Raw genomic sequence first — 144,179 nt, 5'->3', positions numbered from 1 at the left:
GGCGAGGGCGGCTCCTGCAGGAAGGCCGCGGTCCCCGGGGGGCCCCGCCGGTACTCCTCCAGGCCTGGCTCCAGCCCGCCGGGACCCTCGACGGAGCGGGCGCCCTTGAGCCCGGCGCCCTCGCCCCCGCGGGCACCCGCAGGCTCGGCGGCTGGGCGGCCGGCGGAGCGCGGCTTGGCACGGAAGAAGTCGTCCCGGGAGGCGGCCAAGTCATGGGAGCTGGAGAAGGCTGAGTGGAGGGGGCCTGGAGGCGGAGCCTCGGGATCCCCCGACGGGGCTGGCTCCAGGGGTCCCCCACAGATGAGATGCAGCTGGGACATAGAGGTGGCCTGGTCTCGTTTGTTACCGTCAGAGGGCCCGGAGAGCTGCAGCTTGCGGTGCTGTTGCCTCGGCTTCAGGCAGCGCCTCCTGGAGACAGGGGGCAGAGCGGGACCGTCAGGAAAGGGTGGAGGCCAGAGCAGCTCCCTAAACCCGCAGTTGGAAGATGGGGAATGGATATAGTTGGAGGTGGTGGGGACAGTGCCTGGGACTCAAGAGAGAGGTTGGGGAGCCCAGATGGGTCCTGGGAGAGGTGTGCGGAAAGAGCTTGAGCGTCTGTGGGGGGAGCAGCCAGCAGCTGTGCCCATTTGGGCCTCCCTCGGCATAAACTGCACTCCTTGGGACATAGCAGGTGCAGTGAGAGCCGGGGAGAAGCACCTAAGCCACCCAGGGGCATGTGTGGCCTGAGGACCCCTGAAAGTGAGGGCTGGGTGGTAGAAGCAGCTGCAGAGTGTCCCTGGAGGGGCCTGGCCTGCAGCTCCTGCTTCCTCTCCCCCGTCTTTTGTCTTTTGGTCTTTGCATGTGCATATGCAGTGCTTTCCTGTCAGGCCTTGAGGATCGAAGTTGTGTTTTATGCATCTTTGGGGCCTCGAGCACCCAGCACAAGACCAGGCATGGAGCTGGCCTCAGTCAGTGCCTGGGATGAGAGGAGGCTGGGGGATTGGGAAGCAGTCGGAGGGGATGCGGGGCACTCACCGGCAGTAGTAGATGAGCAGACACAGCAGAATGAGCACCAGCAGGGCCAGGGCTGCCAGGATGGTGAGCAGGAAGATGGTGTGGTAGGTGCCGATGTCCTGGATGCCCGACGTGATGGTGACCAGCCCTGTGCGGGGCAAGAGCTTAGCATTCGCAGGTGTGGGTGTCCCTCCTGCCGTTCAGGAGTCCACTCTCCCAGCCTCCCTTTCTACTACCCACCACCCCTGCTGTCCCCCCACTCTCACCAGCCGTGGGGGAGGCCATGGCAGCCGCCCAGTACCCCAGCTGAGGGGAGATGAAGGTCCAGTAGAGCTGCCGGCCTTCCTTCCGGATCACACCAGTGCCATTGCGTACCCACAGCCCTGGGAGAGGCAAGGGTTTCATCACACTCAGTGTCCCCCCAACTTAAGTCCTACTTTCTCTCCCCAAACTCTAGCATCTGCACCTCCTTGAGGCACTCACCACTCTTGGGGTCGAACCTCCAGGCTGGAATGCTGGTGCCCGCAGTGAGGGCACGAGGCTCCGAGGGCACAGGCAGGGACAGGTGAATGGGGCCTGAGAGCGGCACCTCTGTCCCATTACCTGCCAGCAGGTGCACGCTCACAGCAGCCACGGGCATCAGCTCCAGCCAGGAGCCATTGCCTGCAGGAAGGGGACACAAGTGATGAGGGCTAAAGCCTGGTGGGGAGAACATCCCTTCCATGGCTGGCACCCAGCATACCTGAGCTGGAGGCCTCCGTGCCCAGGAAGGCAGGGAAAGCCCACATTTCATGCTGGGTGCTGGCAGGTGTGAGCGAGGCCCAGAGCTGGCTGTAGGTAGAGCTGACAGGTAGGCGGGCAGCCCGGCGCTGGAACTGCACCCAGGGCTGGGAGCGGGCACCTGGATGGAAAGAGGGGCTGCAGTGGCCTGGCCAGGGACAAGGGTCCCCAGGGACCAGAGCAGAAAGCAATTATCTAAAGAGAAGGGGAGCCAATGGGTTAGGCCACTTGGGAAGGCCAGGAAGGGTGGTGACTTGGGGAGAGAACTGGGCAGGCTTAGAATGATAACCTAGAAGGGACATGGACCTGTAATCTTCTGGTCCTGGCTGTGTGACCCCTGAGCAAGTTACTTGCTCTCTCGGAAACACTCTTTCCATGTTAATTTATAAAACGACGAGGTTCAGGTCCTCAATTATTATTGCCTGCTGTGTGGCAGGCACTGTGTTAGTTTGTGAGGATACAAAGAGGAATAAGATGCAATTTACAATTCCCTGCCTTCAAGTTCACAGTCTAGTGCGTCACTGTTCATTACAGTACCTGTTAGAACTTCCTGCTATGGATGGAAATGTTCTGTGTCCTGCTGCCTGTAACAGTACCCACTAGACACACAGGACTGTTAAGCACTTGACACGTAGCTAGTGCGACTGGGGAACTGCATTTATTTTTAATTCTAAAACGCTTAATGAACTTTTAATGTATTCAAATGTAAATAGCCACATGTGGCTACTGCATTTGACAACTTAGGGTGTGTGTGTGTGTGTGTGTGTGTGTGTGTGTGTGTGTGTGTGTGTGTGTGTGTGTGTGTGTGTGTGTGTCTATCTGTCTGTCTGTCTGGCTTGGAGCAGAGGGGATGTATAAACAGTATTCCAATATAATATGGTAATAGCTAACATTTATTAAGCTTTAAGATATGCTGGCACTGTTCTAAGCAGGTTACTTATATTAACCCCTGAAATTAGCACAACAGTCCCTGAGGTAGGTGCCTTTATTATCAGCCCCATTTTATAGATGCAGAAATGGAGGCGGGAGAAGTTCAGTAACTTGCCCAAGGTCACTGGAGCCTGATTGAAGCCCAGGCAGTCTGGTGCCAGGGCCCCTCCTCTCACCCACCGTTCCATCCTGCCTCGGTGGTCAAATAGCGTGGTGCAAGGGGAGTTTGGCCTGCCCAGCTCGGGAATGCCCTGCGGAGCCCTGCAGTGTGAGTAAGAGTCAGCTGGGAAAGAAAGTGGAAAGGGACTTCCAGGAGGACTGACAGGAGAGAGGCCCAGGGGCACGAGGCGGCTTGCTGGTCGGGGCACTGCAGGTGACTGCGCCAGGCCCTGGAGGGCGCTGCCAGCTTTGTGAAAGAGTCTAGGCTTTCTGCCAAAAGCAGTGGGAGCCGTGGGAGGGTTTAAGCTCGGGTTCCTTTGGCATTTTAGAAACCTCCAAAGACATCTTAGAAGCCTCTGGTTCAGGATCAGAGAGAGGAAGAGGAGCAAACCAGAAAAGTAATTGGGGACAAGGGCTCAAGATAAGAATATAAATTGGGGAGGGGAGGCTCTCCCTCCAGAACCCACAGTGGCTCCCTAGTACTAGCCAGATGGAATTTACCCTCTGCCTGGCTTCGTCAACCAGTCTACACCACGTCCCCATCCTGCATAGCCAGACCAGAGCATCCCCTGCACCCTCACGGTCCCCTTCTGCCCCTGCATCTTGATTCCTCTCCAGCAAAGGTGCCTTTGCTCCCCCTTCAACTCCCGAGCCCCCGCGTCCCACAGCTCCCTTGGCCAAATCCCCTCACCCTGCTATTCTCCCACGTGAGGGTCCTCTCAGTATTGAAAGCAGCTGCCCTCCGCTCCCCTGCCCTGCCTGATCTGTAATTATCTCAGCGTTTGCAATGCTCTGTCTGTCTTCCTAGTCGTCGGGGAACTCCAACAGGTGGGGGGCCACTCTGCTCTTCCTTACCATTATTCCCCAGCACCGGAGACGATGCCTGGCACAGCACAGGTGCTGCAGGAAGTACTGGTTGGGTGAGACCGAAAGCCTGGTGGGTGGACAAGGGCCACTGTGGGATTGCTCCAGTCCTTGCACTTGATAGGTGTTCTATGCCTGTGGAATGACCCTGGCTCCTGACATAGCCAGGCACCCAGTAGGTGCACAAGAAATACGTGTGGATCCACTGAAGATAAGGTGGCAGGAAATGGGAATTCTAATGGTAGGAGTAGAGGGAGAATAGAAACCACGAGAAGCCCCAGTAACAATCAACATTTATTGACCACCTTCTATGAAGTTTTTCACATGCTTGATGATATTTAATCCTCACCTAAATTTGATGATGTAGATACTATCAATTGTTCACATCTTACAGACGAACAAACTAAGGCTCAGAGAGGTTAAGTGATTTGCCCAAGGGCACCCAGCTAACATGTGGCAGGCGAAGTTCTCTATACCCAGTCAGGGAGAGGGAAGAGGAGCTGGTGTGGGCGGAGGGGTGGGGGAGTGGAGAGCGGGGAGTCTTACCAGGAGAGCCCAAGAGGATGTGAACCAGGTCCTCATAGAGGATGAGGGTGGCCGGCCGCTCGGGCAGCAGGTAGAGGCTGACTGACGCGTACACTGCAGGAGGGATGGTCTGTCAGCTCCAGAGAAAGCCCCCCCCCTCCCCTAGGCTGGCACTCCCACCATCTGAATCCCAGTGGCTTCATCCTCCCTCAGCCCCCTGTGCATACCCCAGCCCAGGCAGCAGCTGCTGGAAAGCCTGCCCTCTCCGCCCCCAAGGACTATTTTGGGAAGGGGCTGATGGGGTCAGCTGCTCCCCACCCCCTCCAGCTGCCCCTGCACTCACGGGGCAGCTTGTCAACACGCCAGGGCACAGAGTTGGTGAGGAAGCCAGGGCGGGCAGCAGTGACCAGCACCCAGGTGCCCAAGCGGTAGCTGAGGGGCACTGTGGCCACGCCCTCTGAATCCGTGGTGCTGGCGGCCAGCAGCATCCGGTTCCCAAATACATCCACTGAGGCCCGGGCCAAGGGCACAAGCTCCCCGCTCACGTACACCTGCACCTTGATCAGAATCTCTGTGGGCAAGATGGGGTGAGGGGAGTGAGGAGGAAGGAGGAGGCATGAGAGAACTGGGGGGAGCCTCGAGCTCAGAGGAGGGGGCTGTGGGTTGGGCGTGGCTTTGGGGCCCAGGCTAGACAAGGTATTATAAGAGCCAGCATTTACAGAGCCCTCATTTAAACCTCACATCAGCCTGTGAGGTAGGCGGTACTATTAGCATATTTCATCAAGTCTGACACATGCACATTTTGACATTTTAACACTTCTGGATTCAGGCCACACCTATGATCGATATGTCATAATCATAATCGGCAGCATTTTTTTTCCTCTTTTACTGGCACATGAAATAAATAATGGTGTAACTTACAGTCAGTGATGTATTAGACTCGATGTCTTAGCCCATATGGAAACTGAGGCTCAAAGAGTTTAGATACTTGTACTACAGTAAAGTGGGAGATCTGGGATCCAAACCAGGGAGTCTGTCTCTAGACCCAAATTCTTAACCACTGGACCCTATGGGGCTGGTGTCAGGGAGAGGAGAGGGAAGGAGGGCTGAGAAAGGATGAATAACCGGAGAACCAGGGATCTGCGAGTGGAGAGGAGAGCGGTCAAGTTTCAGCCATTTGGAAGGGAGGAAGGGGGGTTGGGTCAGAGTTTGGGTTCTCAAGAAAAAACTGAGAAGGGGACACCAGCAGGTTGGCCATTCCCATCATTCATCCTCTGCCCAGAATCCTTTGCACACACCTGTTTCCCTTCAGATTTAGGGACTCACACAACCCCTAAGGCCAAACAAGTACCTCCTGACCCCTCCCCCTCACATGGACTGCCAGCCCCCTCCCAGCTGGTCAGCTACAGTCAGTCACCATGGCAACGCCCTCATTCCTCCCAGGAGATGGGCAGGGAGCTGGGGCCCTGGCAAGGGGAAGGAGATCTGGGGGGGCCGACCCAGGCCCAAGGGTAACCAGTGTGGAGGAGGCTGGGAAGGGAAGTCCAAGTCTTTCTTTCCAGCCACCCCTATCCCTGGCCTCAAGATGGTCTGGCCAGGTTGGCCTGCGGGTGTCCCGAGCTCAGATGGGATGACAGGGTAGGGACCAGCCCTGAGTTGTTCTCATGGATTCTGCAGGCAGCCTCTCTGATCCACGGCACCATCTACCTCTTCCCACTCAGCACAGCCCCTCCTCAGGAACGTGACTCACCCCTACCTTGCTGCCAATAATGGGAGTGGGTGTCATGCCTGGAAAGGTACAGAGGCCTCAGTGTGGGGCCCAGGAGGGAGGTGGGGAGTGGGCTGGGTGCTAGACACAAACCTAGGAGAGGCCAGGTACGGGAGGAAGACCCCGGAGCCGAGGGCAGCAGGGCATGTGGAGGTCACGGGGCCTCACGGGTGGAGCCTGACATTCAACAGCGACAGGTGTCTTGTCTCAGGCTTTCAACCAACCCCAGGGCCAGCACCACGCCTGCCCTTGGCATCCCATCCAGCTGTTCGCCTGAGCCCACCTCCCTGTCGCTTCCCAGGCCAGAGCCCAACTCGGCGGGTGGCTGCACACACTCGAACCTTTCCTGCTTTCTGGTTCTCCGGGGAACCGGTAGCCTCCCCGCACCACCACCCCCTCTCCCGGCCACCCAGCAGGAATTTTGAGAAGCTAGAGGGGCCTGCCGACTCCCCACTCCTACCCCAGGCTAGGAGCAGCTGTATAGAGCAGCTGGGAAGACGGGACCCAGGAGTCTGGAATATGGTCATTTGAAGGAATGCCTTGGGTAAAGGGCCAGAGCATTAGCAAAGGGGAGGGGCCTTAGGGAATAACACAGGAGTGGGCAGGTAAGGCCTGAGGAGGCATCAGTGCCAAGCTGGGGAGGGGGTGGGCAGGTGCCCTTCCCCCTTTCCCTCAACTTGGGCCCCCAGCTAGTGGCCTGGGAGAACCCCCTCTCCTGGCTCTATTCCAGCCAATTCCCTGGGCCACCTCCCCTGAGGTGCAGGTCTTGAGGGAGAGGTTTCCTGAAAAAACAGGGCCCCTTCCTACCCATCAAAGCCTCCTCTCCTGCAGGGAGCAGGGAAGACTGAAGCCGAGGAGATCCTTCCCCATTCCTCAAAGCCTGACATTCCATACAGGATCCGCCTGTCCAGGCTTCAGCCCTGCCTCATTCCAGGAGGAAATCCGACCCCCTCCCTTCATCCGGACCCCACTTCCCTCATCCAACCCCCCCCCCCCCGCTTTTCCTGTCAGCTCCTTGGTGGAAAGGCGAAGAGTGGAGAGCAGGGTTGGGGCTAAGAGGCAGGAGTGGGGAGAACAGTGGCTGGGGTGCGTGGCCAGGGGCTGGGAGGCGGGCGCGGGCTGGAGTGGGTGGAGGCCCCTGAGAACCCAGGCGTCGGCAGGGAGTCACGGTCCGGCTCTCCCACCTCTCCCGCTACAGGAGCCCGCCCTGCTCCCACCTCACACACCCACCTGGGCCCGTGAGGCGCTGGGAGGGTCTCCTCCACTGCGATGCAGAGGTGAGATGAGGAGGGGGTGACCTGGGGGGGGGCTGCGGACAGGAGTGGCTGGAGGCCTGCTGGACGGGGACCCAGGCACCTGCCCTCCCAGCCGGCACTGTCCACGGCCAGTTAGCCAGCTCAGCATGGCTCCGCCACCACAGCCCTGCCATGCGCCTTGAGCTGGGAATCACAACGTACCTTTTTCCAGACAGCCCCCCAACTGCAGCCCCTCCTCCATCATGAGCCCATCAGCGTTTCTTTGGTGCACCCCAAATTCTGAACCTGGGAGGCCGTCTGGGGGCTGTCAGACTCCGGGACGAAGAACCCCATTCGAGCAGCCGATCCGCTCACCGCCTCACCCACTCCCCCTCTCCCCTCCCCCCTTCAAACCCAGCTCTAGGCGCCCAGCCCCCGTCCGGGCCCAGGGTGGCAGCCGCTGCCTGGGCTCCCACCCAGCCGGGTCGGGAGCGAGGAACCCGCTGGGGGCTGCAGAGCGGGCGGCCGCCCCAGCCCGCCCCTGGGCGGGTGTCTTCGATAGACAATGGCTCAGGCAGCAGCGCCTCGCGGACCAGGAGGGAGAAAAACAAGGCGGGAGGGGGCGACGGCGCGGAGCCTGGGGACCCCCGCCCTCCCCATTGTGTCTCCCCGAGACCCCCGCCCGGCGGTCTCCCTCTCCCTCCCTCCTCTCCCCCGTAAGCGAGGACCCCAGGTCGCCTAGCTCCCCCCACCCAAATCCAGGGAATAGAACACCCCCCAATTCACGAGCGCCGCGAAGAGGGGGCTGGCGGGCGGGGGCCCGATCGCGGGGGTGGGGGGCTCAGGCCCGCGATCACTGCCCCTCCCGGCCGACACTCACCCTGCGGGCTGGGGGACTCCGGCGGCGACTTGCCGGGAGCTCGGGAGGCGCCGCCGAGCAGCAGCCCCAGCAGCGGCAGCAGCCGCGCGAGGACGCTGGGGCCACTCTGCGGCGGCATCGCGGGGCTCGGCCCGGCCCTAATGGCCCATGGCTCCCGCCCGGCCCCACTCGGCCGGCCCCGCTCAGCCCCAGCTCTGCGCCGCGCCGCGCGGCTCGGGCTCCCGCTCGCGTTCCAGCTCTTGCTGCGGCGGCCGCTCAGTGCGATTGTCTCCGCCAGGAGCCGCCGCCAGCGCCCCCTGCAGGCGACGCCCCACCACGCGGGACTCCGGGCACCGCCCCCTCGCTGTCCACAGCCCACCCCGAAGCCCCCGCCGCGTGCCCAGAACCCCAGCTGCTAGGGAGTGTAGCGAATAGGGTCCAATCACAGGGGTTCTCAGAGTTCCTGAGCCCCGGAAATCTGTTGCAGAATTTTGAGAGGGAGAATGACTGTTGTTTACAACACAAAGGGTTGGTCGTAAGTGTCTCCTTAAACTGTAAGAACTACCCAGTTCTCTCCGCACAAACACCTGCTCAATGTTGGGGAGGTAGGGCGCAGCCCCCTTGGGAATCACCCAGTCTGGGTTCTCGTCTAGCTTCTGCCTCTTCTTGAGCCGTAAGCTAGTTACTTAATCTTCTGCTCCACAGCCTTCCTTTAAAATGAGAGTTGTAATCATCTCTACCTCGTGGGGTTATTGTACCAATTAAAAGAGATAATGACGTAAAGGGTCTAGCATGTGCTTGACTGGAGCAGGGGCACAATAAATGGTGCTACTGGTGGCCCAGCGTGAGGTGGGGGCTCACCACCGCCCAGGTAGTAGCAGATCCATCGCTGGGCAAACATAATGCTTGGAACCCCACGTTTGAATCCCACACTGGAAGCTTGCCCGGGCCCCAGCCAAGCGCTCTTTCTTCCCAGTTTCTGGTTGTCCTCATCATTCAACTTCTGGGTGGTCAAACCCTCATCTAATCTGGTTGTCCCTCTCCTGGTTCTCTCTGGCTTGTCACGTCTTTCTCACAATATGGTGCCCTGTATAGGACTGGATGCTTAGGGCAAGGAACTCCGTCCCCCAGAGGTCAGGCTTTTCTCCTGGTTAGGTCCTGGTTGGGTCTCCTGACATAAGGACACATTGTTGTGAGCTTGTGAACAAAACCACCTTTCTTTCTTTCATTCTCTTTCTCTTTCTTTTTCTTTCTTTCTTTCTTTCTTTCTTTCTTTCTTTCTTTTTCTTTCTTTTCTTTCCTTCCTCCCTCCCTCCCTCCTTCTTTCCTTCCTTCCTTCCTTCCTCTCTCTCATTCTCCCTCCTTTTCTCTTTCTTTTATTCTTTCTCATAAATTTCCATCTATTCAGATTTCCCAGTCTTATGTAACCAATTTTTTCACCACCTCAACGCAGGATTTAGCACTCATTCCTGGTGAATTTCATCTTGTTGGTTTCAACCCAACTTTACAATCTGTCAAGGCTGCCTTGAATCTGCTTCATCACCCATTGTATTGGAGCTGCCTCTCAGCCCGGAGCCATCTGCAGGGTGAAGAGCAGCTTCGCTGCCTCCATTCAAGGGACTCATGACAATCACAGGCAGCGGAAGGACGGAGCTTTGGGACACCCCCATAGAGATCTCCTTCAGCTTTATCAAAATTGTTCGGTTTTAAATCTGAGTCTCTATCATTCAGCTCACATTTCTGTCTTGTTTATAAGGACAAATGCCAAATGCTTTGCTGGATCAAGATAAATTGTCTGGGGCCATCCAATTACAATGGTGGAGGGGAGAGGGAGTTTGGCTGGTGTTCAAGGATCACAGCTTACTCTTTTCCTAAATGGTCACAGTCACACAACTAGAAACCTGTTCTGGAACTTGCCATGCATGGATGTCAAATTGTTCTCTTCTTTTCAGAATTTACCTTTTACCCCTTTGGGTAAAATCAAATACCAGCAGCTCTTGTGAGGTAAGTCTGTATATCAGTGGCTTCCCCCAACACTTAGCATCAAGTCCAAAGTCTTCCCCATGGCCACAGCCACAAGGTGCTGCCTCCCTGCCCCCACCCCTGACCTCGTCTGGACCCCTCTCCTGCCTCCAGCCCAGGGGCCTCCTTTCTTTTACTTGAATACATCAAGCCTGCTCCCACTTCAGGCCTCTTCATTGGCTGCTCTTTCTGTCTAGAACACTTTATTCCCTCCAGCTGCCTGCTTCATTCATTCATCTCTCTGCTCACCTCATTAGAGAGACCTTCCCTGACTACTGTCCCTAAAATGTCAGCCCTCTCCCAACACCCACTGAATTCGATCACTATCTCCTTATCTTTATTTCAACTCCCAGCATTGACTGCCACTGACCATACATTAATTTGTTTATTCTTTACTCCTGGTTGAATGTAAATTCCATGAGCTCAGGGACCTTGTTTTGTCCACTGCTCCACCCCAGCACTGGAACAGTACCAGGTCCATGGTGCTCAATAAATATTGAACTCATGAACCAACAACCTCTCAGGTCTCCAAGACCTGAGGACCCCCCACCTCTATCCGCTGACTCCAGTCTCTGCGGTGGGATGGCTGTCTTCCACTCCCAGCCCTCCTGTGAGTTCCCCACCTGTGCCCTTGTTCCTAACTGAAGACCCTTCCCCTTGGCGGGGAAGAAGGAACAGCAAACAGCGGGTGGCCGGAGAGCAATGCCTGCTCTCCATCCCTGCCATGACTCTGCCTTCCTCAGACTGAGGGCTACTCAGTCTCCTTCTGCCCCTCCTCACTCTGAGCACAGCTTTAGGCACCTTCTTTTATGAGTGGGGACAGTGTGTTATTTCTCCAAATCTCAGATCATCTTGAGGTTTGATTCCCTCAAAATCATGGAAAAAATATTGTTTATAGCCACCCACCAGGGACGCAGCCTGCCTTCTCGATGCTCCCAACCCCCATCCCACCCAGTCACCCTGACACCCCACCCCCCTCCAGTCTCACTTGGAGGCTTTGCCACCCTTTCTCCCTTGTTCCACCCCCACTCTCTACTCCCTGACGCTCCCCAAAGACAGTAATTCGCACCCTTTGCCCTGGCAGAGACCCTCTCTGCTCACACTTCTGCCAGCCCTAGATTCCCCATCCCAACGTCACCTCAGGCCCCCTCTCCTCCTCTGACCCCAAGAGGAGGCATCATGCTGGGGGTTGGGACTCAACCTCTTTATTAGGCAGCAGGAAAGGGCTGACCTGGCTCTGATGGGTGGGGAAGGACATCAGGAGCCCGCCATGAAACAACTCCAACCCATGGGTGACCAGAGCTGGGGGTACTTGCTGGAGAAGAAGGGACAGAGCAGGCATCACCCCCAGCCTTCCTGCTAGGACAGAGATGCATGGGCTCATCACTCCTCTTCATCATCTTCTTGTAAGGGTGGCCGATTCCGCTTGAAGAAGCCAACCTGGGGGTGCACAGGGGCCGGGGACAGGGTGTAAAGGTGATCTTTAGGCCCCAGAGCAGCAGTGGAGGATGTATGCTGGAAACCAGCCCGTCACGAGGTCCTCGTCCTGGACCAGCACAGAACACAAACCCCACTATACGATCAAATGGAGGCCTTTCCCCATTTAGAGATAATGCAGGTAACAAATTTTTTTTAATGTTTTGTTTCTTCTTGCCTGAATTTTTCTTAAGTACTGATGATTATGTCTCTATATGACTCAAGTGTGTGATGGTATATATTTGATTATTATAAGTCTAATGTGTGGTTTTCCCTAAAAGCACTATGGCTTTCCAGGGTTTGGACACGTGAGTTTGAGAACGGCTCACATGTTGTCCGGGCGCAGAGGAGGGAGTGACCCAGCAGGGCCTCACAAGGAGCAGGAAGCGGGGTCTGGATCAGACCTGGGTCTCCCACCTCAGTCGGGGGCGGGGGAGAGGACAGAGCAGGGAGGAGGTGAACCCTGTCCTTCTCGGTGGCCAATGGATTCCTGAAGGCAGGGCTCATTCCCTGGGACTCCTGCCCTCAGAGGGAATGGGTCTAAAGGCCTTAGAGTTTCTTCAGGTGCCACCTCTCCCAGGGATCTGTGACCTGGAAGAGGTCCTCTAGAGAGTGACATTCTAATAGTGGAGACGGAGATCAGATGGACCCTGGGTCACCTACTTGGGCCACCATCTCCCTCTGCCTCCCTGCGGGGTTCCCCCCCACCCCGAAACCCACCCTCCCTTCCCGCCTCACCTTCCACATGGCCAGGACCAGGAACGTGAGCAACAGCAGGCCACCCAGCACGCCTAGCAGCACCCACCAGATCGGAATGTCTCTCTCCTCCAAGACCCGAAGCAGCTGTGTCTGCACCTGAAGGGAGACCCGCGGGTCTCCTCAGTCACCGGGATGCAGACCTTCCCAAAGACTCAGACTTGCAGGGCTGGTGACCCCCAGCTAAGCCACCTACTTGTCCCAGCCCGCAGACCCAGGGAGGCCCCGCCCCCATCCTGCTGGGCAGGGACACAGGGGAAGGCCAATGGGAGACCCGCGGGAGCCCTTTCTGCCACCATCCTTCCACACTCACCAGAGCTTCCCCGCTGGGCAGGCTGAGGGCGGGCACGGCGTAGGGAAGGGAGGAGACGTTGAACCAAGCGTGCGACTGCAGCACAAACTGATCCAGGGGCCTCTGGATGGGGTGGCGGTGAAAGCCATTTACACGAGGCCTATTGGTTGCGGGAGTACCGGCTCCAGACTCCCCTCTGGGGATATCTGCCCCCAGCCTAACCCCGTCCCCTCCAAAGTAAACTCTGCCCTCACTCTCTCCCGCCCCCGAAGCCCCGCCCTCCCCCAACACACTCAGTGCCCGCCTCCAGAGGGCCCCGCCCGCCCGCCCGCATCCCGGCCCACCTTTCGGAGGCTGGGCAGCGACAGGAAGGCCAGCACCGTGACCATGACCCGCTGCCCGCGCGCCATCTCCTGCAGCTCACACTGCACCACAGTACAGGGCGCCGAATCGCAGCTCTGAGGGGATGTGTCATTGGTCCCCAGCCCCTCCTGACCCATCACCCTCTCACCGTAGGACCCAAGACAGAGGGGGCTGGGGGGTTAGGGAGCTCATGCCGGGCCTCCTCCTCGGGAAGGGACTCAAATTCAAGCTTGGGACGTTATCTCTGAATGAGATTGCTCCCACAGTCCCGGAGATGCAGGGAGAGGGAGGAAAGAAGTGGGTCAATCACACAGCGTTCAATACCCAGCCTTTCTGTAAACCTGCTTTGGCATTTATTCATTTTCTTCAATGTACTGGAAACCTTAAAATATGCAAGTGCCCCCCACCCTGCCCCAGACACAAGCCCAGCACAAGCCTTCCTATTCACTTGGAGGACTCTGTGGGACCACGGTGGCCCACACGAGGCCTACATCACACCCCCCGCCCCTCTCCGTCCCTGCCTCCCATCCCCTCTGCCCCTGGGCGCCAGGGAGGCCGCAGCTGGAGACCACAGAACCTGCTCACCACAAAAACTGGACCTTGAAGCCTCGAGGGCTGCTCCTGCTCCGGCAGGAGCGCCTGTCTGCGGTCCCGCTTGTGATAGGCCTGGGAAGGGCTGGAGGTGGGCAGCCCCCAGTCCAGCTGAGGAGGCAAAGAGGCCATCAGGTCCGACACTCTGCCCATCTCCCAGCCCTCCTAGAGGGGCCCTGTTTGTTGGGCTGAGGACTCACCCAGGCTCTCACCTTGAGGGGGTTGGGAGATGGTTGTGGGGAGCACTGAAGGCCTCCCCGGGGCTGTATATCCAGGATGTAGAGAAGGTCGGAGGGCTGGGACTGGCCGGGGAGGCGGAGGTTGAGGCGGAGGCCGTTTACAGCACCAGGGCCATTGTTGTGGAGCTGGCGGGTGGTGGCGGCAGGATGTTAGGAGGCTCGGCACCTAGCCCAGCCCCTGGGGCCCGCCCACTCCAGCCTGGGGCGCGGAGGCTCCTCCCTACCTCGTAGGTGTGCTCCACTTTGGGGCCCCAGCTGTCCGAGCTGTTCTCTCTCTTGCTTTCTTCTGCTGCCACCACCAGGGAGGCTGGAAAGGAGTTCCTGCAGGGGCCCGACACTCCCAGAGTGAGCTTGATCCCCTGACTTGGCGGGGGGCTTTGCCCAGGACCCCGGAACCTTAGGGCTGTGCCTACCAACTCCCTTTTCCATCCCTGGCCTCTCACCCTCTCAGCTCCACATGGGCCTCTGCCCGAACTGGCACATCCAGCATCACCATCTCACTGTTTGGATTCTGGCTGTTCTTGCTGTAAGGGAGGGGGATGAGGAGAGACAGATCAGGGACACCAGGCCAGTGAACACGAGGACTCTCTGGGGCTGGGCCAGAATTTCAGAGGTCTCAGGAAGAGCTAACTCCACAAACAGCATGCCACACTAAAGTTAGACCTAGACAAGAACTTCCCCTAGGGCTCCAAAACTCAGAAACAAGTCTCTGAGGAAGAAAGGGAAGAGGGAAGTCTAAAGAGCAGGCATCCCAGAAGACCCTTATGTATGGAGGGTGTCTGAGGGTCTCTGTGTGGAGATCAGATAGGGAAATGGAGTGCTTCCCAGTCTAGTACCTCCTGATCTGCAGCCGGAAGGACACGTGCTCCCCAGCCTCTTCCAGGTTCCCCACACTCACTAACATCGTGATTCCTATCTGAGACATGGGGAGAGCCAAAGTCACTGCCCAAATGCCCACTCTGAATGTGGCCTGTGGACCTCATCCTCCAAGGTCACCATTATTACCTCCATTTTGTTCAGAAGCCCACTCAGAAAGGGTGTCACTCACCCAAGAACACACAGCTAGGGAGTGGGAGGACCAGGATTCTAGCCTGGAGCCATCTGACTCCAAACCCAGCCCCTAAAACGCAGCTGTCTATGAACCCCTGGTGGAGGAGACCCAGCACCCAGGACTGGGCGGCCTCACCTGGGCGTTCCTCTTCATGGGGTTGCCCAGCTCACACAGCACCACCTTGGTCTCATTCTCCCGCTTCTGGTTACAGATGATCCTCTCAAAGCCCTTCAGGGAGGCAGTCCCGAGAAAGAAGATGGTTACAGAGCATCCCGTATATAGTTAAGCTCCCTTGGAAAGTCAGGGAGAGGAGGATGCCAGGGTGGGAGTTCAAGGACTGTCACATTCCACTTTATGTATTACTGCAGCACCTTACTCTTTTTAATGATTTTTTTTTTTTTTGGAAATAAAACCCACGAAGCATTACATGGAGTATAACCCCATTATTATAAACTATGTCAATAAAATAAATAAATAAAATGTTGATGCTGAGAAAAAAGACTGGAAGGAAATTCACCAAATGTTAACAGAGGTTCCTGTTAACATTTATTTCCTGAGCCATTTTTGGTTTGGGTTTTATAATTGAGTTCTTGAATTTTTTGCTATTAGCAAATGTTCTCTTCCGAATTAAAAAGAAAAAAAAAATCACAGCTTTTAAAGGAAGGCATAAGAGAAGTGGGAGCTCTCAGGTGGGAGATGAGAATCAAGGCTCCTGCACCTTCCAGGTCCCCGACTGTGCCCCGGGGTGGGGGCCTCACCTCGATGTTGCTGAGGGCCCGCATGTAGTGTGCACCTGGAGGCAGGTGCACGGCCAGCTCGGCCTCGTAGGCACCCTCACCCTCGTTGGCCGCTTCCATCTGCAGCTCCAGCACGTTATCGGCTCCAACGAGGAGCGGGGAGCCTGTCCTGTGGGGAGAAAGGAGTAAAGCCGAGGAGGCTGGGTCCAAGCCCAGGGTCTGGGAGGAGGAGAGGGGCTGAGGACAGAGTATCAGGAGCCAGGTGGGGAGGGGGTGTCATAGGGGTAGACAGGGCCAGGGTTGGGTAGGGCGGGCGGTCTCCTCACACGCTGGCAGTGAGCTGGAGCTGTGGCACACACAGGTCGTCTTCCCCACAGTCCAGAATGATGCGGGTCTAGAGGGGGCACATCAGGTGTGTGGGTAAGTTTGGGGGCACATCAGGGCTTAGGGAATTAGAAGGTCTGAGAAGGAAAAGGAGGTTGGAGATGACGTCAGAGCTTGGGGGTTTGCATCAGGGTTTGGGATGATGTCAGGGCTTTGATAATGACATCAGGGTTTACGGGTTTATATCAGAGTTTAGAGGTGACGTCGACATTTGGGGTTTACATGAGGGTATAGGGGATATTGAGATTTGGGGGTTTTCAGCAGGGTTGAGAGTAACATCAGAGATTAGAGGTGTTCACAATATGATTTGGACACTAACCCTAACCCTGACTTTCTGGGTGGAGGGGTCCTCCACCTCCCTTGCCTGCACCTGCCCACCCCTACCTGTTCCTGGATGTGGGTGTCTCCGTGCAACATGAGAGCAGGGGCTAGTCCATCCTTCTCAGGCTGCAGGGACACATTGAGGCTGAGCACGATGGGGCTCAGCTTGTCCCGGAAGTCGGCCTCATCCTAGTGAGGGGGCAAGAGTCAGGCCATCTTGCTACCATGTACCCTCATACGTGTGTCCCCCTGACCACCCCGTGCAGCACCCAGCCCAATGCCCCAGGGCTGGATGAACAGGCTCTGCACACCCAGCCTTGCCCATTCCCAGCCGGGCATACTCGGAGGAAGGCCTTGGTGGTGTGGCAGATGGGGCCGTGCCTTCCGCTCAGATCCAGGCCCAGGACGGTGCTCGCCTGTTGAGAGGCCAGCAGTAGCACCCGCCGGCCCTGGCGGGGCTTCTGCCGGTCCAGCTGCAGCTCAGCATTTAGGTCTGGCCGGGCAAGCAGGGAGAGTCAGGGTCTCCCCGGCCAGCCTCCAGGGGAGCCCAGGTCCACCTCCCTCCTGTCCCCATGGTGCCACTCACGCAGCTTCTTGGGAACGTTGTGTCCAGTGGCTCCCACACACATCTGGATGTTAAAGCTGCAAAGATGTGAATGGGGCTCAGGGGCTATAGGGTCCCCACACTGAGGTCCCAGATCCTGCCTGGCCCACGCCCTCTGTCTCCTCACCAGCTCACTGGTGTCTCGGTCAGGGGCAGGACACAATTCTTCACAGCAGGATTCAGCGAATCTTGCACCAGAAGCTGGACAGTGGCCATCACCACTGGCTGAGCCCTGGTGGGATGCAGGAAGCTTGCCTTGTGGCCCCGCCTGGCCTAGTCTCCTCTGATGGTGTGGGTCCTCCCTCTCCCCGCCCCTGGAGTCAGTGCTCACCTGTACACAACCACCTTGTTGGCCCCGTAAGCTCCCACCAGCAGGTCTATGGACATTGTGGGAAGGAAGGGAGGTGTCAGAATTGTTAATTAGAGGGGGTATGGCGTCCTCACCTCATCTTCCCAACACTTCCCCACACTACCACCCCCATAGAAGGTTTGTTCTGGCCCCCCAGCCCCACAGACAGGTCAGAGCTCTCAGTCGGGCACCAGGTCAGGTTCAAGCCCCTGGCTGTGTCTCAGCATCTCCAGCTAATGCCCAAGAGCCCTTCCTGTCTAGCTGGAGGCAGTCCAGGGGCACCTGGGTATCCATTGTCATCGATGTCTGTGGCACCTCGAAGGGAGAAGCCAAAGCCAGAGCCTGTGGGGAAGGGGCTGTCCAGGACCTGGGAAGGGTGTGAGTTAAGTCCCTCACTCTGACCCAGGAACACCGACACTTGGCCTCGACCGCTGGGACCCCCATAGGGGGCGGCCACAGCAACATCTGGAAGGAGCAACAGAAAGGGGGTGGCTGTTTGTTATCCAGTCTCTCCAGATGTAAAACTTTCCTGAGCTCCTTCTCTAGGCAGACTCCAGGGGACCAGGAGAGGAATGCAGAGGTCTGGGTCAAGGAGAGAGCTGCCCCGCCCTCCAGGAGTTTACAATTGGGTAGGAGGGAGACCCATCAAGTCCGATTATTGTAAAAACAATAACAGCCCTCACTATCTATTGAGGAAAATATAATGACGTGATTTCACTGAATCCTGAAAATTAGGCATTATTATTCCCATTTTAGATGAGAAAATAGAGTCCCAGAAGATTAAGTAACCAAGACCTATTAAATATTTGCCCCTTCTTCACCTGGGGGTCTTCACCCCATTCCACTCCCACCATGCAAATCCACAGTCATACCATGGGCTCATCATCACTAATAACTTTTAAGATCACTCTTGAAAGTTTAATAATCATCATAATCTTATTAATCTGTAAGAATTCTTCGCATGTGACAGCAACTAAAATCTTTGATATATATGTTGTAATTGTCTTTCCTTTGTCTTCTGACTTTATGCTATGTTTCCTGTGCAGTTGTTTTCTTTTAAAAATCTTTATTGATTTTTCTGATCGAGGTACACAGAATTCATCCAAATAGACCATCAGACCAGTCTCGTCCTCAGGCCCTGGGCCTCCACTGTCTCCTGACCTTTGGCTTCCTCATCTCTTCATTTATTTTCTGATCATTCAGTCACCCTCACTGTATCCTCAGCCATCCTGCCCCATTGCCAGTCCTGGGCAAGCCTGGCCAGACCCCACCATATGGAGCACCATGAATTCCTGACCTCCAGCCTTCACTAGGGACCTTGGTGCTGCCCAGCAGTCCCTTGGCGTTTTCTGCTCAGCACCTGTTTCAAACCTTCTCCACTCAGTCAAGCTCCTAGCCCCCCACTTCATTCACAAAGAGAAGCAGCCCAACTGTTGTGTTATAACTCCACACCCACTTTTTCCTCCTCTCCCCATATGACCCTGGAATAGGTGTCCCTCCTACACCTGCCACTGGGCTGAGCATCCCACCCCTGCCTCCCTCAGGCATTGCAGGGACCCTCCTCCAGCTCACTGCATGCCCCCATTTCCCCATAAGATCATTTTCCTCCACATTCAACTTACTCCATATTCTTTGAAATTAAAATAACCTTCCCTCGACCCTCATCTCCTTTCAGTAATCACCTTTCTCTTTTTCCGTTCACAAACTGGTTGAAAGAGTGGTCTACCCTGGCTGCCATCAGTTCTTCCCCTCCATTCATACCTTGTCTCCTGGCATTCTGGCTTTGGTCCCTACCCAGCCCTGAATCGGTTCTTGTCACTGTCACCAATGACCTCCTTCTTGTTAAAGCCCATGAATACTTACTTCTCCAGCCCCATCTAATTGTACCTCTCAGCAGCATCTGGAGCCACTGACCCAACTTCCTCCGGCTTAAAGCACTCTTCCTTTGAGTTCTGGGCTATCAGATCTCCTGGTTTCCCTCCTACCTCTCTGAACATTCCTCTGTCTCCTTTCCAGACTCACTTTCTCTGGGAGTCCCCTAAATGCTCTTGCTCCCTAGGGCTCTGTCCTGGGCCTCTTCACACTTCGCAAGCTCCCAGGACCTCATTGACTCTCCCCAATCCCCTATCTCCCGCTCAGACCTCTCTGCTGGAAGTGGGGGAAGCCACACCCAGATGTTCTCTGGATACGTCTGCCTAATGCTCCCAAGCCCTTCAAGATCAAACAAGTACAGAGAATTCCCTGGCAGTCCAGTGGTTAGGACCCGATGCTCTCACTGCCAGAGGCCCGGGTTCAATCCCTGGTCAGGGAACTAAGATCCTGCAAGCCACACGGCACAGCCAAAAAAAAATCAAACAAGTCCAGAGCTGAATTGCTGATCTCACCCCAGACTTGTTGCATGGCTTGAGTTCCAGGCAGTGAAGAGAACCATCACCCACCCAACTTCTCTCTCTCTTAGCCCCACATCCATTCACCCATCAAGTCCTAATAATCTAAGTAGTAAATATCTTGAAATCACCTTCATCTCTAACTCCGCTGCCAAAGCCCACATCTGGGCGGTCACCACCTTTTGCCTGGACTAATGCAAACAAACCCCACTGAGTCTCCTTTAACTCTCTCCTGCTCAAAGCCCTTCCTGGCTCCTGCTGCCCTCGGGTCAAATCCATGATCACTGTGGCTGTAAACCCCTGTGTAGCAAGTGGGGCTCCTCTCATCCCTTACCGTTGTAGCCATCCCGGTTGAGGTCGCCCAGAGGCGCGATGGCTGAGCCAAATCGCCCATAGAGCTGCGTGCCGGTCAGCAGGAGGCTGGGGGCGCCCAGCGCGTGAGGGCCTCGAGTCTGCAGGAACAAGTACACGCGCCCCACCTCGGCCAGCTTGCGGTCAGCACGGCTCTCCATGTACAGTGGCGCGCCCACCAAGAGGTCATGCCTCCTGCAGGCCCGACGGGTGGTTATGTGGGGAGGGGGGCTAGGGGGACGCTGCGGGCCAGAGCCCAATCTCACCCACCCTCGCCTTCCCGCTGCCCTCGGTGGTCACGTGGGAGTGAGGGCTAGGAAAGGAGGAGACCGAGGGCAGTCAACGCCTCTGGTAATTTGGGACCCAACTGGGTAGGGGTGGGGGCGCCCAGCTTCTCACCCGTCCCTGTTGACGTCAGTGACGGCCACTGAGTGCCCGAAATACGAAGCCATCTGCAGGAAGCCCGGCCGCACCTTACTTTCTGTCCCCGGACTCGGTATCCTCTCTTGGACTTTGCCCCCACCATGTCCCGCGGAATATTCTAGGGTCTCAATCCCCCAGCCTTGGCCACCCCACAAGGGGACCCGACCCCCACCTGCTCTCCATGCAGCCGGTGCAGCGTCTGGTGGTACGAGCTCAAAATTTCCACCTGCGCGGACAACGCACAGGAGCGCGTCATTGTCGCCCCCGCCGCAGAAGGGCAGGAGGTTTAGGTTGGGGGTATCAGGCTGAAGAGTAAAGTCAGTGCCTTCGGGACACTGAGCGGTGGGCAGAGGGTACTCACCGCTCCCAGGGTCCAGCTCCAGGTAGGGGCACCGACGACAAACTCTGGGGAGAGCCGAGCCCAGCCAGTGAGGTCCTTGGAATCTCTACCCGCCTCCCGCCCGCCATTCCTCATCCCAGGGAGATTTCGGCGCGGGTCTTAGAGGTGCTCCTTCCCGGGCTTCCCCAACCCCCGCCCCTAAGCGAATTTCTTGCCTGTAGTGTTTGGATTCCCGTCGAAGTCGCCTACAGCCACCGAGTACCCTGAAGACACAGCGCGAATTAGCCTTTCCGGGAGGGTGAAGCAAGGAGGGGGCCGGGAGGGAGGAGACTGTCTAAATCCTGCATTGTGTAGACGGGAAAATCGAGGCCACCGAGACCTGCCCTAGGCCGTGAAGCGAATCCAGGGCGGGAGGTCGAGGTGGGGTGAATGGGAGCTGGGCGGTCTGCAGAGGGTGGGGAAGGGGAGCTGCGGGAGCAGAGGATGGGGACGCCTTAGCGCTGGAGCTGGCCAGCCAGGGTTGGCAAGGGGGAGTTCCCACAGGGGCAGGACGTGACCGGCGGTGACAGAGTGCTGGGAAGCCTCGAAGGGAGGTGCCAGGGTTACCCCGGTAGCCGTCGAAGTACTCTGGGTGGCTGTAGTCGAAGGTGAGCTGCTGGGTGGGCACGTGCCACAAGAGGGTGCCCGGGCGGTAACTCGAGATGATATCGGCAATTGGAGCCCGCGCCAGGAGACCTAGGGAGCGAGGGACAGCTGATGTGGGGCCCCAGACGCCTGGGGTCTATCCAGGCCGAGAGAAGGGAGGGAGGTGTACGGATGGGCACGTACCTAGGAAATAGTAGCCGCCAGGGGCCCCAAGCACCAGCTCCCCAGCCTGAAAAGGAAGCCCTGGAGGTGAGAGGGGTTCCTGTTTGGGAGCCTCCCCCACGCCGTTTATGATCCTTACTCGCCTGAGTGACCACGGAGCTGAAGCCGGCTTCACAGTAGCGCTTGTCTCCGCCTAGAGGAGGCAAGAAGGAAGGGTCTGTGAAGAAGCAGGCCCTGGGGCCTGGGCGGGGCCGGGAGGTGGAGTCATATGGGGGCGGGGCCCCGGGGTAATACGGTGGCGTGGCCTTTAAACGGCTCCCGGGCCGGGGGCGTGCGGGGTGGAGCCAGGAGCTGGGTCACTGGGCGATGCCAGGCTGGAAGCAGGGTTTGGGGGAGCTGGTGGGAGGGAAGGATCAGATTAAGGGTGGGGCTAAACCACCGCGAGTGGGCGGAGCCAAAACGGAGAGCAGAGCTCACTGAAGTAATTTTTCTGGTAAACCCGGCTCATGATGTTGGCCCGGCAGGGCGAGTACTCTGCGCGGCCGCTGTTCTGCAGCTGAGCCACGAAGCATCCACCTACGGGCGTCTTCTCAGCCTCCTCGGCCTTTTCCAGGACGTTCCAGTGCTGCCAGGGGGCGCAGGCCTGAAGCAGGGCCACAGGAGAGTGGGGAAGGGGCGGGACTCGGGTTCCCCCCCTCCACGTGTCCCCGCCATCTGTCTGCTCCCTGAGCCCAGTCCCGTAGCGCCCACCACAACGATGTCGCTCCAACTAACGACCGACGCCCCTAGTCCTTGACGGGCCTTGAAGGTTTGGAAAGTTTGGGTGCCTGCGCTTCGCGTCTCATCATCTGGAGGGCACAAGAAGGGGTGGGGTGCTGAAGCCCAGCTGTCCGCTCTCCCTGTAGCCCCTCCCTTTCCCTCCTTGTGCGAGACTCACTGAGGTCGAAGGGCAGCGAGGTACACTGGTCGCCCTCGGCCTTCCAGGGGCACAGGAAAACGCCGCCTGTCTCCTCCTGGCTGCGGCCCAGGGTCCGTGGGGCGCCCACCACGATGGACACGCTGCATAAGAAAGCTAGGTGAGCGCTGCGCGGATTCTGGCGTACCGCATTCCCCAGTGCCCGCGCTGGGAGCACTACCCGGGAGGGCAGTGTGCCTTGGCGGGGCGGGGTCCCTGGGTCATCTTTTCCTCAATGAAACCTCACAGACCATAGAGGCCAGTCTTTTCATTTTATGGTCAGTGAAACTGACTTCCAGCGAGGGAAATCATATGCCTACAGCAACTCGCGGAATTAAGGGTAAAGCTGAGACCATAACCATCTGGTTCGATTTGAAAACCAGGGGTTTGATATCCTTGCCTTTAGAGACCTCCTAAACTCTTTACACATCTACATTCCCCAACACCTGCCGCCAAAAGTCATGGGTTTATATGCACCCTAATATGTCTGTCTGAACTGTTATCAGATCCCTTCCTGAGGGTGAGTTTTAACGGCGAAGAATTAAGCTAGTGGTCACCTCTAAAGTGGGTGGTGGGGTGCTGACACCTCTGAGGACTCTAGTAGATCTAGGTTCAAATCACAGCTGTACCGTATATAAAAGGTGGACAATACCAACCAATAAATGCTGTCAGAAGTAAATGAAATAAACGTAAGAGGAGCATTCAGCACAGTGCCACACAAATAATACGTAACAAGTACTCGAAAAAATGCTATTTTTTTTTTTTTTAGTCCGCAGAATGTTTAAGTAATGCCCATGAGACCAATATCTGTGGAAAGGAGGGGAAAGAAGCACGAGTGGGCAGAGGAGGGAGCGGAGCTGAGATTCAGGCCCAGTAACAGCCATGGGCTAATGCCCTGGGAACTCTGGAGCTAGAAGGACCCTTCTGAACTGTCTGGAGTTGAGGTGAGAGAGCCGGACCTTTACCTTTCCCCTCTCTCCACACTCCTCATCGATCAGTCATTGTTCCTAGGCCACATTTGGAAGTGGGGGAGCTTTGGGGGAGGTGGCTCTCTTCAGCAGAGGAAATTTCCCAAGGGGCTGATACTTGAAGGCCATCTGCCATTGCCGCTCCCTGAAGCTGGACATTAGTGTCCACTTCAATAAGTAACTAGCTCAGGGTAGTTCCCATCAAGAGGAAGAGCCAGGACTCTAATCTTAGCTGTCTGATTTTGCAGCCTGATCCATCCCAACCATGAATGCCCTATTGCTTCTTTTCAATTATCTATAATTTTTATGGGGATGAGGGGGTTGGAATAGAAAAGCAAGGTGGGGGGTGTGTGGATAGACAATTTCATAGTTCTGCAAGTCAATTTAAGACATGTGCTCCTCTCTGTATTTCAAAAGGATGAGGGTGGAGTGGGTCATAAAACTGACCCTTGGGGAAAAAATAAAGCATCAACTTTTGTCTTCCCTTTGTCCTTGCTCTGCCCAGCTCCCCAGTGCTGCCTCTCGTTGACACCTTCACCTGAGCTAGTCCCTCCCCAGTATTCCTAACAAGAACTCAGCCCGAATAGACCCTAGAAATTGCTTTGCTCAACCTCTATCACAAATGGGGAACTCAAGACCCAGAGATGCAGTGATGGTGGGGGAGTCCCCCAAGGCTCACCTCCCACGGCTGTCCTTGTAGAAGTCCAATGAAAACCCAAAGTAGCTGCCATTGGGGCCTGTGTAGAAGGTGAGTCGCACCGGGTCCAGGTTCAAGGCCCAGGTTGGAGGTGCAGCACCGGGTCCCAAGAGCAGCTGCACCCACTCCAGAAGCCAGAGGGCATGAAGTGGACACAAAGCTCTGGCCATCTTCCTTCTCCCACAACCTCCTAGGCAGGAATGGGTTAGCTCCTTCCTCTTCCTTTCAGTTCCACCACAGGAAGTCTTTTCTTATCAAACTGAAACCCACTTGCTGAGTAGTAGACAGAGTAAAGGGCTCTAGGTCCTGGACCCATACGGTTTCTAGGATTGCCAGGAAGGGGGTGAGGCCACTCTGGGGGGTGGATGCTTATGGCTGAAAGTCGACTCCTCCCTTTTTTTGAGAGTATTTTATCATCAAGTCCTGTTGGTTCTGCCTTTCAACTATGTCTCTTGAATCTTCACCCCATTTCCACTACCACCATGCTAGTCTAAGCCACCATTGCTTCCTGCTTGGGATAGTGCAATCATGAACCAGCTGGTCTGTACACCTCCACTCTAGCCCCCAGTTCTATAGTTCCTCCTCCCCCCACACAGCTGCCTGCACTGCCGAGGCACATTGTGACTTGGTCAGAGGTGGGGGAAGGAGTGAGGAAGCTCCTGCCCCCTGATAAGACCTGAGGCTGCTGTATCCTTTTGGATAAGGCACTTATCCACTTCCTCCTTCTAGGGCCTTCGGCAGCTTCACTCAGCCATATTGGTACAACAGCTTCCTCACTCATCGTCCATCTGGGGCCAAGTCTTAATGTGGCCACAGCAATGCAGCCAGTGCTGGGGGAGGGGTGGCAAATGGCTCTTGGCTGAAGGGGAAAGGAGATGGGGATAAAGTGGAGTCATTCCAGGGTGTTCTGGCTCACAAGCTCTGAGATTTGCACCAGTTGTTCAATTGAAGGCAGGCCTCACTCTTTCTTGGGTGACAAGAGCTTCTGTCCAATCATTAAGACTTGATTCTAGTGGGGTCATTGCCTAGGGGCTGCCTCCCCCAACTCCTCAGGCTAACACACATGGGCACAGCACCAATCACACCGTTCAGTCATGGTCTGTTCACTGGATTTTGTCCATGAATCCCTTGAGAGTGAGGTTCCTTTCTGCAGCCCCTAGCCAAGAGCCCAACATATTGTAGGCGTTGCTGACAGACAGACTGAATAGAAGCAGGCACTGAGGATGGAAGAAGCAAACGCAGGCTCACAGAGTGGAAAGAAAAGAAATAATTTTGAGCAGAAAGATCATTTTCTATGGATGCTCAGAGGAGGAGGAGTGCCAAGTCTTATTGGCATCTCATGTCTTCCCCAAAAAGCATGTTGTCAGGAAGGAAATTCAAGAGATCTGCTAGGGGTAAAGAACACAGTCACATTTCCTTTTGCTCTATATTTTCTGATCAAACTTAACCATCATCTTACCCTGCCCAACTACCCGGGCCATTCTGGAACCCCTTCAGCACCTCCCTTGCCCTCATAATTCACCACCTTAGCACATAGCACAAAATCTTATCCCTTTCTAGGTTAGAAGCTCCTTGAACTTTAGTCTGGGCCTTCTTCACTGCTGAATTCCCAGTGCCAAGCTCATGGCAGGCACATAATACTCAACTCAGTCATATACTTACCTTCCACCCTCCTACTGTCCTCATCTGAGTGGTATTGTATTACTGGTGTATACTGTATAGCCCCAAATTAACTCACATTTCACTAACATTTTTAATAAATTCTCATTCTGTTCAAGGCATTGAGTGGGAAGAGATACAAAGATAACTGTCAAGGATCCTTAAAAAACTTAGTCCAGAGGGAGTTAAGACATGAACACATATAACTGCAGTGGAGGGATAGTAAAGGATGCCTTGAAAAAGGTAGAGATGATGCCTAGCTGAAGTCATTTATTTGCTCCATCATAACAACCCTATGAAATAAGTACTATTATGCCCATTTTATAAATGCAAAAACTGTGGCACAGAGTTTTAGGTAAATAGCCCAAGTTTACACAGCCAATGAGTGGCAAAACTAGGAGTCAAAGACATTCGTGTCTGAATTCATGTTCTTAACCATTGCACTACATTGCCTTTTGTCAGAGAATGAAGAGGGGGACTTCCCTGGTGGTCCAGTGGTTAAGAATCCGTCTTGCAATGCAGGGGACACCGGCTCGATCCCTGGTTGGGGAACTAAGATCCTACATGCTACGGGGCAACTAAGCCCGAGTGCTGCAACTACTGAGCCCACGTGGGCCACAACTAGAGTCCACACGCTCTGGAGCCCACACGCCACAGCTAGAGAGAAGCCCGAGTGCTGCAAGGAAAGATCCAGAGTGCCGCAACTAAGACCCGACTCAGCCAATAAAGAAATAAGAGAATGAAGGGGTTTTTAGACATAGGAAATAACATAAGCAAAGAGAGCAGCAGATGGACATAGAGGTCAGTTATAGAGAAAGGCAAGTAGTCAACATAGGGTGTCTAAAGGGGAGGACTGGGGCATGAGAGTGGAATGGAAGGCTGGGGTCTAATCACTGGAGGTCCTTGAATATCTTAAGGAATTTGAACTTTAATACATAGGAGATGGAGAATCAAAGAATTTTTAAGTCAGGGAATAAGATACATGATCAATTGTGCACCAGTCTGGATTACACTAGCTGCCTATGGATAGAAGGAACTGGAAAAGGCAGGACTTAGTGGGAAGATCAGATGGGTGGCATCTACCATCCTCTCAGTTAAAGGTGATGAGGCCTGAACCAGGGTACTGGTGGCAGGAACAAAGGAGAGAGCAGAGATAACACATCCAGTTACATCAGTAACTGGATGTGTAATCTCTGCTCTCTCCTTTGTGTAGTAGGGAGGTGTCAAAAGTAATTCAAAGCTTTGGTGGCTGGCTGGTAGGACTGTAGTATCATTAACTGAAATTGGAAACAGGTAGGATCAGATTTGGGAAGGGAGAGTTTGGTCTTTAATAAAGATTCTATTCCTTGTTGGGTGTTCCTTTGGGGTCAGAGCTGGGTTGATAGTAGGCAGAGGAGTGCTGACACATTGCTGTCACTTTCCCGTTCCATCAGCCTGAGTCCTAGAATTTCTCAATGAATGCTACGGCTTCATAAAGTCAAAAATTATTGAACTTCTACTATGTGCCTGGCACTGAGCTTGGCAGTGTGGAGGATATACAGAAAAATCTTCATCTTTGATGTTTCCTTGCTAAATCCTGATGCATAATCCGTTACTAGTGGTATTTTACTTTGCTTTTCTTTCTTGAACACATAATCAAAATGTTTACTATGTGTTCAACTCTACATAAAACATTCTAAGGGATTAAGAGAAAAAAGGAAGTATAAGAATCAGTCCCTCCCTCTCAGAGCTTACAATTTTACTGGGAAGCAATGAGTACAAAATGAACTGCACTCTGATTCTGGAAAGCCAGTAAGCTTACATGGGACAGGGACTTAGATCCTAGAGTCAGGGAGGCCAGCCAGGAAAATGCTGCAATAATTCAGACACGAGATAAGGGGGAGGTGAAGGTATCCCTGGCAAACAAGAATGGAAAGGGTTCACAAGGCCTGAATTAGTCACTGAGGGTGTTGAAGAGGGAGTACTTCCATGTTGCAAGCCCAGGCAGCTGAGACAGATAGAACCCCTACTGGAATCAGGCAGCTGCACATACCTTCATACAGCATACTCTCCACACGTGTCTGCATCTTTCACTGACACCTTGTCTGCTCAAAAAATCACTTTTCATTTTCTTTATTTTGGCCGTCACGTGGCCTGCGGGATTTTAGTTTCCTGACCAGGGACTGAACCTGGGCCACCACAGTGAAAGCGCCGAGTCCTAAACACTGGACCTCCCGGGAATTCCCACTTTTCATTTTCATCTTTTTAGGGCAGGGATTTTTCTATTTTAGAGAAATAGATCTGAGCATCCAACTCAAGGTTCAAGTTGAATAGCTACTCTTTTTTCAAGGGGAGAACACAGCTGTATGAGAGTAGGAAAGAAATAGACCATGTACTGTTCCTTCCTGAAGGTTGAGGAAGAGAGGAAACTAATTTATCACTACAGATCTATGGTTAGCTTTTAATGCTGAACTTTCCCTGCCTTTTGAGACTTTTCCATACAGAAGAGTAGATAGAGGCTTTTATCTGCTCAGTAACAATTAGGACATACTTCCTTTTACCAGGTAGCTCTCAAGCACTGTAGTGGTATTAAAGGGTTGAGGAGAATAATTCAGGACTGGTTCTGGTATACAAAACTCCATCTGGAGGGCAAAGGCCAGGCAGGTGACTCATCTCAATTGCCCTGAAGTCCATCCAAAATCCCCAAAATCAAAGCTAGAAATTCCAAACACATTTAGTGAGCACCTATTTGCCATACATTCTACTACACACAGATTGTACATCTAAAATGAGCAAAAGGATAGAAATAGAAGAGAATCTGGGGGACTTCCCTGGTGGTCCAGTGGTTATGACTCCTCGCTTCCACTGCAGGGGGCACGGGTTGAATCCCTGGTCCAGGAACTAAGACTCCGCATGCAGCTCAGCAAGGCAAAAAAAAAAAAAAAAAAAAAAAAAAAAGAATCTGGGGAAGGGTGGAAAGGAGGTGCACATTCCAAGACACCTCCATAAGACTGAGAGAAACTTAACCCTTACTTCCTCCCACAGCATAAGCTTTCCCCTCTACTTGGGCAGGCTGAGCTTTGAGAAGCACAGTCTAAACATCATATGGTTCATAAGAATCTATGATCACTTCAAACAAGATGTTATTTGTAAACCATAACTCCCTCCATCCCTTCCCCACTTGAGTGGATGGGGCAACAATCACGACAGACTCTAAGTTTCCACAAATCATTGGTTTATTAGAAAGTTCCTTTCCCTAATTTTACAGCATATATATCTCTATCATATGTGATAAAGTTAAATACAATCTGTTATGCTTGTAAGTAAGGATAGGTTATTTTTTTCTTTTTAGTTTTAAAATCACTATTCTGGAAATTAAAGGAAACTGCCTCCAGGAAGGCAGAGAGGCAGCCAGAGTATGGCTCAATCTACAAGCTAATGGGAAGCAGCACAAAAATGTTAATACTGTATTATTTAAATATTTACATGGGCTGAAAGCAAAGAAAAATGAGTCCCTTCACTTCAAACAGATGATTTCATTTTCCAGTGCTAGTTATCAAAAAAGCGATGCTTCTGAATCAGATGAGGAGCACTGAACAGGCAGAAGGCTCAGTCGAGAGTCTTGTTTGCCCAGCACTTGCTTGTCATTAACTCAAAGCCTTTCTCTTTTGGAAATTGAAGAAAGGCAGAACAGAGCCCTGGCCCACATAAGAAGGGCTTGTTTTTCCTGTCAGGTGACCACCCAACCAATTCTAGCCACAGGAATAGGCAGGGATATGCCAAACAGGGAAGTACTAACTACTACACCAAAGAAGATGAGACCTACAATATAAACACCTTTGGGTCAGTGTATTAACTAGGTCTGAGAGCCGGGTGAAACGCAAGAAGAGGAGGAAGAGGAATTGAGGTGGTACTTCCCCTGATAAGTGTCATGGGAGAAAAAAAAAAGGTATCTTTACTGCTTAAACTAAGCTGGGTAGAAGGCATGGAAACAATGAAGCAAAACAATCTGCAGAATCTATAAATGTGCTCACCTCCCAGTAAGTGGAGGAGGAAAAACTGTCCCAACTCTATCATCCTCCAGTCTACTTCTACTTCAGTTTCTAGCCAACCCAAAAGGCACATTAAAAAATTTTGTCAGAGGGGGCTAAGTACTAGGAAGGCAAATGGACTGCCTGGGACAGGCACCCCTGAAACCCAGGAATCCCCCAGGACAATCATACTGAATCTCACTGCTTCCAGACAATAAAGCTCTTGAATCGCTCTCCTCCTCTGTGGGGTGCACCTGTTTCTCTGTATAAAACAGCAAAGCACATGAGGGAGACTCTGTCGGAACTGAGTATCCCTCTGGCACCCCCAGCTGACTGCTGCCCATTAGTTCAAAAATTCTAGTGCTGGGGGCACCACTTACTGCAAATTTTGTCTCTGCAAAGAATGTTAAACAACGTTCCTTTTTCTGTTTTAACATTTTTATAGATCATAACTTCAAAAAATACATGAGCTTGATAAAATATACATGCTTAGTCATTTTTGCATCTAGCAGAAAACAAATACTTTATTTTTTTGTTTTCATTTTATAACCTTTAAAGTTTCTTAATTCAACTAGGGCAAACATATTTACACAAAGCCACCAGAACAAGGATCACTTAAAGAGCTGGATGTAAAAAATATTATTGCAGTATACTACAAATATGGAACCTTTTTTATATGAGCTACAAAAAGCAGCATTTACGTTTATAGAGTTCAGTGCAATTTTTTACATTAAAAAATCCTATAAATTAAGAAGGAAACATCAACATGACAGAAGAAAATACACCCTTCAGACACATGAGCTCCTCTCTGGGGAAGCACATGGGTGACTCTATGTTCCGCATAGCTTCTATTCACGATAGGATCTTCTTTTCTGGGATATGCAGATGTCTCTTCTGGGATGAGGGACACGAGGACAACAGTGCCAAATGTGTGGCTGTTTGTGTGGGAAGTGGATCGAATGACAGCCTGAGTGGCACCTGGTTCCAGGTCAGACTCCCTTTCCACTTCACCCGGGATAAATAAGGTCACCAAGGTCAAAGACACTGATAAGGCAGGACCAGATGGAAAACCCGCCAGCCAGAGAGGAGGAAAATGTTTTAAAATTTATAGACAAGTGCAGAGGATAGAAAGTAGAGAGAGGAGGGGAGTATCTAAACTCAACAGTTTGGAGATGTTGCCAAAGAGGGGTGGGTAGCACTTACTGGTGTTCCCAAGCTTAGAAACATAGGAGAGGGAGGGACAAACAGAAAGGGGAAAAGGGAAAAAAATCCCTGATAGTAAACCCAAAGCAAACCTCAAATCTAAAACCACCCCTGCAAGCCAAAACTCAATTCTTTGGCTGTCAGACACTGCCCATTCCAGCTTCTACTTGCTGGTATTAATGGCTCAACACCCCAAGGGAAGATTTATGGGTCACCTTCCCTGGCCCTACCTGGGCTCCTATCCCCCAACTCATGTTCCATGGCTGGGGGGGTGCTGCAGGTCCTGACCTGAGAAGATGGGGTGAAGTAGTGGGTGAAGGTGGAGGGCAGTGGCAGCTGCTGCAGCAGGCCGGGGAGCAAGTAGGGTAGGGTAGAGGGCAGCATGTGGAACAGGGTGGAAGGTAAAGGGCCCAGGATGGATGGCTGAGGCGGGAATAATATGGATGGGATGGCTAGCTAGAAAGGTGGCAGGATGGCCAGGGATGATTGAGTGAGTGAGGTGGGACAAGGAAATGGGGGTCAGGTGGGGCTGGGGAATATGATGTACTTGGGCAAGTGGCTGGGGATGAGGGTGGGGGTGAATGCCAATGGCAGCAGCAGCTGCTGCGGCATGATGTTGTAGGATGGCATGCTGAACAGTTGTGATGGAGGTGGCAGAGGCTGTGGCCGGCTGCTGAATGTGGATGGGCTGCAAGGCTGGAGTGGCTGGGGCCAGGGCAGCCGAGGCGGGAAAGGCCTTTACTTGCTTGGCCAGAAGCTGCTGCTGGATGTGTTGCTGTGCGGCCTGCTGGAGCTTGCTGTACTTCTCCATCTCCTCGGGAGTGAAGGTGATGGGCTGGCTTTCCAGTGGGGCTAGGGAAGCATCCTCAACCCCATCAGCTGACTCAATACTAGGCTCCCCACTGGGAGGTGCATAACTGGGGAAGTGCTCAAGGTCTGACGCTATAGGCAGCAAGCTGGATTCCACAGGGCCTGGTTGACTGCCACTATCCAGGGACTCGAGGGTGTCCCCATCACTGGGGTCAGGGAGGTAGTTATGGGAGATGGATGGGTCCCCAGGATAGCAGTCAGAGTGCACTGGGGTGCCTAACGGAGCCACAGGGTGATCAGCAGTAGCTTCTTCAGACTTTGGCTCTTCTGGGGGTGGGTCTGATAAGGGGCCAGATGTTTCCTCTGAGAACTGATGTCCAAATGGGGCATCACTATTCCCTGGAGGCCCTTCTTCTGTCTCTGACTGCTCTTGCTCTTCCCCCCTTTCTAAGCCAGACTCTTCACATTTCTTGGTGTTGGGCTTTCGGGTAGCTGGGAGCTTCCCTATCAGTGGAAGGACAGGCTTATTGCCAAGAGAAGGGGGGAGCTTGGGCCCAAAATAACCTTGTGGAGGGTCCTTGAGCTTGAGCCCGGCTTTATTAGGGGTGGCCAGCACCTCCTCACTCACACTGGGTTTCCTCTCCACTTTCCTTGACTGGATCTTCTCCAGTAGCAGTTTGGCAGTGACAGAGTTCTTGTCTTCAGGGCTGCAGTCACCTTCTGACCCTCTTCCTGGGCCAGTGCTGCTGTTCTGGGAGGGTGGGCCTATCCCTTTACCATCATCTCCTCTGCCATCTTCTTTCTTCTTCTCCCCGGAACCTTCGCCCCGGCCTGATCGGAAATAGTGGGGAGACTGGGAGCGGTAGATTTTAGAGCGAATGAAGTCTCGACGACCAGAACGCCTCTCCTCAGGGCTCTCGTGACCCCACGATCCCTTCCTGGAGCCTGATCTCTGCGAAGGGCTCCGGGTGCTGCAGCTGCGGTCCCGGCTATAGCTCCGACTCCGCTGCCAGCTGTGGGCTGTGGTGCTGCGGCTTCTCCGTTTGCTCCGGCTGCGACTACAACTGCTGCTGCGGCTGCGGCCCCTGGATCTTGAGCGCTCCCTAGTATGACTCCGAGATCGGCTTCGGGACTGGCTGCAACTGAGGCTATAGTCGTCATCAGAAGATGAATATTTGTGCCGCTTGGACCGGTGCTTGGAACTGGTATAGTCTGAGTCATCAGAGTCGTGGGAGCGCTTGGAGTGCCTTCGTGATCGGTCACTATAATCACTGTAGCTGTCATCAGAGTAACTGTGTTGTCTACTATAGCAGCTCTGGTCTGAAGAAGCATCTGAGCTACTTGAGTAAGAACGCCGGGAGGAACGGCGAGAGGAATGGTGCCGGCCAGACCGTGAGCGGCTACGGGAATGCTCACTGCCCGACTCTTCTTCCTCCTCTTCCTCCTCCTCCTCCTCACTGTACTGGGATGGAGACTTCTGGTGCAGCCGGCGTGATGAAGCATCATCACTATCCTCATCTCCACTACTGGGTCGACTTCGATGGCTAGATCGGCTGCTCCGTTTGCTGCTAGCTCTTTGCTGGCAGGATGAAGTTGGAGGTTCACCTTTGTGTTTCCTCCCACCATGATCTTGGGAGCTGCCACCGCCTCCACCTTCATCCTTCTTGCCACTGCTCCCTTCTTCAGCTGGAATGGATCTCCGCTGGGAATCATCTTGGGCTCGCCGCCGTCTTCTTGGTGGTGCAGGGCTACCACTACCAGGGGGTTCTGGTTTGGGCCCCCGTTCAGAATCTGCTGGGGCTGATGACTTATTCTTCTTTCGTTTTCGCTTCTTGCGCTTCTTAGACTTCTCCCCAGACTCTGCCTTAGAGCTTTTCTCTTCTGGGTCAGGCTTGTGTTTCCGTTTGTGTTTGCTGGATTTTTTGTGTTTCTTCTTCTTTTTGTGTCGGTGGGACTTCCCAGATCGTTCTTTCTTGATAGGAAGGCTTCTCCCTGTGTCTTCTGTCTCTGACCCATGGCTACCCCCAGGCTCCTGCTTATTCAGGCCGCTACAGGCAGACCCTGGAGCAGGCGCATCTATTCTGCCTCCTGAAGAATGTTCTACATTCTCTCCCTCCTCTTTGCTTTTATTTGGCTCACTAGGATCAAGGTTTTGGAGATGGTCCTTTGAGGAGCCTCCTATATCCTTTGGTTTTTCTGTCCCTTTAGCTCTGGCATCTTTGTTCCTTGAAAGCTTGAAGTCAAAGTACAAAGGATTACAACTGTAAGAAATGGAGGGTTCTGCCTTCGTGAAAATTAATAGTTCTGATGGCCACTGGAGGGCAGTGCTTTCATCTTTGCTTAAAACTGGAAAGAAGGGACCAGTAGGATGTCTGGGTCCCTCTTGGCTTTCTTTCCCTGCTGGAGTGGCCTGAGAGATTTCTTTAGGAGGATTAGACTCACACATTTGGATCTCTGAATCCTTCTGACTCTGACTCTCTAAACTATGCTCACTTACATCCCCTCCTGAGGCCTTCTTTGTCTCAGCTTTGCTTTCAGGCTCTGAGGGCTCAGCCACACTGGTTTCCATCTGCTGTTCAGAGACTTCACCAACTGTCTTTTCTGCTCCTTGGCTTGCTGCCACCTTGATGCAGCCTTTAGGCTTGGGAGAACTACTTTTTTTGCTGTCTAGGGCATTCTTTGGGTGTGTACTATTATCACCTTCCATTTGTTCACTGGCTCTCATAAAGAGTAGGAAAGGAAAATTAGGTTTTACTTTGCAGTGTGCTGGGGGGATGTAGTGGTAATACTCTGGCTCTGTAGCCCCAGCTCCTTCTTCTCGCTTCATTCTTTTTAACTTAGATAATGTTGAGGCAAGGGACCCTCCGTCCTGAGGGTCTTCATCCTCTTTTTTACCATCGAGATTACTGCTACCATCGGAATCTCCCACCTTCTGCAGTCCTTGGTCTGTACCCTTCTCATCAGCTTTTGTTCCATCTTCAGAGGTCCCTTCCTCTGCATGGTCCTTGAAAACTGATGCTATTGATTCGAGTTTGACAGGAGCCTTCTTGGCAAAGGAAAATGACACTCCCAGTTTTTGCAATGGGGTCCCCAGATTATTCTTAATGCCAAAGCTGACGCCTTGAGAGACTAGCCCAGGAGACTGTGCCTGTCCAGTGGTATTAGTGATTTGTACTGCAGTGAAAGGGCCTCCTTTATCTGTGGAGAATTCAGATCCCAGGCCACAAGTGGCAGTGGCACTTGTGCCACTGTTTGTCGCTGATTCTTCTTTATCATCATCTCCACCTTCTTCATCTACAGCCACTGTGGTTGGTCTGAACATGGGACCACTTCCAGGTGCACTACACAATGGTTTAGAAAAATGAAAAACAAAAAAAAAACAGGTTTAGGGAACATTTCATACTTCTTTTTTTACTTTTGGCCTCCCCACGCAGCATGTAGGATCTTAGTTCCCTGACCAGGGATCAAATCCACACCCCCTGCAGAGGAAGCATGAAGTCTTAACCACTGGACCACCAGGGAAGTCCCTCATACTTCTTATATGATACTAATCCCTTATGCTTGACCATTCATCACAAGCAGATCTTAAGACACTGAGTGGTGGTCATTCCCCAGCCCTGTGCTAACAAAAGGAACTTCCTCAGTGAGGTTAGGCAAAGTCTCACACTACTAATCTACCAAGCTACATTCGCAAGGATAGCCAGTTACTGCTGTTTCTTCCTTAGCTGTCTAAAATATAAAAACTGTTTACCTCTCAATTCGAATACACTATCATTACCGTCTGGTACAGCCCACCTGTCCTGTATCCACTCTCAATTCTTATTGTATCATCCTACTATCAAACATATGGCCGAACATCTATTCACAAAGGTTGCACAGTTCACCCTTGAATACAGGTTTGCAGGTTTGAACTGCGAGGGCCCACTTATACACAGATTTTTTTTTCAATACATATCACACAATCTGCGGTTGGTTGAATCCGTGGATGTGGAAATACGGAGGGTTGACTACACAAATACGGAGGGTTGACTACAAAGTTATACACAGATCTTTGACTGTGTGGATGTGTGAGTGTGTGTGGGGGCTGGGGGTCACTGGCACCCCTAACCTCGTTGTTCAAGGATCAACTGTATTTCATACAGCTAAAAAACAAAACAAAAAAACCCTCAATTTCTTCTGTGCTTTCAAATTTCAGTTTTTAAATACGTGCCTAGGGATTCCCTGGTGGTGCAGTGGTTGAGAGTCTGCCTGCCGATGCAGGGGACACGGGTTCGTGCCCCAGTCCAGGAAGATCCCACATGCCGTGGAGCGGCTAGGCCCATGAGCCATGGCCGCTCAGTCTGTGCATCTGGAGCCTGTGGTCCGCAACAGGAGAGGCCACAACAGTGAGAGCCCCGCGTACCGCAAACAAACAAACAACAACAACAAAAAAAGTGCCTATTCCCTGAGTTGAACAGAGTCAGAAACCTCCACTGTGCTATGCTATGATGGTTTGTGGTTAGGTTAGTATGTCTGTTATAGAAACTAAGAGCCTGTGCCTATCTCCTGGCACCATGCCCAAGCATTAGCTTTGGTTTTGTGATACTTTCTGGGCATTCCATACAATGATCATAATTCTACCAAGGACCTTCTCAGCTTTGAAAACAGGAGCACCAAGGAACCTGAAAGCCAGTGTTTTAAACTCCTGTCACATCTGAGATTTTTACAGTGTGTGGATTATACAGGTATCTCTCATGCCAAACTCAAGAACTAAAGAGAATTATTTGGATGAAGTCTTTTTAATCTAAACCCTAGCTATTAGCTGCCCTAAACTCAGGGACCAAATATATTTGGATAATATGGTATCCCCTTTGCTATCTGAACTCTTGTTATTGCAGGATGGAACCCACAAGATCTGGGTAGCAAGAGATACTCTCACTGTGTCACAAAACCTATCCCACGGGCTTAGCTGCTCCGCAGCATGTGGGATCTTCCTGGACCAGGGCTCGAACCCGTGTCCCCTGCATTGGCAGGTGGATTCTTAACCACTGTGCCACCAGGGAAGTCCGAGGTAGTATATATATTTTTAAGGAGGTACCCTTGCTACAAGTCCAAGAGGAATGTGTTTATTACATGAAAAGCTGCCAAAGAAGGAATCAGAACCAGTTTAATAGGCATTTTAACTCAACATTAGAGCTCATGGGTTAATTCTGTTTTAAAACTTACACTATATGTGTTCTTTCCCTTCTTCCTTCCTCCAAAACAAAAGAAAAGTAAATAAGTAAAAGGATCCAGAGACAAAAATCCAGAGAGTCTATGACCTTGGAAACTCTGGCCCCAACTTGGCTGTAAAGTTTTAAAAGCCACAATCACAGTTTCTCCTTCCACTGTAACCAGTTCCTCCTTTGTTACTGGCCAGCCATTAAAAACAAACATAGGGACGTAGGTCCTTCGGATTGAGGCACATACCTCATGAATTCTCAGATGCTCAAAGACTGGGTCCCCAAAGTCTAGTCGCTTGGAAATTCAGCCCTAGGTGGGATAAATTCCACCTAAGGCTAAACACCAGCCCCAAATTTATCATCAAGAACCATGAAGGAACATTAAAAACAACACTCAAGAAGGCAGGAATCTGCAGAGAAATAAATGGATAGAATTTCCTAGGTTTTAATGTTTAGTACTAACTCTACTCTATAGTACTTAAAAGGCAGTTACAACACTTGAATCTGTGCCCCAGTAGAATACTGTGATGTATATGCTTTTCTACATAAGAATAATACTGGAGGGGAATTCCCTGGTCTAGTGGTTAAGATTTGGCGCTTTCACTGCCATGGCCCAGGGTTCAATCCCTGGTCAGGGAACTGACATCCCACAAGCTGTGCAGGGCAGTCAAAAAAAAAAAAAGAAAGAAAGAAAGAAAGAAAAAATAAGCTGGAGAATGGGAATAATAATTGTTGCATAATTTACTGATTTACTGAGTATCTTCTATGTGCTAGGAACTCTTTTATAAGCACTTTGATATAACAACTTAATGACTTCTCACAACAACTATAAGAAATTGTTATCATTTCATCTTACAGATAAGGAAACTGAGGCAAGGAGCTTGGATAACTAAGGTCACAAAGATCATAGGATACGGCCTCAGGAGTGCATATTCTTAATATGTTATACTCCAAGTATAGATACGCTTTTAGTTTGAAAGAAGGATCTATTAAAAACTGAAGGATTATATGTCAATTATACCTCAATTTTTAAAAAAAGGATTATAATTCTTAAATCTTAAGGGTTATAATTATTTGTAGAATCCTCGGAGAGAAAATGTCCTCACCATTCAGCTTGTTTTCTTTGCTCTGCCAACTCGTGGAGCCGCCGTAGGGCTTTCTCTTGCTTCTTCTCATCTTTGCGGGATCTTGAAGAGACATTTCGAGCAAACTCTCTCTGCTTGAGATCTTTCAATCTCTGGGTAACAAAAGAAAGGAACAGGGAGTGGGTGATTTAGAATAACCTGGGGATCCTGAAAGCAAGGCTTTCAGAATATTTACCCATAATCAATGGTTATAGCGCTAGTGTAGAATACATTGTTATACTCTCATGGTAATTGAAAACACAATGGCTGATTACTTTGGGTAAAGCACTTGGAGTATCTGCATTCATAATTAGGACAGCATACCATTTGCTTTATTGGGTAAAATTAAATAATTTCAGAAGCAACAAGCAACATTAGGAGAAAAGAACACTAGGAGAAAAGAAAAGGGACTATTTAATCACCTGCTCTTCCAGGATGCAAAACTAGACAAATAGAACATGAGTTAAATTGTAATAACACAAGCCAAAGAGAACAGAAAGGGGTTAGCTAGTATAGAAAATTACCCAGGTGTAAGATCTTAAAAAGCAATGTACAGCTTACATGGGGAGGTTATCTGAATCATTCAGACTAATAGAAAGCATACTTTTATTTCACCATAAAAAGGTGCTATTCTTTTCACCATGAACCGTTTTCTTGCTAACTAATCAAACAAACCATCTTCCAATGCTTGCATGTTCAGAGCTCACCAGTCTGACCACTTTCATCTGGTCAGTCTGCTGAAATTAGAGAGTAATATGTGTGGCTTTTCATTCCTTCACGGCCCTGAGAGGAACATCCAGGGAATGAGATGGGAGAGTAGAGACAAGTCAAAGTATTACTTAAAATCCTGATAAAAGAATGGGTCTTTTATTCTCAGAGGCTACTATATATAATTTTCCTTAAAACAAAACAAAAACAACAACGTTATGACACACTGATGACAGACTCCAGACATATCTATCTGCAATGAAGACGTAACTAAAATTATTTTCAACATACTAGATAATATAAAAGCAAACAAACCAAAACACATATATTAACCTATGCTTTTACAATAGCATTGGGAAAAGGAATCTGACCCAACATAAAGTGGACATTGCTTTGTTTGAAAGGCATGATGTGCAACAGACAGAGGAATTTTCTTATCTAATATTTATGAAATGTGTTTTGAATCTTTTTGAATTGGGAGGGGAAAAGGGTAGAAAGACACACACAAAAAAAGATACACAGCTAAAGACACTAGTAGAAAAACTCACTCTTGTGATCTGGGCTCCCAAATTAGAAGGATTTGCTTTCAATACATCAGCTGAAAATGTCACATCACAAAGAAAAAAAAAAGTAAAAAATAAAACAAGAATGGAAGAGAAAAAAAAATAAAGCAAGCATTACTACACAAGCTCTCTTAGTGAATGTGCAAACTATTATACTGAACAATCAGGGATAAAGCCATCAACTCTAAAAGGGTTGGGGAGAAGGGAAGCACCTATACAAAACATGTATGTGTACGTACACACAGACTGACACAGTAATAATCCCTTCTAGATAAATGGAACCATCTCCATTCCTTTAGGAAAAATGGTTACAGAACTTTAGGAAAGACCAGTGTGGTCTAAAAGCAGTTAGTCTTATTTTCATTTACCTTTATTTTGGGGGCGTTCAAGTAACCAAGAGATGGCAAAATTGTTTTACTGAGGCTGGCTGCTCAGAATTAAGATTTTTATAAAAATCACTTCAAGATAGAGGAGCAACTATTTTAAATAAATATGAACTCCAATTTCCTCCTTCCAAGGAGAATGGGGCAGAGAGAAAGAGCCTATCAGGACTATTGTATGATTATTTTAGGCCACAAACCTAGTTTTTTCCTGCCCCAAACACTTACCAGGCTCTCTAGCCAAGATTTAAACAGAATGATATGTTTTTCTCTAGCCACCTCATAAGCCTGGAAAATCTCCCCATGCCCAGTCATTCCCTTCCCTCTTATACTTTTAGGAGTTATTCCCCAAACTACAGGACACTGTCTAAAAGTATGAGCATTTTATCAAAGTCTGGAGTCTCCAAGCTAAGTCAATGATTTCCAATCATTCAGCAGCCACCTGGTACAAACTTGAAGTTGAAGGGATAGAACTATTTCCACATCAGCCTGAAGACATCCTATCTCAAATTCCCACAATATAATTAAAGGTAGGGAGGGAAGAAAATGGGATGATGTCAATAAAACAAATTCAAATCGTGGTCCTATATAGGGTGTAGCAAACACTCCTGTATCACCTTTACAAACTTTATAGTTAAGACTGGGGTCTTAAAAATAGAATTGGGGGCTTCCCTGGTGGCGCAGTGGTTGATAGTCCACCTGCCGATGCAGGGGACATGGGTTTGTGCCCCGGTCCGGGAGGACCCCACATGCCGCGGAGCGGCTGGGCCCGTGAGCCATGGCCGCTGAGCCTGCGCGTCCGGAGCCTGTGCTCCGCAACAGGAGAGGCCACAACAGTGAGAGGCCCGCATACCGCAAAAAAAAAAAAAAAAAAAAAAAAAAGAATTGGGAACCCTAGAATTCTAACCCAAACCTTAAAGACAGGGCTTGGCAACTCTCCCAAACCCAAAATGTATATTTGGGGTCTCTCTCAGATAAGGGTGTTCTGATGATAAAAATGGATTCCTAACTCCAACTCTCCTTTCTTCTCAGGGTCAAACTAAATTCCCCTCACAAAGTCTCTACTGATCCCTCATAAAAGATAGGATTTTTCTTCTTTGTGAACTGTCTTACTAACACTTTGTTATAGCAGTGATCTAGCAATCATCATATTTAGCCTGACTATACTTATTCCTGTCTTTCAGAAGGGCAGTTTGTGTAAAATTTCAGAGTGAGAAAGACTTGGGTTCAAATCCATTAATTACTGGCCAAGTGGTTTCACCTCTCTGAGCTGCAATTCCCTCATTAGAAAAACAGGGCTATCTAGCAATAGATTTACGAGATTAAGTGTCAAAATAAATACGAGTAAAGCATTTAGTATGTCCAAATTGTTCAATACTGCCCCTTCCCCTTTATTTGGGGCAGGGACTACGGCTTATCTTTATAATCAACCCTGCAGCGTAAGGAGCAGCGCCAAGGCTACAGAACTCATCTGGTAAATGGCTGGTGAATAATTTGGCTTAAACACTGGATCCTTGATTTTTGACAAATCCTCGTTACCACCTGTAGGAAAGTTTGATATGAAATATTTTCATGTATCAATATTTACTAGGAACATATTCATGCTAAATAATGTTTTTCCTAGTTATTACTCTCATACAGTAAGGAAGTCGCTCTCTCTCTCTTTTTTTTTTTTTTTTGGCCATGCTGTATGGCATGCAGGATCTTAGTTCCCCAACCAGGGACTGAACCCAGGCACCGGCAGTGAAAACAAGTCCTAGCCACTGGATCATGAGGGAATTCCCGGAAGTCTCATTCCTTAGAGAACCAAAAAGCCTAAAAATTTAAACCCCTTACTCCTGAACAGAATTGGGCCAATGGCGAAAAGGATACTGACCAGAAACTTCTCAATTTCCCATCTAAAAAGTAATTTTCATAAAGGTACAAGGCCCTCAATACAGAATCAGATTTTCCAGTTGCCTATTTTATTCCAAAAGGCTACCAAGCTTGGCTCATATGCCACTGAATACCCGTATGAAATTCTCTCTGTGTGTGACCTGTACTTTTTACTTTCCACTTAAATTCTGAAGAGGAACTCAACTTCAGATAGCTTTTCAAGGCAAGAATAGAGGAGCAACATAACTGTCAGAGAAGAGACAGAGTTCAAGTAAGGAGACCAAAAAGTACAGATGTGTCATCAATCCAAAAACTACTTTCAAAGGCTGAGCAAATTCCATACTGTACACACAAATTCAAGTTAGACTCCAAACTAGCACACAGTCTAATCTGAATGGATCTAATTAATCATTTAAGGTGACTCCAAAGCTACTATGTCCTTATATCTGAAAATTATAAAGTATGCTTTCTGAACAGTTACTAATAAATTTGCTTATTTATTAATACTTATTAATATAAATTTAAGCCACATAACACATCTTTAGCTGAAAAATATTTGATTCAAGGGAAAGGAGACCAAACCCCATTCATAATGAAAGGGTTTGAAGATCTTGTTTTCCTGAAAAACAAATAGCATATTTCCAAAAAAGTATACATTTGTGACAGAGAACATAATTTCTCACTGATTTTCACTCACATGGTAGCTGGGGTTTCTATTAAATTTCCCAAAAGACCAGTAGAGGGAAGAACTTAACAAATAACCCAGCTCTTGAAATACCCATCCACAGTTGGGCTAAAGACCACTTCAAATGTAAATGACATTCTAGTTCTTAAAACCAGCTAAACAGCACTGTGTTGGCAGAAAAATATCTACTCCAGACCCAAAATCCTGCTCCACTATCCATCTGCAAACAAATTAAACCAGAGAAATGAGAATCTGGTAAATCTTACCAGGTTTTCAGTGTAGGTGATATATTTGTCCACATTATCAATAATGTGGAGTGTCAATAGCAAGAAGTGGCACTGTGTTTGAGCTGGGAATGAATGAGACAGTTTTCCCTATCAACAAAAGATAACAAGGATCTCAGTCTAATAAAATACTTTTTATATCTTTTGATGCTACTCTTCTCTTGAATCACAACAAAATTTTATGTTAGAAGCTTATATTTGATTGAGTATACTTTACTAGGAATAAATCTATTATCTTTCTCAAGTATTTTAAATCTATTATTGCAATTTAAAGAATAAAAACATTGTTTCCATGTGAAGGGAATTTCAGGCACCAGAAAATAGGCAGAGTATTTTCTATTGCCACTAAAAATCCTATGTTCTAATATTTACTCAATTCTAAAGAGAAACCTAATTCTGTCTCTTCAGGGTCAGATTATCCGTGATTTCTTTTTCTCACCAGATAGCAATCTCACTCTCCCAGAGATTGTTCTTAGTTTTCCTTTATAACTAACCCTGCAATGCACACACCATTGTCTATATGGCACAAAAGAGATGTTCAATAAACATTTATCAAACTTGTTTCAGTTTTAAAATCAGTTATTGGGAAAGGGAACACATACATACTTTTACGTATTATTTGTTGGTTACAAACAGAGATGGAAAATGGTGATCAAAGAAGCAGTGGTTGCTTGCAACTCAATCTGTTTTTCTGCCTAAACATGATCCAGCCCTTTCTGAACTCAACTACTCCCTTTCCATTATGTCAACAACCCCACATACCCCAAATCCACGGCCTCTTCTTCCCACTGTTTCCTGCCTCTCTCCAATGACATAACATTAATGAGGAACTCCTTTCCCCTCCAAAACTGGAGTAGTCATGCTGTAGTTGCTTGGCCAGGTTACCCACTTCAAGTCTCAGTGTTTGATGCCTCTGGATGAGACCAGCCAGAACATCGCCATGTGATGAGGGAGGGAAAAGACCAGCAGAGAACACAGAAAGCCTCAGCGTTAAACTACTCACAGAAAAAAGATTATAGTTGAAAGGTTAAGGAAATCCAAGTTACTGGGCACTGAGGTGTAAATTCTTCTTTTAGCACATGCATATCAGTAAGTGATGAAAATGAGTTTTATTCAGTAACAGAGAAAACCAAATGTTTGGTAACAGAGAAAACTAAACACTAATGATGATTACAGATACTGAAAAAACTCAGAAGGGAAAAAGAGAAGTATACATTCTTTTGCCTAGGTAACAGTAGTTCTAATAGTCATTTATAGCAATACCATTTGTGCCCAATTACTCTGAAACACAATGACTTAATATCATTTGGTTAATATCAAGTTAATTTGTCATAAAATCACTGTTATATTTGCTTTTATGTTCAGAAATACAGCAAAAAGCCTTAAAAGTATGTTATATTCTTTAATAGCACCAGGTGTATACTGCTTTAAGGTATTTTTCACACACACACACACACACGTATTCAATATATGAAGTCACCATCATCACTACCAAAATTTAAGTTTGATAATGAAGTTGTTAAAAATAATTTTATTGATATGTAATTCATGTATCATAAAATTCACCCATTTAAAGTGTAAAATTTAGTGGGTTTAGCATATTCTCAGAGTTGTGCAACCATCAGCACTATCTAATTTTAGAATATTTCCATTATCCCCCAAGGAAAACCCATCCATTAGCATTCATTCCTCACTGCCCCTTTCTACCCAGTCCCTGGAAACCTGAACTATATTATCCATAGATTTGCTTATTCTAAACTTTTCATATAAATAAAATCATACAACATAAGGGTCTTTTGTGATTGGTTTCTTCCACTTAGCATAATATTTTCAAGATTCGTGCATGTTGTATTTACCAGTAAGTCATTCTATTTTATTGCTGAATAGCATTCCATTGTATAGTTGTACCACATTTTGTATATCTATCCATCAGTTGATGGATATTTTGGTTGCTTCCACTTTTTGGCTATGATGAATAGTGCTGCTGTGAACAATCTTGTACAAGTTTTTGTGTGGACATATTTTCATTTCTCTTAAGTATGTGTTGGTCATGTGGTAGCTCTATATTTAACATTTTGAGGAACTGTCAAACTGTTTTCCAGAGGGGCTGTGCCACTTTATAACCCCACTAGCAGTGTAGGAGATTTCCAATTTCTCCATATCTTCTCCGGCACTTACTGTGTCTTTTTCATTTTAGCCATCTGAGTAGGTGTGAAATGGTATACCACTGTGGTTTTGTGGATAACAAGTTTTAAGTATATCTACATAATCCTCTAGAGATCATATCTGGAGGCAAAGATTTGCCCTCTAGGTAAAATCTGAAGGAGCATAATTCGTTAAGAGTTGCTTAGGTCCAAAGCAAATGGAACAGCAGCATCCTAGTTCAGAGTTCTCTTTTCAGTACTGTTGCTCACAAACTTATCATTATTCCTTAAGTTGCTTTAACTTTTCAGACTACAATAGAACATACAGGCTCATCCCAGAATCTCTGCCACAGTGCATCACTGTGATGAATGCATGTGTATAGAAGCAGAAAACCAGTTGAAAGCTACAAAACATAAATTAGGTAGAATCATTTTTATTCACTTTGGAATTGTGTGTCAAGATAAAGAACAGAGTTAGAAATACATAGTATGAGAATACAGGGTTTACCAGCAACCTTAGCTCCCAAAGGGTCTGTTTAAAGTTACCTCGGCTCACAAAAGCAGACAGCTTCCCTAAACAGATGCAGAGTTTTCCAAGGTTAACTAGGTTGTGAGAGCAGGGTGTAAGGAACCTATTCTCAACAAAAGCAGAGGTGGTGGGTATATAAGATTTAACAGGTGAAAAGGCTCGAATCATGCTCAGTTGTTGGAAGACTGGCCAAATGATGTCAATTCTCTTATTAGACAAAACAGTCCCAAAGAAAATGGTATCCCACAGTGTACAAAATATCACTGAACCTAAAATTTTCACCTCTCTGATACAGGTTATTAAAATACAACTACAATATGCTTTAGTTCTGAGATACATTCCTCTCTTCACACTTGCTTTTGCTTCTCAAAGAATAATCTCTTCAGAAGTGAACTGTGCTATTTAAGTCAACATTTATGAAGCTTTGGGATTCATAAATACTTTATGATTTTCCTAACCTGTTTCACATCTTTACAATAATCAATTTATGGTTTTCTAAGTATAAACATTCTATAAACACCCAAAATATACAGCACCTATGAAATATCTTCATTGGTATCTGATCTTAGGGATTTCACTTCTTAGAAAGGTCCTTTTCTTTTAGCCCTAGAATTATCTTTTCTCACTTTGCCTTTTTAATTTTGTTTTTACTTCTGCGCTGCCCCCCCCCCAACACCTGCACTGAATATCAAAGTTGCACTGAAAAAGGAATACAGTTACATTTCATCAGATCTGCAGTGGCTTCCCAGAGGTTCAATTGGCTTTGGTGTGCTTACTGTCCTGATGTTACATGTGCCAAGCATACAGAGAATCAAATGCATCGAGAGGCAAAAAAATCTGACCAGTCAATAGTGAACCTTCAAGTGGAAAGTAGTCCAAACTTGAATGAAGTTTATGTGAAGTCCAAAAATGATCATTCCTTCTATCACCAAACAATTTCTCAGAAAATACTTCAATTCAGAAGTATTAGACAAAGTTTAGACAAAGTTAACTAAACCATGTAGTAGTTATAGATTCTATTCTGTACAATTCAGAATAGAGAAATCACTAATGGCTGCTATAGGCTTGATTTGTTTTAGTTCAGTCATTTATAAAGCTCAGGAAACCACTACTTTTACAGATAAAACATACCTTCGTATTTCTTTTTTTAAAAAATGTACTGAAGTACAGGGGTTTTCATACTGAAGCTACCTTAGCAAAAAGAAGAGGCAGGCTGAAAGCATTCTTTCCTCTGATGGAGATACTGATTCTTTGTACAAGTTAAAGGAATTTCTCAAAGCTGCTTTACAGTACCAGATTTTGATATTGGATTGGACTACCACAGATGGTTTTGAAATTGCAAGGAAATTGTACCCAACACTAAGGAGGAATAAGAAGGCATCTTTTCAATGTGCTACTTCCCTAGTGTCAATGAGAACCTGTGGGAGCCTGTGTGGAAAAGAAGGAAAGGTACAGGCCTGGGTCACAAATTCAAATGTTTAGAGGGATTTGGTAGGTAATGTAATGAGTCTCACAGGCTTATGTAAGAGAAGAGATGAAGTGGAAACCATATCTAATTGGAGAATGAGAACATGCCTTTCTAAAGAGAAGGCAACTAATCAGCTTTACCCAACTGTTATGTTGATATGCAGGCCCAATGTTCTCAGATGTTTCAATTTTTCAAGATAAGCCAAAGCCTGAATGATATAATATCTCATTTTAAAAAGTTGGGAACCAACTGAAATTAAAGGAGAAAAAAACTGACACTACAAAGACCAGGCAAAATACAGCTGACGCTTGAATAACATGAGTGTGAATTGTGCAGATCCACTGATATGTGGATTTGTTTCAACAGTAAATACTATAGTACTATATGATCTGGGGTTGGCTGAATCCACAGATATGGAACCACAGATAGGGAGGAACCTCAGATATGGAGGGCCAACCATAAATCATACACAGATTTTCGACTGCCTGGAAGGGTTGGCACCACTAACCCCCGTGTGGTTCAAGGGTCAATTGTACATCTGTGGGACAATTTGTGATCTCTAGTTTATGTACCGGAGGCTAGTGAGGAGAGCCCCTTAGTGGCACAAATAAAAGAGAGTAAGACTGGAAGAATCCTGAGTGGGTAATAAGGCACCAAGAAAGCAAAAGCAAAACCAAAACACACCAGCATTAAAATAAGGCACCGACCACTGTGCTGCTACAAATTTACCTCTGGGAAAGAGAATATTCTTTGGAGTTTGAAATTTAAACCTTGCAAGACTAAAGAAATGGTTTCCATTGTTATATTCATTAGCAGATATGTTCTTTAAAAAGATATGCAAGATAAAGTGGCACGAAGGTAGAGACGGAAAAATGTTTAGTTTCAAAGTCAACTTTAACTTATAACTAAGTCAACAAAGGTAGAAGATGAATACTAATGTTTATTGAGCACTCAGGCATATCAGAACTAACATATATAAAAATGAATCATACATTGGGTTATCCCTTGAGGAATGGAAGGCTTACCCTTGAAGATTTCAAAATGTATGAAATTATCACTTTTAAAGAGGATTGAACTGCTAAAAAGAGCCAAAATGTCTAATTAGGTTTTTCATCTCTGAAAATCAAGCTGGGTCTTAATATCTGTGTATTAATGACTCTCTTCACAAAATATCTTAGAAAATTTGAGAAAAACGAGTGAATAGTGAGATGTACACAGCACCAAAGGGCAGGGGGATAAAAAATCACCACAAATAAGGGTGACCACATAGCTCCTTTTTGAGAGATTACTTGTGCTTAATAAAGATAAGGGCATGTTCAGGATCCTGCCTACACTAGTAAGTTTACCACTAACATATTATTTCTCTGGAAAATTTTAATGGTGAAAATTTGATGAAAGATGCAAACTAGGGATTACTAATATAGGGTTGAATGTACTTACCTATTATCTCAGATTCATAATAATCCTGTGTGCCTTCCTGGAAGACAAGACAGGGTGTCTTTATGATTTTAGAGCATAAATTTGGAAAATGGTAGGTCCATTTGTATGGTAAGTTCATGTCCGTCAAAGAGGAATGAAAAATAGGACCTACCTCCTCCTCTTAGGGATTACTTAGCTGTGTTGTACCAAGGTCAGTTAAAGTCTCCTTAGAAATTCTAAGGGCAGGGAAAAGTAACTATAAAAAATTCAGTACTGTGCATTTTTTTGTTTATATATTTATAGCATTCTGTTTCAAGATTCTACCACTTGCATTGAGAACAGTATAAAGAAAGATGAAAAGCCTACATTTTAACCAAATAGAGAACACTACCAAAAAACAAACAAAATAACAAACTTATACCACATCTGTTCTTTGTTTAAGAACAGCCCACCTAAGATGGGCTTTTGATCAAGGTGAACAAATAAACTTACATGCATTCATTAATCACACCAGCTAAAGACTTTTTTCCCAGACCAGGGATCACAGATATATTCTATATTAATGGATAAGGTAGTTCAATATAAGAAATCCTTAATTTTGTATTTTCATTTTGATGATAATCTAAAAAGGAGTAATAATAAATATTTGAGATCATTTAGATGAGAACACAGAAATGTTTACAACATAACTGGGGACTTAAAATGAAATTGACTGGTTTGTACCAAACAAAGGCCAAACAATACCACAATATCACATGTATTTGAAAGTTTTTCAGTAGTCTTAAGAGAACAGAGTTTCTCAACCTCAGCACTACTGATCAACATTTTGGGCCAGGTAATTCTTTGTTGCAAGGAGCTTTTCTGTGAATTGTAGGATGCTTAGTGGCACACTTAGTCTCTACCCACTAGGTGCCAGTAGCACCATCTCCCTAGTTGTGATAATCAAAAATGTCTCCAGACATTGCCAAGTGTCCCCTGGGGGACAAAATCTCCCCAGATGGAGAATCACTGCAAAAGAGAAAAGTGATGAGAGAACAGAGGCAACACAAGGTGCACAGGAGAATAAACATGTCAAATTCAAATGAATCAGTTGTAATAATTTCTCCTACTCTCAAACTGAGAGCACCATCACTAAAACATTACCATCCATCACATTAATGTTGTCAATGCGAATTTTATTAGTTCCGTATTTTTGCTCAGATTTATTTTGTAAATCTGTTTTGCTCTGATAGAATTTTTTCCCCTTAAAAAGCAAGTCTATACATGATTCAACTTTGAATCACACTTTTCCTGGTTCATTTTTTTCTAATTGAAAGGGAAGTCAAGAAACTTCTTTCAACTAAAAATGTAATCTTTCTAATTGTTCTTTTTTGGTGCCTAAAGTTTCCTCTGGAATCTTTTCATTTTTAAAAAAAATTTTATTTTATATTGGAGTATAGTTGATTTATAATGTGTTAGTTTCAGGTGTACAGCAAAGTGATTTAGTTATACATATATCAATTCTTTTAATTTATCATACACAATTCTTAACCAAAGAAATTCTCAAGAGCCCAAAATGGTAGATAATGTATTTAGATGCTAAATATCTTTGTTAATTCCTCCAAACAAACAAAACAAAAACAAAACCCCAAATCTGAACTACACACACACCAAAAAGCTGGAAAAGTTACTGGATAAGCAATATTCACTGTTGCATTTGTCTTTCTTGACAGATGATTCTTTGAAGTAGTAAGGTAATTGCTAATATATCTTGTCCATATATATGCTCTCTAGATTTCTCTTCCTCAAATCAAGTAGAGCTGACAATATATTAAAACAATGTCCAAAGTTGTATAAAAAGTTGAAAAGCTGTCTTCAATATAACTCTATCAGTGGAAGAATCTTAAACTGGTTAGGTGTAGTTAAATGTGGAAAAAGTATAAGACCACAACCAGCTTACAAACTATTCCTGTGCCAGTAAAAGAAAACTTAGTCAAAGCTCGCCTTTTATGTGCACTAAAATCTTATGGTTGGTTGGAAGATGAAACAAAGGTTAAAAAAAAAAAAGTTGGTTTGACAGGTCCAGCATATGAGAGCATTCCAGTAATGCTCATAAATCTTACAAATTTAACAACTACAACCATTGTATCCCCAAAGACTTAGCAAGTTCTGCTAAAGTCACCTAAGATCAAATGGCTCAAAATTCTTTAATAAGTTAGAATTGTTCTAGAGATGTAAAGATTCATTTCCTCCTTCTAAAATCCCCCAAGGGAATTATTGCCGCCTTCTTTATGCCAGTACTAGTTAGGAATAAGTTCCTTTTCTAAATCAGTGAAAGAAAGAAAAAAAAGAAAGAAAGAAAAGAATAGAATAGAAAAGAAAAGAAAAAGACCATAAAGAAGGTGTAATTCATTTTTCAGCAAGCTCTTCAACATGCAGCATCAGAATTTTCTGTTGAAGTTAAAATAGCATCTAACTTGATTTTCCTCCTCAAAATTTATCTATCCTCCAAGGTATACCAAGTAACAAAATGACTTACTGATAGGAAATAACCAATACAGCATGAATTCTTAGATACAGAAGAGGAAATGACCACAGTCTGAGATAACTATTCAAACTTTAACAAGTTCAGAAAGGGGGAGAAAGGGAAACAAAGCTCCCAGTGATCCTTAGTTGAAAAATACAAATTTAGAAACCACTCAAAGCCAAAAATTTTATGCACGATTTATGAAGCTCACAATTCTTCACTCTACATACAATCTTGGAAGGATGAGGTCAATGTCAGGACTCTGTCACTGGAGAAAAGTCAAATCAGTCAGATGACCTCAGATAAAGACAGGCAGATACAAGAAACCATAGTCAACAAGTTTTTTGGGGTACACTCATAAAATGCAATAGTTATAACAAATAAAGTATCTTTTTCTTTGTTAGAAATTAACTGTTCCTCACCTGCTTGTGTGCATGATCATAGGAGTTGATATGGTTGTCAAATTCCTGATGTTTCTGATATTGCTTATCACAGAGTTCACAGTAAAAGTTGGCTCTGAGGTCTTCCAACGCTTTGGCAATTGCCTTCTCTTTATCAACATAATCCTGTAAGAACCACAAAATAGAACAAAAAATGACTTGGTAGAGTTTTAAGTGAATGTTATAAAAAAGTTGTCTTCCCTGAAGAGGGAAAAAGGGCTTTTCATAACATTTAATGGTACCAGTTAAAGTCAGACAGAGCAGAAGTAGCAATATGGTGCGGTAATTAGCGTGTGGTTATACTAACGGTTGTCTTCAAACAAAGTTCAGAGTTTAATTTTACTTTCTCTTTTGGCAGTGTGGTGGACTAGATACTGTGGCATTCCCTACTCCTATCCCTGGCTAAAAACCCCTCAACTAACCAGATATATAAAACACAATTTTCACTGCACTGCAGGAACCACAGAGAGAAAAGTAAATCCCCAAGAAGCGCAATCAGAGAAGAAAAAACAAAATTTAAAAATCAGCTATGACCTGAAACTGAAATCAGAGCTGTGATGGGCAAGTGCTCTCCTTAGGACACGTGGGTGACACTCGTGCTTGAGGTTTAAGCAAGGTGGGGGAACTAAACTTGAGAAGCCTCACTAGTAAGGAAAAGAACCTGGAAGTAGGCTGGAAATCCCAGGATCTCTGGGTCTTGGCAGTGGGAATAAAATATATTCTCAGAAAGCATCCTCAATTTTGGTCCCAAATTTTTTCCTAGATTAGGATCAATAAAATATGAGTTACAATCAAAGATTACTATACACACAAAAGGAAATAAATCTATCACAAGCAAGAGTCACAAAAAATAAGCAATAGATTTAGTTCCCAAGAACTCAGATTTTGGAATAGTCTGTTACAGAATATAAAGTAACTATAAAATGTTTAAAATATAAAATGGAATTACAAAAATTAGCAAACATAAAACACTAAAAAATCAAAACCAAAAAAATAGGCAGACTGCAGAAAGAACCAAATGAGATTTTTACAACTGAAAAACCTAATTGTAAAAAATAAACAAAAAAATTCACCAACTATCTAGGGGATGGGTTAAAAGACAGTCAAGATACAGCTCAAAAAAATGTAGCAGGGTGGTGAAAACGTTCTGCTATTAGATTGTAACAATGGTTGCATGACCTTGTGGAATATACTAAAAACCACTGAACTGTACACTTTAAAAGGGTGAGTTTTATAGTAAGTGAATTATATTTCTATTGATATAATGGCTGAGAATTTTTCAGAACTGATGAAAGACATGACTCCGGAGGTACAGGAAGCACAGGTATACCACACAGGCTAAATAAAAATAAGCACCTAGAAACACTCACTGAGTCCCATAACTATGGGAGCAAAGACAATGAAATCATACTACTACCCAGAAAAAAATTAAGGATCACCCACAATCAGATTGACAGAAGATTCAAAAGCAACATCAAAAGATGGAAGATAGTATGCTTTGGTGTGTGAGAGAAAACATTTTCATTTGTATACCAAATGAAAATATTTTTCAGAAATGATGAAATAAAGGTACTTCCAGATAAAAAGAGAATTTACCACCTACAGATTCATTAAAAAGGAACTTCCTAAAGCAGTATTTCTGAAATCATAGATTGTGACCCACTAGTGGGTCATGACATTGATTTCGTAGATTGTAACAGGCAGAAAAAAAGGAAAAAAAAAAAGAGTAGAAAAATACAGAGGATATTTCACATAATAAAGGTAAATACTGTCTTCTAAAACTTTTGTTTCAGTTGTGTTTGTGTGGTTGTAATACTAAAAATATTCTTACTGAGGACTTGAAAGTCACTGTTTTAAGGAAGGAAAATGATGCCAGACAAAAGGTCTGAAATACTAAAAGTGGTAAGAAATGAAATTAATAAATATACAGATTAATAATCACAACAGTAACACCACCACCTAGCTTGCAGGATGGAAAAGAGTTAAAAAAAAATGCTAGCAGACACAGCCATAGATAATAGGAAAGGGTGTTTGAAATTAAAGCGTTCTAGAGTCCTTCTACTGATTGAGATGGAGTTAACTTTAGACTTTGTTAAATTAAGCATAATTTGTATTAGAATTCCAAGGGTTGTTATCAGAAAAATAGGAGTAGCAAAGGGGGAAAGATTAAGATAACTTCAATTTTATAAAGGTAAGACAGACAACAAAAAACAGGAAAATAGAAAGTAAAAAGATGTAAGAAACAGATTTATAAGTAATCACAAGAAATGTAAAGTATTAAAATAAAATACTGTCAGAAAAACAAATCCAACTACATGCTGATTATAAGAGATATCCCTAAAACATGAGGACTTAGAAAGTTGAAAGTTAAAGGACAGAAAACGATATGCCAGGCAAGTTACTAACCACAAGAAGCTGGAGTAACTATTAACGTTCAACTTTTTAGACTTTATAGCAAAAAGCATTACTTGAGACTGTGGCCAGCTATGGGGTTAAACACTACAAGATTGTTCTCCAAATAAGATGCACTGCTAATTTTGAAAAGCCAACACAGATATGTTGGTCATCTATTAGTCTTAATGAGGTTTTGGCTCAAAACTGTGGGACTGATCCAAAGAAGTGGTCCAATTTGCCTCAGCAGTTCCACTTAAAAACTAGACATCTCAAAGCAAGTTGAGAATATTCATTTGCTATAAAGCAGCACAGAAGAATGAGAAGGGGAAAGGAATGATAAATGATTCCTTGCTAGCCTTCTACAGCAGGGTAGATAAGTAGCTCCTTCTAGTTAACAGACCTAAAGATAAATCTCATTTCAAAGGCTCTACAATCTGCCTTTCTTTTATTCAGTTTAGTATCTTTTGGATACACTTTCAAAGCATCTCTATCATCTAACATCTCTCCACTATTTCTCACATGAGCTATTTAATCAGTATGCAAGAGAAGGCTGATGTATTTTGTGGAATGCCAGTATTGAACTCATTTGGATAAATTAGTTAAAATTGAAAAGTGAATATATAACACATTATGATTTTTTTCCCTATTCGATCCTTCTCAATAGTTTTCTCTCAGCATCCTGGGCAATTTCATGTTGTCTGGCTATTAAGCTCCGCAATGGGAGAGGCCACAACAGTGAGAGGCCCGCGTACCGCAAAAACAGAAAACAAAAAAACCACATACAATCCAATTAAATATTGATTATAAGAGATTCTTTATTGCATCTCAAGTCTTTCAAAGGGAATCACATTCTTTCTTAAATACTTTCTTTGAAATTTCTTTTAGAAGAGTCTTCTGGTGGCAAATTTTATCCAAAAATTTATCTATTTTTAATCTCTACTCTTTTTTTTTTTTTGCGGTATGCGGGCCTCTCACCATTGTGGCCTCTCCCGTTGCAGAGCACAGGCTCCGGACGCGCAGGCTGAGCGGCCATGGCTCACGGGCCCAGCCGCTCTGTGGCATGTGGGATCTTCCCGGACCAGGGCACGAACCCGTGTCCCCTGCATCGGCAGGTGGACTCTCAACCACTGCGCAACCAGGGAAGCCCTAATCTCTACTCTTAAAGATATTTTTGCTGGGTGTGCAATTCTAGGTTGATGGTTGTTTGCTCTGAGCACATTCAACATTCCATTAGATTATAACAGAATTGACACTGTATTCTGACTTCCATGTTACTACAGCAGTTCTTCAAAGATTGTGTATTTTTTATGGTATTGTACAGTTTTACCAGGACATGTCTACATGTAGACTTCTTTTTTATCTTGCTCGAGATTCATTAGGCTTCCTGAATTTGTGAGTTGTGTCTTTCATCAAATTCTGGGATCTCCTCTTTGAACACTGCCTCTGCCCTATTCTTTTTCTTTCTTTCGTTCTGGAACTCTGTCTAGACACATTAGAGCTTCTCATTCTTTATCATCTAACTCTTCACGTATTTTCCATTTCTCTCTCTTTCTTTCTTGCCCTCCCTCTCTCCATTTTTTCCTGCATCCTGATACTTCTTCAGATGTGTTACAATTTAATATTCAACTCTGTGCAAAATGCTATTAAATCCTCCCATTGAGTTTTTATATGGTCTCTTGCCCTTTACTCATGATCTCAATCCCTTTTTATTCTTAAACATATTAAATATGCTTGTTTTACACACTGTAATCTGAGCTGACAACTCCAATATCTTAAGTCTTAAGGGGTCTGACTCTACTCTTCTTTTTTCTCCATTAACTCTAGCCCATAGTGTCTAGTTTCTCAGTTGGATTTGTGATATGACTATGATCTTCTGTTTTGGGGAGCTTTATCTAGGATTTCTTTTCTTTTTTTTTTTTTGGCTACGTGGCTTAGTTCCCCAACCAGGGTGTGAACCCAGGCCACAGCAGTGAAAGCGCTGAGTCCTAACCACTGGACCACCAGGGAAATCCCTAGCTAGGAGTTTTTTGAAGCCTAACTTGTTCTAAAGAAGTTTGAATTTTCTTCTTCCCAAGGGCCTGAGACCACTTTACCATATATTTCATTTACTCTTAAAATGTCATAATTTTATGTCCCACTAAAAAAAGAAAAGAAAAAACTTCTCAGCCATCATCTCTTGGAATCTATCCCATTTCTCTCTCCTGTTGGGACTTTAGTAATATTGTATTAAGCTGTCTGGATATTACCCCATTGATCTTGGATAGTCTGTTCTGTTTTTTTACTTTTTCTTTCAACTTCAGTTTGGATAATTTATATTGACTTGTCTTCAAATTTACTGATTCTATCTTCTGCTGTGTCTAGTCTGCTGATAAGCTCATGGAGAGAATTCTTCATCTCTGATACTGTGTTTTTCCTTTCTCCCTGGGTGATTTAATCCATTTCCGTGACTTCATCAATATGCTAGACATCCCCAGTCCAATTATTTCTTGCTGAGACCAACAAAAGAATGCAGAAATAAAGAGGAAAAGAAGTGGGGAAAAGGGAGGTGGAAAAAATAGAAAGGACAAAATGAGATGGCAGATTTAAATCCAAATATACTGGAAATGACACTACCTATATTTAGATTAAATACTCCAATTAAGAGAGACTGGGGTGGGGGGAAAGATATTGGAAGACTAGATAAAACACCTACAAATAATCCAACTAAATGTTGATTATAAAAGCTAAAAGAGGGGCTTCCCTGGTGGCGCAGTGGTGAGAGTCCGCCTGCCGATGCAGGGGACATGGGTTCGTGCCCCAGTCCGGGAAGATCCCACATGCCGCGGAGCGGCTGGGCCCGTGAGCCATGGCCGCTGAGCCTGCGCGTCCAGAGCCTATGCTCCACGACGGGAGAGGCCACAGCAGTGAGAGGCCCGCGTAACACAAAAAAAAAAAAAAAAAAAAAAAAAAAAAAGGCTAAAAGAAAAAGGGTGGAAAAAGACATCAGAAAATACACTAACCAAAATAAAGCTATCAAAATTGATATCAGACAAAAGAAACTTTAAGGCAAAAATATCACTTTATAATAACAGGCTCAATCTATTAACAATTATAAAGTTGTATGCAGCTTCAAAATATATAAGCAAAAATGCCAAAGCTATAAGAAGAAATGGAAAAATCCACCATCAGTGGGAGATTAACATTCCTCTCTCAGTAACTGATAGTTCAAGCAAGCAAAAAAATTTAGTAAGAGTATAGCTGATTCAAGGAATACAATTAACAGTCTCAAAACAAATAGGATATGTGTAAAACTGCAGCCAACAACTAGAGGATACATATTCTTTTCAAGTAAACACAGAGCATTTAAGAAAACTGACCACTTTAACACATTTCAAACAACTGGTATTATTCTCTGTATTACAATTAAATTAGAAGTCAGTAATACAATAATCAGGGGAAAAAACAGTCACATATTTGAAAATTAAGAAATACTTTTAAATAACTTAGTAAAGAAGAAATCATAATCAAGTAGAAAATATTTCAAACTGAGAGATAAAAATGACACACCTCAACTCCTAAGATGTAGCTGAAATGGTAATACTGAAGTGAAATGGGAGGGGAGGGGGAAAGGGAGGTAGAGGGTGGAAGCAAGGAAAAGGAAAGAAGGGAAGGAGGGAGGCAAGGACGGTGTAAAAACTGGAAAAGATGATGCTGAAATGTCACTATCTGCAGACAGTATGTACAAAATCCAACAAACTCTTCAGATAATAAACTCTTACCAAACACTAGTAATGGAAGCTTGCTGGATACATAAAAAACAAACTAACAGAAAACAACAATACCAGGATTTCTGGTATGAATGTGGCAACACAGGAAAACAACTTTCTTTTTCTCTTGAATACCACACAAAAGCAAAATAGTGATATGATCTGGAGAATGAGAAAAGGCATAAGAGAAGTATGTGAGGAGAAATGAAGCAGAAGCCATTCAAGGCCAAGTGAGCAGTGAAAAAAGGCCAGCAGTAGCAGATTTTCAGAAAATGACAGCAAAAACATACTTCAAGTATGATAAACGGCTCACTTGAAGTGATACACCTACATCTCTTGCACTCATCAAGAATTTCTGAGATCTAGAAAAAGCAGAGGGAAGAACTTGGATTGGAGCAATGGGAGACATCCCTTCAAACATACAAATATCCAAATCCCTTCAAATATACAGGCCAAAAACCCAAAACCAAAACAAAAAACCCCCACCACATGCCTTGATCTACATGTTGAAGGGGCACATTTTGTGCCAATGAAAACAGTCCCAAAACAGCGGTCATAATCAACACTGCAGTAAAGTTATTGAATCTTAAAGGTAAAGAAAGACTCCTCTGAGCAGCTAGGTAAAACCATCAAAGGGAGAAATTAGCCCAGCCTTCAATTTCTTCAGGATTATATTCAATTCCTTCAGGATTATATTCAATTCCAGAAGCCAGTGGTACAACATTACAAGATATCTAAGGAAAGAAAGTATTAACCAAGGATTTTGTAATGTACATATATTTATATATGTGATTGAATTATTTTTATAGGTTCATATAACATATGAGATTATATAATCTCATATTATAAATATATAATATAAAATATAATCTCATATATTATATATATTTTATATATATATAAATAATTCAGGAAATATTGTTTGTACAACCCCCTTTAAAGAAGTTACTAGGAAATAAACAGCAGAAGTGATGAGGAAAAACTCAACAGAAGGACTGGAAGGCTGCTTTGAATACATTTACATGTAGAATTGAGGTTAAAAGAAGTGGGGCTACTAGGGTATCAGATTACAATGTACATGTTACACGCCCTCACAAGAAAGAAATGGTATAACTAATATAAGATGGGGAGGGTGGTAGAGATAAGTAAATGGGAATTAGAATTTGCCTTTCGTTACAACTATAATAGACGTAAAAAAGAACTCCATTTAAAACTGAAAATTATGTAAGTATTATACAACCATATTTAATTGTATGCTACATACACACTAAGTTTACTGATATTAGGTGGTAGACGAAATGAAAGGGAGGAAAAGAGGAAACAAGGAAACTTTCTCCTGCTTACAGTATGAAAATGATGGATACTCTCTAAAAGAAATAAAGAACGAAAGGTAATTTTGTTAAGTTATAAAGGTAATTAAAACAAAAATATAATCCAACCTATATCCACCTATCTATATCTATCCATCTATCTATAGCTTTATCTACCTTACACTCAGAGGAGAAAAACAGAGCACAGAGTCAGCGACTTAAAAAGATAAATATGAACTAAACATATCTGTCACATAAAATATAAAATATTAACTAAAAAAAATTTTTCATACTGTAACACAAAGCAAAACCCAACTCTATGATGATCATAAGAGGCACATTCAAAACAGGGTGATTCAGAAAGACTCAAAAGGATGGAGACATACTAAGCAATACATATACAAAAAATGAAAGCAGGAGTCAGGGTTTTTCAATCAAGGTAGAATTTACATTAAAAGCTTTAAACAAGATAAAGGTACATAATGTCAATGAGGTCAACTCATGGTATCTAAAAATCTTAATATCTAACTATCATAATCTAGCAGCAACATCCATAAAACAGAAATTAGAGGAGATTCAAGGGAAACACATGAACATACTAAAGCAAGGAGACTCAAATCATCTCATTACATGACAGGTCAAAGAGATAAAAAATAAACAAGGATACAGAACACCTTAAGGATATTTTAACACAGTTATGTGCCTGAAAATAGGGCATACATCTTTTATAAAAGTACTCATAGAACACTCACCCCAAAAGACCCTACTAGGCTACAGAGGAAACCATAATAAATCCCCCAAAGAAGAAATAATATGAGCAACATATATGAACACAGTACAATGAAACTGGGAATTAACATTTTTAAAAAGGCCTTTCTACAAATCTGAAACTAGAATATCTAGGGAAAAAATGATAACGACAACATTATATATCAATATACACAGGCTACAGGTGAAGCAGTGTTTAGGAAAAACACACGGGTTTAACTACTTTAAAGCAATCAAATAATAACAAATAAAAGCCATACCCTGGATAAACTCTCATACGTGTATACCAGGAAATATATGAATCCATTTATATAAAAGTCAAAAACAGTTAAATTAAACAATACACATTTAGGGATATGAAACACATGGTAAAACCATCTTAAAAAGGAAGAGAAAATAAAAGAGTTGATAACACTTTCTAATTCATTCCATGAGACCAGTATTACCCTGATACAAAGACATCACAAGAAAACTACAAACTAACATCTCTTATAAATATAGATGCAAAAATCCTGAACAAAATGCTAGCAAACCAAATCCAGCAGCATACTAAAAAGATTATACACCATGACCATGACCATGACCAAGTAGGATCTATCCCAGGAATGCAAAGGTGGTTCAACATATGAAAATGAAATCTATATAATATACCACATTAATGGGGGTGGGGGGAACCTCATGTTATTTTTTTCATAGATGCAAAAACAGCATTTGACAAAATGTATCACCCTTTCATAAGAAAAACACTCAACAAACTACAAATAGAAGGGAACTTCCTCAATCTGATAAGGGCATCTATGAAAACCCCCCAGCTAACATCATACTTAAAAGTTAAAGACCCCCCTTTTCACGAAGATGGCGCCGAAAGCGAAGAAGGAAGTCCCTGCCCCTCCCAAAGCCAAAGCCAAAGCAAAGGCTTTGAAGGCCAAGAAAGCAGTGCTGAAAGGCGTACACAGCCACAAAAAAAAGAAGATCTGGACGTCACCCACCTTCCGACGGCCCAAAACACTGCGGCTCAGGAGGCAGCCCAAATATCCTCGGAAGAGCGCCCCTAGGAGAAACAAGCTTGACCACTATGCCATCATCAAGTTCCCCCTCATCACCGAGTCAGCCATGAAGAAAATAGAAAACAACAACACACTGGTGTTCACTGTGGATGTCAAGGCTAACAAGCACCAAATTAAACAGACTGTGAAGAAGCTCTATGACATTGACGTGGCTAAGGTCAACACCCTGATCAGGCCTGATGGAGAGAAGAAGGCATATGTTCGACTGGCTCCTGACTATGACGCTTTGGATGTTGCCAACAAAATTGGGATCATCTAAACTGAGTCCAGCTGACTAATTCAAAATATAAAAGTTTTCACTTAAAAAAAAAAAAAGTTAAAGACTGAAAGCTTGCCCATTAAAATCAGAACAAAGATGTCTCTTCCCCTCTACGACAGAGCTATCTGCTCTTGTCATTTCTACTCAACATTATATTGGAAGTTCTAAGCAGGGCGATTAGACATGTTAAAAAAAAAAAAAAAAAAGGCATCCAGATGGGAAAGCAGACGGGAGAAAGAAGAAGTAAAGCTATCTTTTTTCACAGATGATATGGTATTATATGTAATAAACCCTAAAGAATTCACCAAAAAAACCTACTAGAGCTGCTAAATGAGTTTAGCAAAGTTGTAGGATACAAGATCAATATAAAAATATCACAGTAGCATAAAAAATGAGAATTCTTAGGATTAAATTTAACAAAAGAAACAGAGCTTAAAAAAACATTATTGAAAGAAATAAAGAAGATGTAAATAAATGAAAAAACATCCTATGTTCATGGACTGGAAGACTTAACATTGTTAAGATGGCAATACTCCCCAAACTGATCTACTGATTCAACATAATCTTTATCAGAATCCCAGCTGACTTCTTTGTAGAAATTGACAAGCTGATTCTAAAATTCACATAGGATTACAAGGGACCAAGAACAGCCAAAACAATCCTGAAAATGAATAAAGTAGAAGGGCTCACACTTCTCAATTGCAAAACTTGTTACAAAGCAACAGTAATCAAGAGAGTGTTACTGCAAAGACATAAAGATCAATGGAATATACCAATAATTGAGAGGAAAAACCCTATATATTTATGGTCAACTGATTTTCGAATGGCCAAGACCATTCAATGGGGATAAAATAGTCTTTTCAACAAATAGTGCTGGGACAACTGGGTAGGCACATGCAAAAGACTGAATTTGGACCCTCTACCAAACATGACATATAAAATTTTTAAAAATAAATTTATTTATTTATGGCTGTGTTGGGTCTTCGTTGCTGTGCGTGGGCTTTCTCTAGTTGCGGTGAGCGGGGGCTACTCTTCGTTGTGGTACGCGGGCTTCTCATTGCCGTGGCTTCTCTTGTTGCAGAGCACAGGCTCTAGGCGCGCAGGCTTCAGTAGTTGTGGCACACGGGCTTAGTTGCTCCGCCACATGTGGAATCTTCCCAGACCAGGGCTCGAACCCGTGTCCCTTGCATTGGCAGGCAGATTCTTAACCACTCCGCCAACAGGGAAGCCCACATGACATATAAAAATTAATTCAAAATATATCAAAGACCTAAATGTTAAGAGCTAAAACTAAAAAACTCTTAGAAGGAAGCATAGGTGTAACTTTTCATGGCCTTGGATTAGGCAATGGGTTCTTAAATATGACATCAAAAACACCGGCAACAAAAGAAACAAAGATAAAGTGGACTTCATCAAATTTTAAAACTCTGAGCACCAAAGGGCATTATCAAGTGAAATGACAATAAAAAGTGGAAGAAAATATTTGCAAGTCATACACCTGACAAGGGACTCATTCCAGAATTCATACAGAATTCTTATAACTCAACAATAAAAGGACAGCCCAATTTAAAAAATGGGCAAAAGATCTGAAGACATTTCTCCAAAGAACATAGTTAAAAAGGCCAATAAGGGGCTTCCCTGGTGGCGCAGTGGTTGGGAGTCCGCCTGCCGATGCAGGGGACATGGGTTCGTGCCCTGGTCCAGGAAGATCCCACATGCCGCGGAGCGGCTAGGCCCGTGAGCCATGGCTGATGAGCCTGCGCGTCCGGACGCTGTGCTCTGCAACGGGAGAGGCCACAACAGTGAGAGGCCCGTGTACCGCAAAAAAAAAAAAAAGGCCAATAAGCACATGAAAAGATGCTCAACCAAAACCACAAGAAGGTACTACTACTTCACACCTACTAGGATGGCTATAATAGAAAAGACAGAAAACAATAAGTGTTGATGAGAATGTAGAGAAATTGTAACTCTCATATAGTACGAGTGAGAAAACAAAATGGTGCAACCATTTGTGGAAAAGAGTCTGGCGGTTCCTTAAAAGTTAAACACTGAGTTACCATATAACTAGCAATGCCATTCCTAGGTATATACAAAAGAGAATTGAAAAATATATTCACACAAAAACTTGTACAAGATATTCAAAGCAGCATTATTCATAACAGCCAAAAAGTGGAAACAACTCATATGTCCATTAACTGATGAATAATTAAACAAACTAGTATATTCATACAATGCAATATTATTCAGCCCTAAAAAGGAGTAAAGTACTGATACATGCTATTTATATGGATGAACTTTGAAAACGTTATGCTAAGTAAAAGAAGTCAGATACAAAAGGCCACATATTGAATGATTTAATTTATATGAAATGTCCAGAATAGGCAAATGTATAGAGACAGAAAGTGGTTGCTGGGGGAGGGAGAAGAGGGGGAATGAGGAATGACTGCTAAAGGGTACAAGGTTTCTTCCTGGGGTGATGTAAATGTTCTGGAATTAGTGGTGACAGTTGTACAACATTGTGAATATGCTAAGTCACTAAACTCTATATTATATAATGGTTAAAACGGTGAATTTTATCTCAACAACAGCAAAAACCTACCTGAAAATTGCAAGTGAATGATAAACACAAAATCCAGGACAGTGCTTACCTCTGAAGGAGGAAGAAATGGGACGGGATCATAAAGTTATGGATAATGTTCTTCTTAAACTGAGCAGGAGACACACAAGTGTCTGTAGTTACTCTTCATATCTTACACATATTTTTAAAATATCTTATCAATATTTAACAAGATACTAAGGGTATCAAAACGGGACTGCAGTTTTTGTTTTTGTTTTCAGTTAAAAGCATGGGTAAAGCTATTTGCTTTAAAACTATGTACAACTTTCATAAAAATGAAAATTAAAAAAAAAAAGAATAGAAGGCAGTGAGTGTAGAGACTATCCTTTCAGAATTTTGGTTCTTAAGACAAGTAAAAAGAAAAGATGGCAGTTACAGAGAGTAAGAGTCAACAGAGTAAGGGTTTTTTTTTGTAATTTTAGTGGTTCTTTTCCCCCAAGAATGTGTGAGCATGTTTATTGGTGATAGGAAATGAATGAGTGCAAAGTGAGTTTGCCAAGATAGGAAAAAAGATGTAAGGTCCTTGATAATACAGAGAGGATTAGGATCCAGAATTCAGATGTAGTTAGGAATTTTCATTTGACAGATTATGAAACAAGGGAGAAATATTTAAGGATGGGAAGAGATAGACCCAAGTTTGATGGCAGATATTACAGGTAGAAGAAGGCACTCCCATTTGATACTCCACATTTTCTTTAAGTTTTCTACTAGGAGTAAGGGAAGATGGAGGAAGGACAAGGGTAGCTGAGGGAAGATGAGGGCTTAAAGATCAATGTTTGAGAATGACAGCTGAAGAGACTAAGAGGGAGTTGATGCGTAAAAGGATTCCTTGGCAGTTCTGGGAGTCCAGTGAGTTGGCACCAGTCCCACACTGCACTACAGTAAAGACACAGAAATGAAGAATGCAAATATTTCTGAGTGGGGATAGGTTCTTGGTGAGTAGGTATGACAAAAAAAGGATTAGGAAGAAAAGAAGTTGGAATCAAAGTGTTGAGAGAAGTAAAAAATCAATTTGTGGTGCTCAAGAAGTATAAATTAAGGAGGGGCTAAGTTACTAAAGTCAAGGTTCCGAGGTCATGTGAAGGTGAAGAACAAATATGAAATAAAGGAGTGACATCAAGAAGGGGAGAGGGTTTCGCAAGCTGTATAATTCAAAGTTGACAAGATTTCTGAATAAACAGTCTGATCAATAAAATGGGAGTAAGTAATTCTTGTTGTACCTACCACAAAGAGTTCAAAAGTGAAATAATTTCTTGGTCGGAGGAGAAAGGGCCTCAAAATATAATGTGTAATCTAATGAGGTTGTGAATTACTCAGCTACTTCACGTATTTATTATTTACTTGATAGTGTAACTTTTACTTGAAAAACAATAAAAATGTATTCTCTAAAATGTTTATATTTCTGATAGTATATCAAATAGACCTGGTTTTCCCCATCATTTCCAAGAATTTATTTGTTCAACTTGTATTTATTGAGTACTTATGTGCCGGGCACTATACTGGATGCAGTATATATATTGCCAGACAAATAGACAGTTTCTCTCCTCAAGGCCCTTTCTTTCCAGTACCACAGTCAGCCTATAAATAAGGTTACAAGCAAAAATTTATAATTATAAATTATATATGAGAGTGTTGCAAGAGAATAAAGTAGAGGATTTATTTAAATTGGGTGGTTAGGAAAGATTTCTTTTGAAGTAATATTTAAGCTAAGACCTAAAGGATAAAAGCCAACCACGTGAAAAATTTCTAAACAGTGGCATGATGATTCTATGCTTAAGGACAGTGGTTAGACAGAAAAAGACAGCCCAGGTCCTAACCTGAAGAACTCCAACATCTAAAGTTTAGGCAGCTCTTTTTTGTGGCACCTCAGAGGCAATCAGCCACTTCAGGATAAAGCGGAACATCTCTTTCCCAGCTACTGGCTGCCAGAAACTCATTGAAGTGAACGATGAACAAAAACTTCATACCTTTTATGAGAAGCGTATGGCCACAGAAGTTGCTGCTGACGCTCTGGGTGAAGAATGGAAGGGTTATGTGGTCCGAATCAGTGGTGGGAACGACAAACAAGGTTTCCCCATGAAGCAGGGTGTCTTGACCCATGGCCGAGTCCGCCTGCTACTGAGTAAGGGGCATTCCTGCTACAGACCAAGGAGGACTGGAGAAAGAAAGCATAAATCTGTACGGGGTTGCATTGTGAATGCAAATCTGAGTGTTCTCAATTTGGTCATCGTAAAAAAAGGGAAGAAGGATATTCCTGACTCACTGATACTACTGTGCCTTGTCGCCAAAAGAGCTAGCAGAATCCACAAACTTTTCAATCTCTCTAAAGATGATGTCCGACAGAGTGAAATAAGTCAGAAAGAGAAAAGCAAATACTGTACGCTAATACATGTATATGGAATCTAAAAAACAAAAAAAAAAATGGTCATGAAGAACCTAAGGGCAAGACGGGAATAAAGACGCAGACTTACTAGAGAATGGACTTGAGGATACGGGGATGGGGAAGGGTAAGTTGGGACAAAGTGAGAGAGTGGCATGGACATATATACACTACCAAGTGTATAACAGATAGCTGCTGGGAAGCAGCCGCATAGCACAGGGTGATCAGCTCGGTGCTTTGTGACCACCTAGAGGGGTGGGATAGGGAGGGTGGGAGGGAGGGAGACGCAAGAGGGGAGGGAGGGAGACGCAAGAGGGAAGCGATATGGGGATATATGTATATGTATAACTGATTCACTTTGTTATAAAGCAGAAACTAACACACCATTGTAAAGCAATTATACTCCGATAAAGATGTTAAAAAAAATAAAAAATAAAGATGATGTCCGCCAGTATGTTGTGAGAAAGCCCCTAAACAAAGGTAAGAAACCTAGGACCAAAGCACCCAAGATTCACCATCTTGTTACTCCATGTGTTCTGCAACACAAATGTCAGCGTATTGCTCTGAAGAAACAGCGTACTAAGAAAAATAAGGAAGAGGCTGCAGAATATGCTAAACTTCTGGCAACAATAAAGAAGGCCAAAGGAAAACGCCAGGAACAGATTGTCAATAGACGGAGGCTGTCTTCTCTGAGAGCTTCTACTTCTAAGTCTGAGTCCAATAAAAAATGAGATGTTCTAAGCATAACAAATAAATAAGAAGAGACAAAAAAAAGTTCAGGCAGAAGAGGAGTCAACAAAGGAATCTATACAGAAGCAGCAAGAGAGATAAGGAGGAGGAATCTATAAAATCTTCAAAAGCAAGAGAAAAGAAATTGTTTTAAAGAGAAAAGAGTGGTCAATTGTATTGAATGATGCAAAGAAGCAGGACATGGAAGAAAATAAGAACTTTAAAAGGTCTACTGGATTTAGCAAATAAAGGTATTTTGCAGCCTTGAATAAACTGGTTCAGTGCAAAGTGCTAAAGCCAGTCTAAATGGGTTGAAGAGTGCATAAAGAAAGGGGTAGGGAAAAGAGAACAGGGAAAGAAAAAAAGGAAGAGAAGGAAGAGAGAGATTTCCCCATATTATAACTCTGGATAAAATAAAACACACAGGGCTTCCCTGGTGGCGCAGTGGTTGAGAGTCCGCCTGCCGATGCAGGGGACACGGGTTCGGGACACGGGTTCGTGCCCTGGTCCAGGAAGATCCCACATGGGATCTTGAGCCATGATGGGCCCGTGAGCCATGGCCGCTGAGCCTGCGCGTCCGGAGCCTGTGCTCCGCCACGGGAGAGGCCACAACAGTGAGAGGCCTGCGTATCGCAAAAAAAAAAAAAAAAAAGAAAAGAAAAATTAACATATAGCTGAGCTCAACATGACAGGGCAATCCCTAGGCACCTAAAGATGAGGCCTCAGGACCTTGATGGTAGAAGGCCTACTAAGCTCTCCCTGCGAAATGCTCAGAGAGATGAATGGTTGTCTCCATCCTTGAAACAGGGACTAGAAAAACAGCACTACATCATCACCTGCTATCCCCTGAACGCATCAAAAAACTCACCATCTACCAAGGTATAAATGGAAAAGGTCATGCATAGAAGGTCGGAATTTCAGACCACAGTCATTGGTGGACCTAAAGAATGTACACCTTTCATCCAAAGCAGGAACCCTTAGCTTAGGTATTAACATTTTAAAACCAGTCCATATAAAGTTCTCAGGTCTTCAGTTAAAGACTTGAGTCTCTAGCAAAAGCACATATGGAACTGCCCGATAAGAACCCCTCTAAAATCCAGGATATGAAAAACATCCAGAGAATGAGATGACAATCAAAACTGCAAACCACACAAGGAAACAAACCACTGCAAGAAAGTCAGAAGCAGCAAACTATGAAAACACTTACAAAGTACTACAGATAATAGAAGATTTGAAAGAAATTATAAAATAAGAACATTTAGAATGTTTTTTTAAAAAAGGCAGAAATAGTAACCAAAAGGCAAAAAATTTTGTTTTTGTTTAAAAAACAAAAAAATAGCAAATTTTGGGGAAAAGAATCAAAAAGATATTTTAGGAACTAAAAAAAGGGACTTAAAAAAGTGATTGATATATAATAAAACAATATTTATATAAGTGTTAATTGTAGAATATAGGTGGTAGGTATATAGGTATTCACTATATAGATCTTTCATTTTTTCTGTATGCTCAACAATTTTCATTATAAAATATCACCGAAATAAAAAATAAGTAAATAACATCAGGTGCGGTGAATAGAGAAAATCCTCTGTATCTTCTAAGCTCTATGTTTTTTCCTTTTATATTTAAATCTTTAATCCACCTGCAATTGATTATTGTATGGTATGGGGTAGAAGTTCAAATTCACTATTTCCCATATGGATAACCAACTGTCTCAGAACCTTTTACTGAAAAATTCATTCTTTCCCCCACTTCTCTGCAATACCATCTTTGTCTTATCAAGGGGTCAAATATGTAAGGGTCTGCAACTGGGCTCTCTTTTCTGTTCCACTGGTCTATCCTTATGCCAATATCACATGTCTCAATTACTGTAGCTTTCTATCTTATACTTTAAGAATGCTTTGACTATTCTTGGCCCTTTATACTTCCATACAAAATTCCATACAAAATCCTGTTGGGATTTTTATATGATTGATTTGAATATATAGAAAAATTGGGGGAAAACAGATACCTTTACAATATTGAGTCTTCTAATTCATGATCATAAAAAAAATCTCATTTTTAAAATTCATTGTTCTTTAATGCCTCTAAATAATGCTTCAGAATTTTTGCCTTAAGTCTCCCGCATCTCATTAGATCCATACCCAAGTGTTTCATATATTTTTTTTTGCTATTACAGTTGGTGACATTTTTGTTATATCCATTTTCTAATATGAAAATTTAAATGTATGATTTTGAAAAAAAAATGTATGATTTTGTATCTAGCATCCTGCTAAACTGTTATTTGTGTAACTAATCTGTAAATTTTCTTGGATATCATGAACATAATCATACCTGCAAACAATGACAGTTCTGTCTCTCCCTTTCATCTCTTGCATCTTTGTTTGTTTTTGCCTGTCTGCCTTACTGTGCTGCTTAAGACCACCAGAACAATATTTAATACAAACAATGACAGCAGGTATCCCTTTTATGTTTCCCCATCTCAAAAGGAAAGCTTTCGACTTTTCAATATTAACTATGATGTCTCCTATATAGTTTTTGTAGGCATTCCACCTGGTTAAAAAAGGTCCTTTCTTTGTCAAGTTGGACAAGACTTTTCATCATGAATGAATGTTGAATTTTATATAATGCTCTTGGTTTTTTTGCATCTATTGAGATGATCATATAATTTTTTTCCTTTAATCATCTAATATGGTTGACTACATGAATTGATTTTAACATTATATCAATCTTGCATTCGTGGGATAACTTGGTCATGGTATATCCTAAATTGGTTATGGTGTTTTAAGATCTGCATCTGTGTTATACATCAATGTCATATAATTATTATCATACTGTCCTTGTCAGGAGTTACCATCTAGTCTCTAATTAAATGAGCTGGGAGTTTTTCTTCATTTTCAATTCTCTGGAAGATCAGAAATTGTTGGTCAAGACTGAAGTTACTTCTTTTATGAATTGTGATAGAACTCACTATGAAATTATTTGGGCTGTATGGAAAGATTTTTCACCACAGATTCAATTTATATAATTTATATAATTTATATATGTTATAGGATTACCAAGGTTTTCTATTCTCTTCAAGTCTATTTTAGCAAGTTATATTCTTTAGGAATTTGTCCACTTAAACCTATCTTTGCATTCAAAGCATAAAGTTATCCATACTATGTTTACCTTTTAGTGCCTGCTGCATCTGCAATGATATCCTCTTTTTTTCATTATTGACATTGGTTTTCTATGTTCTTTTCTTTCTTAATATCACAAGTATGTCAAAGAACTAACTTATGGATTTGTTGTATGTTTGTTTTCTGTTTCATTCTTTTGTGTTCTTATCTTTATCTTATCTTCATTATTTCTTTTCTTTAACATTCTTTGGGTTTATTTTGCTATTCTTTTGCTAACTTCCCAAGAGGAACGTTTACTTCATTTATTTCCTGCCTTTTTTTTTCTAAGGTAAGCATTAAGGACATGTATTTGCTATCAATACCTAAATAGACATGTCTCCAAAGAAGATATACAGATTGCCAACAAACACATGAAAGGGCGCTGAACATCACTAATCATTAGAGAAATGCAAATCAAAACTACAATGAGGTATCACCTCACTCCGTCAGAAGAGCCAGAATGGCCATCGTCAAAAAATCTACAAACAGGGCTTCCCTGGTGGCGCAGCGGTTGAGAGTCCGCCGCCCGCCGATGCAGTGGACACGGGTTCATGCCCCGGTCCAGGAAGATCCCACATGCTGCAGAGCGGCTGGGCCCGTGAGCCATGGCTGCTGAGCCTGCGCGTCCAGAGCCTGTGCTCCGCAACAGGAGAGGCCACAACAGTGAAAGAGAGAGGCCCGCGTACCGGAAAAAAAAAAAAAAATCTACAAACAATAAACGCCAGAGAGGGTGTGGAGAAAAGGGAACCCTCTTGCACTGTTGGTGGGAATGTACACTAATACAGCCACTATGAAGAACAGTATGGAGGTTCCTCAGAAAACTAAAAATGGAACTACTATACAACCCAGCAATCCCACTACTGGGCATATACCCTGAGAAAACCATAATTCAAAAAGAGCCATGTACCACAATGTTCACTGCAGCTCTATTTACAATAGCCAGGTCATGGAAGCAACCTAAGTGTCCACAGACAGATGAATGGATAAAGAAGATGTGGCACATATATGATGGAATATTATTACTCAGCCATAAAAAGAAACGAAATTGAGTTATTTGTAGGGAGGTGGATGGACCTAGAGTCTGTCATACAGAGTGAAGTAAGTCAGAAAGAGAAAAACAAATACCGTGTGCTAACACATATATATGGAATCCAAAAAAAAAAAAAAAAAGGTTCTGAAGAACCCAGGGGCAGGACAAGAATAAAGACGCAGATGTAGAGAATGGACTTGAGGACACGGGGAGGGGGAAGGGTAAGCTGGGACAAAGTGACAGAGTGACATGGACATATATACACTACCAAATGTAAAATAGATAGCTAGTGAGAAGCAGCTGCATAGCACAGGGAAATCAGCTTTGTGTGCACCTAGAGGCGTGGGATAGGGAGGGTGGGAGGGAGACGAAAGAGGGAGGAGATAAGGGGATGTATGTATATGTATAGCTGACTCACTTTGTTATACAGCAGAAACTAACACAGCATTGTAAAGCAATTATACTACAATAAAGATGTTAAAAAAAAAGGACATGTATTTGCTATCATATATCATATTGCTTTAGCTTATCTTACAAGTTTTGATGTGTAGCATTTTTATCTTTCAGTCCAAAATATTTTCCAATTACCATTGTGATTTCTTCTTTTACTGACAGGTTACATGTAAAAATGTGCTTCTTAATTTTGAAACAGAGATTTTTAAAAATCTTTTAAAACTTGTTTTATGGCTTGATAACTTGATTTCAGTTCTTTGAAATCTGTTGATACTTTATGACACAGAACATGGTAAAAAATTTTTTTAAATAAATGTTTCATATATATTTGAAATTTGTCACTTTCAAAGTGATTGGGTGTATAGTTCTATATAATCATTAGGTGAAATTTGTTAAATGAGATGTTCCAGTCTTCCAAACATCCCTGCTGATTGTTTTCCTCTACTTTTATCAATTACTGAGAGGTATATTAAAATCTCCAACAACCGTGGTAGGTATAACATTGCTCCTTGTAGTTCTGTCAGTTTTTGCTTTATATATTTTTTTTACGGTAGAACAGATTTTTTAAAATGAATCCCTTTTCTCTCTTCTCACCTTAAGTATCATGACCAAAATCAGCTTCTATATGATGATCTTCACTAATTCTCTTTCTTATCTTCAAATTTACCTATTTTATGGTAGCGACTGGGCTTACTAAAACATCTTGAAAGGCATGTACCCTTGTCAGTCTTTTTGAAAGCTAACTTATAACATGTTTTAAGCTGCAGTTTTCTATAACTACCTGCTTAAAAAGGAAGATACTGAAGTTCTCAACTGTTTGTCATTCGTCAAACACCTCATCCATTAAAAAAGAAAAGGCTTATCAACAGGTATCAAGCTCTCAAAGGACTCACCAATTTTTACTGCTATTACTCCCTAATGTATACCTGGCACTGCATTTTAACAGGTATCAAGCTCTCAAAGGACTCACCAATTTTTACTGCTATTACTACCTAATGTATACCTGGCACTGCATTTTCAAACACTAATGCACTCTCCCCAACAGATAATAATACAAAGTGGTTATTATTATCTCTATAGTTTTTACAGAAGCAATAAATAAGAAAGTAACAGAAACCCGAGGTCTAAGACTAATCACCAGCAAAGGTCAAACAAATGTTGCTGTCAACAGATTCTTTTCACCAAAATGAATATCTCAGTGTGAACATCCCACATGCAAGAATGGCTTCATTTAAGTACCTTGTACTTCTGTCTCAGTTCTTCCGTGTCTTCTTTTTCTACTTCTAGGACACGGCGCCGTTCGGTAGCATCTTCGGCATAATCAAGCTTAACAAAAACAGATATAATTAGTCTTATTTCCTAAAGTACCCCCAATTAGCCATAAAAAAATCATTTACACAACTACAGTACTGTATGAAAATAAGAAACTTCTAACTTTTTGCTCAGCTACCTCTTGCTTTATTGTCACCCCACAGAGAAAACAGCATGCAAAATAGTTCATTAATCTTTTCATGCTGGTGGTTCCCAACAGGCACATGTGTTGATGATAACAGACTTTACTTCAATGTTCAATGCCAAAGAATTAGGAGTAAATGGAGAAAAATATTTCAGGCAATGAAAAGAAGATATCACAGATGACAGCTGTACATAGCTCTACAGGGGCAAAGCTTCTACCACAGCAATTATTTTAAGAGTTAAGCAACACTGCCTATGGAAATGAGCACCGGGGTCTGGGTTTAAATCTGACCTTGCCTTGTGGCATAACCCTCGGGAAACCACTCAACTTCTTTATAACAGGGGCATTATTTGCCACCTACCTGCCTCAAAGGCAGCACTAAATGAGAATGTAAAATACATTTTAAAATTTCCCCTCAAAAACATTAAAACTACATCTGAATTTGGAATTAGTATCAATTTTAAATATCCCAAAAACAAGTGAACCAATGAGATCAACTTACCTCCATTTCCATGCGACCCATGCCCATGACATCATACTTGACAACGATTGGAATGGGATCTGTTCTCCCTGTAACAGGAACATATAATTAAGGTTAGATGCAAAGCTAAGTCAACAGTTCGCTTTACACATTGGGTTTGGGTGGTTAGAGATCTTGCCTTGGAGTGCAGAGACCAGAAAGCTACAGTGAACCAAACACAAGCCATTCTCACAGCTTACAACCAAACCTACCTCTCCCAGTTCAAGCCCAACTAACCACCTTGGTTGACCTTCCAGTTGGGGATGATTCCAGATTACTATGGCAAAATTAAATAAGTAATGCAAAAGCACTTCTAAGCAATGGCACCAGGAAGTTTAAAATCAAAAACATTAGAAATTCCTTTTTAAAAAGACCTCCAAATAACTTTCCACCAAAAATCACTTCACTCTTACTGTCCACTGACATCTTCCCACACACACTTTTAAAACTGGTAATAAATATCTCAACTGACATGTTTAAATCGGAAGAGCACAGTTTCAAACATGATACAGGAAAATTCAGTAACAGCAACTCAGCGTGTTTAATATATTTTTTGTTTTCAAAAGATGCTTTACAATTAAATGAGGTGGTGAAAAAAATTAAATAGAAAGCAACAGTTAGTTGCCCTTAGGAACAAAAAGTAGTTTCACTTTTAAACTGGTGCTCTGAGGTCCCATTTTCCAGAGTGGATTTAACACTGGCTGTGGCAATCAGTAAGCTGTGAAAAGGACTAGTTGCGAAGAAAATTGACTTTAAACTAATTTATCTATGCTGGAGATTTTAAAAAATGTATATTTAATCCACTCATAACCAGCCAAACAAAGCAAAATGGGGCAGACAAGCACTTTACTACCACAGCTGTTTTACATCACAACTTGCGCTGTTTATTGTGATGTAAGCCCACTGAAAAGAGGACTTACCTTATCCGTTGTATACCTTTAGTGAAAAAACACAATGTTTACTTCCCTCATCACTTCACTCAGGCTGGTGTAAACAACTGTTTTTTTATTTTTGTTTTTTTGTTATACACACATATATATTATACCTTTGGGCTAAAAGTTGAGTTTTGTCAGTCTAAATCTGAGATATTACCAAAAGCAAATTTGGAAAAAAAAAAAAAGCAATAAAAGCCATGATCATGACTAGGATTAGTCCAGGAGGAAAAAAAAAAGAAACTGTTTCCAAAGTGACCAGCAACCACTTGTATCCAGTTGCTCTGTATTTGTGGGATTAATTTGTGTTTCAAAAAGTAATGAAAAACAAATTCAGAAGTTCAATTACTTATCACCAATATCCCATTATTGCTTGTAAACAATAAGAAGGTAATTAGGAACAGTGAAAAAAATGTTTAATAAAGAACATCTCATGCCAGAAAAGAGAACAAAGTTCTAAAATACAGCCTTCTTTTAGATACTATCAAATACTGTCAGTTAAACAAAATAAAAATGCATTATTACCTGATGCCCAATGGTATAATAAATAAGCAGTGACTGCAATCTTTAGCAAAAGGACCAAATTAAAGACAGGTTATAAAAATGACTTCCTAGGTGCAATATCACTTTCATAACGTCTCAATCAGGGATTTACTGGTAAAAAGAAATGGTCCAATGAAAGAATTGAAAACAAATGTCAAAGTAATTTTCCTTTTTTTTTGATTTGATATCTTTCGATTTATCAGAATTTGCTTTGTAAGAATCAAGAAAATTTTGGTATAAATTCATTACCTCTGTAAACCCCTGTTATAAACTCTGCATTAGTACTTTTGCCTTCTAAGGCAGTCAAAGTTTGTTTTAATTTATTTATAGATTGCAGTAGCAAGTGCTAGTGCCCATTATATTGTGGGGAAATCAAGTTTTTACAGTATTAGAATTTAATGTTTTAACTGATTTTTTTTTTTGGCAGTTCTAACACAAACAGATATATCCCTTCTTAACATTACCCTTTAATGAACAAGGATCAGACAAGTTGCATAAGGAAAGGAAAGGAAAATGAAAAAGACCAAGCAGAAGGATGAAGGCTACAACAGAGAAATTAAGCCTAACATATTGGTGCACTGATGACAAAAGGAGTAATTCAGTCTGAAAATAAAAAATTACCACTGCTAAGTTTACCATCACCACAACAAGTCCAGGATCATAATGCTGTAAAAAAGAAACACCATTTGTTAGGCAGAAACCATTAGGGTAGGAAACAGGCCTTCTAGCAGGCAGACAGGATGGGGTAAAGTAACAATTGGGCTTTGTCCCTCCCCCAATTTCAGCTGGGGACACGGGAAGGACACTTTGTGCTACAGCGGTTGTTTTCATACTGGTTGGGTCAGGGTGTGAGATTTTTGTACTGCTACTTGAGAACATGAGCAACCTCCTCTAAAATAATGCAGGGGGAGGGGAGAAGGTGAGAGAAAGTGAAAAAACTAGCTCTAGCTTCCGATCTCTCATTTAACTACTCATTCCGGTAAATCAATACTCAGGGCCCAAGGTGGGACTTTTTCCTTAAAGAAATAACAGCAAAGACAGATCAACTGGACAGTGATCATCAAGTCATTTGCTACACTAAAAGAACTCTAAGAGGATACGGGGGGTGGAGGGGTTCATCAAGACCTTATTGAAAATATATAACAAGTAAAAGGTCTGGAAAATAACCTTAGATCTTCAGTGCTTGGAAAACTTATGTGCATTTGAGTTCTGTTATGAACGAATAAAACTCTTGAAGGAGCTTTCCTTAGAACTTTTGTTTCCTTTAAATGAAGTTTTCCCAAGTCCGCCAACATCTCTCTTTCTGCACACAACAAAGCCAAGCTTTGAAGAACACCAGTAACTCCAGAGAAAGTGGCATCAAAAGGGCTGTCACATTTACAATTAGTCCACTCAGAGGTAACTCACAGAAAACAAACAGTCTGGCTTTAAAAACAATCTGAAGGCAACATTACTGCCTGGGCCAAATAGTAATTTCTTTCATTAGAGGCTCCTGACCAAGGAAAAATCTCACTGGGAAAAGACACTGAACAATACATACAGGAAGAGGTTGCAGCATTTAAAAAAAGAAAAAAAATCCCCTTAATTTATTCATTTGTGATCAATGATAAATCCTATCATAGAGCACATCACTGTGGAACATCTGAATAACAACCTATAGTTATGACTTTTCAAAGGGTAGGTAGCAACAGAATATTTGCTATTATAATATTCTCTAGAAAACTCAACTTCTTTTTAAAACACACTGAATGAAATCCAGGTTCCCTATTTCTTGGTTTCTCTTAACAGGGACAAATATTTCTTAAAATCCATTAAAATAAGAACATTTTGTTGTTTATTTCATTTCAAAGGAGGCAACTTCAACCATAACACTTACTTTCCTTAAAAGAAACTGTCCTCTTCAGCCAAAGATCTATATATAGATACCATGACTGTGATCTAGCCAACTGGACAAGGGAGGAAAAAGGAAAGAAAACATACCACATCTAGAATGTTTCAATACCAATGTATTCATGTGATCGGGGAAAAAAATTGATATTCATATTTTCTAAATCAAAACTGTAAATCTATATACAAATATCGAATCATTATGTTGTACACCTGAAACTAAAATAATATTGTATGTCATTCGTACCTCAATTAAAAAACTTTTTTAAGGGCTTCCCTGGTGGCATAGTGGTTAATACGCCTGCCAATGCAGGGGAGACGGGTTCAAGCCCTGGTCCGGGAAGATCCCACATGCCGCAGAGCAACCAAGCCCGTGCACCACAGCTACTGAGCCTGCGGGCTCCAGAGCCTGCGAGCCACAACTAAACTACTGAAGCCCACGTGCCTAGAGCCTGTGCTCTGCAACAAGAGAAGCCACCGCAATGAGAAGCCCATGCACTGCAACGAAGAGTAGCCCCCACTCTCAACAACTAGGGAAAGCCTGCGCACAGCAATGAAGACCCAACACAGCCCCCCAAAATCAATTAATTAATTAATTAAAAAAAATTTTTTAAAGAGATGGGAAAAACTTTAAATGATGTTTCATTAACCAAACAGTATTGTACATTCTATATTTTAGAAGGTAGGCTTACTTCTACAATGACAAACATGCTAAAATGTTCACATATTCATCTCTTGCTAAAATGTGATGGTATTATGACTTATCATAACTGAAGAGAGAATGAAGCTAAATACCAAAATCCACTGATTGCTTATAGCCACACTGTTTCTGAGAATAATCCCTCACATTAATCAGTTTTGATTTTGAAACACTTAAGGATATACCAATCTACAAAACTGGCCCAAAGAACTGGACTGTGAAGAAATAATTTTTTTTTCCTACAAACACTATTTTTTTATTTATTTTTTAAATTTATTTATTTATTTTTGGCTGTGTTGGGTCTTCGTTTCTGTGCGAGGGCTTTCTCTAGTTGCGGCAAGCAGGGGCCACTCTTCATCGCGGTGCACGGGCCTTTCACCGTCACGGCCTCTCCTGTTGCGGGGCACAGGCTCCAGATGCGCAGGCTCAGTAGTTGTGGCTCATGGGCCCTGCTGCTCCGTGGCATGTGGGATCTTCCCAGACCAGGGCTCAAACCCGTGTCCCCTGCATTGGCAGGCAGACTCTCAACCACTGCCACCAGGGAAGCCCTATTTTTAAATTTTTTTTAAGATTTTTTTTTTGATGTGGACCATTTTTAAAGTCTTTATTGAATTTGTTACAATATTGCTTCTGTTTTATGTTTTTTGGCCGTGAGGCATGTGGGATCTTAGCTCCCCCACCAGGGATCGAACTCGCACCCTGTGCAGTGGAAGGTGAAGTCTTAACCACTGGACCACCAGGGAAGGCCCACAAACACTATTTAAACAAACTAACTCCAGGAATAGAACAACTGGGAAGAAAATATTAAAGGACAATCATAATCTGGTAATCAGCACACTTCAGAAACAGAAGACACGTGACTTCTCCACAGAAATAAATTAGAAATGAAGAAGCTTCTGAAGTGATTAAAACACTAGTTGGATATCAACAGAGGTAAGAACACCCAATTTACCTCAGCTGCCTTTTCCTTTACTGAGATTCACTCAACAACACTTACTGAGTTGCTACTATATACCAAGTACTCTTGGAAGGCTTTGGGCATATGGCAGTGATTGAAACAAAGTCCCACACCCCATGAATTACCTATAATTAGGCAAAATAATCTTACCAACATAAGCTTCTGGCATGGGGGGGGGCGGCGGGATGAACACTTGTGGAGCCAATGCACATATGGTTCAAAAAGTTTTTAAATGTCTAATGTTGTCTTTTAAAGATGTCTAAAACTGTTTTTAAAGACTGACCCCAATAAAGCAGAGGTAAATATAAATGCCATCAAAAATAACACAACATTGTAAAGCAACTATACTTCAATAAAAATTTTTTTAAAAAAGCCATCAGAAAGTCACAAAATCTACTTCCAAAAGGCCACTAAACTAATAAAAGCCAAGAACCTCACCTGATATCTTTAAATCCATTTCATACTTTAAGCAACTCAAATACATATGTGAAAATCAAGAATAATACAAAATTAGGAGGGTGACTATTCTCTGATTTGCAAAACTATTCAAAATAAGACTCTATAGTAAGCTATGTTAGTGTGTTTAAATATAATTTCATTTACTAAAACAGTGATTAGATACTACTTTCAGAAATACTTCCTGGGTAAAACGTGGTACATTTATTTCCAAATCAAAGCTTCACTTTTGCATATTTCTCCTGAAAATAATAGTCTTCAGTAGCATAAGAACAATGATTACTTTCAGTATCATTTAGATATTTTTTCCTTAGGAAACATCAAGCATATTAATTATTCCCTATAGAGTTTCTAAGGTTGTTTTTTTTTTAAAGGTTTCCTACTCAAAAGAGAATCCAAATTTTCTAGCACTACAAAAAATAACTATATTCTTGTCACAGCCTGTTTAATGATCTATACAACAACCAGGTTATTTTGATTTTCAAACACAGGTGTTTTTCTAAAAGCACAGAAGTTTAACTGTGACCAAAAGATCCTTCCATCTTCCCAAAGTATCAGAGCTGCCTTCTAGGATAAAATAGTTCAATTTTAATCATATAATCTAATATATTAATAAACAGGGACAGAAAAGGGGCAAAATAAATTATAAATTAAAATAAAGTGTTAGAATCAGAATGTTAAGCCTGGAAAAGATATCTCATTCAGGGGTGACATGAGATACTCAAGCCCTCAGGAGAGGTAATAAAGGGAATGCCTGAGGTACCATAAATTAAAAAAAAAAAAAAAAAAGTCACCTAAAGGAAATCATACTTTCACTCCAAATTTAGCTTAAATCACATCAACTCACTGAACACTGCCTGCTTCATGCTAACCATTTGGTAAGATAAAAATAAATTTATTTTTTAAAGGAGAAAATCAATTTAGTAAATAAATTTCAGGGTAAAACAATCTAAAATATGAGGCATGGGGGAGAAGGCAAAACAATTTTAGGTCCTTAGTTTTTAAAAAATGGGGAACACTTTTGTGCCCTGAGTTTTACTTATGTTTATATCCTGAATAACTGATACAGTATCTGGGATATAATTTGATATAACAAATTAAAAAGCATTTGTTGACTCAAGAGAATGAACATGTTCATAGTGGGTCTCACCTTGTGCAGGTATAAATAAATATTTAGTCATCACAGTGCTTTCTGCTTGATGCCACAAGATACTGATGATTTAACTGTCTTGTAATCAAGGAGTTATTTTATTAAACAGAAGATATATGCTATATTATACAGGTCTCCATATCTCAAAAAATATATACGCTAATATAAAGAAATAGTTGAGTTTTGCATTACTATTCATTACAACCTTGTTCAATTTCTTTTATCTATCATCACTCATTAGCAGACAAGAAGAAGCAGGCACCAAATGTTTAAGGAGTCAGACAGACTTAATGGTCTCTAAGGTTCACTTCAATTCTTAAGTTTGAAGAGTAGAAAATATTTGGGGGAGTTATGTAGATAGTAGCCAGTCCTATGGTATTGTAATAATCCAACAATCCAATGCCTTCTTAGAGTTGTATCCTCTTACTATTGGTTAAGTACTTCCATTAACTACACTGAGAATTTCTTAATATTCCAGGATCACTCTATAACCCCAAAAGACCTTCCAGCTTCATTTAGATTGTTCTTCCTTTACTCTACACATCAACCCCCTCCTCAACTCATCTTTTATTTTCTTTCTATATTTTTCTAGGTAGTCCCTAAAAACGCTGGCTACAAAAACTCAGTTCTCCAATAAGAGAATTTCTAAACACTTGTGTGACTTTTGACAATCAGCACATGAGTCTCAGCAGCCTCTCCTGCAAAATGGAGATATTATCCTCACTTTCAGGACTGGCATGTAGATCAAAAGAAACAACAAACAGAAGATGCTTTGTAAACCCTAACGTTTCACTATAAATCACTATATAGGATGCTGCTGAACTCTTAACACTGTCATCTTCTTAAGGCCTCAGAAAATTTAAAAATCAGTTTGTTCTTTCATTTCCAAAACTGGCAATAAGTACCTTAAAATTAGAGACACTCTAAGAAGCTGTGATAAATTTTAATGTTCTACCTACAATTTGGTGATAATGAAACAACCCTATTTACAGATGGAGAAAATTATTACCAAAGTATTACCCTCAAATCCTTCCCATGTTATCATTCCATTAACAAAAGAGTGACTACTGAGTTTGAAAAGCAAGGTTATACAAATGTTAAATCCAAGCCAAAAGAATGAAGCATACTTTAGCAAGACCTTCTCCAAATTAAACATACAGTACAAATCGTCTAAGGAAATTAATTAAGCCTAAGCAAAACAGAATAAATTAAAATGCTTACTATTTTACTATTACTGTCACCTGGAGGAAGACAATAGCACCTATGTAAGTGTACTGAACAGCAAGTTATTAATCCACAGTATGTCAAATTTGTAACAGATGCAGTCCACGTGGAATGTAGGAGTAAATTCAGAAAGTCAAGTAGATTGAAATTACTCAAAAATCCTCCTTATTTCCTCTGAAGTCTCTGCTAAAAAGCCCAGAGATTCTAGGTCATCCACAGAAATTTTCTTTTCCAGTTCTGAAGTCTATGATTCCATACAACTTTGAGGTCATTTTTGTCTCCTCTTAGTTCCTACTTATCAAATATTGGTTTAACTAGTGAAAGTTTATATTTTCAACTATTTCCACCTGATTGGACTACTCTAATTACAATGAAATCACTGTCACTCTATACTCTGTATTTCTAATTTTAAGTTTCTTGGACACTCCACTTTCTTGCCAAAGTAAGAAACCAGTTTCCACACAAACCAATTTCATTTTGATCATGCAAATTAACCTAGGGCAAGAAGTCCATAAGTAATAATGTAGGAAACAGTGCAAATCAGGCTAAGATAAGACTATAAGAAAAATAAATAGCATTATACTAATTCGGACTAAAAATTAATATATTTTGTATGAGCAAAAGAACCAACTGTCTACCCTACTTACTACAGTCAAGGTAACATTCTTAGAAGCTTATTTTATTCATATGGTCCAAAGCAAATTATTTAGGGAGCTTGTTTAAAATGTTACTTCCTGAACCCCACCCCAGACCTGCTGAGTTGTGCTGGTTGGGAATCCACATTTACCAAAAAAAAATATATATATATATATATTTTTTTTTGGCAGGGGGTGCTGCGTTGGGTCTTCGTTGCTGCACGCGGGCTTTCTCTAGTTGCAGCAAGCGGGTGCTATTCCTCATTGCAGTGCGTGGGCTTCTCATTTGCGATGGCTTCTCTTGTTGCAGAGCATGGGCTCTAGGCGCACAGGCTTCAGTAGTTGCAGCACATGGGCTCAGTAGCTGTGGAATGCAGACTCTAGGGCACGCAGGCTCAGTAGTTGTGGCTTGCGGGCTCTAGAGTGCAGGTTCAGTAGTTACGGCGCACGGGCTTCGCTGCTCCACGGCATGTGGGATCTTCCGGGACCAGGGATCGAACCCATGTCCCCTGCATTGGCAGGCGGATTCTTAACCACTGCGCCACCAGGGAAGTCCTAGGAATCTACATTTTTAACAAGCACCCAAGGTGATTCTGCTACACACTAAAGCTTGAGAATCATAAGTCTAATGGAAAAAGTACTGGTGTAGAGGTCAGAAGACTTACAAACACAGCTACTATCCTCAGCAGTTTGACCATGGATAAACACTTATGTTTCTCAATCTATTAAGTGGCATTATCTCCGCTCCATGTATTAGAGAGGAAAATGAGATAGGATACAGGTATAAAACTTATATACCATCATGTTTAATTTCCCCAAACAACTCCCAAATCTTTAAAAAATTTGGGTATATTGAGGTTATAACAAGGTCACACCACTTACTAGTTGCAGAGCTTGAATTTAAACCCAGGTCAAATTTCAAATGAGGTCATAAAGTGGTAACCTGTGGATCAAATATGGGCCTTGAACATGTTTTGTTTATCTCAGATTATTTTAAACTTTGAGCCAACGTTTATCAATTAGTAAATGTCACCAAAATATCTGGATTTCTGGTTTCTTTTTTAAAAAATTCACGTCTGGCAATACCTGAGACTATATTCTTACATGGTAACAATGAGCATGAGCTAGCTGAGTGGCAGTTATTCCTCTCTAGACATGGCACAACTCACACTACTTCCTACTGTCTCACACTCAGTGGGCTTCAATTGCGTATGTTACCACCTGGCCCCAACAGGCACCACAGTTTGCAATTCCTACTCCTGAGACTGTCCTTTGTTCCTTCCTTCTGAGCTCCCACTAGATTTTCTCTGTAACTCTCAATTGGTAGCTATCTACTTCACAGGTTTGGAAAGACTCAGAGAGATAGAAAAGACTGAATTTAAAACTAATAAACCACATTTATAAATGAAAGATAATATTATTTTGTTCCCTTTTCTAAATGTACAATCCCATTACTTCAAACTTTGGTAGCCATTTTTAATAAACAATTTTTAGCTTTTTTCTTTATTAAAATATATTTCTCACAAAACATACTTTTAATTTTGTGTTCTTATCATGTTTACATTTGGTCCTACTTTTAAATACCAGTGTTTCTTATGGAAGAATGTGGAGATTCCATGTATCAACTAACAAGTATAGTTGGGCAAATATTGATATAGCTGTTTGCTTCCTTATTCGCACAATATGAGATTTTTTACTTGTTAAATCATTCAAGAAATAAGTTGAAATTCTAAGTTAGGTTGTTCAATTCTCTATTAAGCCCCCACTGTACCTTTAACTTCACAATTATGATATTATACTGCATTGCATTACATTTATTTGTTACATTCGTGTCTATATTAGACATGAGCCTCTGGAGGGCAGAGGCTCTATCTTATTCATTCTTCAACTCTTTAAGACTTACTACAGATCTGCACATTCTAAGGATTCAATAACTGTGTGCAGAATAAAAAACATGAAAAGCAACAGAGAACACATAAATGCCTAGCAATTATTATCATTTAGGAGTTTATAGTCTAATGAGAGTTAAGAGACACATAAACACAAATTATACAAGGTAGAATATATAAAATGCCACAGGAGAGAAATATAAAGTATAAGAAAAAATAAACGAGGAAATTATAGTATGAGACAGAAATTACAGTATTTTCTTTTCCCCTGGAGATCAGTTACCAACCATCCTTAAAAATGTGGCCAAGGTTCTTACCACTCAACCTAGTCTCAAGTTTCTAGCGAATTTATACAAATTTATATTTATCATAAACATATATGACCACTTCAAGTGCCCTAAGAAAAAATATCACATTCAAAGCTATCTCCAATTTTTTCAGCCAGAATAACTATTGTATAATTCTGCAGTACTTTATTTCTCACCACCATCACATTTCTCCAGGAGACAGAAGTAACCCACCACACAGCACTGAAGTACATTATAGACAGCATACTGATTAAAAGCATAGGTTTTGGCAACATGATTCTACCACTTATGCTGTAAGATCCTGGGCAAAGTATTCCTTAGAATGTCCATTTCCTCATCTGTAAAGCAGGAATACCTACCGCAGAGAGGATTTAAATTAGACTATACATGTGCAAGCACTCTGTAAACACTTAATAAATGCTAGCTATTATAAAGGATTAATACTAAACCCAGTGAACAAAGGCTTGCTAGTAAGACACATGCATGAATTGACTGTACTTTATGCTTCGTAGTTGATTTGTTTTATCATCCTTCATAATTATACTTTCCTTTCCAGTTCTATTGCTATCACTCTATTCTATGCCCTTATCAACTCATACCTAGACAGCTTTCTAAATGGTTTTACATCTTCATCTTCAGACATACTTTGGCTAGACCAGTATTTAACTTCTACCACCAATGTCCTCATTGCTATAATGGAAAGAACAATAGATCACAAATCAGAGAATTGGGGACTGGGTTTCAGCACTTTGGAACCCTAAACCTAAATTTCTTCATCTGTAAAATGAATTTCAGATTAAATTAGCTTTAATATTTCTTCTTGCTATAAAACTCTATACCTCTCTTCTAATCAAAAACTGCCTTTGGCTTACAAAATAAAGTTCCAAATTGGAGCAGCATTAAAGCCTTCCACATTCAGTGTGGTAGTTAGGAGCATGGGTTTTGGAGTCAGAAAGACCAAGGTTTGTATTTTGATACTGTCATTTACTGGTAGCTTATTCTTGAGCAATTTGCTCAACTTCTCTAAGCCTCAGTTTCTTCCTCTGCAAAATGGGATTAACAATAATTATCTCATAGACTTGCTTTAAGAATTAAATGAGATATCTGTTAAGTGCCTAGGACATAAATAGTCAGTAATATTAGATTTGTGCCTATTTGAACCAATTTCCCATTACTGCCTTCTAGTTATGGTTTTCAGACTGCTCCTGGAGACCTAGAACCCTGCTTCAAACAAACAATTGTGGATTTTTTCCACCCTCTCTTTTATACATTAAGGTCCGACATTTAAAAAACATGTAATTTGAGAAGTTCTTCTGCTTTTAAAATGTATGAAATGCACTGCCCTATGGGCATTCTCTGCTCCAGCCAGCTAGGCCTACTCTTTGCCAACTGTAATCACTTTGTACACATCAGTTATCTCCTTTCTTCCGTAATACCTATTCCTCCCTCCTCAAGACTTCATTGCGAAGTCTTCCCTAGTCATTCATCCTTACAGAATTTATTCTTCAGCTTTCTTCCACTTATCTCCTAAAATAAATGGCAAACTCTATGAGAGTAAGGGCGGTATCTTATAATGTCATGTATATTCTTTATTATGGTCTCTTGAACATAGTATTTAATAAAAGTGCAACTAATTCCATGTAATTCTTCACCAGCGATTGCCTCTTTTAAAGTAATCTACCTTGATAATGTGCAAACTGCTTCTATAACTAGTTCACCCTTTTCTTAGGAAAAAAATACTAGAACGATAAAATAGCCTTTTATACTTATCTGTTCTAAATCTTCATTAGTAAAATTTGCTACTTCCTTTCTGGTTATTTTGCTGTGAACTTAACATATATTTAATGTCTTCTGATTAAATAATGTCTTAACATATAGTTAATGTCTGTCTTTTTTTTTTTGCAGTATGTGGGCCTCTCACTGTTGTGGCCTCTCCCGTTGCGGAGCACAGGCTCCGGACGCGCAGGCTCAGCGGCCATGGCTCACGGGCCCAGCCGCTCCGCGGCATGTGGGATCTTCCCGGACCAGGGCACGAACCTGTGTCCACTGCATAGGCAGGCGGACTCTCAACCACTGCGTCACGAGGGAAGCCCGTTAATGTCTGTCTTTAAATGTGACGATCCCTATACTGAGAAACAAGTAGTCTATATGGCATGTGAATTCACCATTTCCCCTTCTCCATTCCCCCAATCCCTTTTCCTTTCTAGTCTAGCCCTAAAACCTAGACTTCTTACTACAGACTGACAATTCTGACGAATTTTGTTTACTAACTGGGTTCATCTCTTTTGTTTATATTAACTAAATTCCATTAAGATAGTCAGAGGTTGTATAGAATCTGTATCTTACTAAATTTGATACATGAATTATTAAAATTATGCTTACCTTTGGCAATGTATAAAGACTGCATAGCTCATTTAATTAGCAGGGAACAGAGGCCATTATAGCTACAGGTTCCTTCACCTAGACCAGCAACAAGTATAACTAAGCCTTTCTGACAATCCATACTCTTTTGATTTGGGGGAACTACATGTCTGCTGTCCCCCTCAAACCTACTCTTATTTTCAGCTATCAGCTTTTTCTGAGAAGGGAAAAGATATAAATGTATTGGGTTGGCCAAAAAGTTCCTTGGCTTTTAAAGTAAAAATAAACGACAAATTTTTCATTTTCACCAAGAACTATACTGAACAACGTATTCACCCTTTTGTTCCACTACCTTCTGCCATTTCCCAGGCAACTTCATAATTCCATCTTCCCAAAACTTTTTTTTAATTAATTAATTTTTTATTTATCTTTGGCTGCATTGGGTCTCCACTGCTGCACACAGGCTCTCTCTAGCTGTGGTGAGCGGGGGGCCACTCCTTGTTGCGGTGCACGGGCTCTAGGCTTGCGGGCTTCAGCAGTTGTGGCACGCGGCTCAGTAGCTGTGGCTCACGGGCTCCAGAGCGCAGGCTCAGTAGCTGCGGCGCACGGGCCCAAGCCGCTCCGCAGCACGTGGGATCTCCCCAGACCAGGGCCCGAACCCATGTCCCCCGCACAGGCAGGCGGATTCCCAACCACTGCACCACCAGGGAAGCCCTTCCCAAAACGTTTTATCTTTTTGAGCAAAGAACTGTTCCAGGTGTCTTTTACAGTTTTCCAGGGAAATCAAATTTTTTCCATTAAAAGAATTTTGTAAAGACCAAAATAAATGGAAATCCGAAGGTGCAATGTCTGGTGAATAAGGCAGATGAATCAGAACTTCCCAGCCGAGCTGTAACAGTTTTTGCCTGGTCATGAAAGAAACACGTGGTCTTGTGTTAACCTGATGGAAGATTATGAGTTTTCTGTTGACCAATGCTGGACACTTTTCGTTGAGTGCTGCTTTCAGTTGGTTTAACTGGGAGCAGTAGTTGCTGGAATTAATTGTGTGGTTTTGCAGAAAGAGCTCATAATAGAGGACTCCCTTCCAATCCCACCATATACACAACATCACCTTCTCTGGATGAAGACCGGCCTTTGGTGTGGTTCGTGGTGGTTCATTTCCCTTGCCCCACGATCTCTTCCATTCCACATTATTGTACAGTATCCACTTTTCATCGCCTGTCACAGTTTGTTTTAAAAACGGTACATTTTCGTTACGTTTCAGCGGAAAATCGTATGTGGAAATATGGTCAATAACTTTTTTTTTGCTTAACTTATGTGGAACCCAAACATCAAAGCTATTAACATAACCAAGCTGCTGCAAATGATTTTCAATGCTTGATGTGGATGTTTTGAGTATGCTGGCTATCTCCAGCATGGTATAATGTTGATTGTTCTCAATTAATGTCTCGATTTGATCGATATCAACTTCAACTGGTCTACCCAACCATGGAGCATCGTCCAGCGAGAAATCTCCAGCACAAAACTTCACAAACCACTTCTGACACATTTGATCAGTCACAGCACCTTCTCCATACACTGCACAGATCTTTTTTTGTGTTTCAGTTGCATTTCTACTTTTCTTGAAATAATAAAGCATAATATGCCAAAAATGTTGCTTTTTTCCCATCTTCAATATTAAAATGGCTACACAAACATTCACCAATTTTGATAAGTTTTTTTTTTAAACGCACGCTGATATGACAGCTGTCACAATACAATCTAACAAAACTGTTTCAAATGAGGTTAAAGACAACTAAGCACTACTCGAGCCATCTTACGGAAAGAAATGAACGAACCTTTTGGCAAACCCAACAGAAACAGTGATTTCAAAGTTAGGCTTATATTCGAATGGCAGAGACTCAGTAGTTGTATGACCTTTCCAAAACTTCAGTTATAAAATGAGCATAGTAATATGTATTTCATTAAGTAGGACATGCAGAACGTTTAGATTCTAGATTTGGCACATAATACTACTGAGTTAGGTGCTATTTCCTTTCCCAAAGAAAAACAAATTTCAAAGGGAAACTAAGGTAGAAGGACAACTCAGCTTTTACAAAGATCCTATCCAGAAAATTTATCTATGTCATCAAAATATTAAAGGAAAGCTATTTTCTCCTCAGCCAAAGAATGACTTTTCTTAGGAAGTTAGGTTTTAAAGATCAACATTCTAATTTAACAATAAAGTCTAAATTGTAACCACATATTTCTATTGTATTGAATTCAAATCTAGTTTTTCTTCAGTCAAAAAATGTAGTAGAAGCATTGTTGGGGCTTAGCTAATGCAGGGTTTACCCAACTACATTAACCATTTGTTCGCTAACTGAAACTAGAGTGGGAGGAGGGACACGTACATAAAACCAAAGAAACCAACTCTACTCTGCTTTGATTCTGCCTATTCTAAGTCTTTTTCAAAATAATTATTTTCTATATTTTTAATAGTAATACAAGTATATCATAACAAATTTTAAAATACAGTAAAAAGCAACCCACTTTCCCTTCACAGTCTGCCTTAACAAAGATTTTTTTCTGCATAGTCAAGCAAATAAAAAATAAATATATAGGCATACCCCACAGAATGTACCCTTTTAATATCTCACAGTGAAATGCTTCAGTTCGTCTTTCTTGACACATCTTCCAGCCAATGGTTTCATACTGTAAAATTTTTATCTTTCAATCTCAAAAATCTAATTCAACATTTTAAGGAAAAGACAAGTGAGAAATCTGGAGATACATCCACATACAACTTGTAGGACTTCGGAAAAGCTGCTTAAGTATCAACAAAAGGTATGGACATGTTACTACATAGAAAGCAACTGTTAACAACCATAGTAATTATCTGGTAATCAGGAAGAAATGTTTAAGTATTTTATACCTTAATTTTTAAAAAAATTCATAAACAGCCAGCTATGTTTTAGAAATTGGTTAGGGGTTGGGTTGATGTATAAGCCATTTAAAATAATGGTAAATAGGTTCCCAAGTAGGGTTTTCATACAGAAGGTCTGATTTTCAGGAACAAAATAGTGATTTTTAAGCAGGAGGTATATATCTATCTATCTGCCCACTATACACGTATATACGTCATTTAACACAAGTGGTAGTTTACTATAATACACACTATTCTGCACCTTGCTTCTTTACTTAATGTATCTTGGAAATTGTTCTATACATATTGAGTACATACGAAACTAACTCAAACCTTTTAAAGCTGCATGGTTTCCCTTTACCCATTTTAGTATCCTATTTCTTCAAATCTAAAATGCCATTAGGGCTCCCCTGGTGGCGCAGTGGTTAAGAATCCACCTACCAGTGCAGGGGATATGGGTTCGAGCCCTGGTCTGGGAAGATCCCACATGCCGCTAAACAACTGGACCCGTGTGCCACAACTACTGAACCTGTGCTCTAGAGCCCACGAGCCACAACTACTGAGCCCACGCACCACAACTACTGAAGCCCACGTGCCTAGAGCCCATGCTCCGCAACAGGAGAAGCCACCGCGGTGAGAAGCCCGCGCACCGCAACAAAGAATAGCACCCACTCGCCACAACTAGAGAAAGCCTGCGCACAGCAGTGAAGACCCAATGCAGCCAAAAATAATTTTAAAAATTTAAATGCCATTAACCGTAAAACAGTTTTATGTGCCACTAAGAAAGAAATTTAAAAAGCTGCCAATTATAACTATAATGCCATTAATAAGGTGTATCTGATTTTATCTTTATTAAAATATGAAAAACTGTCTGAGAATCAAGGAAATATGGTAGACTATTTCTAATCTATCACAGTGATATAATGAATAACTTCAATCATACATTATTTTGTGCATTTCATGAATAAGTTAGATAGATAGAAACAGAATTACTGGATCTAAGGATACATGTATTTTAATCTTTAAGTAATTCAAATTGTTTTCCACAGTGGTTTTATCAGTTTATAGTCTCACTGGCTATAATGTAAGAACCTTTTCTCCAAAATCTGACCAGGCTACTCTTTTTTTTAAGCCTTATCCAAGCCAACAAGTGAAAAATGATATCTCATAGTTTAATATGCATTATCTCTAATATGAAAAGGATTGAGAATATTTTCAAACACCTAAAGGTCATTTGCATTACTTTTCTGTGAACAGTGCTCATATCGTTTCTCCCTTTCTATTTAGGTTATAAGTCTTTTACAAACTGATGATAAATACATAAGGAAATCTGTCCTTTGTCTGTAATGAAATATTACAGATACTTCCCCCAGTTTGTTTTTTTCTTGTTGTTCTGGTTTTTTACCTTATTTATGATGAAATACAGTCAAATTTATCCGTTTTTTTAATGTCTTCTGGGTTTGGAGTTAAAGTTAGAAAAGTTTTCCTCATTCTAAGATTTTTTTTTTTTTTTGCGGTATGCGGGCCTCTCACTGTTGTGGCCTCTCCCGTTGCAGAGCACAGGCTCTGGATACGCAGGCTCAGTGGCCATGGTTCACGGGCCTAGCCGCTCTGCGGCACGTGGAATCTTCCCGCACCGGGGCACGAACCCGTGTCCCCTGCATCGGCAGGCGGACTCTCAACCACTGGGCCACCAGGGAAGCCCTAAGATTATTTTTAAAATAATAATTATCCCATTGTTCATCTTAATGATTTCATGATTTCATCTTTTACATTTAAATATTTTATTCATCTGGAATATATTTTGGGGTAAGGTATGACAGTGGGGATCCAACTTCTTTTTTCTGGGTTGCTATACAGTTGTCACAACACCATTGCTCAGTGACTGAGGCTCTTTTAGGTGTTCTAACTAAGAGCTCAGAATTACTGAAACAAACACCAAAAGTAGGGGCTCAGGACCCTACAACATATACAGCATTAAAAGCACAGATCTGGGAGTCAGATATCTAGCTTATCATATTAAACTACTACTGTTACAAATTCTGGGAAATAGAGAGTAGCAAGATAGAGGCTTCTCTATTTATGATTTTTATTATATTTAGGTTTTTGATGAAGACCTAAAGACGGATTATCTCAAATTCAGTTAAAATATCTAAATATACACTATACATCAGAGGTGTTAATAACAAGTAGCATTTATATAGTGTTTTACAGTTTGTATAAAGTGACTTCACTTACGTTAATTTACTTTATCCTCATAATCACTCTGTGAGAACAGAGGCAGAGATTTTAATCCCCATTTATTGCTGAGAAAAATAATTCAGTTATGGCAACTTGTCCCTTAAAGTAAGTGGCAAAGCCAAACTCTAACCGAAATCTTACGTTTCCAAATGCTGCTCACACTGCCTCATACCCTACACCAAGTACTTTTAAACAAAAATAAAAGAGAATCCCTACTCTCAAGGAACTTGAAGCAATTTGTCAATTAAATATTCAATTGATCACATACTAAAAAATATAAAACATGGCCCCTGGCCTTAAAAAACCTTCAAAGGTATACAGTAAGTTTAAAAAGCAAGACTTGGGGGACTGGAAAATAAGTCTGAAGAGCAAGAATGATGTCTTATCTACTTTGCCCATGGCTTATGCTATTTACAACTGGTATAACTAGAATACATTATTAGCTCAGTAAATGTTGGTTGTCTGTTACTGACTGAACCCTCTAGACAGCGTGAAATATGAAATAATACCACACCTCATTCATTTTTCTCAGGTACTGAACTTTTCTTTGTGACCAAAAAATCAGCCAAATCATCAAAGGGCTTAGACAATATAACAAAGGAAGTTCAGGCACCACTTCTGGGCTACACCTACTTACCTATTTCATGGCAAAATAAAGATTCTGAGCTACATTCCATTCCATTTCAAAGCTGCCAGAAGGTTACAAAACAATTTCAAGAACCAAATCCAGCTCAACAGCCACAAAATACAACTATCATTTGCTGTTGCTTTATTCCAAATTAAACACATCCTCTGCCTCTATAATAAAAACTGTCCATAACGTTTCTCATCAACAGGTCTTTTTTTTTTTTTTTTTTTTTTTTTTTTTTGCGGTATGCGGGCCTCTCACTCTTGTGGCCTCTCCTGTTGCGGGGCACAGGCTCCGGACGCACAGGCTCAGCGGCCATGGCTCACGGGCCCAGCCGCTCTGCGGCATGTGGGATCTTCCCGGACCGGGGCACGAACCTGTGTCCCCTGCATCGGCAGGCGGACTCTCAACCACTGCGCCACCAGGGAAGCCCAGGCCTTTCTTTATGTTGCTTCCTTCAGACATCTTGTCAACATATCTTTTCTACAGGTCTTTTATTTTTTTTAACACTAATAATCACTTACCTGACACACACACAAGTTCCTATTTTTTCTTAACTTTTGAAATATTTTAATAAATACTAGGGGAGAACAAAAGGTGAATAATAAGGGAAATTCAAGTACAAAATTAAACCCACTTTACAAAGTTTAAATTTCTATCGTACCACAGATAATTTTGCTTCAGAGTTATTATGCCCTATTTTCCAGCCTATCCAGTGACAAGTTATATACACTGTAGCCCCAGGGACTGGCACCCTTTGTGAAAATCTTGCATGGGTTGAAATAATTTTTAAACGTTAACAAAAAAATCCTAAAAAGAGCAGGTTTAAATTTAGTGGATGGTTGCATGTCAAAAATGTTAGAGCCTTAAAATCAAATAAAAGGAACTAAAGGTTGACAATAAACGAGTAAATGCAAAGAACTTACAAAGCCATGAGCCTAGAAATTATTTGCAGTGACTGGTCTATACAATAGTAAGGAGGCATGATTTTCAGTGGAGCAACAGGGCTTTCTTCAGTGGTTATTTATAGAAAAGGTTTGGTACAATGAAAAAAATCGTCATGAATTACCTCAATATACCATAAATGTGGCTGTATTCTAGGTCAAATCATGTGGGTATTACAGAAAGAGCTATGTAAGAGAAACCAGCACAATGCCTGCACAACGTTGAATGTGACACTAAAAAATAAAAGAGCCATTTACAAGACAATTAAAGTCACCCCTTAATATTGGCAATAGAATAAGGTTCCATTCTTTTTGAAGGGTAAAGACTGTACTAGCCATTCAAGGCAGATGGGCTTTTGCACAACAATGTGAATTTAGTAAACACTACTGAACTGTACACTTAAAAATGGTTAAGATGGCAGTTTTATGTTATGTGGGTTTTGCCACAATTAAAAAGAAAAAAAAAGATGGGCTTCAAATTTCCCTGTTATTTTAAATAAATAATGGATTTATGAGTTATTGAGTGCTTATTACATTCCTATCACCATAGAGATGAAGGTGAAATATGGATAAAACCTAATTTCTCTTTTCAAGGAGCTCAAAGTTTAAAGAGAACCAAATTCAAAAGTGTTCTTAAAATGAAGCAATAATAATAATTTTCCATCACCCAAAAATAGGTGAGTATCCATTTACCTCACCTTTCTTAAACTCACCGTCTGTATGTCCCTCACTCTCTTTCCCTCTGCAGGTTCTAGTTGTACTTTAAAGTCTCTGATGCTTACAATGAAAAATTCTAGGATTCAAACAGATTTGCTAGCCCCTATGAAATGCCCCCCAGTTCTACTCCCTTGTGTCCCTGAACAAAGAGAGTAACAATCAGCAATGCTCCTGGGAATCTCTGAATAGGAAGAGAGGTTTCAAATAGTAGGGAAAGATCAAATCCAATCTTCAGACCTTATTCTGAACTATCGCCTCCATTCAATTCAACCCAACACTTAACTATGCAAACCACTGGGACTAATCCTATCAAGAAGTCATTTCTACTTTAGTCCTGATTACCTTTCTCTCTTCTGGACTCTTACAAAATCTATGGTCTATGCCATACTAATTGCTCTCAACTGTATTCTTTATATCGTGTGCAATAAGTTCTTACGTCACTGGAAAACAAGTTTAATGGTGATCAAATCTTTCTATCTGCCCAAAAGAATAGATGAATGCTTAGTAATAAATATTAATTTGAAATATATTTTTGAGCATTTCCTTTGTGTTACCACTGAATAGAATTTGTGGATGTAAAATATAAAAAGCAAAGGTTTTAAAGACTGAAACATCCTGCTTCATGTCCTGTCCTCTTGTGCCCCTTAATATACACATTTGAACTGATCAGACTTCCCATTCAAATTGTGGAAATTCATTTCCCAAATTCAAAGAATTAGTCAACAGTAGCGCCCCTCTCCCCAAAGATCCCTTTTATACAACAAGACCCTCCATGACCAGAAGTAGAAGTGCAATGATTTCCATCATTTCTGAGGTAGTGTTCACATCTGCAAAGAACAAACAGTAGCCCTTGAATATGAGGGAGCTAAAAAGTGAATGGAGTTGGTTGGTTGGTTTCCAACTAGCAAGAACTCAGAAGCAGAAATGTTAGTATTTTGTTATCCAAATGGTTAGTATAGTTAAAAGAAAAAATAAATGCAATGGAAACTTTAAGCCATACCTTTCCCAGAGACTGATCTGAACTTGAGAAATGGCCTCTCAGAGAACCCTAAGAAGCCTCTGCTTCCATCTTATGTTTCATATAGGGTAATTTTTCTCTCTACTACTACATGGATTCTGATTACAGAAAAAGAACCAGGGCAATCACCAGCTTCAGGGAGAATTTGGGAGGGCAAAAATTAAACTCTGCTGTTGAATGGTTTTCTTTATAATACTGAAGCCACAATACAACATCACTAAATAATACAAAGAAAGCACACTCCAATACTATGTACTTCATTTACTTCATCCACCCATCACCTCCACCCACCCATCACCTCCACCAAAAGAAACTTAAAACAGGTTGAGCCACACACAGTATGTCTGATCTGAAAGTATTTGTGACACAGCAGCTTACTCTTGCAAATTATTAGCTTAATAGTGATTTAAAATATAGTCACAGGAAAAATAGACTATTCTGGGGAGTAAAAGGCAAGTGGGAAAACCCAAACACTTTTTAAAGAAAGACAACAAATATACTCAGGCATAAGATCTGCCATCAGAAACATTTTCTTTTTCTTTCTTTTTTTTTTTTTGGTATATTTAAAAAACTTACCCTGAAGAGATTTTCCCAATCCCTGGCCCAGCTTCCACCCATGTTTCTGGAGTAAGCGATGTCCAATATTATCCTGACAGACAGAACAGAGAGACAAACCAAAAATATTCCAATAATATATTCTTCCCTTCCTAGTGATATTTAAACAGGTGATGAACAAGAGATAATTCTACATATATGCATGCAAAAAGGTGCTAATAATAGGGTAAATGTGCCCAATAAAGGGGGCATTAATGTAAAAAGAAATACTGGCTAGTATTTTATATGGGAAGAACATACAGGGTAAGGGTCCTTTCTGATGGTGTGCTGGGCAACTTTTGTACATAACACTTTTAAAAGGAGAAAAAAGGGAAGGGGAAAAGGGGAAGAATACATTTATGAAGTTTAAAACTAACATTAAAAAGCAAAAAATCAAGGTACTTATACAATCATATCCACCACCTAGACAGCACCACTTTATAAGTTTTTTAAAGAAAATCTACATTGTATTTAGTTATTCTGCTTATGTGTCAGGCTTTCATGATACAAAGTAAGTTGTAAGTGTAAGACTGCCCCACCACTAGAAATGAAAACACAATCAGAGCAAAATCCAGGCTAGACTTGATTGGTTTTTTAATATATATATAAATATAAATATTTAACTAGCATGCAGCCAATATTAAACTGAAAAAAGTGAGGTTAGTAAAATAAGAAATTAAATTGATTAAACAGAAAAATAAAATGAGCTCAAGCACAGACTGAGTGATGCATTTCAACATGTAATCTAACAAAAATACTAAAATGTTAGAATGAAACAGGCCTAGCAGTAAGTTAACAGTAAAGAACCATTAGTGCATGTAGGGGAAAAAAACCAATATACATAATGTCTCATCTTCCTAGGAGCACAGTGGAAAAGATCTTTCAATGTAAACCACATGAAAAGACACCAGAAACAACAATTAAATGTCAGCTTTTGTGTAAGGGTTCAAGATCTTAGAAAACTCTGCAGACCTTTGTCCAATTCTTTGCTTTTTACAAATACTGCGAAGTACAGAGACAAAGCTAAAATAACCATTAACACTGTATGAGATAAAATGATGTTACTCATCCAAAAGAAAACATTTAAAAATTTTAAACACAAAGTGTTCTGTATGCATTAAAATGTAATTTATAACATTAATTGGGTATCACCATTTGAAAATAATCTCATATTTCCTGAAATCAAATTTTGAAGTCAACTAAACCAATTAGTCTCTGAATTAGAATCAAATCTCATATTAAATTGCTTTTATCTTCCAGCTCCATATTCAACGGTAAAATGCTCTTCGGAGTTACAAAGGAAAGAACAAAATTATTTCACTATTATATTCTCTGACAGTAAGTTACAAAAGGAAAATTAAGCCTCCTCAATGCTCTGTTTAAAAATTAAAAAAAAGGTCAACTTCCTTCTATGAGTTTATGACAGGATGCCAACTGGAAAACTGGGCTGAATTTCATTGATCAGAGGAACAAAGATCGGGATACTTTAAAAAAAAAAAAAATGTGGCAAATGATAATGAGAAGTCTGTTTCTAAAACAAAACATGCAATTGTTTTAAACCTATATATACAAAATCATTACTGTGCACAAAAGGTCACTAGAGATTATTTTTTGCTAGCAACTTAAGAGAATGAGAAAATGCTACAGCTATGTGTAATCCCAGTATAGAATGCCTAACTATTTATAAATAACTTTATCGTTAAAAAAATTTTTGTAAGTCTTAATACAAATAATGTTAGCAGAAAAGGAAGATAAAGAGGGCTTTATAATACTACTGTGGAAATAAACTTACCTGTACATAAAATCATTGTTTTACATCATCGTAACTCCTACAACTGAATTAACTATGGGAAGGACAAGGATAGCAGAATGACTCTAAGATTATGTAGCTGATGGAAGTATTGTTTAATTTTTTAACAGACTAATTTTGTAACTATACTTGGCACAGATTTACGGTATTAAACCATGCTGACAAAAATTGTTGTCCCTTTTTTTAATTTAAGAAAACTCACTCTTTTGGCTAAGTGGAGATGAGACATTATGCTGTGTTATATTATGAATGCACTAAAATAAACAGACAGATGAAGCAGTATGCTATTTCCAAAAGCAGTGCAAGTGGAGTGAAAGCATTTCCATACGAACCTGGCTTTAAAAACTGGGCTGTCAAAAGAACAGTTAAATGTAACACAAAGTAAGAAACTGTCCAATCACTAACGGTCTTTTTTTTTTTTTTGTCTTGTTTTCAATTCACTGCTTGCAATTAATGTATTTATTAAAGAAGAGTGAAAGCATAAGTAAATTCACGAGTCAAGACCAGCTGAGAGATTCAAGAGCAGCGTGTTGTGACTGACAACAGTGAAAGGAGAAGCAAATGTTAAAGGGAGAAGGAGGAAAAAGAAAATTTAGGGTTATACACATTAGCACCACTTTTACAAAACCACTCAAGATGGCTGTCACCTTCTCAAAAAAAACTATTGATACAAAATGGCAGTGGTATTTCTCTTCTAAAACTTTAGGTGAAAACTGTTCTTTAATTAAATCTACTTCCCCAAGTATGCACAGGGAATGAACTGTCAGGGGTTATATTAAAATTATTAACATGCCACTCTGTGTCCTTGCAGTTATAACAAATGCAACAAAAATAATAGGCGTATCTCCCAGAAAGTCTTCCCCTCACCAACCTCCTAGATTAAGTGAATGACTAATACAGAAAATCTAAACCTTTCCTATCATTTCAGCCTATCTGCTTTTGGAGGAAAAAAGGCAGTTCTGTGACTCTGGAGAAACGACTAGTATTCATTATGGTCCTTTTTCTTACCAAAAAAAGAAAAAAGTTTTATAAACACTAGTCAAAACTCCAACAGGCTTAAGGATGATGGGTAACAAGAAAGGCACACCAAAATACCTTATAACAAAGTAGAACAAAGCAGACTTGTCTAATCTGAAGTGATCAAAATGTTCATTGAACTTTCACTGTGAAAGAGCAAGGGATTCAATGGCCAGCCCATGAAAATCATTAATCTACTCTCTCTGGTTAGGTTGCCAATTATTCCCGTGAATGTTATAACAGTAAACTGCAGTAAATAATTTGTAGTCCTAACAGGTAATCTAGACCTAACATGGGCAATGAGTACTATTTAACTTCTGAAATAGTAACAATTTACTATTTTGGTCACTGTAATAGTCACTAAAAAACTTTCAGTTTTTTATTTTTAAATAAAATATATAATTTGCGATTTAGTTATAATCTCATAGAAGCAAAAATAAATAATAGATTTTATTTTTTCTTTTTTAACACAGCCTGGTTTGTGACTAACAAAGGGGCATGTACAGTGACAGGCTGTTTATAATTTAAATGCACATGGAAGAAATGCAGGGAAATACACTATTAATAAAGCAACTGAACTTTGCCCAAGGGAAGTAGGCAAAAAGCTGGTTTTCCACACGATTCACAGAGCTCCCACAACCTGTTTGTTTTTTTTGTTTCAGGCCGTGTGGCACGGCCTGTGGGACCTTAGTTCCCCGACCAGGGATTGAACCCGGGCCCTCGGCAGTGAAAGTGCAGAGTCCTCATCACTGGACCACCAGAGAATTCCTCCCACAACCTATCTGTTAGTCTCTGTGCTTGAGACTCCAAAAATGGTGGCAGTGCAGCATTTTCTTTGGCTAGGCATGAAGTTTTTCTTAATTTTGGTTAAACTATGAAGCTGACCTAAAAACTCAAACTTTTTTCACCTAGATTATGTAAATTGGCCTTTACATTTTTTATATTTCTAAACTTAAATGTAAATTAAAGTGCCATATTTTAACCCTTTTTCCTCTGTATTATATGTGAGAAAGAATATAATTTTTAAATGGGAACATCATTTATAGCAAGAAATGTATATTATAAACAACTACCAATATGCTGAAAACACAATACCAGCCAAAAAACAAAAAACCAACTCATTATTGTTTCATCCATTCCTCAACATTTTTATTAATTAAATACCAAGTAGAAAACTTTCCCAGGAACTTTGCTCCATGAAGCTGTATACCACCAGAGTAACAATGATCATTTTGGCAACAGCACCACCAATCTGTATAATGGGAGCCTGCCAAAATACAGATTAAAATTTACTTCACCGTGTGGGGCTGATTCCACATTTTTAATAGGAAATAGAATATCATGTCTCAAGAGAAAACTATACTACAATTATGTCAGTGACTAGATGAATACTAATTCCACACTGAATTTTCTTTTAGTTGACAGCCACATTCAATTTATACCATTTAGCTCATTTTCAACAGTGACAAAAATGGCAAGTCTCTTGAGTGGATTGTAAGCTTTGCTGATTGTGTATTAAAGACTCTAAGCAAAAACCAAGTGCTACTAGGTGAACCCATGCAAACAACAAGTTGTAAAAATTCCCAAAACAAAAAAATCTATAGCTCACTACAGATGACACAATGAAGACTAGAGAGAAAAGCCATATAGTAATGCTACACCATTCAGCTCCAAGAAGCACATTATTTATAGTGCAGTCCACATATGGTCACTGCTAAATGTCAAATCAGCAGTCTTACGGAGTTACAGTTTGGAACTAGTGGAGTCCACAGATCTAAACAGATATGCAACATGACAAAACCCACTTATACATATACTTCTAAATCCCTAGATATGCAAAGGAAACATCAGCAACTGGAATTTGAAAACTTAACATTAATTTTTAAAACCTGCTCGGTCAACCTGACAACTATACAGACAGAATTTTAATCAGTCAGGTAGAGCAAAAACCAAGTAATGGCTGATGGGTAGTTTTACTTCCAGCTGCAACAATGACAACATATTTTAAGTCTATGGTGCAGGCATTTTAACTTTTGGATAGTTTATAATCACTCTCCCATCTGACTTCTCATCTTCTTTCTATGATAAAGATCATAAAGGACCATATATCCTAAATCACATCAACCAATTCTTGGATCTATGGTGGAATCCTAGACTGGCCTATGGTTTTAGTTTAAGTTTTATTTGTTTTCTAAACATTTTATCTTTAAGTATATAGAGGTCATCATTATAGCTGGGACCTAAAAATCTCATAAAGCAATAACTTAAAATATAAGTTCTAAAAGTTTTTTGTAATGAGGGTAAAATATTAATACTTCCTACTTTCCTTTAATTCAGATAATCAAGTTGTCTGGCAATTCTTTAAAAATTTTCTTAAAACAGTGTTTTATTCTTGACCAGAAATTTCACTGAAAGATATCTGGTTGGCTGAAGTAAAGAAGGGAAAATAAAACTTTATAACAAAGATTATGAAATACTTTACAAATGCTGGATTTTGATGTGTTTTAAACATTTCCTGATTGAAACTGAAACACCTGTAATCATCTCAGGAACAAAGCTAATAAGCTTCAGAAGTTTACCAAAAGCATAATGCATTATCACATCTTTGTATCTCATTTCCCATCTTGCCGGTTCGCAACAAATTTACCCTATTACAAAACCAAAGGACCTTAATCCTATACTCACAATAACCCTTCACAAGGGCATATTCTTGGCACAAACCTGTGCAGAGACTTCCTCGGTTACCAGCTGCTGCAGATTACCTTTGTTAGAAAAAAAAATGACTAGACCTTTAGCTCCTGCAATGATCTGTAGACTCCCAAAGCTGCATATTTCCAGCCACTTTTGAGTTGCATGCTGTAGCAAAACAGTCAGCACCTCTCAATAGATATTGCTGCAGAGAAAGATTTTAATTCAGCAGAGACTCTTTCTGTGTGTTAGAAACAACGCCATTTCCCCCTAAAAACAAGATAGCTCAACAAGATAGCCAGCCAGCCAGACATATAACTAATATACACTTATTTGGTGAGCATTCCTAAGGTGATAGGGCACTTGGGGGTTACTACACTACCTATTTTGATGCCAATCATTTTAGGACTTTCTTTTAAAACTTTAAATTTATCCCCAAATGATTTGGTAACAGAAATAAAATCCCTCTCTTTTTGTCCCACTTCTATCTAACACCATGTCGGCTATGAAGCTCCTCTCCCCTACTACCTAAACAAATAAAGCATATTTTAATGTGTTTCCGGAGTAAATTTTCATTGTAAGTATAATTTATTAATATACATCTCTGAACATGTAACTATTCATAAAAATATAAATATCTAGTCTGAGTACTATATACCATTTGCTATTTTTAGTGGAGAAGATAATAACCATTTAATAAATAAGGCATATATCAATTCCACTCCTACTTGTTGAGATTACTCAGTCCGACTGAATTCTGATAGTGTTCTCCCTATGACATGTGCTAGAAAAATTCCTGGACAGTGTGAGAGCAAAAAGAGCACTAGTCCCACATGCCAAAGGAATGACTTTTCCAAAAATCTTTAAAGGTAGCCCTAAAAGAAGGCTTTAAAATGTTAAATATCATTTAATTTACTGCTTTTAAAAAAACTTTCTTGAGTATAATAATAATGACTACTAGGCTGCAAACTTAGTCTAGCTAAATTTCCTGCTACTGTTGAGTTAGAGTACCCACAGAATTATAGCTTGTATAATATTAACCAACCATGTACCTTGTAGAATATGGTACTTGGACCTTTCTTCTGACAGCTATCTGTTCTTAAACTTTGACCCAAAGAAACATTTAAATAAAATGGAAAAATTAAATTATTTTTCAAGTACAAGGTATTGACCTAGCTAGCCTACAGATTTTATTGTAAAACTCTACCTTGTGATAATTCCCAAGATGATATAGAACAAGGCAACAACTTCAGTGATTTTTAACTTAGCAAAGTGGGCTTGGCATTTTATCCTTAAATCAAAACAAGACTGGGCTTTCAGCACATCAGGTGTGAATTCTCCCTCTGCAGCATTATCACATGCGTCATCAATTACTGCCATGCCTAAGTCTAGCATCATGCCAGCACATTAAGACAGAGGTACTATATGCAGTGTTCACTGGACCAGAAGAACAGAAATAAGAAGGGGAGGTGGGGGAGAAAGAAACCCTAGAGAAGAAATTAAAAAAAGGCAGACCGTGCAATACAAACCAGATCATGGCTGCTTAGCTAATATGGGCCAACTGCTGTGGAAGAAAAATGTCGAACACCCCAAGTTGTGTAAATTTCTGTAAACATCTAAACACACACACAAACACACACAACACCAACCTAATTAGGAACATAAATATATGTTGATCCTTTACTATGGTACAGTTATGAAAATAAAAGCTAAAGTTAAAATATCTGCTCTCTAAATTGCCTTATTTTCCTGAGGGAGGAGGAGAAGCTAGTGTTTCTTAAAGGGAGAAGGGGGATGTCTTAACTGCTATAGAGATTCTCTCTTTGATGATTTTTCATTCAAGTTAACCAATAAATTCCTGAAACCCTTATTAAATACGTACACTTAAGCACAAATATTAAATACTGATAATACTGACAAGTTTAGACATTTTAACAATGGGCTGTGTAATCTGAAAATAAAGGGCTTTTCAAAATAAAAATAATGTTCAAAAGTTAAGAGTCAGGAAAATAAATCTCCTTGTTCTATTGCTTTGCATCAATATTTAAAATTAAGTTGTGTGAAAAGATACAATCAACTTTTGACAAACACCAGACATCTCAAGCCACAGAAACCAAAATTACCATGTTTCACAAGAGTCTGGTAAATAAAACATATTAGTCCTTAACTGTTCCTAATGGAACATTTCACACATGATTGTGTTGCCCAGGAAAGGTGAAGCTTTTTAAAGGATCAAAATACATTTTACTCCTTTATTCAATTTACAAAAACACTAAACTTCAACTTGCTATCTTTAACAGGATATCAGTATGGGCCAAAAATGATATTTTTCCATCGAAATTCTAAATTGTCTCTAGATTTTTCACTGATTTCCCAACATATTAAATATTAGATTACAACCCAAATTCTATTTGATTACTGTAGGGCATGCAAGACCTCTAAACTGTACTATAAGTTATTAATAAGTTTAACTTCATTCACATCAAGTGTCACACGAACACTACCTATCTGTGACCCAAAATTAAGCACTGATCTTACCGATTCTATAGGCTTGTCAAGTGATGCTTGTTCAATTTCCAAATGTCCTTCTTCATACTGATCAAAGTGATTACCCTGAAAAAACAAGACAACAGTTATTTTTTTCTGAAAGCAATAAATGCCAAAATTATTAGTAAAACTAATCAAACTAGGGGTTATTTTAACTTTTCATTCTTTTTCCGTAAACAATCAAACTATGCCACAAATTCAGACTTTCTTAAATTTATAAAAACAATCAGAAGTCTAGATCTAATAATGTGAACTCGTCTTCCTATGATGAACATTGAAACTGCTAACTAAAACATTATCAACCATTTGGGCTATCAACTCTTTCATAGGCTGACTGTATTAGGAAGACTGCAGAATCTTAAAAACAAAGGGCTGTATTGTGTTTCACTTTTCCTAAACAATCTTGTGCTACAGAAAATAAACCCTAACGGCAGAATGCAAATAAAATCTGTATCACAATACTGTTCAATGTTGACAACATTGCTTTTAACTAAAACTGCTAAAACATTCAACTTTAAATCATCAAGTTCTAACTCCAAAGTTTCAAGGAATTCAGAAACAATCTCTTGACACAGTATCCCAAATACAGCTATTCCTCTAATGATCTGCCAAAAGAGATAAGCATGCCTGTATAATGCCATATTTGACCACAATCAAGCAAGCTGTCACTGCAATTAGAATAAGTCAAAACAGCTCAATTGAGGATAGGTGCAGACAACTAGGAAATTCTCTCTAATCCTGGTTTTCTCTGCTCCATGAGAAAGGAAGAGCCCATACTTTGGCTTTAAATCAGAGTATCAATTTTCCGGTTTCCTTCGTGTTACAAAGTAGAGGGTATGAGGATTTGTGAGTCCTGAACTGACCTAAGTCAAAAGACTAAAGACTTCAGTCTAGCCTAAATTTAATTCAGGTGTGGAGTGGTATGACAACTTGAATGTTAACCTAACCAAAAATCACTTTGCTTTTTCTAAGTAAAATTTCAGTTGAAAGAATAAAGCTTAATGATAGCAACTCCAACATATAGTTTGCCACACTGTATCATAAACATTAGGTTACTTGTTTCCCTCACCAGAATGTGAAGTCCCTAAGGAGAAGAATGGTGGTCTTGTAGTGAAGAAAAAGTTCTGCAACTAGACAGTGGTGATAATGGTCGTACAACACTGTTAATGTATTTAATGCCACTGAACTGTGCACTTTAATATAATTAAAATGAAAATTTTTATGTTATGTGTATTTTACCACATTAAAAATAATAAAACTGTGTGGTAGAGTCTATCCAAAAAAAGAAAGGAGTAATAGGACAGGAGTGGGGTTTCCAAAGACAAAAAGCTAATCTTAAAAATGGAATAGGATTTAACAGCAGGTATCCCTTCCAAGAATGAGAAAAAGCAATCATCAACAAACACTAAAATGTGAAAAAATAGCTATCAATCTTGAAAGTCTGTTTTAATCTTCAATATTTTGTCCAACGATCTCTTTAAAATAACACCTGCCTCTTGGCATTTTAACTTCTATTCCAACATTTAAAAGTTTAACAGTTACTTAAAAGGTGTTAATTGCAAAGTACAGCTAAATTCCGAAATAATAAATATCCAGATAATTAGATTAACTCAAACCTCACAGTATTATAGAACACCAATGTCCAGCCAAATCTCATAGTTCTCTTTCATTCTATAGCTTGATATGATCTAATTTTAAAAGAATAATCTCGGGCTTCCCTGGTGGCGCTGTGGTTGAGAGTCAGCCTGCCGACGCAGGGGACGCGGGTTCGTGCCCCGGTCCGGGAGGATCCCACGTGCCGCGGAGCGGCTGGGCCCGTGGGCCACGGCCGCTGAGCCTGCGCGTCCGGAGCCTGTGCTCCGCGGCGGGAGAGGCCACAGCAGTGAGAGGCCCGCGTACCGCAAAAAAAAACAAAAAAAAGAATAATCTCAAACTACCAACAATAATTGGGTACTATTTTTAAAATAATTAAATCTTTAGAGTAGTTAACTTAGGACAACCGTGTTTCAAATCAAAGAAGAACTGCTCCCAAATTTATCACTATCAAAAATGATATAATAAAAGCACAAACACTTAAACAGATATTATTAGTGAACTACCAAGTAATTCTACAAAAAAGAAAATGCCATCTGGGAAAACCCATTCCAGTTCATCCTTAGTACAAGAGAAATAACTCGAGTTTTTCCAAATAGATCATGAATCATTAGCAAAATCTTTTTTTGGGTGGCCGAACCACACGGGATGTGGGATCTTAGATCCCCGACCAGGGATTGAACCCGGGGCGGCAGTGAAACCGCAAAGTCTTAAGCACTGGACCACCAGAGAATTCCCTACAAATTACTGTTCATAAATACCAGATTCTAAACACAGCTAAGTTTTCAAATCATTCTGCATCTATCTAACACAATACAAAAGAGCATTAATAATACAGTTTGAGTCCAGGAAAAGATCCACACATTTATGTTTTTTTGAAGTACAGTTGATTTACAATATTTATGATTAATTGATTGACAAAGGTTCAAAAACAGAGAAATACGTATTTTCAACATATGGTGCTAGAACTAGGTATTCATATGCAAAAAAATGAGCCTCAATCCATACCTCACACCATAATAAAAATATAACTCAAAATGTATCACAGACCTAAATGTAAAACCTAAAATTATAAAATTTCTAGAAGAAATATACAGGAGAAAATCTTGGTGACCTCGGGCGAGACAAAGATTTCTTAAGATACAACCCCAAAAGCTCAATCTATAAAAGAAAATATTGAAAACCTGGACTGGGAGAAAATATTCACAAATCTCAAAAGACCTGTATCCAAAATACATAAAGAACTCTCAAAACACAATAATAAGAAAACTCAGTTTTAAAGTAGGCAAAGATTTAAACAGACATTTCACCAAAGAATATATATAGATGGCAAGCACTCAACATCATTAATCATTAGGGGAATACAAACTAAAATCACAAGGTGATACCACTATGCACCTATTAAAATAGCTTAAAAAAACCCCCCAACAATATCAAGTGCTGATGGAATTGCACAGAAACTCTCATAGATTGCTGGTGGGAATGTAAAATGGTACAGCCACATTAGAAAACAGTTTGGCAGTTTCTTATAAACTTAAACATACACTTAGCAAATAACCCATCAATACTGTCCCTAGGTATTTACACAAGTAAAAGGAAAAACCTACGTTCACACAAAACCTGCCTGTGAATGTCTGGAAACTACTTAAATGTCCCTCAACTGGGAAATGGATTTAAAAACTATGGTTCACCCGTACAATGGACTATTTTTCAGCAATATAAAGGAAAAAACTACTCATATAAGCAAAAACATGTATGAATTTCAAACACATTATGCTAAGTGAAAGAAACCATACTGAAGTGTCATTTTGTTTATATAGCATGAGGAAAAAGCAAAATTAGAGAAAATAAAACTGACCAGTGGTTGACAGGAGCTGTAGACTGTGGTGGTGGCTACACTATGATACAGTTTTTAAAAATATTTATTTATTTATTTATCTATCTATTTACCTATTTATTTATTTATTTTGGCTGTGCTGGGTCTTAGTTGCTGCACGGGACTTCTTAGATGCAGCATATGAACTCTTAGTTGCGGCATGCATGTGGGATCCAGTTCCCCAACCAGGGATTGAACCTGGGCCCCCTACACTGGAAGGTGAAGTCTCACCCACTGGACCACCAGGGAAGTCCCCTATGACACATTTTGTTAAAACACAAACTATACACATTTAAAATGGGTAAATTTCACCTATAATGGAAAATAATCTGAAAAAGAATATTTATATGTATAACTGAATCACTTTGCTGTACACCTGAAACTAACAACACTGTAAATTAACTATTCTTCAATTTTTTTTTTTTTTTTTTTTTTTGCGGTACGCAGGCCGCTCACTGTTGTGGCCTCTCCCGTTGCAGAGCACAGGCTCCAGATGCACAGGCTCAGCGGCCATGGCTCACGGGCCCAGCCGCTCCGCGGCATGTGGGATCCTCCCGGACCCGGGCACGAACCCGCGTCCCCTGCATCGGCAGGCGGACTCTCAACCACTGCGCCACCAGGGAAGCCCCAACTATTCTTCAATTTTTAATAAATAAATAAATAAAATGGGTGAATTTCACTATATCTTAATTATACTTTAATTTTTTAAAAAAACTGAAAAAGGGTGGGAAAAGCCAGTATTTCTACATTTCCACCCTTAAAAAAAATATTTTTTAAGCATTAAAAAAGCTTAAATCCTATTCTGTAAACACACTATAGTGGTAGTTACTTGCATCTATACATGTGTTAAAATAAAAATCAATATTACTGATAGTTTTTAAAATTAAATAAAACAAAGTAAAAAACATGCATAGACAGCTCTAGAATACATACGAGGCTGATTCTAGAGGTTAACTCAGAAACCTAAGTGTCTAAGAGACAAGAGATGAGATGGAGGCCCCGTTTTTAACTGCATATTTTTTTTCTTTTGAACTTTATACTTAAATACTCTAATACTCATACCCTAATAGAAATCATAATCATTTTATGTTTACCTCTCAATATTTAAAATGAAAGCTATATGTATTTTTGAATCAATACCACTTTAAAATAGATTTTAAAATATTTCCCCAGAAATGTATTTTAAATAGTGTTGATTCAAAAATACATATAGTTATAACACAGACGTAGAGAACAAACTTATGGATACTAAGGGGGAAGGGGATGGTGGGAGGAATTGGGAGATTGGGACTGACGTATATACACTACTGATACTATGTACAAAGTAGACAACTGATGAGAGCCTCCTGTGTAGAGCAGGGAACTCTACTCAGTGCTCGTGGTGACCTACATGGGAGGGAAATCTGAGAAAGAGGGGATATATGTGTACGTATAGGTGATTCATTTTGCTGTACAGCAGAAACTAACACAACATTGTAAAGCAACTATACTCCAATAAAAAGTAATTTTAAAAAATGTTTAAATAAATAAATATAGTTATGCATTATGCTGCATTACTTTGTGACTTTTTTCCCAGAAGGAAAAGGTAAGAGGGGGAACACTGGGAGAAGAATATCACATTTTCCACAGCTATTACAAATTTAAATTGCAGATGATATTCACGGTAACACTTCTTTTATATTTTAAAAAGTAGAAACTAATGTCCAACAGGGGAAGAGCTTAATACTATTTTATTAATGCAACAATTAGGGAGTCATCACAAAAGTTTTAAAACTATATAGAAATATGTTAATTTGAAATTAAATGGAAGGGGGAAAAAATCAAAAAGACTGTGTAAGACTATGTGGACAAGAATTAAGCAGTGTTAAGCAAATGTGACAGGAGCTGGTAAGTATACCTGAAGAAAAACATCTAAAATTTAGTTTTTTGTTTTTTTGTTTTTGTTTTTTTTTGTGGTATGCGGGCCTCTCACTGTTGTGGCCTCTCCCGTTGCAGAGCACAGGCTCTGTACGCGCAGGCTCAGTGGCCATGGCTCACGGGCCTAGCTGCTCCGCAGCATGTGGGATCTTCCGGGACCGGGGCACGAACCCGTGTCCCCTGCATCGGCAGGCGGACTCTCAACCACTGCGCCACCAGGGAAGCCCTAAGTCCTATTTTTATTACTAATTTGCTGTTTGATCTCATACAAATCATGTTATAGTTCTCATCCATTCTGTACTCATTTATAAAATGAATTTGAACTAGACACTCTTTTATGTTGTTTCTTGGTCTAAAATTCCACGAATTTGCAGATTTAAACTGAATTAAATGTACCCTATAGAAAAAAAAGGCTGACATTTAAAATTTGTTACTACAAAAACATAATTACCATCAATTTTCACAAAAGCAAAATGTTAACCACAAAGCCAATAATCCTTGGTGGTGAAGCATAAAACATCTTTCATCTACCACCAAAATAAACGTGATGACATGAAAATCAAGTAAAAGCTAGCAATAATCTAGGTGACCCTGGGTTTGGTATTGACTTTCTACATACTACACCAAAGGCATGATACATGAAAGAAATAATTTATAAGTTTGGACTTTATTAAAATGTGTAACTTCTGCTCTGTGAAAGACACTGTCAAGAGAATAAGAAGACAAGGCACAAATCAGGACAAAATATCTGCAAAAAAAACACATCTGATAAAGGGCTATTATCCAAAATATACAAAGAACTCAAACAATAAGAAAACAACTCAATTAAAAACTGAGCAAAATATCTAAACTGATACCTCACAAAAGAAAATATACATATAGCAAATAATATATGAAAAGATGCTCAACATCTTATTTCGTTAGGGAATTTCAAGTTAAAATGAAATACCACTACATATTAGAATGGCTAACATCCAAGACACTGAAAACACCAAATGCTAGAAAGGATGTGGGAGCAACAGGAATTCTCATTCACTGCTGGTGGGAAAGCAAAATAATACTCTGGAAGATAGTTTGGCAGTTTCTTACAAAACTAAACATAGCCGCCTTACCACACGATCCAGCAATTGCATTCCTTGGTATCCAAATGCGTTTAAAACTTTTATCAAACAAAATCCTGCACATGACAGTTATAGTAGTTTTATTCATAATGCTATAACTTGGAAACAACCAAGATGTCAAATAGACGAACAGATTAACCGTGGTACATCCATGCAATAGAATATTATTCAGCGCTAAAAAGAAATGAACTATCAAGCCACAAAAAGATACAGAGGTATCTTGAATACATATTATTAATACTAAGTGAGAGACACCAACCTGAAAGGTTATAATACTGTTATGACTCCGAATATGTAACATTCTGGAAAAAGCAATACTATGGAAACAGTTAAACAAACAAACAAAACAAAACAAAACACTGGTTGCCAGGGGCTTAAAGGGGAAGAAGGGATAAATAGATGGAGCATAGGAAATTTTTAGGACACTGAAACTGTTCTGTATGATACTATAATGGTGGATACATGTCATTATACTACATTTGTCAAAACCACTGAACTACACCAACAGTGAACCCTAATGTAAACTACAACCTTGGTTGATAATCATTTGTCAATGTTGGTTCACCTCTTGTAACAAATGTACCACTCTGGTGGGAATTGCTGATGACAGTTGATGTGAAGGGGGGAATGGATATATGGGAACTCTGAACTTTGAGCTCAACTTTGCTGTGAATCTAAAACTGCTCTAAAAAATAAAGTCTATATTTTTTTGTAAGTAGCAACAAAAAAAGTTAATAACTTGAGTAAACCCGTAGTCAAAATTTCTAAAGCATTTCTTCAAAACAGTATGTCCATTTTAAAACCTGACTACAGGGCTTCCCTGGTGGTGCAGTGGTTGGGAGTCCGCCTGCCAATGCAGGGGACACGGGTTCAAGCCCTGGTCCAGGAGGATCCCACATGCCACGGAGCAGCTAAGCCTATGAGCCTGCGCTCTAGAGCCTGCGAGCCACAACTACTGAAGCGCACACGCCTACAGCCTGAGCTCCGCAGCAAGAGAGGCCACTGCAGTGAGAAGCCTGCGCACCACAATGAAGAGTGGCCCCCGCTCACCGCAACTAGAGAAAGCTGCACGCAGCAACGGGGACCCAACACAGCCAAAAATAAATAATAAATAAATAAATTTATTTAAAAAAAAAAACTGACTACAAAATTGTAAAACTGATAACAATGATTACCTCTAAGAAATGAAATGGAGAATGCAGCACTTTCACTTTTTACTTTGTTACAATGTAGCCTGAACTTTTAAACAGTATCCACTTTTATATTTGTACTACTTGTTCTGTTTTCGTTTTGGGGGTTTGGTTTTTTTTTGCTTTTTTAGAACTTTTTAATTGTTTTATTAACTTTACATTTTTCCAGGAGAATGGGTGAAACTGTACTGTTGACAGAAAAACTTAGATTGGGTGCCAAGGCAATCTCTAATTAGAAGCTGGTAACACCTGACACATGGAAATATAAGGTTCACAGCAAACGGATCAGTAAAGGCATATCAGGAAAATGAAAGGAAAAAGAAAACAACATTGGGAATCACAGTATTAATCTCAAGGGAAATGGCAGGAGTCAAGGCATAAGGCAAAATTCATCATGATGGTCATGGTGATTAGAGATCTCCCCTACAAGTATACAAAGACAATTCCTCAACTGCAGCTCCCTAAGTTTTCTCCTGATTTCTCTCATCCCGTCCATTCACATTTCCATCTCCACCCATCCCATCACTGACCTGTCTACTGGGTATGGCCCACTGGAAATTACAGGCAACTCGGAGAGCCTTTCCCTGTGTATTATTTCCTGCTGGCTGGTGGCCTTCGCCCCCTCCCAAAGCGGGGGTCTTCCTCTCCATTCTGCATGGGCTGCTCCATTTCTTCATTTTCCTAGGCCTATCCTTGCTGTCTCTTGCTTCTCCGATTCTCGCCACGAGTGCACTACCGCAACACTTATACCCACAGACCTGCTCCACTTTCCCTGGAGGGATGAAGGCTGCTTTGCTCTGCAACTCCCAGTCATGTGAGGGCACCACGTCACCGCCAAGCTCACCCCCCAACTCCTGTAGCCAGTGCAGCAGGAGTGCACCCCTCCTGCCTCAAGCACACACACAGAAAACTCCCTGTATTACTGTTTTTAATAATACATTTTAATAAAGGGGGCACAATGTTCTAAAAAATTAAAGACGTTATTAGCACAAAGCTTCCTTACCTGTGACAAGAGGCTATTGGACTACATGTGTCTAGGAATAAGATTAAAGTTCTACCTACAAGTTGAGTCTAACAGAATGTCTGGGAAAAAGTATTTTACAAAAAACACCCCATTAAGGGCATAATTTGAACAGTGCAAATCACCTTTTTTTTTTTTTTTTTTTTCCCGGCCACACCACGCAGCTTGTGGGATCTTAGTTCCCTGACCAGGGATTGAACGCAGGCCACCACAATGAAAGCACTGAGTCCTAACCACTGGACAACCAGGGAATCCCACAAATCACCTTCAAAAGACTGAAAAAATTAGGGGACAAGGGCAAGGATGTGGAAATACTGAGTCCTTACAACAGTTAAAAAATCATCTTGTATAAACAAGCCTCTTCTCTCTTTATTTACATAAAAGGACATGTTATTCTAACCCAACACGTAATATTCACTAATTTTTTGTCATCTACTAGGAAGTGTTCTGGCACAGGACACATAGATAAAGAAAGAGTGCCTGGACTTAAGGAATATGCCTTATGGAGAAGGAAATAGCTCAACAGTGAATTACAATATGGTTAAGTGCCATAACAGAGATGTAAATGAAGAGCTGGGGGAGCACAGACTAGGAGTATCAAGCAAGACTTCAAAGCGGAAGGGGGCTGGATCATAGCCAGGTGCAGGTGGAGTGTGGAGACTCTTCTACTCTTCTACTGAAAAGTATAAGGCTGGCTTTGTAGAGCACAGGATTTATTCTCTGATCTATGATTTACGCTATATGCAGCTAGTGGAGGTCTTTAAGAAAGAGAGTAGTATAGTAAGATTTGCTTTTTAAAACTGTTCATTAAGTTTTTTTAAGGAAGTGGGGAGGAGGACCAAATATACAGAAAACAAAGGGGGAGCTGGAAAAGATCAAAGACAATGGAGATTTGGAGGGAATTGCCTTGAAGACTAGATAGCTCCTTCCTCAAAGAAGAGTTAAGAAGGACTATATTTTTGTTGGGCATGAAGGTGGTCAAAGAAGATATATGAAACTCTTCCTTTTTCTTTAGCAAAGGAAGCAAGCAGTCCCTTGTTTCCCCCGAAACAGATCATTTAAAGCAAATCTTTCTTACCTATAGGAACAACGTTAAATTTTGGATCCATGCTCCTAATGAAGGCTTTTATATCAAGTAAGTCATAAATTTATCTAACAATGCCCCAAACACAAATGTACAAGTCAAAGGGTTTGCTTTAGAAGATTAAACAAATATACAATAAACATAAGCATAGGGCCCCACTGAGCTAGAGAATATATATAGGTACTTATGATAAATTGAAATACTTATTAAGTATTAATTACTCAAAATTAATGACAATTATAACATTAACTAAATTTTTGCTCAATGTCAAGAAGAGTCTAAGGAGCCATGACAACTAAATGTAATGTGATATCCTGTATGGGATCCTGGAATAGAAAAAGGACATTAGGGGAATACTAAGGATATCTGAATAAAGTTAATAATAATGTATTAAGGGACTTCCCTGGCAGTCCAGTGGTTAAGACTCCACGCTTCCAATGCAGGGGGGTGCGGGTTCGTTCCCTGGTCAGGGAACTAAGATCCCACATGCCTCTTGGTGAGGCCAAATGCTACTACTACTACTACTACTACTACTACTACTACTACTACTACTATATCAATATTGGCTCTTTAGTACAAATATGCCATACTAATGTAAAATGTTAACAGCAGGGGAAAATGGGCACAAAGTATATGAGGTGTTATGTGTATATATATGAACTCTGTACTATCTTAGCAATCTTTCTGTAAATCTAAAACTGTACTAAAATAAAAGGTTTATTTAAAAAAAAAAGTTTTGGGAAGGGTCAATACCACTCCATACACACAGACACGTACAGCTTCTTTTAGTTTTATAAAATACCTTTAGAAACCTCATCCTAAGGTTATTAGGATAAGCTCGTAAGATACTCAATACAGGATCTGGGAATCAGCTGAATTTAGGGGATTTTTTTTTTTTTATCATCACTATTTTACAAACAAGAGAACTGATACATAAACGGATACAGAGATTGTCACAAATTCACAAAGGCTTCTGATTCTTAGTCTCATATTCCTTCCACTACATTCCCATACAAAGCCCAAAGATTTAAAAAAATAACCTTGCCTCCATAATTCTGAAATAATATTCCCTATAGAAAGCAGAGTTAGTCAAAACCTAGTTATCAATATATAAAAGAGATAACTAATAAGAACCTGCTGTATAGCACAGGGAACTCTACTCAATACTCTGTAAGGGCCTATATAGGAAAAGAATCTTTAAAAAAAGAAAAGTGGATATATGTATATGTATAGTTGTACATCTGAAACTAACACAACATTGTAAATCAACTATACTCCAAATAAAAATTAAAAAACAAAAACAAAAACCTAGTTATCACAAAAGACACGGAAAGACTGAGGATGTGTTATACATTAGAGGAGACAAGAATAGCTAAATGTAATCAATGTGGAATCCTGGATGGGATTCTGGAACAGAAAAAGGACATCAGTAGAAAAAGTAGTAAAATTCAAATAAGCTCTATGGTTTAGTTAATATTATTTTACCAATGTTAATTTCCTAGTTTTGATAATTATATTATGGTTATTGTACAAATACTATAGCAGGAGAAGTTGGGTGAGTGATATACCAAAACCCTCTATACTATTTTTGGGACCATTCCATATGTCTAAAATAAGTTTAAAATAAATTAGTTTAAAATAAAAACAAAAATCTTTTAGTTATTATTATTATTGAAAGCATATTATTATGAGAAAACAATTAGAGTGCTGAAAAATGTGCTTGCATGCTACCGTTGGAAAGGTAGAATGGAGAATGCTTGTATATATTAAGTAACTCTGAAAGAACCCACATATAATTGGAAATAGTGGTTGTCTTTGAGGTTAAGCGGTTTAACTTTTCACTCTGAATCCTTTTGTCCCTTCTGAATGTCGTTACTAGAAAAGCAAAATGAAGAACAAAGGAAGGGATATAAAAAGTGATTTCAAACTCCCAGGGCACAAACTATGATAGTAGTAGCAATGATGATGATGATGATGATGATGATAATGATATTTTATTTCTTGCCTCTCTCCCCCACAAAAATTTTTTTCAAGTCATTCAGATGAACTAAGATCCTTCTTTCCAAAAATAGTCTATAGCATCCGATTATCTGAAGACCTCAACAGGGATTTGAAGAGAAGTAATTTTTTCTGCTTTACCCTGCTTTCAAAACCACATTTAGATCTCTCAAATCCCGTTAGAGGTAAAATGATCGTATCATACAAACCAGGGCACTCTGAGAGTAAAAGGGAGTGCTAATCGTTATTAATTAGCCAGGACAAGAAGCATAAACCAAACACTGGGTCACCCTAGTGAAAATTCACAGATCCTATGTTAGAGCATTCTTAAAATTTGGTTTCAATGATGACTGCTTTGAACACTTATTCCATTGTCTAAATCAACTCTTCCTTTCTAAATATTACCTGCTTTCAGAATTCAAATATAGTTTTTCATTTATGCTGATCAGAAATGTAAGTTCAAAAAGATCAGACACGCACACACCAAAAAATGTGTCAAAGATTTTTAAATGCACACACATGTATACATACACCCAGTTGACTTTCTTTCAACTGCTTCTTCTCTCAAAAAAGTATCAACTTGTGGTAGGTCTAACTACAAATGAATAGAAACTGACCTGCGTGTCATTAAAGTACATGGTAGCTCTAGTTCCTTACAGGTCAAGGATTCTGCTTCCAAGCACAGGACAAATGTGGAAACTTCTCATTACAAATTTAGCTGTAGTGATCATTTAAATATAAATAGAGACAGGGGTTGCCCTAAATTTATCCATATAAATAATCTTGTTTTTTGCTAACCAGTGCTAATTTCGGAATCCACATAATCCCACAGCTGTACCTTTTCCAGTGGTTAACTATATGGTAATTAATAGGGAAAACAAGAGCTAAAGAAAAGTGTGGGACAATTCTTTAAGGATCACAACAAACAGCCCATAATTTCAAATAGCAAAACACAATATTTAAGACCCTAAAGAGGTGAGTCTCTTCCATATTCCTATGACTATTAAAATTTAATACCATTTCTTAAAAAAAAAAAGAAAAACATTACTCACAAAGTCGGCAGATCCAAAGTTCTGATCTGAATAGTCAAATCAATCATTAACACAAGGATTATACAGACTGAGATTTTAAATCCTGTCTGGCTTTTCCTATCTAGACTACGTATGAGCCAAGTTTAAAAGTTTTATCTTTGGCAGTTTATTGTACCACTCATGCCAACCCTATCTTAGCACCTGGCTCTGGCTATTTAGCTGCATACTGTAGATGTTCCTGTCTCTCTGCTCCAAATCTCCCCAACCAAAATTTATCTTTTGTACTGTATTTACCATTAGCCCCTTAGAGATTGTCTAATGTCTCCAAGTGTATATATTAATCACAGTCCTACATCACAACTCAAATAACATACTTGTTTATAATCTGGACTTTCTAAATACAAAACGTATAATGATGCTGATTCCACCTGCCATGGACCAAAAATAGTTTTGTTTAGCAGACAGAGCCATACAGAACAGCTTCATATTTCATCTATGAATAAAAACAGTCCTCCTCTGTCAACAAATAAATATGAGAATTCATGTCTGTCTCCCTCTGCCCTACTCATTCCAAATAAACTAATTCTAGTATTATCTTAATTCAGAAAGAAAATGTCTCAGGATGAAAAACCTATCCAAAAAGAAATGGACATTCTGGGATTTCTCTGGCAGTCCAGTGGTTAGGACTCCATGCTTTCGCTGCTAAGGGCCCGGGTTCTATCACTGGTTGGGGAGCTAAAATCCCACAAGCCGCTTGGTCAGAAAAAAAAAAAAAAAAAAAAGGACATTCTGGGGGATTATTGTTTTTTTATTAGTATATTTAAAATTTATTTCAATTTAGAAAGTAGACAGAAACACCATTGTGGTCAATTCCTCAAAAACCCCAGTTCTTCACTACTGTTTTCTTAATGATATAGTCTGATTTCCAGTGCCTTCCAGTATATTATCGTAAAGCCAAAGATCTCTGAAGTCAGAGACACCAGAAATCAAATCATTACTGTCTGCTAGCTGTATAACCTTGGGCAGATTACCAAACCACTCTCTGGGTTTAGGCCTGTTTCCCCAGCTGTAAATTCCAGATGATCACACTACAGTATTACTGCATAGGTTTTGAGATTTAAAGAGTTACAAAATAATGAATTATTATTTTAAGGCACTGTTGAGGCCAGTCAGTAACCCAGAAGAATAAATTCACTTATAAAACTTAACTCTATGTAATCTGGTAGGAAAGATAACTGGCTAAATCATCTCAGTAAATATCTAAGAACTTGAAAACACATTACACTGAGTCAAGGGTATAAGCATATCACACACTCATCTAAAAATACACGTACATCTGTTTGACATATCAAATTTTCTGGATAATTTGACTAGAACAAGAAAGGACTGGTTTCCAAAAACTCATTACACTGAAAAATTAGGAACTTTTTAAAACCGCATAGGAGAAGTCGACCTCTTTCAGAAATGCAGGCAAAGTCAGTAAACCATTTTTGAGGCATTCAAAAAGATATGGAGACAATAGTTAAGAAGTCCTCTGAGGGGCTTCCCTGGTGGCGCAGTGGTTAAGAATCCACCTGCCAATGCAGGGGACACGGGTTCGAGCCCTGGTCCGGGAAAATCCCACGTGCCTCGGAGCAACTAAGCCCATGCGCCACAACTACTGAGCCTGCGTGGCACAACTACTGAAGCCCACGCGCAGCAATGGAGACCCAACGCAGCCAAAGATAGACATAAATAGATAGAAAAAATAAATTAATTAATTTAAAAAAAAGAAGTCCTCTGAGACCCATAGCAATGCTTATTATTTTTCACCACTGGCTGGTATGATAAATGTCTATCTATTTAGACGTTTGACAAAAATTCTGCACTAGTCCAAGGAAAAACAATGTGTATGTACAATGTGTCACACAAAAGGAAACTCACAACTAAAAGATTGCTGAAATTATATACAATATAAAATAAAGTGAGATTATAACTCTCCGTAAGACAACCTCCACACTTGAAATATCCTTCAACTGGCTTTAGGATGTTACAGAACTAACAGGTCAACCTAGATAATCCACAGCACAGCAGGAAGCTGAGCCACCAAGTCTGGACATTCTTCTTAGACTCTATGAAGTCTTTCCTTCCTACATACATGCCTCTACTTAACCATTAATTCAAATACCTGAGCAACCTGTAGGTGCCAGACCCTGACTCAATACTAGAAAAATGAATAAAACAAGAAAGACTGCATTCAAGGAGTTCCACGTCCAGGGAGATGAGATAAATTATAAGTATTATAATAAGTATTACAAAGTATACTGTAGGAGAAATAAAACAACACAGTGGTTAAAGGCTGAGACTGGTCCAAACTACTTGAAACCTACTTCTTCGACTCACTAGCTGTGTGAAGTGGGTAAGTTTTTCTTTTGTAAAATGGGGATAAAAATAAAACCCACCTTACCAGGGGATTACATAATATAATAATGCATACCACAGTACCTAACAGAGAGCACTCTGTACTGTTAGCTACTACTATTACTAATAAAAGTGTTGTTACTGAAATATGACCAAAGTGCTGTGGGAGCACAGAAAACGAAGCAACTAACTCTGCCTAGGGAAGACGACAGAGACAACAGCAAACTGAGTCTTGAAGAATGAGTAGTAAGGGGACTTCCCTGGTGGCGTGGTGGATAAGACTCCCTGCTCCCAATGCAGGGGGCCTGAGTTCAATCCCTGCTCAGGGAACTAGATCCCACACGCATGCTGCAACTAAGGAACCTGCCTGCCGAAACTAAGACCTGGTGCAACCAAATAAATAAATAAATAAATAAATATTTTTTTTAAAAAAAAGAAGGAGTAGTAGGAATTCCAGGCAGGTAAGAGCATATGCAAAAACAAAAAACAATGAAAGAGCCTAGCATGTCCAGATAATAACATAAACTACAAAATGGCAGGACAGGACAATGAGGGGGAAGAAAAGAAATACACCTGTTACAATGGCACCAGATGCTTAAGAGTCTTAGAAACCAAGTTAGTGCGTTTGTATCTTATACTTGAAACAATCAGGAAAGACAGGAAAAGTCATATTTTAGGAGAAAACAAGGTTCAAAACTGAGTTTACTGTGTGGCCTCAATTTCTCAGTTTTCTCTTACGTAAAATGAAGGATACCACCACCTGGTTTGGATGGTTACTTAGATTAGATAAATATCTCCAAAACGCCTTGGCACGAGGCCTGGCATGTAAAACTACTCAAAAAATAGTAGCTGACAGTAGCATCATTAGATTCCACAGCAGTCAACTTTTGATGCTATAATGGTCATGGATAAGTTTCTGGTACCCTAATTTGACAGTACCCAGTAGAAGTACCACTCTTCTCTGCCATCTACTCTTTTACTGGAACAAATTAACAAAATGGACTAATTTTTTAAAAATCTTATTTTCTTATCTTTTTATGATGCTGTGCTAACAAACAGGCACTCCATAAATGTTTGGGAAATGGAATGGAATTTCTGGTAGGCCTATAAACAGCAAAAAGGCAAGCAAGAAGTCATGAAGAACCAATTAAGCTGAGATGGTTCTGGGAAAAAAAATATTTAATGATAAGCATACCAACTATTTCCTACCAGTTAGTTAACTGGTAGAAAATGCTGCTATGTATTAAAGAGAAACAATGCTTTGCATAATGTAGACAATACCAACACTCATCTCCTCAAAAAGAGGCCAAACTATGTACCACAGCAGAAAGAATGCTACAAAAGAAATCAGAAGATTAAAGTTCAAAACTCAGCTCTGTACTAGGCAAATACTTAATTTATCTTCAGTTTCTTCATCTATGAAAGACTTACTACCTATACTACTTATCTTGCTGAGTTACTGGGAGAATTAGACAAGAATGTATACAAGGGCACTTATTAAACCATGACTATGCAACTACACAATATTACCATTCTAATATCCAGGTTAGATGATTTTACAACACCCTGGTGCCTCAGTTCCCTAACTTCCTTTCCTATAATGATCTTGACCTCCATTCTACCTTAGCCATTTCACTCTCATGGTCATTACTAATAATTTCAACCCTTCCATAATCTCTACTTCAAACACTGTGCTCTCCAACCACAACCTTCTGTCCTTCCAGCTCATTCCCTCTAGTACCTCCACTCCAACAATTCTTAAACCCCATCAGAACCTACAATCCATTGATCCAACTTTTTTCTCTACCCTCCACCCCAAAAGTCCTCACTTATCTCTCTGCCACGCTTAAAATCACATAGCCCTTGTATACGCCCTCTACTCCCTTGCCCCCACTCACATTAATTTTGGTTAATGGAGACTGGTTATCACAGCTTTAACTGTATGTAAAGCATATCTAACACAACTGTATCTAAATCAATCTTCCTATGTCTATTCCCCTGCTTAAACAACACCTTAAATAGCCAGTACATGCCTGGCTACAGCATTAAAATAAAACTTACTTTTGTATCCCCAGCTTTCACTTTTCCCCTATTCCCAATGTTTTATTCATTGTCCTACAAAAAACAATTCTGCTAGTTCCACTTCTATACTTTTACCCTATTTTCTCCAACTGAATGCCTCCCATTCTTTTCCTTTGCAAGGATGCAAACCCATCTTTCAAGACCCAGTTTAAATGCTAATTTCTTCATAAAGGCACACCTAATTATTCCATTTTAAGGGCTCTCTCTTTTCCTTAGGGTTTTGCATTTATTGACTATAATACTATTCATCTGATAATCATGCTAGTCTTGTGTGTAATAAACTTAATATTATTACTTTTGTTATCTCTCCAGCTAAAACAATAGCTCCTTGAAAAACACCACTTCTTTTTTTTTTTTTTAACACCACTTCTTAACCAACTCCGCCACATAATCATACATACTATTCTTAGTACAACCCCTATTCAAATATTGTTTTAACAATTTTTAAAATTAGCTTATATTCTAAAAAATATTCTTGAAGTAAATAAACTCCTTTGCATCTCTTGTGCAGATGATACCCTAAAGTAGTATTAAACCAATTAAATTTTCAACCACTTTTGCCCCTTCTTTAAAACTATTCCATAATTTTACTCATAGCAACAAGAGAAATTATTGACACTACGGCATATAATCCACAAGCATCAGCTTTAGTTTCTTCTATAGTCAAGACCTAAAGTATCAAATTAATTTCTTGATTTTTTATCAGTACTGCCTATAAAGAGGGTGAAAAATTAAGCTGTTCTTCTCTCATCAACTCTGGAAAAATACTATTACATGAACCATGAGATACGAACACTAACTTTTCCAACAATCATTATTTAAAATGTCAGATACGAAACATGATTAGACTTCCCTGGCAGCGCAGTGGTTAAGAATCCACCTGCCAATGCAGGGGACACGGGTTCAAGCCCTAGTCTGGGAAGATCCCACATGCCACGGAGCAACTAAGCCCGTGCACCACAACTGCTGAAGCCCACGCGCCTAAAGTCCCTGCTCCACAACAAGAGAAGCCACCACAATGAGAAGCCCGCGCACTGCAACGAAGAGTAGCCCCAGCTTGCCGCAACTAGAGAAAGCCCCCGCGCAGCAACAAAAACCCAACACAGCCAAAAATATATAAATAAATTTATTTTTTTTTAAAAAAAAACACCATGATCAATGACTTTTCTCTATTACAACTTTAAACCTGGAGAGCTATTTTGTATTTCAGTTCTATAAAACACAGCAATAAATTGAAATTCCCTCTCGAAATCAATGTAATTGCTAAAGAGTGGCAATGATGGCAAAAAATAATTGGAACCTCACGAGATGAGAGTAAATGTAATATTACAAAGATAACTTTCTGGTTGCTTGACTGACACAAAACACAAGATTTATCTTACCCTAAGATTGTCAGTAAGAAGAAGAATTAAGGCAAGAAACAGGAAACTCGTGGTTTTGGGTCCTAACTTTAATTTCTTACTCTCTATAGCACTTACTAAAACATTATGTGCTATTAACCTATGTACAATGCCAAACCAACTTTAGCTATACTTTTTCCCCATACATTCCTAAATTAGTATAAAATACTAAGTGTATGTTAAATCCCAAAGATATCATTTTGTGTAAGAATGACAACATGGTATATTCAGCCTGAGCATATTTAATTTTTTGCACTGATTAATACAATATGCATTAAGCACATTTGGTTAGACTTCCAAGTTAAATGGACAATTCATTTCTTATAACTGGAAAATCATTACAACATCTTCTGGTATTCACTGCAATATCAAATCAATGCCTTCTTTCAGGACTTGTGGTGGTCATTTGTAATTCCTTTGGTAATTGCCATGAGTCAGCTTTCACTTAATACTAAATGGCAATGCTAATATGAAAAGAGAATGCCAGGCATAAAGTACCAAGTTGTTTCAGGAAGGAATTTGAATAGAATTCAAGAACTGGATGTCTACCTCAAGCTGGAATTCATTTTCATTAATAAAATATTAGAAACTTATTAAATCACAAGAACAAAAATGAAACCTCTACATGGGTTTCAAATCCATAATTCAAGATTTCATGAACTTCTGCTACAACTTTTCCAAAAATGGTAATCTTGACCACATCAAGAAAACAGACTGTTCTTTATTCATTTTATCATGTACCCAAATAGACTGAATTTATATGGAAATTATCTCAGCAATGAAGCAGCACAATCAGGATAGCTAATTATATACGTTAAAAAAAATTTTTAAGTCACAAACTTTAGTTCTGGTTATATAACTTAAAGACCTGAGAAAATGTGATAAAAGAATCCTTCGCAGTACTTTAATGAGAATTCTGTGACACATACAGACTAAAAGGAAGGAATACAACAGGGACACCTATTTTTCTATAATTTTGACGGCACTCAGCCTAACGATATATTTGTCTAGATCTTACTTGTTTCTTCTTGGTCTTCCATGCCTACTTTGAAAACAAATAAACAAGGGTACCATCACATGGAGCCCTATGATCACACTTCTCGCCAACCCCATCCTCCCTTCAACGCAAATTATAAGTGTCTCTATGATGTTATTCCTTAATATGCCCCACGTTTTTAAGTGCCTTTTGCCTTAAATATATACCCTCTACCCTTCAAATCACCACCAGAGAGCTTTCCTTTATGCTGACCTTTCTTTGGCCACTCTTGATCCCTTGAGAATATACTAACCAATAATTTTGCATCTGCTAATAATAATCATGCCACTTCATCATCAGTATTTTGAAATTTGTACAGCCTTGGTTCCAATCCTTTCCACCTATCATAATGTATATGGGAAACGAAACAGTAATGATTTTGCATAAGTTTCAGTCTCCCAAGCAAAGCTGACAATGATTTTCATAGCTAGTGGCATCTTTCAGATGATAGGAAACACAGGAAACAGAGATTAGAACACTTGCCCATGTGCGATCTCTGGCATGCCTGCATTAGAATGCCAACTCTATTACACAGACCCACACAGAAAATATATTAATATATTTCTATGACCTAAATATTTTAAAACTGTAAACCTCCTGACTTAATGGTCTCAATTAAGAATTATCTGAAGGTCACATCCTGGTATCATATATGAAACACAAAAAGGAATCCTACAAACATACTACATAAAAGTAATACATGACTTGCTTATTGCTGTGTACCATTATGATTACTATATAGGTTATAGGAAGTTCTTGAGTAATTTTTACATTTTTATTATCACCTTTAAGATAGTTGTTTCTCTCATTATCACTCACTGATCTATTATTGTAGCTCCTTTTCATTAGAAATCTAATGCAGAATACATTCAGAACAAGAAGAAATGAGAGGCTACTCTAAATCACCAGTCCTCTGCAGGTACACAAGCTGAAGAACATTTCCTCACTAACATTCAGCTGCATCATCGCTAATAGCTGCGCAACCACTAAATGCTAAGCAGTGTGTACACCTCATAGCTGTACATCACTGTACAAATAATACTTTCTTTAGTGAACTTGTAGTTCAAAGTGCTGAACACATCTATATTGTAAATTATACTATGTTATTTTCCATTAGTTTGTGTAACATTTCAATCTGTGAACAAGTATGCCTTAATCTGGTAAACGTAGGCAGAAGTCATGTCTCATTCAGAAATTGAGGTCAGATTCTTAAAGGAGTAGTTAAAACTCTTAAAACATTAAAAAAATAAATACATCAGCCTAAATCACAAAGACTTCCAAAGATAAAATACCACTTAAAAGGGGTACACAAAAGAATGTCTGAACTAAAACAAGTTAACAATATATCCTGTACAACAAGGTGTAACTTACTACTGTCAGGAGCCTCCCTAGAAGCCTTGGGAGACCAACGAGAAACAGATCTGCACAAAACGGAACAGAGTAAAAACTGTAATTGTATCACCTCTCTAAAAGCTCATTTATTCTTTGTGACCTATAAGTTTATCCTACACATTTGATGACTCGATTACAGTTATATAAAATACATAATTGCCAGTAGAGATAATGGTCATGGGCACAGGTTCAAAAGTCAAAAAGCCAAAGTCTGAATCCAGGTTCTGCCATTTACCAGCTGCGTATACTTGGCCAAGTTATTTAATTATCTGTGCCTGAGCTGCCTCATTTGAAAATGAGAGTAATAGTGTCTACCTCCTAGAGTTATTGTGAAGATTATGAGATAACACACATAAAGCTCATAGAATAGTACCTGTTTATTAAAATGAAGTTATCAAATGTTTTCAAACATATGTCCCTGATAATAATTACTCTTTATATTCATAAGTGCTTCAAGTGGCATACCAGTTAAGCTCCTCACTATATTATACAAGACACCTTTGAAACTTTAAGTGTTCACAAAATCTAAGAGTGAAGCCACCTCTGACTCCATACTAAATTCAAGAGACAGTATTCAAACTCCCCAAAATTTGCACTTGATGGTAAACTGGCAAAGAGTGAAATTCTAAATTATCTTGCCAAATTAAAGGCAAAGAAAATGATAATCATCTAGAACTTACCAGAGGAGGTGCACAGAAAAATTTCCAGTACTAGAAAAAGATCTGTTTAAAGCAACAGGATCTGTGCACTGTGTCTGGAAACCTACTTTGGATCTGTTTTCAAGTGTACTTACTAGCTTCACCTCATTTATCACTTAAAGCCTTAAAAGAAGGCCACAGTTAATTTTGAATAACCTGACCTTGAACAACGTTTCAGATATATTATATGCAGGAGCATCCTATTATGTCTTCTCTCCAATAACTAAATCAAATGACATCATTAATGAAAATCAATCTATATTTTCCCTTTTATTAAAACATCCAGAAAACAGTACTTTTAAGTATTTTTAAATGAATGATTTTTTTTAATGTTAGCACAATAATTTACAGAAGTTTTATTATCCTGTAATTGTCTAAAAGTTTTTCATTACCAATGCCCTATTTATCCATAATGCTGGGACATCCGAATTTTAAATACCAATATTTACCTGGCTGACCCAATACAGCAGGAATTGGGTATTCCAATATAAAAGCAGTGCATAAAATATATGTAGTATCTTCAAAGGGCTACCAAGCAACCAAAAGCAGATCTTATATAAACGCAACTACAGCATCAAAAGAGAAAGTCATCTTACTTGAAAAAGTAGAGGCTTTCTCAGTTTTTTCAGGTGACGGCATTCATACTCTGCTCCCCAGTTTTCAAAATCTTTCAAGGCCCTGCAAATCCTGTTTGTTTGACTGCTGAAATCCTGTGGTTGACAAACATTTCCCCTCAAAACTTAGTTGTCCATATTATTTATTTTCAATTTTATTAAGTGATCCTCAAATTCTCTCCTCTGAAAAGCACTTGAGGATTTCTTACCAACATGTCTCCTTAAAAAACTACCAATAAATCCCACACATCTTGCAGCCTACTCATGTTTTATGATGCTCCCTAAAACAAACAAACAAAAAATCACCTCTCCCAGGGTTCAAATGGCTAATATGAACTGATGGCTTCCAACTTCCCAGGACCTGCATTATAGCCTTAAACACCTTGAGATCCTGTGTTGTGCTGCAGCTATCAGCAGGCGCGTGATCACAAGGCTTTTCAACAGCCCCAGATCCTTCACTGCTGCAAAACTTCTCATAAGCGTTCTAGGCACTAGATTGTTAACAGTGTTGGCTTAACTGTTTTACCTGTTTATTTACCAACCCAAACATCTCGGGGAATTTAAAGCCTTCAAACTGCCTTCCGAAACCTATCCCGTGTATTCCCGTGTTACCCTGAGAAAGATCTGCAGCGGGATAATAATTTGAGCTCGGCATCCCCTGACCCAAACTGCTGTTGCCAGGATATGCGGTAGTAATGCAGTGGTTTCTTTGAGATTGAGGATGTATTTTAAACCCATCTCTACTAAATCCCTTTTAGTACCCGAAACTGCTGCGGTAACAATGCTTAACTGGAAGGTATTCGAAACAGCCGAAAGACGTGTTGTTCTAATTTGGCCTTAATTTTTTCCTCAATAATGCTTGCCACGGCAAGGACATTTTTCCATACAACGGCTGCAACTGAAGAAAGAAAAATCAAGCTTTTGGTACTAGTCATCACCTGCTTGTAGTCCATCATCAGGACGCTTCTTACAAATCTCTCGAGGTAGGATTTAGGGCTAAGCTTACATCGACCATCATCCTGTAACTTACTGTTTTCCAAGCCCATTTAATGGTCTAATGACAACAGCAACATTTACGCCCGGAGAAATCTCAATGTCTGACTAACCAAGAAGGCGTCTGATAACTAAAGCCCTCTTTCTCCGGGTGAGGATATGGAAACATAGACAATGAAAGGGATTTATCTGTTACAATGAGGAAAGAGGGGGAAGGACCCCAAGAAGGGCCGTGCGAGCAAAATCCAGGGGTTCGGGAGCCCCGGTCTCAGCAACACTCGCCCCAAGCCCGCCCTCCCACCCCAACCCAACCCGCCGTGTCCCCTGGGAGACAGCCCAGCGCCCGCAACACGCTGGGCACACCCGAGGGCAGCACAGCCCTCCTCCCACCCCCAGCAGCCAGGCTGGGGCTCCCAAACCCGCAGCCCGAACAGGCCGAGGCCGTAAACCCGGCGGCCTGAGGTAAAGAGGTAAGAGGATACGGGGTGAGAGGAGATGCGGCCTCGCCTCAAACCGGGAGGCCCCTTGAGGAATCAGAGGAGGGAGAAAAGGGAGCCGTTTCGGAAGCCGGAGCAGACCTCGGAGAGAAAGCGAGCTGGGAGCGAGGGATGAGGAGGTTCCGGCTCGGCCAGCGCCTTCCCCGGACCTCGGCGACGCCCGTGTTTACCTGAAAGTCTCGGTCCTCGTTGAAGCGGGAGAAGCGGTCCGCCATTTTGCCGCCTTCACTCCTCTCAGGACGACGCTCTCCGGTTCGCTCCTTCCCTCCCGCGACACCCGCCCCCTCGCTCCCCTCCAGTGTTCCCCGCCTCCTCCCACGCCCACCCGCGTACAGGTCAGGGAGGGAGGAAGCGAGATATGCGCGTCCCGACCGGAGCACCGCCGGCGCAGGCGCCTTTCTACCCTGGAGGCGGAACCTCCCCTCACGTCCCCGCTTCGCGCGCGACCCAGAGAGAGACCCCGGCGGCCGCGCGTGCGCACTCGCGCCAGAGGGCTGCAAACGCTTCCGGAGAGAAAGGTCACGAGAGGGCGCTGCGCTTCTAGGGCCGGATGTTTTCAACCTGCTCCCTTCTCCCCGTAGGGTATCTCTTTTTGCACTCTTGCTTGCCTGAAAACGGAGAAGCCCATCCTCTGCTTTCTTTACCAAATAGCAGCATAATGTAGTGGCTGAAAGCGCGGAATTTGGAGTCAGACTTAGTTTCGAATCCCAGGTTCACCCTGAGGATTAAACGGCGCACGAGACAGGAAAGATCCCTTCTCTCATAGGGCTTACATTCCAGTGAGGATAATCAGATAATATAATAACATAATTTTAAAAATTAACCAGTGCTACAAAAAACAAAACTGAGGGGCGGTGGTGAAAGGAACGACCTGTGAAGCAACCTTTGACCCAAGGAACAGCAAGGGGCCTGCAGCCTTGGGACAGAGAGAACCTTAGACCCAAAGGGCCAAAGACTGCTAATAATGTGGCATTTTCAAGTGATCATTTGAGAGAAGTATTTCCCAAGAGACCAAAGTTGATCCAAATGGACTACAGCTCTCTGGGCTTCAGTTTCCTTTTTAAAAATAAGGAAATTGGTAATTTATACTGCCCCTGACCCTCACTGTCTTTTTTTTTTAACATCTTTATTGGAGTATAATTGCTTTACAATGGTGTGTTAGTTTCTGCTTTACAACAAAGTGAATCAGTTATACATATACATATGTTTCCATATTTCTTCCCTCTTGCGTCTCCCTCCCTCCCCTCACTGTCTGGGGGTTATGAATCAGATTTTTCCACCCTTTGACCTTCCTGAGCACCTCACCTAGCCCTACAGCTCCCTTAGCCAAAATACATAAAACACATAGGAGAGGTAGCAGGACTTCCCTGCTTTTGAAAAGAGTAGTTGACAGAAATCGCATGATGGAAAAAGGGCTCTTACCCTGCCCTGAGAGAGTCAAATGGAATGTAATTTTTTGGAGAAAGTGTGTGTATATTCTATTCCTTTGTTACCTTCTGCTGCACCTAACCCCCAGTCCAAGCGGAATACAGTTCTAAGCAGTGAATAGAGCTCCCTATTTAAGTAGAGGCAGAACACACAGAATTGAAACACTGTGAAGAGACTTGAGGGTAAAGGTGGCAGGTTGAATCCCATGAATACACATGACACATTTACCTCTTCTCCCTCTCCCAACCCCACTGAAATGACAGTAAAAGGATGAGAAGGGCATAAATTCACATGGACAAAAAGACCTGAAGAAAGGACGATAGCATACAAGAGATGTCAACATCATTCGGAAGCTGGAGAGCATAGATAAATGGAAATGGCTTTAGTAGAATGGAGAAAGCAAAGTCCTGGAGTAGGGAAGCCAGGAAACAAGTTGATTGATGCTAAGGTATAATAGAAAGGCTCAAGAATTGGAATCACCAGGTACCACTGAAGATGAAGGTGTAAATGGCGCTAAAAACAAGAGGACTGGTTACAAGGCAGTTAAGGGAGCAGTTAGACTCTAAATCCCTTTCCCACCCAGGTAATGAACTGGAGGGTTCTCCTCTGAAAAGGCTGAACCAGAGAGGCTTCATAGCTGTGACGACTGAAGAGGGAGATATCATGCTGAAAATGGGAAGATTTCGTAAAAGGCAACATTCTGGTCAGAGAGTCAGGCTTCTCCCAGTGATAGACTATAGGATCTATTGACTGAAAAGAAATGCACAACCTAAAAGTTGAGAGTTACATTTTGTTCAGCAGACATTCTGAGGACTTCAAGCCCGGGAGATAGGACTCTCAGATCACTCTGAGGGACTGCTCTGAAGAGGCAAGGGGGGAGCCAGGATCTATAGGAATTTTTGCCACAAAGACCAGGTAGTCGGAACATCAAATACTACTATTAATTGAAGAAAAACAGATATCTCAGTTTAAGGAATTTAGCACTTATCTGTGTATGGGAAGATGCAAGAGTCTGGGCTCGCTGAAATCACTCCTTTGATATGCACCTCAGCTATCTGGGGCCAGTATCCTGTGTTTTCTCATCCTGAGATTCCTCAGGGTGCACTATTGGGGTGGCTGCAGAGTGGGCATTCTGTTTCCAACCAGAGTTCCCTCAGGGCTCACCGTTAGGGAGGCTGTAATGTTATGGCTTGATGGCTGCAACATCCTTTGTTTACTGACATGGCAGGTGATATTTTTCATTCACAGATCCTGCTCTGGGAAATTGACTGGCTTAGTGGGAAAAAACCCCGACACTTACCAAAAATGGGAGTGAGGGGTGTGTTCTCCTCAACATAAAGGTCTTCTTCCTGCCCAAATAGCCCACAGAGAAGTCCATCATTCAGGTAGCCCCATTACACAGAACTTCCACTCAACTCTTATGTATGAATGGATAGCCAAGGATTACCAGACATTGAAGGAAACCTGTAACAGGAGAGACAGAGACAACCCCATCCAAAATCAAAACAAGACAAAACAACAGAAAAAGGGGATTCAGAGGAGTCAGAGATAATGGAGGTAGCAAAAGAAACCTGAAAAGAATTATTATCTACGGAGACATAAGATCACATTAGGGAACAAGGGTCCACATCAGGGAGCATAAGATGCCAAAAAAGAAAAAAGAATGTTCAGAAATTAAGAAATAAGTTGGAAGTTAAAATTTCTTAAGCAGAAATTAAAAATCCAATAGAAGAGTTAGAAAATAAACTTGTGGGAATTTCCCAGAAAACAGAATAAAAAGACACCCAGGTCCAAGCCACCTTCACTTTCTCCTTAATTATTGCAATAGCTACTAAACGTTCTGCTTCCACCCTGACCCCCTACACCAGCAGGCCCCAACCTTTTTGGCACCAGGGACTAGTTTCGTGGAAGACAATTTTTCCGTGGCCGGGAGGTGGGGGTGAGGGGCGGGGGGTGGCGGATATGGTCCAGGCGGTAATGCGAGCGATGGGAAGCGATGGGAGCAGCAGATGAAGTTTTGCTGGCTCACCCGCCACTCACATCTTGCTGTGCGGCCCTGTTCCTAACAGGCCCCGGACCGATACCGGTCTGCAGCCCTGGGGTTGGGGACCCCTGCCGTACACTGTTCAAGCTACGGTGATCCTGCTAAAAAAGTCAATCAGTTACATCAGTTCCCTGGTCCAACCCTCCAGTGGCTTTCCCTGTCATTCACAGTAAAATCCACCGACCACCACTTCACCTCTCAGACCTCATTTTCCTCTCTGCCCTCTGCTTCCCTTCTCTCTGAAAAAACTGGCCTCTTGGCTAAGCCTTGATCCCATGGGCTTGCTCCTGCCTCCGCCTGCCCCATTTAGGGGCTAATGTATATACTATTCTTTCTGCCTATTATTTTTTCCCAGATATCCACTGACATGGCTTGCCCCCTCATCTTTATTCAAATGTTAGTTTCTCAGTAAGATCCCTGATCACCCTATTTACAGAGCCCTGTATTCTGAACTTCCTAGCCTCCTTCCCTAATTTTACTTTTCTCTATTGTGCTTATCACTTTCTAATATGTAATGTAAACTCCACGTGAGCAGGAATTTTTCTCAGTTTTGTTCCCTTCTATATCCCCAGCATCTAGAATAATGAATGGTACATAGTAGGCATTAAATTAAGATTTATTGAATGGATAAGATGGAAAACAGGAAAGAACAGATGTGAAAGTGTGAGGATCAATCCAACATCTGAATAGGAGGATTTCTAGGAAGAACAGGGAAAAACATGGACGGAAGAGCATATTAAAGAAATAACATGTAAACACTTTCTGCTATTAATGGCCTGAGTTTCCAAATTGAGAGGACTTAGCACAATGGATGAAAAATAACTTGCTGCCATGTACAGCACTGTGAAATTTCAGGACACATGAGACAAAGAGAAGCTCCTTAAGGTTTCCAAAGAAGAAAAATAGGTTGTAAATGAAGGACCAAGAATTGGAATGATCTTGGTCTTCTGCAAAACACCAGAGGGGAGGAGACTGAGGAACAATGCCCTGAAGATTCTAAGAGAGGATGGTTTCCAACCCAGAAATCTATATCCAGTCAAATCATTAATCAACTATGAGGGAGAAAAATGACATTTTTGATGTGCAAGCTACCAAAAAAAATTATTTCCCATGTACTCTTTCTCTGGAAGCCACTAAAGATGTTCTACAGCAAAAAAAAAAAAAAAAAAAAAAAAAGGAGTAAAACAAGAAAGAGGGAGACTTGAAATCCAGAAAGCAGAGCTCTAACCTGAGAAAGAAGCAAAGAGAGTTCCCAGCGTGACTGTGTAGAGACATTCCAGGATGACAACTGTGCAGCAGACCTAAAAACACCCAATACAGATGAGAACAGTAGGACACCGGAGGACAGAGGCCCCCAGGAATGTTGTTGGCAAAAAGAAATCTGATGGAGTATACAGTTGGTTTGAAAGAGAGATTTACACTTCTTTAAAGTGTTTGATGGGATACATCAGGATAGGAATATAGAAAACTAAGCAAATGGAAAAAAAAGGGAATTAACTTTAGGGGAAAATTGTAGGGAAAAATATAATCATAATAATCCTACTATACAACATGGTTTACCTGTGAAAAATATTTACAATCACACTAATACAAAAACTGAATATTGATCTAACAAAAATGTCATAAAAGTATATTGTGTACTCCAATAAAGATGTTAAATAAATAAATAAAGTCAAAAGTAAAAAAATATATATACTGTGAAGATGTGGGAAAGGAGAAGGAAGATAGCCTGAGAGATTTAAATCTTCCTGTTATCGAAAAACAGTCAGTTTTTTGTTTTTCTTTCTGTTTTTTCACTAGCAAAATGAGTTTATTTGGAGCAGCAAAGAATTTTAGTACAAGCAACTACGGCAAACCCCGTGCAAGTCCCATAAAGCAAAGGAGAGTAAATCCTTTTATAGAGGAGAAGAGGAAGTTGCGAGGGACTGTTATAAACAAAAAGTCCACTGGAGGAAAATAGGAGTTCAAAATATAATGGCTTTTCACTGGTTGAGTTGTGACAGTCTCTCATTGGCTGCGCTGTTGCCAGGCGAGGAGAAAATCTTCCTTCTTCCTGCTGGTGGTATCAAAGTAGTGTCACTTCCTGCCAGAGAAGAATGGTACATTTCTCCCTGTTGAGATCTGTTTTCATATCATGAATGAAAAATATTCCCTGCCATATCAGTAAACAAAGGATGTTGCAGCCATCAAGCCACTACAGCCACCCACTATGATGAGCCCTGAGGGAACTCAGGATGGGAAAAAACAGGATACTGGCCCTAGATAGCTAAGGTGCACATCAAAGGAACAATTTCAGTGAGCCCAGACTCTTGCATCTTCCATACATAGAAAAGCGCTAAATTAATTAACTTGAGATGTCTGGGTTTTCTTTAATTAACAGTAATCTTCTGCTGTTCTGACTACCTGGTCTTTGTTGCAAAACTCCTATATATCCTGGCTCCTCCCTTACCTCTTCAAAGCAGTCCCTCAGAGCTATCTGAGAGGCTGCCTCTCAGGCTTGAAGTCCTCAGAAAGTCCACCAGATAAAACATAATTCTCAACTTCAGGTTGTGCATTTTTTTTCAGTCGACAATATGGAGTGATATGTGAGTGAGAGCTCCCCCTTCTGTCCTCCCGACTCCATTTTAGTGAGGTTTCCCTTTATTAATTTTCACCCATTTAATTTCAAAATCATCTCAATAGCTGATAACATGATTTTCCTCATGGGGTAAATGAAGAGGCAGGGCTCCGAAACGTCAAATCGTTTATCCTTGGTCACACAGCTAATCAGATTCAAACATGGTCTGTTCATCCTTTCTCACTCAGAGGAAAGACAGGAACTTAAGTGTGAAACTTGGGATAGAACTAAGGCAGTGGGAGAAAAGGAGTCTATGGTATTCACAATGCCCAAAGAAAAAAAAGAAAACGCTGCTGGCCATTGGATTCCCCTGTGGTAGGTGGCCAATGCTAGACCAGCTTCCTTCAGTGTTTAGGCATACTCGTTCCTTTATTCATCAAATATTTATCCTGTACCTAGTCTGAAGCAACCCTGCTCTAGCTGCTGGAGATACCAAGCTGAGCACAGCAGGAAAGGTCCTTCATGGAGTTTATATTCTGGCCGTGGGGAGAAGGTGGGGAGAGACAGAAAACACACAAGTAAAAAATGAGATCGTTTCAGATATGGCCAGGTGCTGGGAAGAAAATAATACCCAGTGATGTGATAGAGAGGAATTGGGTGAGGCTACTTTAAATTCAGTGATAATCAGGTGACATCTCTGGTGAAGTGACATTCGAGCTGAGAGATGGCTGTTATAAACTGGAGCAGACAGTTCCAGACAGAGGCAGGGCCAGTCACACAAGGATCTGTAATCAGAAGGGCTCTATGCTTGGTTTAATGCTCTGCTGTCACATCTTGAAATTCTTAATAATTTTTTAACAAGGGCCCCACGTTTTCATTTTTCACTGGGCCCTGCATGTTATATAGCCAGTCCTGGTTAGAGGTACTGCAAGAAGTGAAAATGTTGCAGGAAGGGAGACCCAGGGCCCGAGAGTGGGCTCTTGTCCAATGCTCAGAAATGAATTGTCACATATATACACTAACATGTATAAAATAGATAACTAATGAGAACTTGCTGTACAGCATAGGGAACTCCACTAACACAACGTTGTAAAACAACTATACCCCAATAAAAAAAATATATATATATAGAAATGAATGATCATTTCATTTATCATTTCATTATCATTTCTTTGTGTATATATAGAGACAAAGAAATGAATTATCTGAGGAGACACACATGCTGACAAAGCAAAAGACTTTACAGGGAAGGCATGCCTGGGCAGAGAGCAATAGGGTGAGGGAACCCGGGAGAACTGCTCTGCCATGTGGCTCACAGCCTCAGGTTTTATGGGAATGGGGTCAGTTTCCAGGTTGTCTCTGGCCAATCATCTTGCTTGGCCCATATTTGGCCTGACTCAGGGTCCTTCCTGGTGGCATGCGCATCTCCCAGCTAAGATGGATTCCAGCGTGAAGGAGTCTGGGAGGTTGGCAGGACAGTATTATGGACTGACGGCTCCTCCCTCCTTTTGGCCCCTCCCAAATTCTCCTGGTTAGTTTTCGGTGGAAGCACCACGTTCCTTGTCGAAACCTCCTGTTGTGAGGCAACTCATGCAAGTGGTTATCATCATGCCTGGCCAAGGCTGGTGGTTTCGGTCAACGGTTCCCCAACAGAAAGGGAGGCAGGGACCGTCTTACCTAGGAGGACCTTGAAGTCATGGCAAGGAGCTGGAGCTTATTCCACACAGGAGGGGGGTCTTTGACAGATTTGGAGAAGAGGAGCAATGTGACCCTACTTACATTTTCAAGAGATCCATCATTGACTGTATGGAGTATGGATTTTAAGGGGGCAAGAATGGAAGTGGGGAGAACAGATATGCTGCTACTGCAGTAAATTCCATGAGAGGTGATAGACAGTGATGGCCTGGACTAAGATGGTGGCAGTAGAGATGGAGAGAAGGCAATTTAAGGTACATTTTGAAGAAGGATTGGCAAGATAATGGATTAGATGTTGGGGATAAGAAAAGGATGGAATCAACAATGGCTTCCAGGTTCCCCGTGTGAGTAACCAAGAGGAATGGGGAGTTATTTGCTGAGATTAGGAGGGTTGGGTGGGTGGCGGACAAATTTAGAGGGTATCAAGAGTTGCATTTTGGATGTACTAAGCCTGAGACATCTCTGAGAGTTTAAATGGAGATGAAAAGAAGTTGTCTATGTGGATCTTGAGTTTGGAGGAGATTGTCAAAATGTGGTCAGAATAACATGGGAGTGCTGTTTAAAATGCAGATTATGGGACTTACCTGGTGGCGCAATGATTAAGACTCTGCGCTCCCAACTCAGGGGGCCCGGGTACGATCCCTGGTCGGGGAACTAGATCCCACGTGCATGCTGCAACTAAGAGTTCACATGCCACAACTAAGGAGCCTGCCTGCCACAACTAAGACCCAGCGCAACCAAATAAATAGATACTTTTTTAAATTAATAAAATATAGATTATGGTGCTCCCCCTGCCCAGTTCTGCCGAATCTTAATACCATCCCCATCCCCCAAAACATGATTCTGATGACCACGAAAATGTGAGGCCAATTGCTCTAAGAGTGTTGGCTCTTAGAGAATCTCTCTAAGAGATTCTACAGGGCCAGGGGCCATACCTTCCACCTCCCTTCTGCAGATTCTTCAGGCTGAGTGACCTTTATATATTGCAACATGATTACTACAGTAGTGTTAGCTAACACCTCTATCATGTTTATCATTTATTCTCTGTGTTAAGATTTAGTCTCTCAGCAATTTTGTAGTTTATGATACAGTATTATTGACTATAATCACTATGTTGTGCATTAGATCTCCAGAATTTACCTATCCACTAGTTGTAAGATAAATTAATTTTTTACATTTAAAATTTTAATCCATCGACAGTTCTTTTTTGTGTATGGTGTTAGATAAAGCTCTAGTTTTATTTTCTTTCATTTGGAAAGCCTGCTATTGCAAAATCATTTTTATTTTTCCCAATTAACTGAACAACCCCCTATGTTATATCTTAGAAATTCATATGTAGTGGGACTTATTTCTGGATTCTCTATTCTGTTCTGATCAATTTTTCTATTCCCATAGCAATGTTATAGGGACTTAATTCTGGAGGCTTCAAAGTCTGTTCTTCTTTTTTTTTTTTTTAATATTTATTTATTTATTTGGTTGTGCCGGGTTTTAGTTGTGGCAGGCGGGCTCCTTAGTTGTGGCATGTGAACTCTTAGTTGCGGCATGCATGTAGGATCCAGTTCCCCCATCAAGGATGGAACCCCGGCCCCCTGCATTGGGAGCGCAGAGTCTTATCCACTGTTGCCACCAGGGAAGTCCCCATAGTCTGTTCTCATACCCGGTAAGGCAAGACCCCTCTCTATTTTACTCATACTTTTCTTGGCACTCATTATCACCTGTAAAGTTTAAGATCATTGTAACCAATTCACAAAACAAACAAAAATTTTTTGAACTGAGAATAGTTAGGAGAGTGGATTGAAAGAGCATTTCAGAAGGTGGTCAGCAAGGGCAAAGTTTAAGTAGTCGAGAAACAGCACTGGACAAGAAACTGGAATTTGGTGGGGATCACCGTAGCACGGGGCCTAAGGGGAGAGGAGACAGGGAGAGGGTTGGAGGAGAAGTTGTTGACCGTATTCTGTTTTGGGCACTGTGGACTAAAAGGAGGTCCGACTTGGGGCAGCCGCATTCCGTCATGCCCTGTTTGGTCCCAGCCCCACCCGGAAGTCCGCGAGCAGCTGCCAGGGCTGCAATGAGAATGTGTGTGCTGCCACCTACCGTCGACTAGACGCAGTGCAGTTGCCTTCGAGCCTCCTCGCCCAACTCCGGGAGATCTCAGATTAGACCAGGGGGGGTCCAGACCCGAAGCAACCTCTCCCAGAAGCCTCCAGCTCTGGGGAGGAGGTTCGCTGGGGCCAGTAGGGATTTAATGCAGCGGGGGGGCGGGGTAAGTTCTTAACCTGCACTCCCAGATGCCTGGTCAGACCCAGAAACTGCTTCAAACCTACTGAACCCGACTCTCCGCCATCCCCACCACACCTCCTGATGGTCAGGATTTGGAGCCACTGGTTGTGGCTATTCCTGCCTTCCCTAAGCTGATCACCTAGTGGGGGAGGTAATAAATCAATCCGTAAAATTATTTGATAAGTAAATCATGCAAGAGAAGTCCCAAGGTGCTGCCACTGAATGGGGACAGTCAGTTCTAGTTCTGGGGTAGGAAAGCTCAAAGGGGGCAGAAAGAGGAAGGGCTGGTGGAAGAGGTGGAAGTGGAGGCAGGCCTTGGGGAATGACTCCAATGTGAGGCAGCAGGGAAGGGAGAATATATACAAGCAGCGGGAATGAGGATCTTGGGAGCAGCCTTCTCCACACAATAATGAAATCCAGAAGCCAGTGGGATGATATCTTGAACATGCTAAAAGAAAATAACTTCTGCCCTAGAGTTCAAGAGTGAATTTTCAAACAAAACTAGTAAAATTAAGAAAGCTTGCTACCAGCAGAACCTCACTGAAGAAAATTGTAAAGGATGCAATTCAAGCAGAAGGAGAGTGATGCCAGATGGAAAGTCTAAGATGCAAGAAGAAATGAAGACTTGTACACAAATGTTCACTGCAGCATTATTCATAATAGCCTGAAAGTGGAAACAACCCAAACAGATGAATGGATAAACAGAAGTGGTACATCTATCAATGGACTATTACTCACTCGTTAAAAGGAATGAAGTGCAGACACATATTATGATATGGATGAATCTTTAAAACATTATGTTAAATGAAAGAAGCCAGACACAAAAGGTCACATACTGGGGCTTCCCTGGTGGCGCAGTGGTTGAGAGTCCGCCTGCCGAAGCAGGGGACACGGGTTCGTGCCCTGGTCCGGGAGGATCCCACATGCCGCGGAGCGGCTGGGCCCGTGGGCCGTGGCCGCTGGGCCTGCACGTCCGGAGCCTGTGCTCCGCAACGGGAGAGGCCACAGTAGTAAGAGGCCCGCATACCACAAAAAAAAAAAAAAAAAGGTCACATACTGTGTGATTCTGTTTATATGAAATGTCTAGAATAGGTAAATCCGTAGAGACAGAAGGTAGATCAGTGGTTGCCAGTGGGTAGAGGGAAAAAGGAATGGGGGTGACTGCTATTGAGTACAGGATTTCTTTTTGGGGTGATGAAAATATTATAAAATTATATAGTGGTGATGGTTGTACAACCTTGTGAATATATTAAAAGCCACTGAGTTGTACACTTAAAATAATGAAGTATATCTCAATTAAAAAATATTTTAAAGACGTGAAGAGTTAAAAAGAAAAACAAGTGAAGAGTAAAGATATGTACATAAATCTAAATAAGCATTGACTTCATAAACAATAATAATAATGTCCTGTAAAGTTAAAGAAGGGAATTAAAATGCACAACATAAATGATATATGAAGTTAAAGTGTCCTTTGGTCCAGGAGGAAAGTAAGTAAAGGAATAAATTAACTGTAGACTTTGATGCACACTGTAGTTTTTAGGGTACGGGCCAAAACAATATGCCCTGTATATAATTATAGGATATACTTTATACGATAATCACTAAAAGAATAGAAACAAAGGCATGGAAATGGCCATCAGGCCTGGTGTGGCCCACTGGGGATCCATCCATTCACAATAGCACCTGGCTGCCTGAGCCTAGTGTTACTGGATGGAGCAGACAGAGATTAGGGGAATCACAAGCAGGACCTGAAGGGTTGCCTGATTCAGCCCACTCTTTTCACATGACCATTTCTGTCACTTATCATGTATGTGGTGACTCATCCTAGGTTCCAGGCATGGTGCTAGGTGCTGGGGCCGCAGTGGTGCCTGGGCTCATCTTTTGTGGAACTGTAGGTCCAGGAGACGAAGCTGGAGTTGTGAACCAGAGCTCAGCCACACAGAGACTGGTAGGTCAGACCAAGGAGCTCACCATTGATGCCAAGGGCAGTAGAGAGTCACTGAGAAGTTTTCAGGAGTGGATGATATGATCATTCCAGCTGGAGTGCAGAATGGCTTGGGATGCAGCGTGGTGGGCGGATGTGCGAGAGTAGAGGGAGAGGACCGGATGGGGGCAGGGTGGTGAGAAGAGGAGTCCAGGAAACTGAGAGGCAGAAGTCCAGGGACTTGCCAGGCTCCTCAGAGAGCTGGTGGCTGATCCAAGGCTGAGACTAAACCAGGGTCTCTTCACCACGCTGCATTAGCGACATGCTGACACCCACGTGGAAATACAGGCCCACGAGAACCAGACAATCTGGAGCCAGGAAGCCGGGGTGTGGCATCCTCAGCCTGTGTGTGATGGTTGAACCTGCAAGAGGCCAAGTTCTCCAGGGAAAGAGGACGAGGGAAAGGTGGGACGCTTGGCACACGGCTAGGCTAGCCCATGGACGTGGAACCAGCAGGGGGCTTCCAGCAGAGCTGTTAGCAGACCCCCAGCTTTACCACTGTGTGCTCTCGGGCCTCTCCCTAACCTCTCTGAGCCTTAGCTTCCGTGGTGGACAGACTCTAAGAGGTCCCCACCCCCTGGTGTTTATGTTCTTGTGTGATCCCCCTCCCTTGCTTGTGGGAGGAGCCCTCGAGTTGCTTCTGACTTTGTAGCATCTGGCAAAGGAGATGGGATGTCCCATGATTCTGTATGGATCATATAGCCCCTTCTTGCTAGCCAGCTCACTCTAGAGATGCTCCTTGCCGGCGTGGGGATGCAAGTGGCCCCGTGAGGCACGATGGCAAGTGTCATGTGTCAGCTTGGCCAGGTTCTAGTACCCAGATATTCAATCACACACTTATCTAGGTGCTGCTGTGGGGGGAATTTGTAGATGTGGTTAATATCTACAATCAGTAGACTCTAAGTATAGGAGATGATTCCTGGTAATGTGGGTGGGCCTCATCCAATCAGTCAAAAGGCCTTAAGAACAAAACTGGGGACTTCCCTGGCAGTCCAGTGGTTAAGACTCAGAGCTTCCACTGCAGGGGGCGTAGGTTCCATCCCTGGTCAGGGAACCTGCAAGCTGCGCAGCGTGGCCAAAAAAAAGAACAAAACTGAAGTTTCCCTGAGGAATAAAGAAATTCTGCCTTAAGCCTGCAGCATAACCTCTTGCCTGACTGTTTCCAGTCTGCTGATCTGCCCTATGGCTTTCATGCTTGCCAGCCCCCATGAGGATGTAAGCCAATTCCTTGGAATAAATATTTTGATACACACACACACACACACACACACACACACACCCTATTGGAGCTCTTTCTCTGGAGGACACTGACTGATACACTGGGAAAGCCCTTGTGGAAAGGAACTGTCTTCAACCAGCAGCCAGCAGGAAGCTGGGATGGTCAGTATACCCTAGAGGAAATGAATTTTGCCAACAGCCTGATGGAATTTGGAAACAGAGTCTCCACCAATCAAACCTCCAGATGAGAACACTGTCCAGCAGATACATTGATTGCAGCCTTGTGAGACCTTGAGCAGAGGGTCCGCCTGCTAAGCCATGCCTGGACTTCTAATACGTATTGTTTTAAGCCACGAGGTTTGTGGCAATTTGTTAGGTAGCAATGGAAAACTAATACATGGGGAACTCCCTGGTGGTGCAGTGGTTAAGAATCCACCTGCGGGGCTTCCCTGGTGGCGCAGTGGTTGAGAGTCCGCCTGCCGATGCAGGGGACACGGGTTCGTGCCCTGGTCTGGGAAGATCCCACATGCTGCGGAGCAACTAAGCCCGTGTGCCACCACCACTGAGCCTGCGCTGTAGAGCCTGCAAGGCACAACTACTGAGCCTGTGTGCCACAACTACTGAAGTCCGCGTGCCTAGGGCCTGTGCTCTGCAACAAGAGAAGCCACTGTAATGAGAAGCCTGCGCACCGCAACGAAGAGTAGCCCCCGCTCGCCACAACTAGAGAAAGCCTGTGTGCAGCAACAAAGACCCAACACAGCCAAAAATAAATATATTTTTTTAAGTAAAGAAAAAGAAAACTAATACACTTCCCCATCTGTAAAAGGGGGGAGATGATAGTAGTCATTGGGCCATTATGGGGCTTCAATGAGATAATCCAACAGTGTGCTTGGCATGGGGCCTGGCATGTATTTAGGGCACAACAAATCAATAAATGTTAGCCCTGATTTTTTTCAAAATCAATTTGCAGTGGTCAGAGACTCAGACAGAACTAGAAATGTCCAGATTCATGAAGCACCTGGACTTATCATATCTCACATAAGGGGGAAAGTGGTTCTGATCATGTCAGAGAAGCAGTAGGTAGCGAGATGGTTTAGCACACACACTCTGCAGCCAGACTGCCCAGGTCAGCCTGGTCCTGAAATCTGTCAGCTGTGTCACATCAGGCAGGTGACAAAACTTTCTGTGCCTTGTCTGTAATATAATAAAAGAATAGCACCTGGCACAAATTAGAGCTATATAAGCGTTAGTGGCTATTATTACTATTATTTGCCTCTAACACACAGCCCTCCAACTCGAAAGGATTATGAGGTGAAATTAGTATAGTTCCCGTGAATCTGCACCAATTGCGCAAATAAAGATGATCCAACAGACAATTACACTTTAGGGGTTGCTCATTTTACTTAAGCTTCCTATATTCTTGTCAAAGGATTCCGATTGTGCCATCTCCTCAGGAGTGTCTGGGGGATCAGGAAGGACTGTATTTGGCACAGAACTTTCCCCGCACAAAATTTTGTCCCCCCCTCCCCTAATCTCCAGCACCTCGCACGCTCGCTGCTGCCCCAGGTTCCCAGGTCCAGCAGAGGGCGCTACGGCCTCAAAATGCAGCCGGCATACGCTTCCGTCTCGCAGGAAGCCTGCAGCTAGGAAGGGAGGGTACCTGCCAAGGGGGTGGGCCTGACCCCAGTCAGACCCTTTGTCCTAACTAGTTCCTTTCACCGCGAACTCGGCAAACTCCTTGTCACCCACCGCCAGCTGGTTTTCCAAACTTCACTTTGCTCCTTGAAGCGTTTTCTCAAGGCTCCAGCGCTGCAGACCGCTATTCTCTGAACCCCAGAAGCTTCATTTCAGCAGTGAATCATCCCAGACCGGTTACTGTTTCCAAATTCCATGGCAGCACATCTGTAAGCCTTGGTCTGGCCCTCAAAGGAGCCTTCTGCCAGCCACCCACAGCCTTCTCCTCTTCCATCCTATTCCAACTCCTCCAGAAAAAACTCACTCACCCCACCCAGCTTACTTCTGCCTCAGTCTGCTACAGGGCAAAGACTTTTCTTTTTTTTTTAATTCCGTCTTTCAGCTTACAATTGTTTGGGGCCAAGATTAGCCTCTTTCGGAGATGAAGACTCCAATCTTTATAGAACATCTACTACTGTGTGTCAGATGTTGTTCTACACACTTCACATAATCCTCACAAAGATCCTATGAGGCTTATTAGACCCATTTTACAGATGAGACAGTTAAGGCAGGGACATGTCTAAGATCACACAGCTAATAGCTGAGCTAGTATTCGAAGCTAGGCAATCTGTTCCAACAACTGGGCTTCTTAAACAAGATGCTATCTGAACTTTTAGCATAGACCTGGGGCTCCATCCCTGATTTCTAGAACTGTGCTATCCAGTGTGGTAGCCACAAGCCATGTGACTACTGAGCACAAAACTAATCCAAATTGAGAGGTGCTGTGAGTGTAAAATACATCCTGAATTCCAAACACTTAGTTTGAAATACGTATGTATATAATATACATTAATAATTTTAATATTGATTACATGTGGAACTGATCATAATTTGGATCTATTGAGTTAAATAAAATCTATTATCAAAATCCATTTCACCTGTTTCTTTTTACTTTTTTTCAGTGTGGCTGCTAGAACTTTGAAAATGGCATCAGTGGCTCACCTTTTATTTTTGTGGGAAACAAAAGAGTTCTAGGAGCTCTCACCCTGGTGGAAAGACAGACAGGCTCTCAGTTCTAAAACAAGGGAAAATGTGGTTTGTGTTCTGACAAGTGAGAACAAGGTGGTGTGAAAGGAACCAGGGACGCTTTCAGCATGGAGGCAGCTTCGCATCAGACTTCCAAAGGTCCTGGAGAGAAGAGCGGTGGGGACAGATAAGGCCAAGGCAGCAAAGCAGAGGGAACAGCAAGTCAGGCAGGCAGGCGGAGGCATCTAGGGCTCCCGGGATAAAAAGTGGGTGTCAAGGCCAGAAGACCTCAGACTGCGGGGGGCTTTGACTGTGAGGCCAAAGACTCTCGACAGGACAGAGCTCCAGACACTGAAATCTGGGGAAGGCGTGGAGGGGCTGGGGAAATTGTCAGCGCAAGGCTCCAGCAGGGGTGGGAGAAAGGGAGAGAGGGTGGGGCAGTGAGTGGCAGGCCCCGCCCCCTCCTTCCTCCGGCCCACCTTTCTCTCCCCTGCCCAGATCCTCCCACCTCCTGCTCCTGGAGGGGAGTGCGCTGCACAAACTCCTCGGAGGAGCTTCGCTGTGGGAGGATGGCTCTTGAGGAGCATTTCCTGCGTTGGGCTCACAACTGCTTCCTGCCCAGAGCTCCAAACACTTGACCCCCATTAAATCCCTTCCTCCCAGGGGAGGTGGGTGGCCATGAGGGCCTCATGGGTTTCAGCAGGTCCAGAGACCCCAGCACTTCAGCAGCTGAAGGAGGCCGGGTCCCAAGTGTCCAGAGGCCCAACCTCCCCAGGCCCTTCCGAGGACCTGGAATCCAGGCCTCGCACTGAAACTCCCCGAGGACAGCTTTTGGAGGAGCCGACCCTGCCTCTCTCCCCTGGGCTGAAGATCTCTGTGCTTCCTTTTGGCCCCCTTTGGGCCCCTCAGCTCTGGATGGGAACTCACGTCCCTTCTTCATTTATGGGGCACTTTTTCTTCCCAAACAGAGGATCAGGGTTTGTAAAGGGGAAGGAGGGGTATGTGCAAATTCCACAGGAAATAATGCTAAGTGATTCCTTCCCTAGAACTACCTGGG

The 144,179-nt window shown here is 41.9% G+C and overlaps 4 protein-coding genes and 2 pseudogenes across 15 annotated transcripts in view; 2 read left to right on the top strand and 4 right to left on the bottom strand.

Annotated features, from left to right (window-relative positions):
- FAM171A2 (family with sequence similarity 171 member A2) overlaps nt 1-8,402 on the bottom strand; it is a 10,009-nt gene extending 1,607 nt beyond the window's left edge. Inside the window, exons 1-8 of one of the 2 annotated variants that reach the window (XM_030849063.2) lie at nt 8,135-8,402; nt 4,595-4,822; nt 4,273-4,365; nt 1,736-1,894; nt 1,477-1,656; nt 1,260-1,376; nt 1,015-1,141; nt 1-408 (exon numbers count right to left, since the gene is read on the bottom strand). The exon at nt 1-408 is cut by the window's left edge and continues 1,607 nt beyond it. In XM_030849063.2, coding sequence (XP_030704923.2) covers nt 1-408; nt 1,015-1,141; nt 1,260-1,376; nt 1,477-1,656; nt 1,736-1,894; nt 4,273-4,365; nt 4,595-4,822; nt 8,135-8,252 — 1,430 coding nt within the window. In that variant the 5' untranslated portion in view covers nt 8,253-8,402. Of the gene's footprint in view, nt 409-1,014; nt 1,142-1,259; nt 1,377-1,476; nt 1,657-1,735; nt 1,895-4,272; nt 4,366-4,594; nt 4,823-7,476; nt 7,640-8,134 lie in introns of those variants that run through there. The other variant, XM_060290802.1, reaches the window with a different exon arrangement.
- A 2,896-nt stretch (nt 8,403-11,298) lies between these two features.
- Nucleotides 11,299-24,463, bottom strand: ITGA2B (integrin subunit alpha 2b). The gene is made up of 30 exons (XM_030848958.3): nt 24,209-24,463; nt 22,544-22,665; nt 22,357-22,454; nt 22,084-22,249; nt 21,750-21,799; nt 21,628-21,673; nt 21,406-21,534; nt 21,015-21,062; nt 20,821-20,864; nt 20,632-20,685; nt 20,436-20,488; nt 20,020-20,231; nt 17,581-17,763; nt 17,281-17,326; nt 17,077-17,181; nt 16,932-16,987; nt 16,687-16,838; nt 16,409-16,534; nt 15,967-16,034; nt 15,662-15,809; nt 15,039-15,131; nt 14,689-14,768; nt 14,296-14,376; nt 14,077-14,173; nt 13,826-13,978; nt 13,608-13,724; nt 13,004-13,117; nt 12,681-12,782; nt 12,350-12,466; nt 11,299-11,575 (listed from the first exon to the last, which is right to left on the bottom strand). Exons 1-30 carry the CDS (start codon nt 24,394-24,396, stop codon nt 11,519-11,521), a joined length of 3,105 nt encoding a protein of 1,034 aa, XP_030704818.2. The 5' UTR covers nt 24,397-24,463; the 3' UTR covers nt 11,299-11,518.
- A 4,619-nt stretch (nt 24,464-29,082) lies between these two features.
- GPATCH8 (G-patch domain containing 8) lies at nt 29,083-127,491 on the bottom strand. 11 transcript variants are annotated; one of them, XM_060290252.1, is made up of 13 exons: nt 127,387-127,452; nt 103,265-103,339; nt 102,256-102,290; nt 97,354-97,371; nt 95,194-95,266; nt 75,218-75,262; nt 73,104-73,171; nt 72,385-72,471; nt 51,217-51,360; nt 48,310-48,346; nt 39,490-39,539; nt 38,216-38,346; nt 29,083-35,249 (listed from the first exon to the last, which is right to left on the bottom strand). In XM_060290252.1, the coding sequence occupies exons 7-13, from the start codon at nt 73,128-73,130 to the stop codon at nt 31,349-31,351; spliced, it is 4,377 nt and encodes a 1,458-aa protein (XP_060146235.1). In that variant the 5' UTR covers nt 73,131-73,171; nt 75,218-75,262; nt 95,194-95,266; nt 97,354-97,371; nt 102,256-102,290; nt 103,265-103,339; nt 127,387-127,452; the 3' UTR covers nt 29,083-31,348. The 11 variants fall into 11 exon arrangements, with proteins under 11 accessions (XP_060146235.1, XP_060146232.1, XP_060146237.1 ...); XM_060290249.1 differs by lacking the exon at nt 75,218-75,262; XM_060290254.1 differs by lacking the exon at nt 97,354-97,371.
- On the top strand, nt 60,302-60,825 carry LOC115848320 (large ribosomal subunit protein uL23 pseudogene; annotated as a pseudogene).
- On the top strand, nt 64,178-66,506 carry LOC115848294 (small ribosomal subunit protein eS6-like). Its single transcript, XM_060290738.1, has 3 exons — nt 64,178-64,244; nt 65,266-65,739; nt 66,214-66,506. The coding sequence occupies exons 1-3, from the start codon at nt 64,178-64,180 to the stop codon at nt 66,504-66,506; spliced, it is 834 nt and encodes a 277-aa protein (XP_060146721.1).
- Nucleotides 111,246-111,639, bottom strand: LOC132594176 (protein BEX3-like; annotated as a pseudogene).
- Nucleotides 127,492-144,179: the final 16,688 nt, after the last annotated feature.

Source organism: Globicephala melas, chromosome 20 (assembly GCF_963455315.2).
Source record: "Globicephala melas chromosome 20, mGloMel1.2, whole genome shotgun sequence".
Taxonomy (NCBI): Eukaryota; Metazoa; Chordata; class Mammalia; order Artiodactyla; family Delphinidae; genus Globicephala; species Globicephala melas.
The sequence above is the reverse complement of the archived record's forward strand: the minus strand, read 5'-3'. Positions and strand labels throughout refer to the sequence as shown.

Bases quoted from the DNA above. Each gene is read 5' to 3' on its own strand.
- ITGA2B (XM_030848958.3), bottom strand. From the start codon at position 24,396: ATGGCCAGAGCTTTGTGTCCACTTCATGCCCTCTGGCTTCTGGAGTGG. The intron at 20,686-20,820 runs GTGAGTACCCTC...TTGTCCGCGCAG, and splicing joins GGAGCTGGACCCTGGGAGCG to GTGGAAATTTTGAGCTCGTA. The intron at 16,035-16,408 runs GTAGGGGTGGGC...TGCCCCCTCTAG, and splicing joins ACACCCACATCCAGGAACAG to ACCCGCATCATTCTGGACTG.
- LOC115848294 (XM_060290738.1), top strand. From the start codon at position 64,178: ATGACAGCTGAAGAGACTAAGAGGGAGTTGATGCGTAAAAGGATTCCT. The intron at 64,245-65,265 runs GTGAGTTGGCAC...GTGGCACCTCAG, and splicing joins TTGGCAGTTCTGGGAGTCCA to AGGCAATCAGCCACTTCAGG. The intron at 65,740-66,213 runs GTGAAATAAGTC...TAAAAAATAAAG, and splicing joins TAAAGATGATGTCCGACAGA to ATGATGTCCGCCAGTATGTT.
- GPATCH8 (XM_060290248.1), bottom strand. From the start codon at position 127,431: ATGGCGGACCGCTTCTCCCGCTTCAACGAGGACCGAGACTTTCAG. The intron at 73,172-95,193 runs GTAAGTTTTTTA...TTCCTGTTACAG, and splicing joins ATTGGGAAAATCTCTTCAGG to GGAGAACAGATCCCATTCCA. The intron at 51,361-72,384 runs GTACTTAAATGA...TGGTTCTTACAG, and splicing joins AACTGAGACAGAAGTACAAG to GATTATGTTGATAAAGAGAA.